This window comes from Molothrus aeneus, chromosome 1, assembly GCF_037042795.1.
Source record: "Molothrus aeneus isolate 106 chromosome 1, BPBGC_Maene_1.0, whole genome shotgun sequence".
NCBI classification, from domain to species: domain Eukaryota; kingdom Metazoa; phylum Chordata; class Aves; order Passeriformes; family Icteridae; genus Molothrus; species Molothrus aeneus.
In genome coordinates this window covers 49,926,652-50,040,758 of record NC_089646.1, presented here as the reverse complement: position 1 = coordinate 50,040,758, position 114,107 = coordinate 49,926,652, and the positions used below count along the sequence as shown (strand labels likewise).

At 39.0% G+C, this 114,107-nt stretch overlaps 2 protein-coding genes across 5 annotated transcripts; one reads left to right on the top strand and one right to left on the bottom strand.

Moving 5' to 3' along the window:
- Positions 1–25,972: 25,972 nt before the first annotated feature.
- Positions 25,973–77,184, top strand: FBXL2 (F-box and leucine rich repeat protein 2). Of its 2 annotated transcripts, XM_066557055.1 has the most exons (15): positions 25,973–26,069; positions 39,820–39,881; positions 53,636–53,690; positions 55,125–55,199; positions 58,089–58,183; positions 60,380–60,448; positions 60,535–60,630; positions 60,937–61,063; positions 61,256–61,330; positions 64,484–64,614; positions 68,514–68,574; positions 70,052–70,096; positions 70,403–70,459; positions 74,154–74,366; positions 75,306–77,184. In XM_066557055.1, the coding sequence occupies exons 1-15, from the start codon at positions 26,067–26,069 to the stop codon at positions 75,411–75,413; spliced, it is 1,272 nt and encodes a 423-aa protein (XP_066413152.1). In that variant the 5' UTR covers positions 25,973–26,066; the 3' UTR covers positions 75,414–77,184. The 2 variants fall into 2 exon arrangements, with proteins under 2 accessions (XP_066413152.1, XP_066413160.1); XM_066557063.1 differs by lacking the exons at positions 25,973–26,069; positions 39,820–39,881; positions 53,636–53,690; positions 55,125–55,199 and having other exon boundaries at positions 60,516–60,630.
- Positions 77,185–77,413: 229 nt separating this feature from the next.
- UBP1 (upstream binding protein 1) lies at positions 77,414–112,478 on the bottom strand. Of its 3 annotated transcripts, none has more exons than XM_066557032.1 (16): positions 111,956–112,478; positions 102,725–102,876; positions 97,629–97,705; positions 95,358–95,463; positions 94,648–94,754; positions 93,311–93,463; positions 93,048–93,158; positions 92,405–92,512; positions 86,044–86,147; positions 85,314–85,368; positions 85,046–85,136; positions 83,631–83,721; positions 82,484–82,593; positions 80,646–80,788; positions 80,024–80,075; positions 77,414–79,294 (listed from the first exon to the last, which is right to left on the bottom strand). In XM_066557032.1, exons 1-16 carry the CDS (start codon positions 112,066–112,068, stop codon positions 79,257–79,259), a joined length of 1,611 nt encoding a protein of 536 aa, XP_066413129.1. In that variant the 5' UTR covers positions 112,069–112,478; the 3' UTR covers positions 77,414–79,256. The 3 variants fall into 3 exon arrangements, with proteins under 3 accessions (XP_066413129.1, XP_066413118.1, XP_066413139.1); XM_066557021.1 differs by having other exon boundaries at positions 85,046–85,139; positions 111,956–112,476; XM_066557042.1 differs by lacking the exon at positions 92,405–92,512 and having other exon boundaries at positions 85,046–85,139; positions 111,956–112,473.
- Between the last annotated feature and the right edge of the window lie 1,629 nt (positions 112,479–114,107).

Genomic DNA, 114,107 nt, shown 5'->3' with positions numbered 1-114,107 from the left:
TCATTCTCATTCATCTTATATTTGTCCCAACACAAGTCAAAAGAAACCCCCACAATGAGAGGAAACATACTAGTGGTGATGCCAGGATTTATTTAGCTAAATATATAAACGGAATAGTTTTGTGTTGCTGTTGGAACTCAGCAGGGCTCAGAAATGTTGTTTTCATATTCCCATCCTATTTTGCTTTTATTTCAGCTTCTTAAAATTTTTTCCCTTAGAAATTTGAAGCTGGGCAGAAATGTTCAGTCTGGCAAGAAACTATGAGCTACCAGAAGCAGAAATAAGGAGCTGACCCTTCTCACTGCCAGAAGTCCTGGTGTCCTGCAAGGCCAGGTGTAGGCAGCTACAGCCATGGTCTGAGAACGATGAACTTGGGCAGTGTTGGTTTCGGTCTCACAAAAATGACTCAAGATCAGGAACTCCTGTATAAGAAATTCAAGGAAGCAAGTAACACCATAGCAGTAGAAGTTTTTAAAACACCTTCATTTGATGAATTTGGGAAGATGATGCTCTGATCCTGTTGACTTCAAAAGAATTGTAGCCTTCTTCCTCTCTTGTATACCCATAACTGGCATATGAATCTACAGGCTGAAAACTTGCAGATAGGTTTTAGGTAGCTTTGAATTTTCTGTTTAGCCAGAGAATAGGAAGGGCAGCAGGGCTGGTTTTTTTGCATTGCCTTGCTAGCCTAACTCATAAGGACTGCCCCCAAAATTAGAAGGATAGGAAGTTTCTTTCTCACTTCATCCTTAACCTAGGATGGCTGGCATAACACAACTCCAGAAGTGCATTTCATTTCAACAGAAACTCCATGCTCTGTGTAACAGGAATGAACATACAACATAACAGAAAGGGAAACAGAAAATTATAACATGCATTGAATTTATGTTTCTTTTACTAGCAATGTAGCTAATGTCATAAAATGCAGTTTTAACCCTCTGATACACCAATTGTTCTGTCCCTGTTTTAAAAAGTGGTGGACACTTTCACTGAGACAGGAAAGAGATTCTATGGAACTGAGTAAGTAATTACAGCAAGACTCACAGACATTAACAGAGACCTACCATGACCGCAGCAATAGCTCCAGGTTTCCCTGACACTTGTCAGAGAGATGATGACTTTGTTGGCCCTTTGTTGTCCTCATGAGTTTGGCCAAAGCAGGTGGAGGAAAGGGCAGTATCTTCTGGATTTCCATCTAAAATTCCTAAGGTCTGTTGGGTTAGTTTTGCTATAATTGGCTCATTTCCTTGTGTTGATATAAGTAAAGGCATGTTGCCACTCTGGCTTCTGTCTTGGAAAATCTCAGCTTGTATTCTTGAGTAGAACATCTTTTTGATTTTAAAGAATTACCACAAGACCACAAGATCTGTTCCTTTTTGAAGGCATGAACAGTTTGTAGAATGACCTGGCTTCTTTCTGCCATCCCATCTCAACTGTAAAGGAAGTCTGTAAGTGTGGAAAGGTAAGGATATTTACCAGTTATGAATTCCTGGAAGGTAAGTATTTCACTGCCAAAGAGTTGTCCTTCCAGTCTTAGATTCCAGCAAAAATTCCTGGTCTTAGTGTATTTTGGAAGATTTTTATAGAGCTCAGCAGAGTAGGTTTTATACTTAGAAGATATGCATGGTTTTGCATTGAAATCAACATTAATAGAGGAAAAAAAATCCTGCTGTTAGAATCAAATCCTTCTTGGAACCAAAATCTCAAAATGAGTTCTGGAAGTTAAGATGCTTAGAAACAGATATAACCTTTTGCTCAGAACCTCTGGCATTCATAGCACTATAGTAACACATCAGTCAGACTATTCAGTGTATGAAATACAATGTATTATGACAGATTACAAAAGATTAATTGTGCCTGCAGCTTTACACCACTGATAGATCGTGCCTGTCTTGGGAGCAGTGAAGGTGCCAATGGGGATATTTTATAAAAGAGAGTTTCATTGTGTGCAAACTTTTATGCAGTGAGTAAGACACAGGAAGGCACTGGGTTATAAAGCATATACATACAGGTATGAATGCACACACACAAGACAATTGTGTGCTGTGAAGCACACAATAAAGATTTGGACATCTACAACCTGAACAGCATCCGTGCACATTTACATCTGGAATATGTCATTCAAGTTAGAGTGGATTGTTAAGACTAAATAAAACACCTAAAAGAAATGGAAGTGAATAAAGACACATTTGCAAACAGCAACACAATTATTTACATTACATATTATTGTATTTGGTCTCTTCAGATCTACTACTAGGAATATTTATTTTCTGACACTGAAAATTTATATACTGTAAACATTTCTCCAATTCTGCAGATTCTAACACATGATCTTGAGTCTCTTCAAGAACTAGGGTCCTAAAGTCTTGAGCAAGTAGACACTCCGAAATATTTGCTACTTCAGGCCAAACTGGGCAGATTTTGGGAGATTTGTTAAAGTGCTGCAGCTGGCCAAGAAACTGGTCTTTGAAGAAAAAATGATGGAAAGTTGCAGGAATGGTCACTTTTCGTATCAGAATAAAGCACAATATAAATAAAGTTTCTGTTCAGAAAAAGATACCTCTCTCTTCCATCACTAAAGCATAAGATTCTGTTTAAATTGATTCTCTGCATAATGCAATAGCTTCAATAGGTGTTGACAGTCTGCACAATTTAGCTTGAAGAACTGAATTTAAATGTGACATAGGCTTCAAGTTTACTTATCATCCTAAATTTTCACTACTTTCTTCTTAAGAAAGAGATCCAGAAAGAGAGCACGGTGGTGACTAAATTACTCTAACCAGCATGATTACTAGAATTTAGGATACAGTCTGGAAGTTCTGAAGTCCTGTCTTGAGCAGTAGTTGAAAGGAGCTAAATGCATCAGCAACTGAGGCATACAGTTTTCTCAGAGCCCTACACTCAGCTGCAGCATCTACACAGAATTATGGCACTATAGGATAACTCTATTTGCAGTGATACCATGCCCAGGTATGAGTTCCCAGCTTTCAGATACCAGTTGATCCATATATAAATGCAACCAAATAACTGGTTTCCTATGGGCCAGATATGTTGACAATGGCTCTCTGTGGGACTGTGGAAACCAAGAGGATTTGGGTTCTGCAGTTTACTAGCACATCAACTCATAAACCTGCAAAGCTTCTCCAGACTCTCTCTCTTCACATATAAAGAGATAACCAGGTTTACACACCATTCTGATATGCTCTTAGTGAATCAACATAAGTTCTTTATAGATACTTCCATAGTATCATATCATTGTAATGGGGGAAGTCTGTGTCTTGTGCCTCCTGCTAGAAAAAGGACATAAAGAATTATGACTTGGCTTCCCAAGGATCACGTAAAGAGATCTGAAATACCTAACAGATTATGTAGCATTTACATACAAGCACTGCCATGACATCTCCTAAAGGATATGGAGTCTGTGTGACTGAAAGGCAGGCAGGGAACCTTGGTAGTACTGTACACCTATTGTTTCCATGGATAGTACACCTACTGTATACTGGGATCCAAACTTATTCTGCAGCTGGATCCAAGCTTCTAACCCCCAAAAGCTAACAGGAAATGTGAGAGAAAAAAGTGGGAGAGAAAGATTTCTTTGTTTATAAAATGTGAATTATTAGGCAACGGCAACACAGACAAACATTTTTCGGTGTCTGGCAGTCTGCAACAGTCTACTAGCTGCAGAGAACTTTTTATTTTGTTTATACAGAGTGTTTGCACCTAATTAAATGAAAAAGTAGAAATGTGCAGAACTACCTGAAGGTAATTCAGGGAGCTGACAAAAAAGGAGAAAATTTTTTAAAAAAGGAAAAGACATATTTCCCCCACTTTGTGGGTGGTGGGTTGAACACAGCGATCTGTGTCATGGAGCTGCTGACCCTAAGAAAGAGTGTGATTCTTACACTTACATCATGTTGTGTGGGGTCAGGTGTTATCATGTGACAGGCCATGACCTTAATATAAATCATTGCCATGTAAACTGTAAAAATCACACTTCATTTCTTGGAGACTGAGCAGTCTCAAGAAAAGAATGAAGATATCTGGTCATAAAATAGCAGTTGCAATATTAGTGATATAAAATTTAATTCCATTTTTTTTTTTTTTTACAAACAGAGGAAAACCAAACTTTTGGCTGCTCTTGGTTGGTGTTATTTGGCTGGGGAGTGTGATAACTTTTACTTTCTTCTCTTTTTGAGGCCTTGCATCAGTTTAAAGGGTGAAAGTTATGTAGCAGTGTAGAAAATTATGTAGTTTTACCCAAATGTTTTATCTTCGTGGGCATCTGTAAAAGTCTAGGTGGATAAGAATCTAATACCTTGCCTAGATTTCTATGTTGAGCCTGCAGAGAAAACACTCCCATTTCACTATTTCATCCAGTTTCTCACACTCTCCAACCTTCACCAGCCATGACCTGCAGTTAGATGAGAGAGAGCAATTAAATTCAAGGCTGTCTTCATCTACCCTGTCTATAGCTGCTGAATGCCCCACACTGTGGATATATGGCATGGCATGAGCAAGTATGGAATGTGGCTCATCTTCTCACAGTCCCAGGGCAACAACCAGATAAAAGACAGTCCCTTCCTGAGCTCTCACTGATGCTGTGAGTCTCCTCCAGAGCAGGCTGCCCACACCTGTACCTGCATCAGCAGGTGCTGTGCTGCACCCCCTGCACACACAGGGCCAACAGGGACCAACACATGAGAGCTGACCTTCAGTATTTATCACAAAACCTCGCACTGTCTCCATCCACTCCCATTTTAACTGCCTCCAACCACGTGTGAGCATTGCATGGAGACCCAGGAATACTCCAGGGCCAGTGGCAGGAGGACTTTGGTCCTAGCAAAGCTGCCACCTCCCTGGCACACAGCTCATAGCATGGAGTTTCCTTCCCCTTGCAGAATTGTCCTCCAGCGCCTCTGCTATGGTTTTCAAAGGGACACCTCCAGTCCTTCCATTTGCAAACAGATCCCCACAAATATAGAAGGAGTCCCTCAGAGCTGAAAATGCTCCCAAGAAGCTGTGGGGAATACACAAGGCCATGGTTATAGTGTTTGCCATGCTTCCAGCACAGCAATTAATTTGTCATTTATTTTACCAGCCACCTCATATTTTGACATTTGTGTCTCAGCTTCCTTCTCCAGCTATTTGCTAGGAGTTCGTTTATGTGCAATCTAAGGAATGTTCCCTGGACCTTAAGGCACCCTAGTTTCTCGTCAGGTGTTAGCTCTGCCCTCTAGTGCTGTGCCTGCCACAGGGTGGTGTGTCACAGAGCCATGGCTGGTGTTCAAACACCGAACTGCCAAAAACTTACAAGCTGACTAAACTGACTTGACATTTTTTGTGCCTCCTGGGAGTGGGTCACCAGTCTATTTCTAACCATTTAAACAGAAAACCTCTTAAACACAGCCTGCCTATACCCCAGCATTTTACAGCACCAACCGGTTCAACTAAAATCTATTTATTGCACGTTTAAGTGGCTCAGCCTGTGGCTCTGATCCACCCCACAGGCTCTTGGCTGCTGGGAGTGTGACCAAGTGCTCTGTTGAGCAAAGGCAACTGAGAAAGTTCTTCACCTCAGTGCCTGGAATTAAAGGTCCCAGTGAAAGGAATAGCTGAGCCAAAGGGAGTACAGGGCTCTGATGAAGGAGAAGGTTTTTATGGCAGACTGTCACAGCCACCAGCCATGGTACAGTCAGGAAATATAAGTGAGTTTTGGCCTGGATGCTTCGCAGTTTGCAAACCTTATGCAAGAACTTGTGACAGTGCTTTGCACTAAGCCAGTAGTATTTTTAAGTTCAGTTTTATGCAGACTCTAAAATGCTGTGTTTTCCTAATTCCACTTGGGGAAAATGACATTGCTGAAACGTGCTGTAGCAGTTAGGATAAAGCTGTCATGTTTCCTAACTCAGCAGAACTGAGTACAGGGAGTTGAAAGCAAGGCTGTTGATATAAATATTTGAAATGCCTTCCCTCCTTGCACAAGCCAAGCATGCCATTACTAAGGTCACTATAATTTTTGGTAAGACAATAAAGAATAGGAAAATGGGAAATGCTGAAGAAGCTTTGAGTCTTTCTTGTCATAGCTGCTCATTTGTACTTGGGAAGAAAATAACCTTCCACACTCCCCATCTTCCCTTTTCCACACAGCATGCTTTCAGGTCAGACTTGTTTCACACCTTTCTGTGATCTTTCCGATATATACAGGTACTTGAGAAGCATGGAACTGAGCATTTGGGAGCATAAGGCTTCTGAGTGATATGTGAAGATCATTGGAAGAATTAGTATAACAGAGAGTAGATTAGAAAAGCTCATGCAGATGCAGAGGTTTCCAAGCTACTATGGGAGTTTGGAGAATTGAAGCATGGAGAAGAGGATAGAAGGAAAATTATCAAGCTCTTTTGCTTGTAGGCTAGGGAAGCCTAATTTCTGTTTTCTCAATCCCCCCACCTCCATCTTTTCAGAAAATTTGTTTATCAAGTTTCTCTCAATCTCTTCTCCTGCATCTTTTTTGCATCTTTCCTCCAACATTTCAGCTTCTGAGTCTCATGGTGATACTCAGCTCTTCTGGTGGGATGTGTAGGCATGGGGGTATGTCAAACACCCAAGCAACTTAGATCAGCAGACCTATCTGCAATCAGTTTCACAGTAGTTGGGGTTCACTTTGGGAGCATCACCTTACATCTCCTCCCTTTCAAAGCACCCTTCAGTTTGTGTCAGGAAAATGGATACACAACATTCAAACCACATTCACACTACCTGCCAAATACCATCCAAAACACCTGAAGTTCATTACACTTCCATCCTTGCAGTGAGTCCTGGTATCAGGAGCTGACTAACAATTGAACAACTGTTAAGGCAAACCCCAGAACCCCTTAATGGTGGTGGGGGTTGGGCAATAATCTAATTTGTGTACCAAAATATGGTCTTAAAAGTCTATGAGTTACTGCCAGCCCCTGGAACTGGTCAGCTCTTGCAAATGGGTTTGAGTTGAATAATGTAAGGAACTGTAATTGGTGTGCCCACAAATGCCTGGCTACTAACATTGCAACCATTGATTTTTATTACCCACTACAAAAATAGTAGTGGATTATTATTAGCTAAAAAAACCCATGAAAATATAAATATGTTGTTACACCAAATTTAAGTGGACACCAAAACATGCTCTTTTAGCAGTGGAAGTAGCCAGGATATTTTTGATATTAAAATATTTATTTAGAGGAAAAAAAAAAGACCTATTCTCCTTCATTTGGTTAAAAAAAAGGAAGAAAAATCAACACTGTGTGTCCTCAAATAATTGATCATTTAAACTCCATAAGTAGAAGGAAATTTGAAATAACTCTGTATTCCTAGGCCAGTTCAAGGGTTGAATATTCCTTTTGAGATGATGAGCAATTTTTTTTAACATACTAATCATATATTTCATTGGCAAACAAAACTGAGCTCTGCCCTGAAGTTTGGAACATCTGCAATTTGTAATTGTACAAAGAAGCTGGGAGAAGGGAATCAAAACAGAAGCTTTTTGTGTGTACGTGCATGCATGCACGCACACCCACACGTGCGGGTGGGTGTGCTCCTCTGGGTGTAGGAGAAGGAGGGAGGGAGAGAAAAAAGGAGAAATATTTTCCTTGGTTCTTTATATTTGCAGCTCAGCACCTGGCAATAGGTGATTTCCAGGCATGGATCTAATGGTGCAGACTTCATCAAATGCTGATAATGGCATACATGGCTAAGGCTTCCCACTCAGAGGACTTTTGTATTTTTCCTGTGTGCCTCATGAGCATGTGATATGTTTTGTTAAATGTATGAAAAAGATGCTCTAAAGGATCAAATTAAATTAGATTTAAAGTTCAATATTCACAAAAGAAAAGAAGTCTATGGGATAGGAAGGTTACATAGCAAGCTATTTAATAAATAAATAAATTTTTAAACAAACCCCATTTTGATAAATAAACCAGCATTTAATGATACAATAAATATGATCTAATTTCAGTAGCTGAGGTATTGCTGACCAAGTTACTTTACTAAACGTCAATTTTAAATAAGCAACAAATTATTGACCAACACATGATGCCTGAAATAAGTCCTGTCTCAATGTTGTTTGGTCTTTAGTCATAGCATATTTATCAATCCATCTTTTCTTTTTATTTGCCTCATCTTTTTTGGTCTCTTTCAGTCTAATTGTTGCCTTTGCAGAGCACAACCAGTACTTTCTACTAAGCCAAGCAGTCTTAAGGGAGGAGAGATGAGAGAGAGCTTTGCATGTGAATGCCAAGTGCAAATATTCTGTGCCTTTGTGTGGAATAGAGGGAAGTCAATGAAAATTCAAGTTTTTTCTTTGTTTCAACCTTTTACTGGTCAGAGTTGTATCACAATAGCCATCTTAGCTTCTCATCTAAGTCACAGAATCAGTGCTTCTCTGGTTATGTATTCATCACTCAGTGAGAACACCTCCTTCCAGGTAGGTTGTATACAAGGAACCTTATTCTAATTTTGCCTTTGCATTTGAAATCTGAGAGGGGGAGAAAGTTCTGACATTTACCAAGACTAAATATGGCTCACCAACTACAACAAAGCTAAATCCAACCTCCCTAACTAGATACCATGTTAATTACTCTTCATTCCATAGGGATACGGGGATACATGGAGTGGTAAGCAGGTACTAAACGTGACACACCAATTTCACAAGCTCTAAGAGTAGATGGTTGCAAAGAGAACATGTTATGGCTCATGTTACAGAAATCTTGCAAGCTCACTGACATATTTAAAAGAAGATGGGAGGCAGTTCAATGTACATTAAGTAGGACATCTCCAATTTTTGGGCCAGAGAGAGAAACATAAAAGTGTTAGAGCAACGGAAAGACAATTCAACATCACATGCAAGGGGTAGGAATGCTACAGAAGACACTGTAGCAAAAACATACAGAAAAATAAAAGGGGGAGCTTCTTCTAAAATAGAAAAGAAGCATTTCATTTGAAGAAATATGCAGACTTCTGTGTTTTGCTGAATTGTTCCTTCAAATCTTCTGCAAGTCATGTATCACATATACTCACACTATCAAAAATCAGACTGTGATAGCCCTCACCTGAGTTGCCTGCTAAAGAAAGCAAATTTTGCAGATTTAATTTTAGACCTAAGAATTTTAAGACTGTCCCTCTAACCCAACTCTCTAAATATCTCTGAATTTCAAGTTAACTTGGCCCTGTAGAAGACACATAAATGCAGAACTACACAAGTGTGCAGCATTTAGAAGTTGGAAAATATCTGGTCTCTAAACGTCCACCTGCTGCTGCCCTTTTGCTTTGGCAGCACTAATTCCTAGTTCAATATTGGCACAACTTGAAATAATTAATTACAGATATATATCTATTTATAGCCCTAATAGATTCCAGAGCTCCAAAGCTGCCATTGTACTAAAGGACAGGTATAGGCAGAATTATCTTTGCTCCCTGTTAGCTCTGCTTTCTCCTCTTAAATCTTTCCCATAGTGAATATTTCCATCTTCCTGCTTCATCTTGGTTTCCACCCTTGCCCTCCTTTCTCTTTCCTGTTTCCTTAAGTTGCTGCCTCTCCTTCCCTAGCTCTCTGTTCTCATGTTTTTATTCATACTAACTTGTCCACTTTCTTCTTCTTCTGTCCTGCCCTAGACTACAACAAACAAAACAAAACATGAGGTGAACAAGATGAATGGTTTTACCTGCAGTAAGTTCATTGCACATCTTATGCTATTTGGTACATGAAACCTTAGCATAGGGCTAGGGCTGAAATTGAGACATAGTAATTTTTATTGGGAAAATAGAAAGCAGCTTTCTAGCACACATGGTTTCTGAGAAAACATTATCTGAGCGTACCCTGAAGGCTAAGAAACCAAAGGCAAATAAAGGAACCTCAAATTGATTATTTTTAAGCCAGAAGGCAAATAAAAAGTAACTCCAAATTGATTATTTTTAAGCCACCCTCATCACGTATGATTTTGGAACACTTAGAGCTGGCAACAGTGCAGCACAGATCAAGCAGAGGATTTGCCAAAAATTGGTCTGAGCTTTCTCCATATATTTGCTTCCTCTTCTACTCTTACCTTAAATCTAAGTGCAGGATTTTTTAGGACTGACTGTTAAAATCTGTTGCCTGCAAAACAGGAGTGTGTACCCTGAAAATCTGTGAAAACAAGAAGTGGTGATTGAAGAAAGAAATAGAGGAATTTTGTGACTGTCGTGCTTCCTCCTTTCTCAATTCCCAAGTGTGGATAGTGTCTGAGTCTGGCTCTGAAAACAATATACTCTTCTGCCTCCTTTCTGTGGCTGGTCCCCCAGGCCACCTGCAGTCTTGTGATCACAAAGACCAAATAATGGCAAAAAAGAAAGGGAGTGTGGCAACACTGGCAAGTGGTGAGCATGATTTGTGCTCAGGAGCAAAAAGGGAACATGCTAAGCCACAGCATCATCTATCTTCACCTTGGGTGTGAGGGGAATTGCTTAGCTTTGTTTTTAACAGTCTCAAAGATGTCTCAGTAGCAGCTTAGCTTACATAAAAAACTTCTCCAAACTTGAAAAGATCTTTGTGTGTTTATCTCCCATCAACCTTTGTATTTTCTATTTGGTTTTATTATGAGAGGGATCAGAAAAATTACAAGCCTATGATGATGTTCCCAGTTCTCAGTTTCCTTCTGTTTGTGTGGACAAGGTGTCTGGCACCCTGGTCATACTGAAAATACCCCATGACATGTGCCTCTCTGTGCAGCTGCTATCTTATTTTTCAGTCCCTTCTAGGCATGAATTTATCTCTTCCACTCTGAGCTGATCTAAAGCTCAGAAATCAGAAACTGTGGAATCCATAAGGGAAATAGCACGCAAAGAAGAAAAACAGCTATTTACAATGACAGCAACTGGGGTTTTTCCAAGAAATTCTTATTTTGCGTATTCCTCTGCCCACAGTGTTTCGGTTTCTGCGGTGGCCAGTTTGATGGATCTGGATTGGAATGACGTGCTACACTGTCAGGGCAGAAACAAATGCAGAAATCTTGGCAGTGCTGCTGCTGGCTGCCTGCTGGGGTCGAGCATATGGAGGCTAATGGGCGAGCTAGGGCTCGGCTGCTGAGAGAGAGCCATGGAAGGGGTTCAGCAATTCCTGTCCAAGCAGGAGCGAGCAGGAGGGGTCTGTGGGTGCCCTGCAGAGGTGCGTGCCTGCCATGACTGCATACATGGTGTGAGGAAGGCGGATGTCTCTAAAGCAATGCTAGTGATAGCAATGCTATCACAGATTCAGATTCACCTTTCCTGAAGTGCACCAAGCTGTTTCTGCATGTTAATGTCACCCTGTTCCTCTCCTGTGTGCAGGCACACCTGTCTCCTTCCTAAACATTCTTGCCATTTCTATATTTCCATGTTACTGAGTAAATGGGAATAAAACTGGCTCTAAACTTACCCTGTTCCTTTCCTGAGCTGCACAGGAAGATAAGGTGATTAAAATCTGCAGTAATATCTAAGGCTGAATGGTGCATTTAAAAGCTGGCAGAAAGCGGCCTTTGAAGCAGCACCTTTTCGAGAGTCAAAGGGTCTCAGAGATAGAGCTAAGCTGTTAGAAAAATTCCTGACTGTAACACTCATTTGTCCAGTTCATAAATCTGCCTCCCTATTCTTCAAAGTGCCAAAAGTTATTTAGCCAGACATCCAGCTTTTATAAGACAGTCTAACAAGCTGTCTGGCTCAATTAGTTGAACTCTGATGGTGCTCCAGATTTTCAGTCAGCAGACCACTTTGTAAGGAAAATATCTACTTGCAGACCCAGTTCCCTTCCAGTGCTGGTAGCTCAACCTACAATGTTACAGTTCTTAAATGTTTTTTTCAATGAACCACAAAAAAAAAAAAAAGCTCAGCAGTACATCCATACACCACAGTTTCAGCTCCTCAGTTCCTCAGCCCCTTTTTTCTTGGTCTTCTTCACTGTAAATGGTGGAAGCAATATTTTCTATAGTCTGGTTGTGCAGAACATATTGTGAAAAAAATAAAAAGCTACATGCTTGGTTATGACTGAGAAATTCTGAGTACAAAAGCACTATTTGGGGTTTCTTCAGCCTGAGCTCACTCTGTTCTTGGATAATCCTGTAACAGACTGTTCCATATGACCGCAGATGTAAATGGTCCCACAGAAGCTGGACTCTATTACCAGGTTAGGCCGTATAGCCAAGTTATATCTAATTTCTGTTTCCATTACAACTTCTAGTACACAGCTGATATGGCTCAGTTAAACAGAAGCAGTCCTTATAAAAGCACAGTTAGGACTTTTGATCAATAAAGACTAAAATAACTACTAGAATTACAGAGTTGATGTCATGCCGCTTTCTAAAAAATGACACACTGAAAGTAACTTTTTTTACTAGCTACCCAATTAAACTAATCTTTCAAGTTTTACCTTTGTCAGTCAGCATATATACTGAGAGATTCACTTTCTCTCCAGGCAGACAAGGGGCAGAGATATTTTTACCTTCCTGTGTTTCTACTGTTCACTATTAATGATTTCAGGAACCTTCCGACCAGCAGTTCCAAGAACTCATCTGCTCTGGTGATCCCTCACTAGTGATGTAGGCATAAGTAAGGCAGCCACAGAGACAAAACTTTAGGGTACAAAATCCAACCAGAAACCTGAAAAGCTGGAGTTGAATAACTTCCCATCATTTCATGCACAGTTTCCTTTTTTTTTAATGTAGGCCATGCAAAACTTATTCAAGTATGTTCTATCTCTGACTGAAAGTTGACAGTGATAAAATTCTCAGTCATGCAAAGCACAAAGAAAAAAGGTAAATACACAGTAGGAGTGCAGTGTTATTAGAGTACTTATGTGTTTAAGATTGTCTACATTTTAGCAAGCAAATTCAGCAAAACCGTGTGGATTAATTTTTGTCTGTGTTTAGTTTTTGGATTTTGAACAACCTTTAGCAATACAAAATGAATCCAAATAAGATTCAACTTCTGTATAGTACATCGTTAACTTAATTCTGTACAATTTTTTCAAAAAAAGGCTTAAAGTATAACACAACAATTTATAATCCTGTATGAAGAAAATATCAGAGAAGCTAAACTGGTTGCATGAACTTCAACACATTCTAGAGCAGACCTTATTTTCATAAACTTCACAAGTTAATATGCTTATTTATATGAGAGATAATCAGCAGGATTACGTGGAAAGATGCTGGCACTGTAACACACACAGTAAAACAATTCTCAAAATACTAGTCATTATTTTCAATTATGTTTTTTATTTGATTGTTAGAAGCCAATCTTCTTGATCCAGCAATATACACTTGGCCTTGCAGCCACTGTTGCTGCTTAGTAATGTCTTGGGAAATCCTATGCCTTTGAAACTCCATGCAAATCATCTAAAAGGAGCCAACATTAACACTCAGGCTGAATTAGAAAATAGAAAAATACATGAAGAAAGTTGTTTAAGGACAAAGTTGTCTCCAGCTAAAATTAAGCACTGATTCACAGTGACATTATGAAAACACTGAACTGTACATTAAAATTCCTAAACATCACTGCTATTCACAACAGGCCAATGCAAACATTTGTTACTTCTCTGTCTGAGAAGGAATTTGTAAGTTAGGAAAATGATGTCAGTACAAAAGAATTCAAAACTAATTTTATCTGATTGGCAAGTGACTTAAAGTACTGAGATACTAAATAAATATTTGACAGCACCATTCCATAGTATAATTTATTTCACATATGCAGTAAATTAAGAGGAAAGCTTTCCTAAACTGCAAGCAATTTCCAGGCAAACCACTAAGCAGGATGGTGGTGATCGCTGCCTTTGTGTCATGGCACAACAACTTCCTACCCTTGCAAAGGTCACCAGAGTTTTGAGCAAATAATCAAAACCACAAGGCAGAGAATGGTAGAGTAGCTCCAGTTTTGATACACTTGTGACAGGGAATTTAATTTTATACCACTGAGCATTTCTGCTTATGAGGATGAGGAAACAATGCTGAATGTCTGGCCTTGTACTTGTGTCAACAGGGCTATCGCTATGGATAAGGAGTTCAGAGTTTTGCCTGGCAATTGGCATTGCTGGGAAAATTCATTCCAGCATGATAGGCCTGTTGTTGAGATCCTATTTTAAATTTTTCATATGTCTCAGTAAGGGAGTGCATGGAAATGTGTTGTTCAAGACCAGTTCTCATGGGCACACAGTGGCACAGGGGAGATACAAGAGGTGAGCAAGAACTATTAGATGGGATGTACAAACAGACCCAGGACTCAGAAATACTTTCAGAGAGTATACCAAGTGTGTGCCATTTCTTGTTGTATGATGAAATGGAAGTTGCAGAGGCGCTACATGTTTAGGTCCCCACAGTTTTGGCAAGGTTGGTCTGTTCAGTGGTTCCTTCCAAAGTAGATGTTCTGTGAAAAGTTTGGTGATCTGAGATACAAGCAAAGGAGAAAGAGTCTTGCGTCATTACAAGGGCATAGAGCTGCATTTGTAATACTGTAATTATGGAGAGAGATATTCAGCCTGGTTTAGACCTTGCTGAAACACTAGGGTCAAAGTTAGAACTGAAATTCCCTGAAATTGAGAGGTTTTTATGCAAGATTTTTATTAAATCTCCTGTAGAGACAATAAATAGCTGCAAAGTTCAGCTTGTTTATATCCCAGAGGACTTACCAAGGGCAAGGTTTATAACTAATTATGGGGAAATATAGGTAACACTCAAAAAATGCAAGCCTTAGCTATATTTAATATATGGTTTGTAATATCATACACTTTTAAAATTGCTGTACGCCTTATGACAATGTTTTGGACACTAAAAGTAAAACAAAAAGTATTCAATTCTAATTTCACTTACTAAACAATCATCATAAAATCTGTGCTTTTTTGCCCTTTACAGAAAAAGAAGAGTTGTAGACATCTATTGTCAAAAAACCAAAAGAAGTGAAAGCTCAAATGAAAACTCGATTTATATAGTGAGATTAAAATCAGAATGACAATTTTCTCTTTTTTTTAATAGTACATTTTATGGCTTTTACTTCATTTTCTCCCTTAATTTAGAGGAGCTAGGAATGTCTACTGATTATTCTACAAATCCTGAAACCTTAACTAATTGTGTCTTTAATATGCTTGAACTATTAAAAGGAGAGTGAATACAGGCAGCATTGAAGGTTGTACATTAATATTCACTCTTTATATAACAATTTATATCATACATCAATATACACAATCTCTTCTTCTTAACATACTTTCTGTCATGTACACAGGGTCCTTTTTCTAGAGAGTGCCAATACAGAAACATGCATTTGTTGTGAAGCTTTCCTAATACAATGCTGCATCTGTATGGCACTTTGGCATTATTCTGGGTGAAAAGCATTACATGCATATAAGCTGTGCCATTTAAAAAAGCAATTTGGAGATTAGACAGTGTGAAAGCAAGAAAGAAATTGGTGGTTCTGAAAGAAAACAGAGGTGCTAGGAAGTCAATGTTTTATCTTCCTAGACTTGCAGCGCAATATAATCACCAGTCTGAAGTAGCTGCTCACCTTGTTTATCATTGTTAAAATAAACTCTTTGTGTGCATGTAGGTTCTGCTGCACTTTGGAACTGACTACAAATCATGACTATGGAAACATCAGCAACAAACCATTTTCTAACAATGAGCAGGAGGAGTCAGAAGGTTGACTCATAAGTCAGCACCTACTCTGTTACCTACTACTGATTTCCAAACTTCAGAGGTCTCAATATCTTTTGTAATTTTTCCTGTTTTAAAACTTTCAGCCTAAATGTCCACACACAGCTGCTGTACATGCAATCTTATGGGCAAGTGCACCTGTCCCCAGACTGGACACAGACCAGATACAACTGTTTGGTTTGAAAAAGTTGAAAGAGTTATTTGAATGACAGGTTTAGGTAATTTGATGTATAATTTGTAGCAGATGTTTGGACTGTCTGTATTACTTCTAACTACAGGGAAAATAATAACAGATAAATTTAATAGCATCTCTGAGAATATGAATGCATGGTATAAAGTTGTGGCATAGTGAATGAGAGTAGTTTTAGTAACATTTTAATTAAACAGCTATTGTGAATGCCAAATCATGTGCTCTTAAATTGGTGAAATTCAAGAAAAACATATTACAGCTACATCTACCTGTGATCACACCTTGTGTGAGCTGAAGTATGATATATTCTGGTATCTGACTAGGCTAAGTGCTACATAGGAGCTGACTTACTCTTTGGTTACTATAAAATTGTCAGAAAACAGCTTGGTTTTGGCAGGAAATAACTTTAATAAAGGATATTGTCACCACAATACCTCACTGTTTTCAATGCAATATTACTGAGAAATACACTTTTGCTAAGTGAAAAATTTTACCATGGGATCTAAAGGCAATTGAACTGCTCTTCTTTCTCTGATCTTTAAGTACATTGACGTCCAGCTTTTCCTTCATTGTTCACTCCTGTCATGACCCCAGTGCAGTGCTGGGTAGTCTATCAAAATGTGCTAGTTTCTCTTCTGGCCTTTTTCTGAGCACAGGCTTCACTTCCTGCTGATCCACATGGTGCCTGGAGAATTGGTTCCTTTTGAAATGAGGTTGGTTTACCACCCTGTGTTGTAAATGTCACTCTAAACAGTGCAAACACAAACACATACGTTGGTTTGGCTTATCCGTGTCTTTCAGATCCTCTGTGTTATGCTCCAGTAAATTTTACCACAGAACCTTTGCAATAGGCACATTCCACCCACCCAAAGCCTAGTTCTCTACAAATATGCTTATACAAATGCCTTGCCTCTCAGTATCAATTCCTAGTTCATTTCTGCAGCTTGGCCATTCTTGCTGCCTAGTGTCATTTTCATCTTGAAAGGGTAAAAGGACAAGCTAAGACAAACAAATATGTCTGCAAAATTAAAAAATTGATAAGGGAAGTGGAACTGGTGTTTTTTTGTTAGTGATCTCAGATTTGCAACAAGGGTATGAAATTAAGATTCTCAGACTTCTGATCAGCTGAGGAAAATCAAATAATAGGAGCAAAGGAAAATCAAAAAAATATAGGAGCAAATAATAGGAGCAAATTTTTCTTTTTCTAAGAAAAATTAAAAGAGTCAGTGCCTCACTCCTGCCTCACTGAACAAGGAACCTGTCTGTCTCCATTCATTACAAAAGGAATACAGACACCGTGTTTGTAGAGCCAGCACATGCAACACATATACTTCTATGATGTCCATTCCACAAAGTCTGATGCTCATCTGGCAATATGTGCAGCCCTAGACTATCCTCACCTTTTCTAAGAAGAAACACCTTTTGATTCATCCATCTGCAGGACAGCTGGAACCTTCAGGCTCCAGGACCGTGCCAACAAAAGAGGTAGGTGTAAGAGGCAAAGCCAGAACAAAGTAGCATCCCCTCATCTGGGATCAAGTAGCATCCTCTCCTCTGGTCACAGCTCTCTTGTCCTGGGGAGCAGCAAGGCAAAGCATCAGCCAGCAACAAAGGCCAACTGCATCATGGGTTATATTAACAGGAACACATTTAGTAACTTCAAAGAAGTTATTATCTCTCTCTGCTCAGCACTTATTAGATCAGATCTGGAGTACTGCATAAAGTTTTTGATCCCCAGTACAAGATAAATTAGAGTAAGCTCAGTGAAAAGCCACCAAAATGGTTAGAGAGAGTTGGAGTGTTTGTCCTGTGAGAAAAGGGCAAGGGACCACAGCTTGTTAAGTCTAGAGGATGGAAGAATTTGAACCTAATAGAAGACTGCAAATATCTCTTGGGAGGCTGTTGAGAAGATAGAGACAGGCTCTTCACACAGTGGTACAGGATGGAAGCACAAGAGACCACAGTTACAAGATAAAAAGCAGGCTTTTACCTGCTTTTAGGTAATATTAAGAAATCCTTTTTCTCTATTAGCGTAATCAGGGAGTGGAACACGTTACCTAGAAAGACTGTGCCATTTCCCTCATTGGAGGTTTTAAAGACCAAACTGGCCAAAGTCCCAAGCCACCTGCTCTGATCTTAGAGCCAATCCTACTCTGAGCAGCAAGTCAGACAGGATGACTGCCTGAGATCCCCTCCAAGCTGAATTACTCTGTGATTCTGTAATACTAAATCATTATGTGTACTGTTCAGAAAAACAGCTGCTGGAAAAGGACACTTTAGTTACCTCCTATGTGTTGATTTTACCCTGTCTGACATTCTGCACTCAGAAGAATGCTGGGTTGCACTCTGAAGAATTTTAAGGATAGTCCAAAACCATGCCTTTCTTCCTGATTAATAACCTCTATAGAGCTGACTCTTGGGAAATGTAGAGATTTCTGGTGTTTCCATTTGACTTTTTTTCTTCCAACACCCTATCTCCCAAATCCCCACCTCAACCCTGTTCTGGTGCTGTAGTCTGTAAATGCCAGGAATACAGCAGAAGGATGACCACGGATAATTCCAGTGCAACCACATAAAATCAGAGGGAAAACATCAGGAAGAAATAATAATGCTGCAGAATGTTATAAAATAAGTATTTCCAAGCCAAGTCATTTAATTGGTATGTAAAAAGCTTTTTTCTACCTTCCTTGCATAAGATGACCTTCTCACTGCCACTTTAGGATTGATACTTTTTCTCAGAACAGAAGATTGCACTACAAAAAGTCACACTATACATTATTGGTATTAATAGCTTAGCATCAAACTCACACTTTTAACAATGATAACTCTTTCTACCTGACATCTGCTATTGCTTCACCCTGCTGCCACCACTCCTCTGCAAAACATCTGGTTTTCATCCATCCTCACTCTCCTCCAAATTCTGACTCTTCTCCCCACAGTTTCAGAGATCCCAAGCCTGCTCATTTTCTGTCTGCTTCCTGCCTTCCTTGTTAGCCAGACTGTGACTGGCAGGAAGTGGAAGCATATAAGGTCAATCAGTCTGCTGCAGAAAACACATGCAACAGATGCAACAAAATGCACAGGCTTCATAATAATCCTATAGAGGAACAACACAGGAGGCAAGGCGCGTTCCAGCAAGTGACCTTAAATAACACATTATTTGGCATAAGAAAGGAGAAATTGCAGTTGAATGTGAGACCTGGCACCCAACTTCTGTGTTGTCTGCAGATGTCACTTACATTTCCATAGAGGCAGATGATGTTCAGGCTCTACAAGGAACAACTCAGGGAACATCTGTTTGCTTCCTCCCATGGAGTCATGGGACATCACACCTATGTCAGGATGTGACCAACAGCAATTATTGAAGGGATCAGGGTCCCTCCACGCACGAGATAAATGCTTTTCTACCACTTAGCACTGGACGTAAGATGTTCATGGACTTCCAAGGAAATCCTAAACCATGCCAAACCTTGACCTACTGATGTCTGTCATTTTTCCAATGGACTTACTGAAATTGGGATCTTTCCCCCAGAGTGATTATTTGTTCCATTTTGTATCTCTGAAATGTTTTCTCTATATGAGGTATACTGTGGTGGTTATTTGATGTAATTCTGGAAAATCTCCATTCCTGAAAAGCTCTTGTCCTCCAGAAAACTAAAACAGCACCACACATTTTTATTTTCCAAATAAAGTAAAATCAAAAGAAAAAGTGAATTGCAGAGTATGAACTCCTGAACTATTTTCATGAATACCAGTAGAATTAGAATGCAAATTAATTTAATTCTGTGACTGTTGAGGAAAGAAACTGATAAATTTTGTCTTTTTGGTGTGCCTTTATTTTTTTGGTAATGAAGGGACACAAAAAGATATTCTGTATGGATCCCTATATTGTCTAAATAACATATTCAACATGAAGTAAGTGTGATTCATCCTTCATAACTTATTATTCTCTTCATAAATGTGCTTATTACAACAGATAGTTGCAGCATTGCTGTTAGGATTTTGTCACCATTTCATGCAAATCAAACTAAAAGCTATTTTTATCTCTTATGTATCCAATATTTAAGAGATATTTCCTACATAAAAATGTAGAAATTATGGAAATTCTTTAGAAATTTGGTCTTGGCTTTGATTTTGCATGTTCTTCTGTTATTGTGCACTTTTTTGGATATGTTACAAAATTTCCAATCAACCATTAGTAATAGGTTTAGCAGTTGTTTCAACCTCCCTCAAAACCCTCGTTCTCATTTTTATTCCACAGAAGGCAATTTAAGGATCCATCTGCAAACACTTGCTATCCAAAGCAGTGCTTGCTGTCATTGATAGTCCCTGAGAAATCAAAGCACAAGTACTTTACCTCGTAATGGGAGTCTGGAGGACTGGAGATGAGGTTGCAAATGTTCATTTAATTTTGGGAAGACATTCAGGCAGGCCATGTTTCACAGTAGAAGTGTACACACCATGTTCAGTAATGCCTTCCTTCTAGTTCTAACCCTGCCTCTGTCCAGTATGACATTGAACAGGGGTCATACCAGGCCATGCTGCAGTTTATCTTGATTTAGAACAGAAACAAAAACTATTACTGGGCATTTGGGAACAAAATGCTCCATCGGATAATTTGAGAACTAACAGTGCCAACGACAGAAGTACACTGAAATTTTCAGTGGAAATGTACCCTTCTGAAAATCCATGAAAAGAAAAGAAATTCAAAAAATCTTATCCTATCCATAATTTCTATATGGACATCTAAATGGGCATCCCATTTGTGACTCCCACTGTTTCTGTATACAGTGGTCCCACCTAGGGGTCCATTACCCTAAACACTAAACATCCTGACAGCATTAATATTTATGCTTCACTTTGTACAAATATTTGTGTTTGCATCTTGAGGCATGTAATTCCAGGCTCCCTATACAGTCAACAGGGAGCACATGGATTCTTTACTTCTCACAGGTCATTATAAAGACAATATGTTCTTCTAGCCTAAGCAGCTAATTTAGATGCTTACAACTGAGCTGCGTCCAAAACTGTGCATTGAAGCAACTGAATGCCAACAAAAGAAAAACCTCAGGCATGAAGTTCAAACTGGCAATTTGGGAAAGCATCATTACCAAAAGGAGCAATAACTGTATAAATTAGGTATCTTTGCTATCTCTTCATCTGTGTTCTTTACTGTGCTCCAACCTTTTGCTGATGGGCCAGATGAGAAGGTCCTCTCTGCATTTAAGTCCAATTCAAAGAGTCTAGGGTTTCACAATGTTTGCTTTTCAAAGACCAAGCACATTCTTAAAATTTAAGAAATCTCAAATAAGAACTATATGATACTGGAAATGCCAGAGGCATGAAATATCTCTTCTGTTAAAGCAACAGAATGTTTTCAAAATTTAGAGAAAATAGATATCCTGCATAGGCATTTGACCACAATAATTTTCATTCTTCATTTAAAATTCTAGTATTTTTCTTCCCCTTTGCTTTTATTCAATAAAACTCCATTCAGGTTTCTACTTCCCAAGACAAAACAGATGCAAGGATTTTTAGTTTAGGTGACCAACACCTAACTACATTAAAAGGCTTTTATTTCACAGTTGCAAACTAACATTATTGGAAAATTCCAAGATTGGATTTACAGCATAGAATGGGTTTATCAAACATAACTTTCATCAGCTGAATTGTTGGAAGCTATGACACATATAACTTAAATTCAAATGTTAGGTCTGCTAAATACTATAAATAATTTGAGTGTAACAAGCTGAGATTTTTTTTTTCTGGTACTTTTATGCAAATAAATATATATACATTCCCCCAAAATACAAAGCTCGAGAAAGAAAGCCTTTGTAAAGCATCTTTAAGAGTTCACATTTGTATTCTTTAGTGAGTGGCTTATAAATGTCTTTAAATTAAAAAGATTTAAAAAACCAAAAAGTGCTGCAGCACATGTATAAACAAAGGGTTTCATTGTACTTTGCAAAGGGTATCCTATTCCATCACAGCTTCTGCCACCCTAATATATTCACATGACTGCAACAAATGGGAACTAATTCAAAGGAGTGTTAAACAGTAAGTTTTATGGGCACTTACTATGACACAGACAGAACATTAGGACATGCAATAAAATACCACTCTGCTTGTGAACCTAAGCTTTATTTTTATTTGCAGCCACACAAATCTTACAACAGTGACTTTTTATACCTCTAATTTTGCTTCATTTTTTTAAACATAGCTGCAAGCCAGCTACGCTAGGCTACTGAGGAAACCATATATGGTCAAACTGCTACCAAATGTCTGTACCCTCTGTGCTGTTGACAGACATATGCAACAGCAGCTAAACATATGCATTATGTCCTTCTCTGGAACCCAAGTTACCTTTCCAAACTTTTATCAGACTAGTTCTCCCAAACAAATATTTTCTAAGGGCAAATGTGATAGAAATTTCAACACCTCTTACTTAAACTGGAAATTAAATTAAAAACACCCGAGCAGAGATCCTTCTGCATGGCAAATGAAAGTGCTCTGAAATGCAATTTGAATACACCATATTAGAAGAAGTACATAGTGAGAAAAGTCTGGAGCTGGATATGGGGGAACCTCTATAGCAGCCCTCTGGTTTTGTTCTTACTGAATTATATCAGTAGGTGAGGGTAACCAATCACACAGACACTTACAGGACTGATGCCATGCCTTATCAAAGTCTCTCACACAGATGATAACTGTCAAACTTTGCCGACTCATTATTGTTATTTGACTGTAGTAAAGTTCAAAGACTTTGTCTGGCTGAAATTTTGTTCCTTTTTTGCATAAAGTAATTTTCTGCTGCAAAGATTCACTAACACAAAACTGAGTCTAAAAACACCACTTTACATTTTTCTAGAACAATGAGAACACAAAAGAAGGACCAACCTTGACCTATCAAATCTAGAAAAAATGGCTGTTATGGGAATGTCTCAAACACAAAGCTTTCCCACATCATCTGTCTGTGCCTGAAAATACTGTCTGGTTGACATTCAGAAGGCTTCTTGTAAGTCCTGTAAGTAAGTAAGTGCAGGTTACTCATGACCTTGTCCAGCCATGTGCTGAAAATCTCCAACATTGGAGACACCATAGTCTGTATGATCCCTGTTTTAGAACACAGCCACTCTTATTGCCACAAACCTTCTTATATCCAGTTGGAATTTCCCTTTTTGCAACATGTGACCGTTATCTCAGTCTTTCACAGGACATCTTCAAGGACAGTCTGGTTTCATCTTCTTTATAACCCCCATTTTAGGTAGTGGAAGCTTGCAATTAGATCCCTCATGGATTCTTGTCTAGATTAAATGAACACCAGGTCTCCCCTTGCTTTACACAGTCTGCAGCCCCCAAAACCTGTAGTGTTCTTACACGTGATTCTGCCCATTTTGTCAACACCTCTCTGATGATGAGGACCCAGACCTGCTCACAGAACTTCAGATGCAGTCTCATGGGTGTTGAATAGATGGATGCAATCGCTTCTCTCAGCCTCCAAGCTACTCCCTTGCTAATGCAGTTTTTTTAATGCAGAGCTCACCTCCGACTCATGTTCCTCTCATTTGTCCACCAGAGATGAACAGAGCTGCCCCAGCCTGTGCTCTTGCAGAGGGATACCTCATCATAGATGCAGGATTTGGCATTTGCCTTTGCTTAGTGTCCTGAGATTCCCAAGCATTTGAGGTTACCGTTCTTGCAGCTTGCAAAGGCTCCTCTGAATGGTTGCCCTGCCTGGCAGCAAGTGACACACTTGTCACGATCCAGGGCTGAGGTGGCTGAGGATGCTCCGTGCCACTTTGTCAGAGTTGGGAGGAATGGCTTAAATGCAGAGAACTGGCAAGGAGGACTGTAAATTGACGTTGTAGCTGGGAATAACTCTTGATGAGCCTGAGTGAACAGCAGCCAAGTGATCCTCTAGCATGGATCGAGTTTAACGGTGTCTGCATCTCTGCTTGGGTACCTCTGCCCAGCTGCTGCATTGGGGATCTCCTAGATAGTGAGGTAATGGAAAGAAATTTACTCTTAAATTCAAAACTCTTATATAAACTACTTTCTAGCTATGAGATTGTAGTTGTCCCAGCTGACAGACTTTTTCAGCTAGCAGGGGTTTTTTGATTAAAATTTTTTTGAATTTTCAGGTGATACCACAACATGGACAAAAGGAGTCCAAAATATCAGTAGTGTGGTGCTATAACACCACTAGTTGGTCCAGACCCAAAAGGCTGGATTTCTGTCTCTCACATCCTAAATATATCCATAGGTGGCAAATGTATGGCTGTCTGTTCCTTCTTGTGGGATGAAACAAGACACCTTTTTTCATATAGTCTTTTTTAATACATAAAATACTGATTCAAACCTATTTTGCAACAATTCACTCCTTCTGACAGTTTTCAATCAAATGAGAACTGATTGAGGCAATGGAGAGGCTGCTCACATATTTGCCTCCTGTCTTGCATCTCTTGCAAAAACACATCCAATTTTAGCTAATTATACTGGATTCCTCATCATCAAAGATGGTGGATGTTTTGTAATGCCCCTTCTTCTTGCAAAATAAGATCATTTTTTTCCTTCAGGTTGCTGCAACTATAATTCATTCTAATTCCCTAGATTTCTTTATTGTTACTGTAGTGATAGGGAAATTTGTCACTATCCTTACAATACAGTCCAGACATTTGCCATATGAAATAAAATTAAAAAAAAAAAAAAGTATCACAATGGGGCAGTAATCTTTTCCTTTTTCTAAATGTGAATCGATAGAATTTAGAAACTGCTAGTCTGGGCCTTCTGCAATTCAGCTGAACATGTCTAAATTGTTTATACATATTTCACATTTCTGAGGCTTTCTTCCCTACTATACAAACCAGATCAGCTGTATCAACCAGGTCATTCTCCAAAATCTGGAGAGTAGAAGACAGCAGATTCAAAGATGTGCCAACAAATGATATGTGCATGTACCAACTATTTCCGTGCGGGTTCTGAGAAAGGACACTTTCATAAGAAACTATTTTTTACTGTTAATCAAACCAGAATGTTTCATTCCTTAAAGGAATGAAGGCAGCTCGTTCCAAAGAGCAAACTCCTGTTCCTCTGCAACGACCACTTTTGATTCTTAGAAGCCTGAAGGACTGAATCAACAGAAAACAATACCTGCTGGGGCAATTTTTTCCTCACGATTTTTCCCATCTCCTCACTTTTGCATGGGGTATTGTGACTGCTGAACAGATGTGACCCGTAAGTGCGCTACTAACAATGTTGTGTTTGGCTTTGACAGAGGTTTTACGCAGAGAGTGTTTGCAGAAGCAAGCCGTGCTCTTACTGACAGCACGCATTGCCTGAAAACTCTTGGCTGGCTGACAGGCCGGCTTTTGTGGATTTTTCCGTAGCGATTTCGGATGTTATCGTCCCCCTGTCATCTACAGCCGTGGTTGCAAGTTGCAGCCCCCACGGCAGCATCTCGGGCTGAACTTTTCATCGCTCTCGACTACCTGAGAGGAGGTTGTACCCAGGTGGTAGCTGGCTTCTTCTACCTCCTTGCAGTGAGACGACCAGATGTCATGGCCTGAAGCTGAGACCAGGGAGATTTAGACTAGACATTAGAAATAAAAAATCCACTTAGTGTGGTCAGGCATTGGAATAGGCTGCACAGGGAGGTGGTGGAGTCCCCATCCCTGGAGGTATCTAAGAGGTGTCTGGATCTGGCGCTGGGTAAGGTGGTTTAGCGGTTTAGGGGTTCCAGTGGTAGCGCTGGGTTGATGGTTGGACCTGATCATCTTTAAGGTCCCTTCCAGCCTTGACGATTCCACGATTCTGTGTCTCCAGTGTGTCTCCAGGAGATCACTGTGCCCAATACAAATCCAGGCTGCAGACGGGCGGCGCAGGGCGCAGCCACACCTGGCAACACTGCAACACTGGCAGCACCTCGCAGAGCCCCGTGAGGGAGGGCGGGCAGCGCCCCGGCCCTCTGCCGCCCTCACGGCCGCTCCCTCAGGGCCGCCCCCTCAGGGCCGCCGGCGCCTTCCCCCGGGAGGCGGCGCGGGGCGGGCCGGCCCCACAGCGCAGGGGCGGTGCCGGTCACGCGGGCGCGCGGCGGCCCCGCCCCGGCTCCGGCGGCAGCGGCGGCGGCGGGGGCACCTGGCGCCCTCCTCGGGGCTCCTCGTCGCCGGGACAACCGGGATCGCCGCCGCCGCGCCTCTGCCATGGTGAGGAGCCCGCGACACGGCCCCGCCGCCCCGCCGCAGCGGGCTGGCCCGGCCGCCCGGGGCGGGCAGCGGGTGCCGGCCGGGCCGTGCGGAGCGGCCCCGGGGCCGGCCGGCTCAGCCCGAGGCGAGGGTGGCGGGCGGGGGAGCGCGGGGCGCGGATGCGGGGCTGGGCGTGCGGCCCGGCTCGGGGCTGCGCCCACCCGCGCTGTAGACGAAGAGAAAGGAGAGTGTCTGTCTGCCCCTCTGTCTGTCTGCCCCTCTGTCCGTCTGCGTGCCTGCCCGGAGCAGGTGGGGCCGCGCTACCCCTCGCTGTAGCACATGCCTGCGTGTCTGGGGTGAGATGTGACGGGCGCCTTGCCGCCTCCTCCTCCCGTGTAGCGCCGGAGCAGCCATGGCAGGGCTCTGGCTGGCGTGTGACGCGAGTCAGGTGTGTTGTCCGCCTGGATAACACGGGAGGGATGGTGTGTTTATATGGTGTGTTTATATGGGTGTGTACGGCGGCCGGGGAATGATGAAGGTGTGTCGTTCCCCTTATAAAGTCGAGAGGAAAAGCCAGGGTGTGTGTCGGTGCGCAGGGCAGGGATGGGGTGTCACCGTGTGGATGCGCGGGATGCTGGGTTTGGGCGCTGTGCTGTATCCTTATGCATGTGCCGTGAGTCAGGGTGTGGCCTGGGATGTGTGCACATAGCAGATACACAATGAGCGTAATGCTGTGCCTCTGTGTGTATCTACTGGGATTTGGGCTTCGGGTATGGTGTGTTTGTGTTGTAGCAGAGATGTGACATTGTGTGCAGGGCCATGACATGGCACCGTATGTATGTATGTAGCTGTGTCTGCCTGCTGCTGTCTGGTACGGGCTTGTTCCTGTGTGTATATATAGTGAATATTGGGTGTGGCATAATCTGTGGATATTTTTAAAGGCACGTATGCTATGGGTGGGGCAAGGATTATCCGTAGTCCTGTACGTACGTAGCAGATACAGGGTATGGTATTTGTGTGTACAGAGCAGCAGTGGCTTGGGTGTGTGAGCGTGCGTGGCTGTGATGTTGTGATGTGTGTGCATGGATGCATTTATAATAGATTTGTGGGGCGAGCGTGGCGGGCACAAGGTTTGTTTCACCTGTATGTGGGGACGGCACGACACGGAGCCCATGTGTGAGGAGGGTTGCAGCGTAGGAGGAAGAGTGGCTGTGGTTTGCTCTGTGGGGATGTGACACAGTTTGTGTGTGCCACGAGTGGCAGGGCAGAGATGCATCAGATGTTTGTGAAAGGAAGATGACAAGGCACGTAAGGGGCAGTGTGTAGGGACAGGCACAGCATGTTTGGAAAGATGATTGGTTTGAGCCCTGTTTTCAATTACAACTTAATTGTCTGATGCCTTACTGCTTCGCAGTGATAGTTACGACAATAGATGCAGCAGGAAGGCACAGTTGCTGGCCTTTCCCACATGAGGAAGTACACAGTATTTTAAGGCAGTCACTTCATGTGTATATTTCCGTGTGTGTAGTGCTAGTAGGTTTTCTGGATCAGGTTCTGGGGAGGCGGAGGGAGCGCTCAGCCTCACAAAGGGAAGAACTGTATTCCTGTGGTGTTGCAACTTTTTGTCCTTTACATGAAGGCTTGTTCATGCACTCTCTCTTTCTTCCCCTGCACATTGCCTTCTGTTCCTTCCCAATTTTAGCCTGCATGTTCTGAACCCAAACAAAGCAACCTTGAAAACTAAAATGTGAGGTGGAATAAAAATATGGATAGGCTGTGCATGATTGCAGTATTCTTCTGTGTAGAATCAGTTTGGATTTGCTTTGCAAAGGTCTTAGGATGTATCTGTTGCTACAAGGAGGAGTAAACCTCCATGAATGAGACTGTGGATGGCGTAGCATGGTGGAGTGATTGTGATGTGACTCAGTGACATGTTCTTCATATTGATATTCCATCAGAGAAGATGTAGTATCTTAAGTCAGTTCAAGAAAATGGATTTCTCTCATCTTCTAAATTTAAGATAGATTACAGACTGAAAAACAACTAACCAAATGTTTGTAAACTGAACCAGGGGAGACTCAGGTTGGACATACGGTAAAATTTCTTCACTGGAAGAGTTGTTAAGCATTGGAATGCTTAACATCCATGGAGGTGTTCAGGAAACTACTGTGGCACTTAGAGCTATGGTTTCATTGACCATATGGAGGTATTTGGACAGAGGCTGGACTCAATCTTGGAGATGTTTTTCATTCTTAATAATTCTATTTTTCTGTAAGTAAATATTTTCCATTTACTAAATTCCAGGCATGGAGGTTTTCTTTGTGGTCCGTTTTGACATTCCCAATGAGATCCCTTTAGCAGTCTAAACTCAGCAGACATACTGCAAAACAGCATTGGTGCTGTAATTGCACAGGGGAAATCTCAGAAATTATACCATCTGCTCTGCAGATTCTTGTATTGGGCAGCTTCTTAGTTGCACTTGACAGCTGTTAAGCTGTTAACCACCATTTTTGGTATTATTTTAAAAATTTTCAAGTATTTTATTCAATGCATGCTTGTAATTCAAATTTTCCTGTCTTACAGTGCTAGTCCTATTCAAATTGTTCTTTCCTTCTTAATTCTTCATAGCTTCATAGAATTAATTTTGAGCAATTAACACCAGACACCTTTTAGTACAGGGAATATCAATGTTCCTAAAAATCAGAAGGACTATTAGCTTACTGCTTGCTTATTTTACAACAGACTGGAATATTTGGTCATCCTAGTTAAACTGAGGGATAACATGGGGCTAGCAGATGTGGAAAATTGCTAATAAAAGTCAGGTTTTCTGTGAAGCATGGCAACTATTTTTAGGTAGGTGTAGAAAAGTAGTACTAGTCTTGGCACTGGGACAATATTGATCTGAATCCCAGCAGAAGGCTACACATTGACAGTACTTCAGCTGTTTCATCATTTAGAAGTCAGAATAACTGCATTAATTTAATGTAAATTGTTATCAACTGGCAATTCTGCTAGTCTTTCTACTGAATTAGAAATGCACATAAGTGGGATATGCTAAGTAGGACAAAACCAGATGAAATTGTGACACCAAGGAATTCTCCCTCAAGCTAGTTTAGACAATAGCCACAACATCCACTTTCATTCTTTCTAATAATCTTTTTAGCAAGGTGATCCATATTCTCCATAGAGTTCTGCTTTTCCTTTTTTTTTTTTTTTTTGTTTGTGGGTTTGGGTTTGTTTGGATTGGTTTGGTTTGTTTTAACCCCTCCATGTGTTTTAGGACAATGCAAGAACTGTTAAAATTTTTCATCATACTTGATGTGAATGTGATGGAGCTTGAGTCCAGCTGTTCCCCTGAGCTTCTACAAAACAACTTTCCCACTTGAACTTTTAATGCAGAGTGGGACATTTTCATTCTTTGTAAAGCTTCTGAGAAGGAAGGTTGTAAAAAGAGTAAATTCTATATGGTGATAAGCAGATTTGCATTCTTAAAAATGCAGAAAAACGTATACATGAGGCATTAAAAGTGTATAATGATGAACTTAAAATTCTCTATATACTGGTATCTCCTCTGTCAATTCCATTTTTTTCAGGATCAATAAATGACTTGCATATCTCTCAAAGCTTAAACTAGTTGTTCTTGAGAACAAATGGTTTGTAAAGATCAAACATTTTTCTCAGCCTAATTTTTCAAAAAAATGTACTGTATTCTGAATGTCTGAAAATCTGTGTATATAGTGTGATTCTACAGCACTGTGTGAAACCAAATGGATTATTTTTGTGACAAAATTAATTCTTAAGCAGCTGTAGTCCCTGTGAATCATTTTGTGGTGGAAGCTGCCTTAGATTCTTTTTCAGTATGTCTCAGTAGAGTCTCAAAGTTACCTGAGTGGTCAATGGAAAGTATCTTTCTCAGGTGTTTTTGCTTTTTGGCTTTTGCAATTTACATTTGACTGTTTGATACTTATAGAGGGATTTTTTATGTACCTGGTCAAGGAAAAGTAAGCACAGGATCTGTAAATGCTTAATTTTTGCTGTCTCAAATGACCTCCCTCTTATGCATCTGCTCCCACCCACCCAAACCAAAACAGAACAAAACTCATCCAAACAAAACTACAGCATGAATTTAAATGTTTAAATGGAGTAAATAATTTCTGTTGGGTACTGTGAGGTAATGGAAATGCAGCAATAGTTGACACAAGGGCGCCTCAGCTGACAAAATCAACTACAGCCAATTTCTTGAGGAATTCCCCCTGGCTTTTTATCTTTGCTTTGGAGGAGCCACTGCTAGAGGAGGACTTGAAATTTGCCCTTTTCTGGACTTGCACATTTTTGACTGTTTGGAGCTATGAACTCCTGCTGTGTAGCCCACAAGAAAGTACTCAATATTTGGTATCAAGCTGCAGCACTCAAAATATTTACCTTAATTCTTGTTACACTCTTCTTTTTCTATTCCATTGTTTTCCTATGTTCTCCTTGGTAGGCAGAAGGAAACAGTAAATTTGGCTTTCATTGGATTTGATTGCTGTTCAGCTGGTTACCCAGTATATTCTGTAAATTTAAATCAAGGAGACAAGGACATAATCAAATCTGCATAAATGTGAAACTCTACCAGTATGTCAAGTTTGTCAGTCTTCAGAGGTTGAAATTGAGGTCAGAGCTTCACAGGGCAAAGGCATTTCCATATCATAGCTTGATGTTACATGGTAGTTATATAAATATTAAGGGGCAAATGTCTAAGTGTGCTTGCTGATTATAGACTATTTTCAAAACTACATCTGAAACAAATGTATCAAGATAATTTTATTTCTGCAGAAACGTAAATTTTGGAAAATACTGAATCTCCAGTTTCTCTTCTAAATCTCAACCTATTACCTTTCTTGAAACAGTTTGAAAAAGATGTTTTGGAAATGCTACTATGATGCTATTTCCTTTGAAGTCAAGTGTAATTACTGCTTGTAATCATGAAGAGGTATCTAGTTTTGTCTTTTATAATTGAAAACTTTTATTAATAATGCATTTCATGTATGGCAGCTTTTATTAATTATGCACTACATATATGGCATATGTAGCCACCAAGCAGATTTTTTTCTTGTTTCTTTCTTGTTCATTTTTTAGGGAGATTTGCCTTGCAGAGAAGATTTGCCCTTCATAGTAAAGATTTCATACTCAGTACTAGGATAAACCTCAGTTCTGGCATGGTGTTTATGAGGCAGATCAAGCACAGCTTTGAAATGGCTTTGTACAAACTGTAGAGCCATTTCCGTAATAAGCCATACTTTTTATGTGTCAAATGTCTTTTTGAAGAGCAGTTGTGGAGGGGGAGGATTCGTACTCAAAATTTCTGTTCCACAGGTGCTTAGAACAAGGGTTCTGACAGCTTCAACCATGCAGTCAGTACTTAAGCTGTGATTTCATTTACAGTTTGAGCTAAGTGCAATGAGCAGAATCGCCTATCTGGATATGGGATTGCGTGACTGGAGGGAGGACTCTGTCAGTTCAGATTAGAATGGTGCAAACTCCTGGGGAAATGGACTTGCAGAAGAATCTCCGTGTGAACACTCCAGGAGGAGTTCAGGTCTCTGTTGTCGTGCCATCAGCCTGTTAGTTTGTGTGCTGATATTGAAGACTGGGAATAAAACTTAGCCATATGTATGTCAATAAAAACAGCTATATGTAGAAGTGGGGATTCAGAGAAGTTTTGATAGGTATTCTCCTAAGGGCTCTGAATCTGTGATGTGGATTAAATTTGGATAGCTGAAATGACATGGCTGTCCCTAGGCAAATGTTGCTACATTGAAATGACTGGACACTTTTCTCTTGGACTGATTTTGTTGAGGAATATATCATGTTCTGAATGCCTTTGAGAACGTGTATTTATAGCATGATTCTACAAAATGGCGTGACACCAGCTGGATTATTTTTGTGATTACACAATTATTCATTTGAGCACACAGTACTTGAGGATGTTGTGATGGAAACTACCTTAGAATCTTCACCAGTATTTTTTGTTAGAGTCTCAAAGTTACTTGAATGGTCAAAGAAAAGAATCTCTCAGGTGTTTCAAACTTAGGCTTTTACAAATTCCATTTGAGACTCTGCTTGATGCTTAAAGAGGGATTTGTCATTTACCCGGTCAAGAAATACAGAATCTGTGTGATGTATAATCAAGGTTGTGAGGGGCTACTTTGTACCCTTGTGATGGGTTACAGGCAACAACTAATTCGTTCATCTGATTTTAATTTTTGCCATTCTCCTATTAATTAATGGGTCTGTTGCTTTCCAAGCCCATAAAGATGATGATGTGGGTTTCCCCATATTCCACTTCAAGGTACTTTATACATTGGACTGCTAATTAAATGCTTTATTTTAATTTATTTTTTTAGGAATGATGTCTAAATGCATCATCATGTACTGTTTGGAAGGGTATAATCTTAAAAGACAAGTAATGGATAATTATCTGAAAAAGGAAATGTTCAGTCATTATTTTTTTTAAGAGAAAGCAAATTGAAAGATTTGCCAATCAGTATATGACTAACAGATGATGAGGATAAAACTTTGTCAAACCTGTTTTTTCAGCTGTCTCTCTGCATATGTTCAAAGAATATACGGGGATACAATAAACAGCTCTTCCAAATTTCTTAGTGTTTGTGTGGTAGTTGTTGGATTTTTTATTTTATTTATTTTTCTTTCCTGATCTGAACTAGTCTCTAGTCATGGAAGATTAGGTAAGGAGTAGTTTATTTTCCTATGTGGTTTAGGTTTATTCTGCCATCTCTGGTAATGGTTAGAACTAAGTGTCTTGAAAGACAAATATGAGCTGGGTGCACCTGAATGAAGGATTAAGTCTTCCATGTAGCTCCTATCTCACAGTAGTGTAGGGAAAGCAGAACTTGCAAACCTTTTTTGCCAATAAAGTCTAATGCCTCTTTCTTTTAGTGAGGTATTGGATTGAACATAATGTTTTCTGCCATGCTGGCTACCAAACACCAGCTACATGATAGCAAGTATTGATAAAATGTTATCTTTCAACTGAATTTTAGGCCTTCAAGTAATTAGGTCAATCACTAATCTGCAAACCATTGGATTTCCCCTTTCTAACCAGCAAAAATAGGAGCTGTCCCAGTGGAGTCAGAGGATTGCTGTCTCCTTGGTGACTTAGTAGGAGAGGGTGAGTCTTGCATTAGGGTATGGGCATCTCAGCAGGTCAGGTTAACCTGTTAGACCTTAATACCCTGGCTGCTTGCAGGAATGAAGCTGTACTCTCTAAAAGGCTTGAGCAGTGATTTCCAAATATGTTGTTGGCAATAGGTGACTGCCCTTGAGAAAAACACACAGGAAAGGGTGTTGAGAGCTGTTTGAGCAACAAACAATGGGCTGGTGTGCTCGAGGCAGCAGGAAAGGCAAGCTCCAAGCACCTCCCACTCTGCACTGAGAAGCACTCGAGTTGGAGCAACCAGAAGCCTTGAGGTAGAGTTGTGCAGCTGTGGACTTCAACTCTGAGGTTCACAAGTGACCTTGTTCTGTCACCCAGTAAGAACAGGGCCTTGGGAGCCAGGTTGATGCCCTCCAGTAAAATGTGAATGATGTGGTATGAATACCAGTGCTGGCAAAACAGGAAAGATGGCTTTTCTGGAAGAGAATCAAGCAGCAAAGTGGGCAGTGTGGCCAGCTGCTTCTGCCTGGAAGGTTTTATTATGTTAAACAGCACTTATTCTGGGGAAATTTTAAAAGCATTATGGCGCTTATAAGCAGCCTTAGGTCATTGGGAAACATTAAGGAAGAACAGAGAGATATGCTCAGGTGCATTTGATCTTCTCTGAACGTCAGCCTTAACTCTTTAAGATGACCAGCACAATAAGAACAGAAGTATCTGATGTGGGGTGTTGCTTTTGTTCAGTCAATTTGTCATCACAACATTAGAAAATACCCCAAGGAAAGATGAGTACAAAAGGTCCAGGAGGTATCTGGCAGCCAGGAGGAAGCTGTAAGGCTACTGAAGACCATGCCCTAGGCTCTAGCAGTGTGTGTCCAAAGGGAAGAAAATGTTAGCAACCACAGCAGGCCAAGAAGGCTGAATTTTAACATGCACAAAGGCATAGCCTGAGCCAGAGCAGGGTGAACAGCTAGAGCATAGGAACAAGAGCCTGGAGGGCAGACAGTATCTGTTTGTTGAAACAAAAGATTTTGCCAGTCTGTCTGTGCTGCAGACAAGCTTGGTTCAAGATGGGATTGTATTTCAAGGTTCATTTTGGTGTGTTATAATTTTTATTGATTATACAGAAAGCTTTACCATGGGTTCTAGTTTAGCAGCAGTCCTGTGTCATCAGCTGTTGTGTCTTCAATATCACTTCCTTCAGTTCTGTTGGCAATGTATATCCTGTCTAACGCTCCTTTTGTTGCCTGGATACATTTTGCCACCACTTGCATGGTGTTAAATGATTCTGCCTGTCTGATGCATTGATTGTACATTTCTGGAGGAAGCCCTAGCTAGCAGCAATTCCCTGAGCATTAGAGAATTTTATACACTTATGCTAGAGTGTAACATGGCATAATCTGAAATTTATGGTAAAAGAAGGTTATTTTGCTTCTTCTTCCTCCTCCATTTTTGTAGTGTATTTAAATAGAGAGCTTTTTAGGGTGCCATTCATTACTTTAGTTTGCTTGTGAGAGGTGCTCTGGGTAGCAAAGCCAATTTGGTGGCTTTCCTACCACTATAGCACCAGGTGCTTTCAATACCACAGCAAAATAAAATTGCACAGGCAACAATTAGGTGTCTCAATAGAGGAGGAGAGATGTGCAGCAAGCTGCTGGATTTTGTTTGGCAACAAAAATCTGTGTATCAAGGTACTGAATAAAACTTGAATTTTATTTTCTCAGGATTTTCCTTTAAAATTTGGTTTTACCATGCCTATTACTGCATGGATAATACTTAATAAAAATTGTTCTTGCCTGTGAAAACCTGAAAGACTTGATGCTTTATACATATGGCTGCATTTACAATTTAAATAGCATGTGTGCTCTGTCAACCATAGAAGGGACAGAAATATATGGATTTAATTCCAGCCTATTTTCTCCTTTGGTGAAAATGACCCAATGTTGGTTTTATTCCTGAATTGATAAATACTTCAGCCTTGTTTTCAGTATATATGCCTTTTGCTGATGCTCTTTAGAGTCTTTCACACTTCATCTTCCCCAAACCTACTTTTGCCCATAATTCCTTTAGCATGCTACTAAGCAAGGCTATTTTTGAGAGTCTGGGTTTTTAATAACTTTTGATTTGAGAAGTTGACAGGTTGAAAGTCCTTATCTACTCTGATTTCAGTGGAAATTAGATACATAAATATCTCAGTGGAACTGAGCCATAATGGATGAGCTGCTACCAAAACTGTTTCATCTGTTAAGAAAATAGTCCTCTTCAATAGAAGACTGAATGACAACTGAAATTGCATGCTTAAGTATATATATATATAAGGACTGTCACCAAAATTAGTAGTATAACCTTATTTTGATCTTGAAATAACTATCAGAAAAGATTTCTTCATCCCATTAATTCTGTTGAAAACAGGAGACCCTTATCACTAGCTGCTAGACCAGAAGAGATTAATGTGGTGCTTTCAATGGAGGCATGCTAAGTGTGGTGTACCAAGAAGTAATGTTCTAGGACTAGTGGCAATTAGTATGTTTAATAATATGGAACGGGAGTTCAAATGGAGAAATTATCCTTTCTGGGTTTCACAGATTTACACAATGGGTGCTTTGTTTATATTATAAAGCAATTTTTAAAATGTAGTTGCTAAAGAAATTAAATGTAAGAAGCTCTCAGGTAATTTTTAAAGAAAATACTCCCTTTTAGCTCATAACCAATCTTCCAAAAGTACAATGAAGATATTACCAAGAGAGGTCAGTTAAGGAATGTAAGAAATGGCTCAAGAGTCAAGTAATAAGGAATTACAGTTTTCTCTTGTGGATTTTGTTTTGCGTTATTTGTTCCTGCAATTCTTTTAGAATGTAGAGATCTTCTGTAATTCTTCTTGTGTTTACAGGAAATTTGAAACTGATTTTGGAGTAACATTTATTACACATGTTCAATCACATCCTTTTACCTTGTGCACAGATTTGTCTGTTGTATTTGGGGATTTTATACAGTTAAAACCATACTTTTGTAGAGTTTGAGATACCCTAGCTTTAACACAGTAAACTTGCTACCAAATACTAAAGCAACGAGAAGAGAAATATTCTTTTTACTTTCAGGGTATTCTTAATTGTTATTTTAGATTACTGCGTACAGGTATTCTGAGGGCATGTCATTGTCAGCATGATCTGTAAGTAAAGAAAAAGAATTATATTTGGCAAGAATACTATAATATTGTTACAGTGATCAGACATTTCCTTAATGGAATGTTTTTGGTGAGGTTTTTGTTTTTTTTTAATAAACAGAAACAGAAAAATAGAGGTTATGTTATAAAAATTAAGTAAAAAATAAAAATAACAATACATGAATGTACTAGGGTTCTTGCTTCAGTAATGGAAGTTTTAAATAATCAGAAACTATTCAAACAATGAATTTATTGTTATTTGCACCTTCTGTCTTCTTTCTTTGCTTGCATGCATTTGAAATCATGTTACAAATGTTTATCTAGAAAATGACTCCTCCATTTGTCCTGTGTCTGCTCTCTGCTGGGGGGAAAACTTAATGAGGGGCCTTTAAAGCAGCCTCTCTCTTTTTCTGAGATGCAAATGCAATATGGCTCTGGACGCTGATAAACTTTCACAGAGTAAAAGAGTACTTTAAAGAGACACTTCCATTTTTCTAGATGTGCTTATTCCATAATAATAATACATTATTATATGAGAACTGCTGCTACTACGTACAAGAACACACAAAAGTTGCTGTTTGAGGGAAAACACCTTTGAATGTGTTTGTGGCCTCATCTGTGGCTGGTGTAGCAGGTGTGGTACTTTGTGTGGCTGGGCAGGTCACACATGTCTTGTAGTATGTAGGAAAAGCTGTGCTTTTTCCAGTTGTAGCTGGGATTCCTAAATGAACCATATTGATCAGATAAGCTGTCATGTATTCAAAATAGTTTGTCCATCCAACTTTAACTTTAGAATATTCTTACATAAACATAAAGATGATAAGCTTTTTTCCTCAGAGTTGCTGGTTTGGTTGTAGGTTAGCTTTTCAGCTTGGCTTCGGAGGGACAATAATCACTGCTGTGCTGTGATTTGTAGCCAATTCACTTCTGTTGATGAGTAGTTGAAAATACTATTTAACACAGAGAGCTATAATGCATGCTCAGGTCTTTAGAGCAACTTGCCTCATACCTTACTAACTCAAATCCTGTGTTATCCTCACACAATGAGCATATATATACATATATATATGTATGTGTATATATATATATCTTTATATATATATATATCTCCATGTTACTGTGTACTCGAGAATCTGTGGTGCAAAAAAAAAGGATAGTTAGATTTTTTTATACAGGCAAAGTGACAGCACACATGTAAACTAGTAGCACTCTGCAAAGTAGCTTTACTTAAAAATATATGCTTATGCATATATGTGTCTGCTAGATGATATAACTTTTGAGGCATTATCTGCAGCTATGGAATAATTTACATTAAAAGAGGATTTTTAGTTTTGTGATACTGGATGTTCAGATTCTCAACTAGGATTAATGAGATGTAAGTTAACTTGTCTGTTTTGTCACAGACTTTGCATGCTCTCATGGAAGTGACATCCTTTTTCTGTGATTTATGTTGCTAACCTACAATGCACAGGAATATTTCCTTACTTGACTGTTTAGTGATCCTAACTTCTATGAGGATGGCATATATGCCCCTTTTTTCTGGATGAGTTCTGCTGTAAACACAATTAGGCATACAGTCCCTTCTTTAAAAAAAAAAAAATCCCAATATATGCTATTGTTTTCAGGCCCCAAACTGCAAATTTTGAGTAGTGTATAATGTAAAAATGGCATACATGGATAATTCATAAACCTGTGAGTTGTCAAAGTCAGAAGCAGTCAACCAGTTCTAAAAATGTCATTGACGTACATGGTATATTTCAGCCTAAAGGCTGAAAGTATCAGCAGCAATGGGTATTGGATATAAAACAACCAGAGCAAAGCTGAGCCTATGGTCAGCCATGTGGAGCTGCTTAAAGCCAACGCCTCTCCTCTGAAGGAGCTAGAATTGTCCTATTGAAATATGTGTTCATGGTTGTTTTATGCTTTGAATATCTGTAGTACCCAGTCTGTGAATAAATGTGCTGCTCCAGTTGCTGGAAAAGGAAGCTTGATTAAACTTGTCAGTCCTACTGAAAGTTGACAGCTTTATTGTCTTTAGAGGTGTGGATAGCCATGCACAGAGGTAGTGGGTGAAGAAATCTGTGTCAAAATTGAAACAGTAGTATGCAGTTAAACTTAAAATCAATCTAGGATGTACTGGAAGAGAAAAAAGGTTCTTGGCACCAGCCAGAAGAAGGTTCGAGTTTTCAAATCTTACAATATTTTTTGGGGAGATATTTTCAAAATTCCCAGGTGTGTAATTTTTGCTGTCTCCCTTCCTTTATGAAAACAGAACCAAGCTTATATTCAGCTTTTTTTTTTCTTTCTTTACTTTTATGGACCTTTTTTCTTTTTTCTTTTTTCTTTTTTTTTAAACAAGAAGCAAAGCAAATGGTTTCCAAGTATTCAATGTACGGGGATAGTAGGATGAACAACAATATCCTGATGTCAAGAACAGCATATGCTTAATAAAGGGAGAAGATTTCTTCCAGTTGTTTTAATGTTTTGTGTGATTTTCATGTTTACCTTTTAGTGTTCAGAAAACTCATCTATTTTGGATCCTTCTTCCTAGTTTTTGTTTCTGGTATTATGAACAGCAAATGAACTCCCTAAGGCTCTTCTCTTTACACAGGAAATGATTGCTTGTGACTTTGACATCTTCCAGTCTTTGCTATGGTTCCTTAAATTCCATTTCACCTTCTGTTTTGTTTAGTGCTTGTGTTCCTGTGGTAAAATTTCTCAAATTTAAATATTTAGACTAAGTTGTAAATCTGGTCAACATCTTTGTTTTAGTCTTTCTATTTAGCTGTTGACTAAAACTTTAGTATTGCCTGCTTTTTTCCTTGGGTGTTTTCTTTTAGTCTCTTTATTTTCCCCCTTAGGATAAGTATGAATTATATAAAGTTTGGGTGAGAGGTATTTTCAGTTTTTCTTGTAGCATTTTTTGATCTGCTTGCTTTGGTTACATAGCAGTTGCTGTCCTATCTGTGGCACTAAATTCTTTAAATGTACAGATAGTTATATTTTATCCATATTCACATGCCTGGGCCAAAGTATTTGCGCTGTAGACAGTGAAGGGAGGGACCTGAATAACTGGGAAGTGTCTAGGGTTTTTTTTGTATGGGACAGTTTTAGGACTGTGCAGCCACTGTGTGTTTGTACATGTCTTGCTTGAAGTTTCCCTACTGCTTGAAATACTTCTTTGTGCAGTGTAAGTGTGTTGGCTTCATAATTATTAAGTTGCTCCGCAATTTCTGTGTGGTTAAATTAGCACTAAAGAGCAGGTCTATATGGGGGTGTGGCTTTGTTCTGTACATTGAAATAATTTTATAGTATTGACAACTAACATGTTGAAAACTTGATATTAACAGTAATTGAAGAGAATTAAGCACCTAAGTGGAAGGTTAATAGCCTCTTCAAAAGATGTTTTTCTTGTTGATTTTTAAAATAGTGTTTTTTCTTTCTGTTTCTAGGTTTTCTCAAATAATGATGAAGCCCTTATTAACAAAAAACTACCCAAAGAACTTCTGTTAAGGTAATTGTACATAACATTTTAAGGAGTAAAAACCTGAGGATTGTATGTTGCTTATGGCTTTTACAGGCTATCAAGTGCTATTCATTCTTTCCTAAATCCTCTTGAAATAAATAGCACACCTGATTTAGTTCTTAGAATTCTTGACCCTGTTGCCTTGATTTGTTTTAATGTGTTCAAGTTATACTGTACCATGGAAGATGTCATTTAGTTGTGATTTTTGACTTGCGTGTCAAAAAAAGAAGTGAAATAAAATGTCCATTAAACTTTGGTGTACCAAGTAGTCAGCTGTTCCACAGTCTCAGTGTTTTATATCTGTCTGAAGAGCCTAATTCTCTAACATAGTTCATACTCTTTGTGCCATGAACTTTATTATAACAAAATAAAATACAAATTCAATGGCAGAGCTTCCAAAAAAGTCACCGCTCTATCTAAATAATAAAGTGAAAATCTCTATCTATCACCATTACTGCCAGTCTGTGTTGTATAAGACAGAACCAATGGAGGGATCTTTCTTATTGTAGTCATTGGATTACTCATAAATTTTATCAGCTTGCTGGTGTGTGAGTAGATCATCTTTGCAAAAGTTACCTAGAACACCAAGATCAGTAAGTTCAGCCCATGACTGGTGGATGTCTTCATGTTCTTATATGGTTGAAAGTTGATTTAAAGCATAGAATAAACCAACTGCCAAATGTGGAGCTATTGCTTGGTTGGATGTGGCCACTGCAGAGCTGGAACTGAACCAGGTCAGCAATGTCTTCTGTACCTACAGAGAGGATTTGTTACAGACTAATCCTTAAGGTGAAAGAAAAAAAAAGAAAAAAAAATGTTTGGTTATGATGGTGCAATTACAGTTTTTAGTAGTGGGGTTATTAAAATTGAGTTGATGATTTATATCTTAATATACTGAAGAGGTGTTTGGGTCAGCTTGTGTGTATGTCACTGCTTCATTCCGATTTGAAGTGGAAGAATATCTCAATGGTATTTTGCATCTTGTGCTCAAAGAAAATACTCCTAAAATCATTGTGACTATCACAGTGCTCTCTCTCAATGATATTTAAAAAGCAGTCTGTTGTTAAAGGAGTTGAATTTTAAAAGGCTTTTCATTTTTGTTGAGATATATTCCATGTGCTGGCAGACTAATTAGACTCTTGGAACTGTTTAGAAAATGTGAGTAAAAGAGACAGTCACTGAAGGATGCCCTGAACAGGAATTCTCATATCTTTTGCTTTGTTGAACTCAATGTCACACATGAGCCACAAGTTAAATGTCAGTGTAGGATGCTGCCTCCTTAGCTAAAAATCATGATCCGCAAGCACTTGTTTTCAAGCATTAGGACTCCCCAATAATTATGGAAATTACTGGCCTTTTCACTGTTATGGATGCTAAGTATCTCATTTATGTAATTGACTATAATTTGTTTATATGGTTTAGGTAATGAAAAGTATAATGTACTGTGATAGTAAGGATCTCTTTTGGAGCATCTTTCCTAAGAGAGGCTGAGGGAGTTGGGCCTGTTCAGCATCAAGAAGAGATGACTGAGAGGAGCCCTTGTCAATGTTTATCTGTACCTGAAAGGAGGATGCCAAGAGAATGGAGCCAGGTACTTCTCAGTGGTGCCTAGCAATAGAACAAGAGGCAACAGGTATAAACTGGGACACAGGAAGTTCCACTTGAATGTGAGGAAGAACTTCTTTACTGTGTGAGTGGCCGTGCACTGGAACAGATTGCCCAGAGAGGTGCTGGAGTCTCCCTCAATGGGGATATTCAAGAACCATCTGAATGCAATCCTGTACCATGTGCGCCAGGATGACCCTGCTTGAACAGGGAGGTTGGACTGCATGACCCTCTGTGTTTCCTTTTTAACCTGACCCATTCTGTGATTCTTTGATTTTAAAGAATTCAGCAGGAATAAAATCCAAACAAACAAGTCCAAGTAATTAGACTCTACCAGTGGCTTAGCTGTTTGTTCTTATATTCAAGTTAGCTTTGTACAAAGCAACTTGAGGCTTATCTTGGATTTGAGGAAGTGGTGCAGCTAATCCCTGCCTGTACACTGTTACAGCAGTGTCTAAAGAAGCCTTTTGCATGGTTGAAAAGCTTTGTGGGGCTGAAACAAGAACATAAAATATCCCAGGCCAACCGTACGTGGAACTGATTCAGCCAACCATCTATTTTTGTGCACGAACATCCTTTTTGCAATTGCATGGTGATTTACTAAAACAGTGTTGCAGATGTAGCTAGAAGAGTTGATGATCTGAGAAACTGAACTGGGACTGTCAGCTTTCTCCATAAAGACCATGATGATCTCATGGGTCTGCTCTGCCAGAGAGAAATAAAGTGCATGTTTCATTATACCCACAAGACTGTGCTGATCACCAGGGTTTTGAAATGGAATGGAAGGAGAAGTGTGAGAGAGGTGCTCTGTAAATCTCCTTTTGAAATTGTACTGCTGCAGGGACAAACTCACAAGGCCAATGGCAGAGTATGTCAGAAAGAGGGACATGCATCTATGCATCTGGGTTCTGATCCCCACAGCATGTGGATATCTAAGGAAGTTTCAGGGCACAGACCTGCCTGTCTAAAGCTTTATCAGTGGGGAATTTGTTTTATGAGCCTTCACTTAAAGGCTGTTGTAAGCCTGAGTCTGAATGCCTTTGGACTCCTGAAACACTATCTGTTCATGCTGCAACATGTTTTAAAATTGCCTTGCCCTATGGCAAGACAATGACAGGAGAGCTTAAATATTGCTGCACTGGGTGTAATTAATATTCTAATTGTTTTTCCTTTATTAGCTCTGCAGTCTACCTTTTAATTAAAAGGAGAGTAAACCAGTTGCAGTGGAAACATTTTGCTCAGAGAGCTGGAACTGAACAGTAAATACCACTGAAAGTGTCATCAAATGTACTTAGTTTGCTTCTTGCTTGTATCAGATATGTATGAAAACTGTTAGCATTGCAGCCCACTTTTAAAAAAACCCTATTGGACTTGTGGAAAAAATGTGATTAATATCTTGTTACAAATACCTGGAAATTAAATGTAAACACAATTTCTTCTATTTCCAGAATTGGTCTTGTTCTCATTTGCATGAAGTATTTAAATTTATGTAATCTGGCTATAACAAGCAGTCAGTCCAACTTTTTCCTCTAAAATTGAAAAACTTTTTCCTGATGGTAGACTTAAAAAATAAAACCACTTTGAAATTTATTCATAGAATAGTGTTGCTATACTTGCATACTCTAAAGTTGAACAAAGTTATCCCTTGGTCTTTTACTGCAGTTCATCATCATCATCATCACCACCACTTTTAATATTATGATTGCAATTACTAATGTAACAACCAGAATTATATTGGAAGGTTTTCAAGCCAGTGTCATGTCCGTTGCACATTTTCTGTGGAGTATCTAGTATGCTTCTAAGTAAATGGTTGAGACCCCAAACTTCCCAAGCATAAAACTTGTTTGAAAGGATTAGAAATGAGAGATTATTTGTTCTTTCTCAAGCAGACTCAGATAACTGGGCAGAGGAGGAAGAGGTTATCTGATTAATATGGACAGTGGTGCTTTTGAAGAAGACCCTTGTTTGGAGGGGCCAGTTATACTTTGAGGTTGGTGGTATAGCTGGACTGGAGAAAGGGAGGTATTTAATGTGTAACTTTTTCTGGTTTATGGACATTCATTTTTATTTGTAATATTGGAGTATATTTTTACCTGTGAAAGAAATAGTCTGCTTCTAAAAAATTTTTTTGGAGTATTCAGGCTAAAGGAAAAATTATCACCCCTGTTAGCTGTTGAAGTGCTATTAGTTTGCCAGTTGGCAAGGAATGCTCATTCCCCGCTACTGTTACATATTGCAAGAGTAAAAGGTTAAATAAATGCTCATTTGTATGTTGTTTAAGAATTGTGTGATGGTATTATAAATTGTGCAATTGAAACAGTTTTTGGATTATTGTAGTAGCTTTTTTTTTGTGTTTATGAGAAAGCATCAATTGAATATACAGGACATTCATTGTAGAATTGAATTGGTGTCTGAAATTCATAAACACTTACCTGTCATCAGAAGAATGAGAAATCAAGTCAGGCTAATACAGTTTTAGTAGTAACTTTCCTAGTAAGATCTCACTGCCTTAAAGTGGCTCTTTTTTTTTTTTTTAATTGCTGGGGAAAAACCCTAAAACAATGGATTATTACAGTTACAGTGTGCATTTGAAAATAAATTGAAACCAAAAAAATGAAGTATATGTAATTAATTTTAGAATGTCCTGATTTTTTTTGGCTTGATAAAAAGTAACCAAGCACTTTTGAAAAGGCAGATACAGCCAGTTCTTTTGGCATGTAGAAAGATGAGGAACATTTGTTAATTTGTATTTTACCTGCTAATGCTCTGTGAAAACTGTAAGTTTTTTTACAAAAGTAGTAAGCTTAAGGAACAGAGATGTTTGTCCCTTTCAGCTGCTTAAACCATTTTCAGTTCCTCTCCGCCTACAAAGTACCAACTTCATAAATTGTACCTCAAATATAGAAACTATTGTGAGTGCTGTTGTAAACCATACTTTTTGAGTGCATGTACTTAAGAGTAGATCTTTGCTATCAGTCTCAAAATTTGAGTGGTCAATCAGATTTAGAAGAGGATAAGTAAAGTTTTGGGACTGAAATTAGGAGAGGAACCCCAGAGTGGCATTCCAGCAGCAGCACTTCTTGTAGGCAATAATATGCAGCTTAAGAGTTGAAGTTTTCATGTAATAAAGTTTTGATAAAGTTTTTCATTATAATAAAGTTTTCATGTTTCTATTTTTTGTTTTTATTACTGCATGCTGCTTTTGGCTGAGCTTTGAGTGTGTTCATTGCTGTAGAGAAAAAGTTACCAAAAGCTTAAAACTGGTGAAGTCAAACATAGTATTTGATATATTTGAAGTGATGCTTTACCATCTGTGTGCTTAACTGTGAGGGAAATAGAAAAGAAATACAGCAAAGGCTACAATAAGAAATTGTCGTGGTGTCATGGGTATTTCTTAGCTAGGTCCTGGAGGTACTTGGATGGCCCACAATTGCTGTAAAGTTTGGCTGCTGTATCTTAGCATACCAAGTACTGACTAGTGAGTCAAAGAACTGAAAAATATAAACCTTTTGTCTGGAGCAGTTCTTGGTTGGTAAGAATTTTGTAAGCAGAAAAACAATATATGTGTTTTGAAGGGGAAAGGAAAAAACAATCTGTCATCTCAGACATGATTCATTTTCCCCACTACAAGTATCTGTATAATTAAATAGGGAAATATTTCACCCTGAATAGCTGAGATTGCTGCTTAGTGTTTGACAGTCTCAGGGAAACATTCCAGTTTTATAATGCACATGCAATCTTTTATTTTGATTTTAGAGTGTTTTGCAAGTCTTCAAACTCCTCTGTAGTAGTCTGCCAAACAATTACAGTTAAACTGCTTAGAATTAGAAAGAGCCAAATTGATACAAGTATATAAACTATTCACAGATTATAAACTGAAGGGATTATATTTCTTATGAAAGTAAGACTTCTTTTCTGTATATTTTCACAAATCTATGGGTTTTGTAAAGCAAATTCTAATATTGCCTCATAACAAGTAATTTTCATTAAGTCTTTTAATTTAACATGCCTGAAGTACATCTGTCCAAAGAATTAGTGCAGAGCAGCACTAATTCACACTATTCAATATGGTGTGAGTATCCTTTAAATATTTGCTAACTAGAAATGTGGAGACTTAACACTGACAAGAGTGAAGCAGGAACAATGCAACAGATGACAGCATAATAGCAAATCCTGACTCACTTCTGTGGAGTCATATATTCATTTCCAGTGGTCCTTACCTCCCAAAAAGTGATCAGAAATTAAAATGAGTAAATGATCTGAATGAGCCACAGGCACGGGTCATGGACAAGATAAAGCCTTTGGAAATTAGTTAAATATTTTGATCTTTAGCTAGAAAAACAACAGAATTATAATTATTTTAGGACTATATAAGATATACAGGGTTCTTTCAGAATCCATATGTGGTTTGGCAGCAATTTAAAAAATAATATCACATTATCAATGCTATTTTTCTTATAACATGATTTATGTAATGTTACAATGTATAGTTGTTTAGTTTCTCTGTTTCTTCAGACTTCAAGGTAGTGTATCTAATTTCAAATACACACAGACAATGCAGTAAGTTGCAATTTTCTCATTAATCAGCTTTTTAAAGAAAAATTTCCTTTTATTCTGAAGAGGGATAGTGTTTTAAAATTTCCCAGTGACTTATCTCATGTTCAGGACAGAACTTGGGCTCTGCCTGAAGAAACTGAAGGCTGAATCAATGCTTGATGGTCAGTATACCCCCTTCAGAATGTGGAGAAGGTCTCATGTTGACCTTTTTTTTTTACATTGCTACATGCATTGTTTGTCTGCTTATGAAATTCTTACCAAGATCAGTTCCAGATGCAAGTTGATATTTTTCAATTCTTTGCCTCACCAGTCGGCACTTTGTATGCATTTTCTGCCTTCTTTGTATAAGATGCTAAACATTTGCAAATAATTATATGAACGATCCAGTTTGAAATTGGAGTAGGTAGCTGCCATCCTCTATTTAGTATTTTTAAGTGATTTGGTTTTGTTCACAAACAAGTGCCAGTGTAAGCTCAACAAGGAATGTTTTGGGCAGCGATATTTCAGATGGAATTCCTTAAAGAATGTGAGTGAGAGGCTTGAAGAACAGATGCAGAAAATTTCACACTAGTGCTCTTGTATACTGTGTTAATGAGGAAGAGGAGGTATGGAAATGGAAGTGGGCTTTTATTGTGTCAAGGTGCTAAGTAAAATTTGTGAATTTCGAAAAGCAAATATTTTCTATAATGTTTCTGCTTGAGGCTTCCTTATAAATGGAGTGCTTTAGCTTTACTTGGTTCAAGTTACAAGTATTATCTCTCAGTAAGAAGATGCTTGTGATAAAGGATTAGTCACACTGGAACAAAAAAAACAAAAGTAAAGAAGTATTTGAAGGAGGAGTAACAGCTGGAAGGAGTATAGCAGTGATTTTCACAACCTTTGGAATTGTACTTTACCATTTATTTTGTTTCATTTTTTTCTTTTATTTGTTACTAAACCTCTCTTTGGAATCTCATATTTAGTGATGACTTAATTCAGTGTAGGGCTTTATTTACCTTGAAACTGGAGTTTATTTAAACTCAGTCTCTTAATTTGTTCATTATCAGGACTAAATGTTCAGAAATATTAGTGATATAAGGAAGGCTGCTTTTTATATGGAGGCAGAGGGGGAAATGTTCTCCCTCATTTCCATGTGAAAAGTGCCATCAAAGAACAAAAAGGCAGTCAAAAGATACTCTTGCTTTCTAAAAAGAAAAAAAAAAATTCTTCAATATTGATACTAGACAGTTTAAATAGAAAGCCATACATAAAAATACCTGAGACTTTTTGGTCTGTAATTCATGAAGTACTTACAGGAGAGGTGAACATTATTATCTGTGTTTTCATGATGCAAACACAGACATCAGGAAGAGAAGTCTTTTGTTAAAGGTCATCCTCCAGGCCAGTAGCAGAGCTACAGTTTGGATCAGATCTGCTGAATCCTACTCCAGCAACTAACCAAAGCACATAAATCTGTGGTTTATGGAGTGTCCCTAAGCTGCATGTCGGCAGTGCATCATGTTAGTTATCCACTTCTCTAGCTAGACACTAATGTGCAGGATGGGTATGGTGGATTTTTGGCTGTTTGGTGCCCAGATTATAATCCCTTCACTCCTGAGAAAAGAGAGACTGTAGGATAGTTGGAACGGCCAGTGGGTTGTATTAGGACTGTGGGCTGCAATTTAAACCACTATGAACTAATGATTAGGCTGACTGCTTTTATTTAGTAAGATGTGTTATAGTTGCCAAATTTGTACTTCATAAAATCACTTCATAAAAATAAAATCTATATTAAAAATTATAGACTAGCTGAGGCTGGAAAATTAAACAGAACTGGCCCTTTTTGAATTTATCATTGGGCATTTTGTTTCAGATCCTGAGAGTATCTGAAAAGGTTGCTGTTGTGTTGTTATATTTGATCATACTTTACAATTAAATGAAACTCATTTTCAAAGAATGAATAATAGGATCCACTTGTCTTGCAAGTAACATGTAGACCATAAAAGATTAGATGCTGTCCTTTCTAAAATGAATCCGGCAAAGCTGATTTCTGTTGCAATGGAAAATAGATGTCAGACATCCTGTAGTTAGCCTAGGATTTTGCAATTGCCAATGCTTATGTCAATGTTCTGTAGTAATAAGTGCTTTGGTGAAAGAAAAGGAGGTTTGGCTTGTAAGAAGTGTTTTTTGCATTTTTACTGAAAGACTTTCTATGGCGATCACCTGAGAAAGATCTGAGTTGTTTACAAGTGGAAACAGCAGAGTTGAATTACTGGAAAGTTTTGGAGCATGTAGCAGAGTTCCTAGTTGAAGTGCATTACTTTACAAAATAGCTCATCCACAGTGAAAATGGGTTTGTTTTAATAATTGACCTGCATTAGGTGAATCAATGCATGTGAGCTTTGTGTAGCAATTTGGTGTTCCTCAGCCTTTTGCTATTGAAACAGTCCTGACAGATAAGATACTTGGTTTTTAATAGAGAATAGTCAAATTTCTTAAGATTTAAACGTGCCTCACTGTTTATCTTTCCAGGACAAGTGTTATTTCATAGTTTTATTGAATAAGGTATTACAGGATTTAGCTGCAAAGTTCAGAAGTACACCAGCATTAACCTTGCTAATTTAATCATATAAATATAAGTTTATTTGTTGAACTTAATATTTATTAAAGATTCTGCTTTCCTGAATTAAGGCTATAAGTTATTTCTCTTACCTGTATGTTTTCTAGCATATTTTTATTCTAGTGTTTGTACACACTGTTGGACTACACTTAACCGTGACATGCCTCATATCTCAGTAGGATGTTTAGTAAAATGGAGGACAGAAGGTGAAGAGAAACCTTCCATGTGTAAAGACTTGTAAATATGCTTTCTATCTGCTAAGTATGACATTTTAGGAGAAATACAAGACAGTTTCTGTGGTGGTTATCAGACTTTGCCACTATGTGTGTTCAGACACAATTAGTGTTCACAAATAGTGAACTAAGAGTGTCTGATTCCCATTTCCACTGTTGCTTGGGCATGCATGGAGAAAATGCTGAGAAAAAACTACTAAAAAAAGAAAATCAAAGCTGTGGAAGCTGTGCTTGGTCTCCCTGATATTTTTCCCATGCATGTAGGCTTTACTCTTCCGTATTGCATGTGAAGGACTTTAGTGTGAACAGATTTGCTATGCAAGGAATTGTACAAGTCAGTAGGAAATCCATAGTCTAAAGTGGGAAAGACATAACAGATTTGTTGTGTGCATGTTTTGTAACAACTGGACAGTGTGGCAAAGTTGAAAGGATCTTCCAAGCAAGTTATCTAGTTGATGTGCTGTCTTCGGTGAGACATTTCTCATCCTTATTACTTTGGTTTTCATTTTGATAAAGTTTGTTATTGTCCTTGTGTGCAAAGCCACTATAAATTTAAACAGCATGAAAATCAAAAGTTCTGGTTGTGGAATTCCATTCACAAGTCAATTGTAAACAAACCCATATTTTAGGTTTTTAGTGAAGCTTTTTAGAAATTACCTGGTGTTTCTGTCATAACAAATTCTGGGTGTGAGGCCAGAATTTCTAGGAAGTAAAGTGTCTATGTGTCATACTCACTGCATGCGTCTCATTATCCATTTTTTATCAATCCTTATAGCATTGTATCAAAATACCTAAAATGAGTAATTGCTGGGGTATTACTTCAGAAGCTTATTCTTCATGTGATCAAATGTGGAAGGGCCTTACAAAAGCAAGAGAGAAGCAGTTTGACTCTTGCACAAATTGATTTCTTCCTCTGTAGGAGGTACACTGTACAGTGTTGGGTTTTGAAAACTAGCTTGTTCATTTCTGTTGCCCCTTAGGGAAGGAAACAATGTTAGGAGTCAGCTGTCTCTGTGTTTGGAAAGACGTTGGACAGTCTATTTATAGCACAAGAGAATAAAAAAGCACATGTGGAAATACATGGGAAGGTGCTGGAGACTGTAGATAACCACTTCCTGTCAGCAGAACCATATAAATTGAAGTGAAAGTGTCTCAAAAAGGTGACCTAGAAGGTCTGTGGCCCTCTTATGCTGAGTTTTGGTGAGTCTTGAGTATCAAGCAAATTCCAGAGTAGAAGCATTTGAATCCCAACTGCAGCACTTTTAAGCAGGCAAGAAATAGGTGAGATTCTGTAAGATTCTTGTCTGATGCTGTGTCAAAAAGGCTGTTACAATGGCCTGAAATGGCTTTGAAAATGGGGGTAATGAAATCATACATCATGTCTGTATACAGCCTTGTTGATACTAATTAATGCTGCACATGCTTCTGATATCTACATTTGAAGAAACATACTGAAAAAGTAATGGGCAGAGAAAAGGAGATTAAAAGAACTGAAGTAAAACAACTGTTAAAATTGGAATTAAAGATGACATGATAAGTGGCTTTTAAACTTGGTGAGGATAAAGTATGAACTGCTAAAGCACTCTTTAATTTGGTGAAGAAAAGTAGAAAACAGCATAGAGCTGGAAGTCAGACATTCACCTTGGAAATAAGGGAAACATTTTGACAGAGTGATTAACCAGTGGAACAAACTACCAGAGAAGGTGATGATTTTCCGTGTCTTGAAGGCTTTCAAATAAAGAATAGATCCTTTTCTGTAAGTTAGGCTTTAGCCAAATGCTCGTTTGCTGTGAGGGAGTTGAGGAGCTCTGAGCTTGTACAACTCTTTGTGCCTTTGGCATGAAGCTGATGTGTGCTGCAGGGACTGTTAACATTGAAAGGTCTCCAAGGCCAAACTCATGAGGCACGTGTCCAGAGTGGTGTGTACCTAGGGATGAAAAGGCTTGAAGGGCTCCAAGTGTTGGTAAGTGTATTTTCCTTCTTGAGCTCAATACAGGTGAACTATGGAGAATTGAATAGCCTGGGACACTCGAACTCAGACCAGATGATTCTAAACGTTACTGTGAATTTATTAACTTAATTTCCATTTCATTGTGTTAATACATGCCAAAGACTGAAGTGGAAATGAATCCTGCTGCTGGCTGCTTCCACCTACGTAGCTGTGGTCACAGAGGACAGAAGTGCTATACAACCAGCAGCTGCCCTGCTTGGTAGTTTTTTTCCACTTTTTAAAATTGCGAGTGTCTGCTGATGGTCCTTCACCCAAATGCCAGACAATGTCACTGTCTGTTCCCATCTCATTTTGTTGGTTGCATTTAAAGTCTTTAAAGACTCTGAAGTCTTTTAAAGACTTGAAATGACTTTAGACCTCAGAGTCTTGTGCCTTCTTGACCAGTTTTCCTGACTGGTAAGGATTTGCTGGTAATTCTGTGGGACTGCAAGGAGACAAGCAAGTGCGTGTCAGTGGTACACGTGAAAGACTGTATTGTAGGGGTTAAATAAATAGAAAAACATGTAAAAAAGTGTTTTCAAGCACATATGCGAGTTATGCCTCTTTGGAATTATAAAGGTACTTACTGGCATCTCTTGCCTATTGTACTGTATAAGTGAAGGGTAATAATTGTGCTTCTGATTGCTGGTAATGCATCTTAATGTTGTTACCTGTTTTGATGGGAACAGCTTGGGCTGCCTTGCAGGAAAGGTTCTTCTCTATAACAAAAAAAAAAACCCTAAAAGCATTACAAATGTTTACACTTGCTAAAATATTTCTTCTCTTAATATAGAATAACCACTTTCAGTTTTTAACTTTTTGAAAAGTCACTTCATACAGAATGAAGCAAAAATAAATACATCTGTTCTCCATTTGGTTTTAGTTTAACTTTTTTTCTTTTAGCAGAAATCCTGCATCAGCATTAATCTCTTAACAGCAATAAACAATGAAACATGAAGATAGACTGCCAGACAACTCAAGAGTGGTGGGGGTATATAAAAAACCCTTTCCTTAACATCTTACAGTTTGCTCTGTTGTTTGTTATTTTGGTAGAACTGGATACCTCACTTCTAAAGCATGTCACATTCTTATTTAGACAAGAGTGTTGTGTCACAAGTTCTTTCATTGTACAAATAGCATGGAAATCTGTCTTTTGTGCTTCTGTAAATCTGAGATAACCCTCAGGTTCCACTCTCACAGTGGTTCTGTGAGGAAGCTTCTGCAAGCCAGGAAGCTTTTGCAGCTCTCTCTTGTGTAATCTCTACAACTTCATCTGCTGACATTTCCCTCATGGTAGGGAGAAAGGTGATGTCAGAAGAGGGTTCCTGGTGAGGTGCTGATATTTATGCTGCTCTTAAAAGAGAGAGAACACTTTTCAGTGTTTATCTGAACAGTCCAGTGATTTTCTGAGCACATTGTGTACTTTGTGCATTCAATGCCGCTAAGTTTCCTGAAGTGGACAGGCCTCAGAAAGGATGTTCAAATGTCAAAATAGATGCTATCAAAATAAATGTTATTGACAGGATTTTATAAACTGTTTCATGGCTTCTGAAAACATCTTTCCTTCTGTTTGCTTGGCTATTAGTTTTTTTTAGAAAGTATATTACTCTATGGTAAAGAAGAGAAGAAAAAATTTCCAGGTGTCGAATGAAATATTGGAAGACTACTATCTGAAGTGATCATAATAAATGTCCAGAAGGTTGTTATGTTTAAGAAGTACTTTCATTACATTTTTTACTCTTACCACAGCTAAAACAGTGCTTAAGATGTAGGCATCCATTTTGAGCTCTAGCTTCAGATTTTAATTTGAAAAACAGTAACCAGAATGTTACATGATTAAATTCAACATCTCTTACAGATTGTTTGCTCCTCAATGGTAACATCTAACTATAATATGAAATTGTTCTTATTACTGTTCATGATTTTGATCACTGAAAAAGTTCCTTGGTAATCAGATAGCTGTTTATCAGTGAATTACAGGAACATCTTTCATATATTTCATAGCTTTCATTCTCTGAAATAGAAAATTATTTTTTTATGCTTGAGCTAATTATTTCTTTTTCACTGAGAACATTCTCTGAACCAATTGCATTGGTGCTTGGAAATGGTTTTAGCAAAATTCATTTTGACAGTGAAAAATTTCTTTCTGTAAGCTATTAAGAGTTGACAACCCTGAGAAATTGGTTCCATGATCAGAATAGTAAATCTGAATTTTCCTCTGTAGTTGTTTCTTGTAGAGTAAATTTTTAAAAAAGATACTATGTTAGACTTAGTAGTCACTGTGAACCCTTTCACAAATTTGGGTCATTGTCCCTTGTGTTAATACTTAGATTCTTGAACTTGGATTTATCTATGTGTTATCTGTTTCTTACTCTTCACCAACTGCTGAAATCTTCATCAGTATTTGTGTAAGTTATTTCTTTAATTCTAGCACAATTAAAGGAATATAAGCTACTTTCTCTGAATTAAGAGGAAAAAATAATCTGTTCTAGTAGGGAGAGGGAACAGAAAATAGATTTTCAGAAGCAGCACCTGCTGGGTTCTCATATGTTGGTGTTGACTGTCTTTAGATGATAGCTATGATATTATTCTGTAAGTCTCAATAACCAAAAATAATTTGGTAAAACACTCATAGAGCATTTAACCTGTTTCTTGTGTAACTGGTGTCTTTCCATAGAACTACAGAAACATGAATACATACGGTAGTTGGAATTTATAATTAAACATTTTGATTGTAGTTGTTTTCCTTTCTTTCTAGAATATTTTCTTTCTTGGACATAGTTACTTTGTGTCGCTGTGCACAAGTTTCCAAGGTATGTATTTCTCTTGGTTTTTTTTGTTGTTCCCTATGCTATTCTCTTAATTACATCCAAATCATGGGATTCATTGCAATCTGCTTCCTGTTTAAAAAAAAATGTTTTCTCAGTCTCTTAGTTTATTAAAGCATATAAGCAGCGGTCCCAGTTTTGTATGTAGATGTGGGCTTAGTTGCTGTGTCCAGGAGTTCTGTCTAAAGGCTGTGGAAAAGATATCCAGTCCTGTTTGCTCTGTATCTGGAGAAGGGATTAAGCCCAGTTTGGTATAATGGCATTTGCTTTTTATAAAGCATGTGGCTGTATAACACTATTTTTCAGGTGTAATTGCTGCTTAAAATTCCACGTAGTTTGGTTAATGTGCACCATGTGTCTAAGAAGTAGATCCATCATTTTCTTGCCAAGTACAAAAGTAGATGGATTGTAAGTAGATGGGCTACTAGTGGAGGAAAAAGGTACACACAAGATATTAGTGAAGGCATGCTAAGTTTTATGTTTAGCTTGTCTTCATTTTTTCTTCTTGAAATAAAATGAATAATACTCCATTTCTACATCAGCTGCATAGAATGAACTATATTGTTATACAACATAAATGAACTTAATTTCATTCCTCTTACAGTTGGGTTTGGTTTGGGATTTAATTGATTGGTTGATTTAATGTATAATTGTGTAATTGTTTCATTCTTTACCCATATCACCCTGTCCTGCAACTTCAGTAAATCTTGTGAGTCAGGTAACATCAGGTTTCATCTAAAACCTACAAAACTGCATAAGAAAACCAAAGTGATTGAATAAATTCTATCTTTCTCTGAAAACTTCTCAGTTGGATGTGGTATTCATTTTTCTCTCATTTTCTGCACATATCTCTGTTTCTCTGGCTTCTTAATTCTGCTTTACTTTGAACAACTATTGCTTTGACAGTGAAGAAGGACAAGCTCTCAAACATGTACATGTAACTTAGCAGATGGAAAGGAAAGGCCTGGTCCTAATAGTGGAAAGTCAGCAGTTTTCTGAAAGGTTTCTGTTTTCTCAGAATAGTAACTAGTGAGGTTGAGGAACTGTGGTTTTATTGAAAGGAATCTCATCTGCAGCTACTTTTTTCCATTTAGATGTAGCAAAAGTAACAAATTAGAAAACTTTACAAAAGCTTTTTAAGAATGGAGGGTTAACTCTTTCTGTGTATGTGCTTCGCATTTAATATCTTGCTTTGCCATATGTTTTGTAGCCACAAGTTAACCTTTGAAGTATAATCCATTTAGGAGATTTGAGATTAATTTCTTCAAATTCTATGTTTTTAACTATGTATGAGTACTAATATCTACAATTTTTTTTAAATGCTACCTGAAATTGTCAAGTTTGTAATTGCATTACTGAGAGGAAAATGAAGGGAGCAGGCAGTGGCAGTAATAAATAAACTGTATTTGTTTTCTGTAGGCATGGAATGTTTTAGCTCTGGATGGAAGCAATTGGCAAAGAATAGACCTCTTTAACTTCCAAACGGACATAGAGGTTAGTGTCTTTTTTCATTTTTAGGGTATTTTTTATTCCTATTGAGATGTTGAAGAGCATAGCCCATTTTGAGTGCCCTGCATACTGCGCTTGTTTTCACACATTTTAAAGACCAAGATCACGAAAATAGGACTGTGAAGGAGCAAATGAAAAAGAACTCTATATTTGCCTTTTTTTTTTTCCTGGATGTGTGTTTCAGTTTTGGTTGCCGGCTGTGTGCCAGATGATTTTCATATATCATATACATATAAGGCTCTAGAAATTCAAGCCTGCTCATTTCTAGAAAGGAAAGGTGTAAACGGTGCCTCTGGATGGAGTGAGATTCTTGGAATTGCTTTTACAATCTAGAGGATAGTTTTGCTAGTCCCAAATCCTTCTATGAGGGGGCCATCTAGTGCTGGAAGCTCACTGGACACTTGGCTACAGCATTTGGAGATTAAAGCATTAAAATGCTGGACAACTTTTCTTACTGCAGGCTTGCCTAGATTTGATTTGTGTGTATCTGATTGCCATTTTATGACCATTTCTTTCATAAGGTTTAAACCTTGTGTGAATGCAGGAACATGTGAAGTAAAGTCCTTTCCAGTGTATAATGAAAGGTTTAAGGGCAGGCTTGTCTTCTGTAAGAAAAACATGTCTGCATTAATGCTATCATAGATGTGCATAACAAAATAAAATATGACATCTGAAAATGAAGAAAAAAATTAGTGGGGAACAAAAATTCCTTGATTCAATTTGGACTGCTTTATTATTTGTTGATACAAATTAAATGTAGACTACAATAGTAGATTTGTTTCTGTATTTTATGTTTTAACTTCTTAGTTGCATGAATAAAATCCAGATGTGTTTCATTTGTATTTTGCTAACCATCGTACAAACTGTTCCTAAAGTTTTACAGTAACATAGAAAGTAAATTTTTTTCACCACTCTTTTAAAACTTTATTGCCAACTCCTGTGCTCTACTTACCTCAAACAAGAGGATCTTGCAGAGGTAGGAGAAAGATTTTTGGCATCTGCTTCAATCTAAATGTGCCAAAGAAGACTTGGAGCTTTAATGTCATGTTTTCAGTTGCCCTTAATCTTGTGTTCCTCATTTGCTAAGAAATAAAGTAAAACCCCACAGGTCTGCAGTCCTTCCTGTTGATAGGCCTTTTCTGCGTTTGCAGTCACTTTGGTATTTCGAAACACAGAATTGTATTTTCAAGTTTTCAATATTTTTGTCCTATATTTTACCTAGTGGTGTTGCCCTTTGAGATGCTGAGATATTTGTAACATGGGATTCAGGAGAAGGAGTGAAACTAAGTTATGATGTCCTATTGCTATAAAAAGCTGCTGTGGTTTGTAGCACTTCAGTTACTTCAGTATATTGTATTTAAGTACATTTGTAATACATAACTCTTAAATTTACTCATAAAAGTGTGTTCAGCAAGAAATTATTTCACAAATCAGTTCTTCAACAAAAGAGTTTTCACATTTGGTGTCTAAGAACTCTTTTTTAGCTGTTTTAGTATCATATTTTTTTGTTTATGAATTTAGGACAGGTAAAAGCTCCCAACTATATTTGGCAACTTTGTGCTCAGTTGGATGTTGTGCTGATTGGTGATTTTTTTAGTCAGTACTTGATCTGAGAATATCAAATTATGAAAAATTAGGTTTTGTGAAACTTTATTTAAGACTTCACATGGTAGAGAATAAAGTGGGGGGGACCCTATAAAAAGGTGTTTGTTTTATATCAAAAATGTGTGATCTTGAATTTAAAGGTACCTTATGATTTCTTGGTATGTGGAACTAATTGTAAGCTGGGGTAGGTTGAAAAACTAGTTTTTTTGAGTGACAAATTATTCGAACAGCTAAATGTATTTGAATGCACAAAAGTTGTCTTCTTTAGCATGCTGAATTTTGGGAGGTTTTACATAAATGAGTTTGGGAAAACTTGGGAAAACTTTCTTTGAATAATTCTTTAGGATTTGGCTTTTTTCTGCAATGTAAATTGAACTTGTATCATATATTATTCATTGAAGAATTTATTCTTACAGTAAAGGTATTTGGCCTTTACTGAGAAATAATACTGATTAATTGAAAAACTTAAAAAATTAAACTAGATTGTCAGTTTCTTTGTTTTGGTATAAATTCTTTTTGGAGTGATAAGATAAGCAATGTTGCATATGGACCAAGAAACAAGCTCTGATAAGAAAATATTTTCCCATAGTGATGGCCAGGATGTTAGTATTAGAGAAGGACAATAAAATGTAACAACATGACAACAAAAAATCCACTGGCCTGTAATTCTACACATATTTCTTCTTTCAAAAAATAAAGGGAGAGGAAAAAATGCACAGTGCTGTTAGGTATTAGTCCTGTTGTTGCTGCTCCCACCCAGGTGTTTGGCATCTTTCAGTTGCAAGCTTCCCTAGGCAGGAGCTGTAAAACAGGGACCTGCTGGGGGATGTTGTGATGTACTGGCCTAAGCAAGATCTCTGTGGGCAATTTCAACTTAGATGCTGTAAGAGTGGCTGGGACCCTTGAGGAGTGGCCAAGCCTCCCATTGCACCTCTGGGGCAGTTCCCTACCCATCTGACAAAACTTGAAGATCATTTTAGTAGTCTTAATGGGTAGGGTCTGCTGTGACAAAAAGTTGAGCTGTGTATGATCGAATGAAAAAAAAAGGAAGAAAGAATTAAAGATTTAATTGAATAGTACCTGAGTGTGAGTGGAGATTCCCAACAGGTAACTGTTATTTCTTAAAGCAGAAAAAGAAATTCCAAGAGTTATAGTTCTTACTCTAGTGGGGTGTAGCTGGGACTAGTCTTAACTCCTGGGATTTTTAATTTGGTTAGAATATTGTGTCAGAATAAAACTCAGCTAAATCTTCCTTTTATTTGGTTTAAGGGTCGTGTTGTGGAAAATATATCAAAAAGGTGTGGTGGGTTCCTGAGACAGCTTAGTCTGAGAGGATGTCTTGGTGTTGGAGACTCCTCTTTAAAGTAAGTAAAATCCTTGATGGAGACATCACTTGTTTCCTAATGTGTGCACCAACTGCAATTAGATTACTGTTGTGTCTGTTTGTATTTCTGAGTCCTGACTGATGAGCAAAGTGGGATATTTAGGTAAGTACTAAATACCTTAGTATTGACTAAAGGAAACATCAGTTTGAGATCAAAATATAGCTTTTGTTATTTTCTAGCAATGAACTAATAAATGAAAGCTTGTGCTTTTCAGAAGCGTGGCTTTTTCTTTCATGAGGATTATGTTGATATTGCTCCATTTTCAAGTGGTAAAAATGTTTTCAGACTATACTCTGGCTTCATTCAATAGTCAGAGTATCAAGATTAGTGGTCATTTTATTGTTTATCATCTAGTCTGGACAAGAGGTGACCCTAGAAATAGGAGGAAGGATAAAGACTTACCTACATTGAGTGCCTTCAAAATCAGGAAGGATCTGGAATTCTTTTCTGGGTCAAAATAAGTCCAGGCAGGTGACAAGAACATCGTGGGAGGCTCTAGAGAGGACAGTGACCCTTCTTTTACACAGGGTATGAACTGAACTGTGCAGTTTGTTCCCAGAAGAATGTTTGAATCCATATGAGCTTTTTCCAATGCAAAATGTTTAGCCAGGTTCCTGTGGATATTTCTGTGAGTATTTAAACCCTAAGATCCTACCTCCAGCTGAAGGTGGAGCACCACAAGCACTTTAGGGCTCCAATAACATTTGGAGGAAGTCTTGGAGTCTGGCTTTTTGCAGTTATGCTTTCTTCCTCTCTCCCTGGAGCCTGGGCTGGATGGTGTTCAGTCTCAAGTACTATGGCCATTCTCAGGTGGAAAATATAAGTGCAAAGATTTTGTTATCAGTGGGCATTAAGCCACTGTCCTGTGCCCTTTAGCTATTTCTAAAATTTATAAGTAAGTCAATTCTTTAACTTTGGCCTCTAGAGTAAATTCATGCAGCATTAATTTTCAGATACTTGTTCTGAAAGTGATTTTTCCTCTAAGGCTGTTTGCGTTGAGTTGTTTCCAGATCTATTAGTTTTGTGGGCAATACTAATTTCTCTATTTATCTTTCTTCTACATCAAACTTTGAGTAAAATGGCCAATTACTGATGTAGGTATTGGCCATATAAGCACTGAATGCTTGTGGCAGATCTGTCAGGACATGCCCCATGCTTGAATCTCAGAGGCAGTCTGCTGTTCCTCCAAAGTGTAACATCTTTCCAAGTGATTTGAAGAGTGTCTTGATTGTAAATCTCCCTCCAGTATATGAATTTTGGAATAGCTGTTTTGAGTATTCAAGTGGAAACTCTCACCAGTATAACTGCTTGCTGGGGTTTTTTTTTCCATTGTTTGCAACCCATGCTGTAGAGCCAGAAGTTGTTACCAGCTGAGCGTGTAGTCAGATCTGTTAACCAGGGCAAGCCTCCAGACAAAACTGTTTTTGTGTGTTTCCTTCCCTCCTGCCTATAAAATCCATGCAGCTGAAGGAAACCTGGGCATAAAACAGTGTTCTGAAATGCAATGTAGCTGTAAATATTACTTTGCACAGATGAAAAGAAAATGTATGTATTTCTTCAGGCTGATTAGTATAATGATATATGCAAGCAGTATAATAGCTCCAATCATCCTTAAAGTTCATATCCAGTCGTGCACACTGATGCTTTTTAATTTTTAAAATAATAAAGAAGCAATTTGCAGCCTACAGGGCATTCCACTGGTAGTTCAATAGACTTAGGTCACCCTTGCTATTGTACCAGGTGTGTCCCTTTCCATTTGCTGTGGGAGCAAGCTCCTTATTAAGACTTGCAAAGGCTTCAGTAATGAGATGTGCAAAAACTCTTCCCAGAAGCCTAATGTGTAACTGATGTAACACTTGAAGCTTTCTGTTCATGCCCTTTGAGTTTTTGTTATGGTATTTGCAGCAAGTTCTGGCTGATATATGACAGAAATAAGCACCTTGCCCAAGTGGTGTTTGAGAGAGAAATGGCATTTTCCTAAGGCCAGGAACTTGCAGTAGGAAAAGGAAGAAGCAACCACTGAGACAAATGTGTTTGGAGCATGCTTCGCAGTTACTCTGTGCCTTGAAGATCTGGCTTTTTGACCAAGGTGGGAGGAGGTATAGGTGGGACAGAGCGCGCTCTAGTGACTGCCTTGCACTCGGGACATTTTATTGATTCAGCTCTTTGTTGTAGGACCTTTGCACAGAACTGCAGAAACATCGAACACTTAAATCTGAATGGGTGCACAAAAATCACTGACAGGTAAGTCAAAGAAGTTTTTTGATTGATGGGAAAATTTGGAAAAAGAAGTAGCTGAAGGTATTTTTAGTGTGTCTGCTGTTTTGCAGCACGTGTTACAGTCTTAGCAGATTCTGTTCCAAGCTGAAACATCTGGATCTGACATCCTGCGTAGCCATCACAAACAGTTCTTTAAAAGGCTTAAGGTAAGAAGATTCAGTGTTCTGTGTTAAAGAAAAGTGTTTAAAGAGCTGTTCAGCATTTAACGAAGTTAAAAAATTGGTGCTGAACCTTTATAGTGTGAATCAGCACGGGCTGTATTCTATATCTAAGGCTTCTGGGGTGTAGACTGTGGTGCTTGTGTGTGGTCTTTTCTCATGACTTTTGTGTGGAGGCCTGGCACAGTCCACTGGCTATCATTAATTTCTAACAGTGTGTTTAATTTGGGTTTCCCACTGTTATGACTATATGAAGGCTGGATTTAACTTTATGTATTTTTTTAATTCTCCCAGTGAGGGTTGCAGAAATCTGGAACATTTGAATCTTTCCTGGTGTGATCAGATTACGAAGGATGGTATTGAAGCACTGGTGAAAGGGTGTAGTGGACTAAAAGCTCTATTTCTTAGAGGTTGCACACAGGTACATAATTGCTTGGGTGATCCTTTAGGAATAAAATTTTATTTTGGGTTTTTGAAATCTCCATGAATTAAAAATGTCATTTTTTATAGTATTTTGTTCAATATTGCAAGATGTGTACATTTTTTGGGCTGCTTTGCTGTGCTTTTAATTTCTTGTTTCTTTTCCTATGTCCAATTTAATTACTAAATACAGTTAGAAGATGAAGCATTGAAACACATTCAAAATCACTGTCATGAGCTTGTAATCCTGAATTTGCAATCGTGTACAGTAAGTATTTGAAGCTTCCAAAGGTACATTCTCTAGAAATCAGAAATAATTTTGAATGCTAATCAGTTGATCTGCTATACACTTCAGTAAGATAGTTAATTTCTGGAGTTTACAGGATTTTGTGTGAAATAGTATCTTTAAATGAGCTGGCTGTTTCTACAGCTGAGTTTTGACTTGAAGTGTTGGGTTATTTTTTTTTCCCCTTCATTACATCTTTTAAGTGTGGTAAGCTCTGGAGTAAGAATTAACTGCATTCATTCAAATTTCATGAACTGTGTAGCATTTTGGTCTATTCATAATTCTAAGGTTTCTAATTGAGCAGAAGTCATGTTCTGGGCTACATAATAGAGAGTAAAAAGTAATGGCATCATAACTGAAGATGATTCAGAACCATCTAAGTGGCAGAAGGGCCTGCCTCTCCAATATTAATGGAGAACACATTCATTAGTCATTAAATGACTAGGAATCATTCATGTACTTTTAATTCTAGTTAAAGAACACAAATTTTCTTTGCTCTGGTTTATGTTGGCTTTTTCATTGTTTCTGATGTGACTTTTCAGGAATGGGAAAGGCCTTCTTTTAGATTTTAAATATATCGAAGTCATTCTTTCCCTGCAAATAAGCCTTAAAAGATATTGAAATCAATTAGAATTTCAGTGTTTCAGTTATGCAGAGTTGAATAATGAAATTATGTTTTTGTTTGTTTGTTTTTGAAAAGTTTTCTAGTTTTATTGCTAGAAGGTATCATAAAAACCTGCAAACCTTTCAAATCTGTTTTACAGATTGTTCTAGAATGAATGTGGCATGGGAACATTTTTTGTTAAGATTGAACCTAATAGATTTCTTTAAAGTGTTGAATATTTTTGAGTGTTAGGGATTATTTAAAGTTACATTAAAATTGCAGAAAATAAGAACGATAAGAATACAAAGCTTGAGCTTCCATGATACAGATGTTTAATGAAAGAGAATTTTTCAGTCTGAATGTAGGTGCCCACTGAAGCTGGGCACTGAAAGAGAATGGCAGTGGAGTTCCTTCTTTTGGTCAGAACCACGTTTAAATAAAGTCAGTATGTCATTTCCTCCCCTTTTACACTTCCTTTTGCTGCCCTTCTCACAACTTCTTTTTCTGTTGTGTTTTGCCCAAGACTAATGAGCCTTTTCTGACTGTTTTTATGGAAGGATCTCAAGTGGATAATCAGTTCTTATCTCTCCCACTTCACAGTGGCATTGGCACAGAAGTGCACCAGAGCTTTCCTTTGGTCAGGATGTCTGTTGTTATTTAGTACAAACAAAAAATCCTCCCGAGGGAAAGTAGTTTTTCCTTTCAGTTTTCTGAGTTGCTAGTCTGTGTGTCCTACCTAAGTACATGTGCTTTAAAGCTGGATTTCACTGGAGGTGTGCCCTCTTACTATGGCTTGGAAGCATGCTTCCAGAAGCATTCAGGCTCCATATGATCAAAGGGATTTTTACACAGCAGGTGTCCTTGTGCTTTAAATGATCCCCACTGTAATTCCAATGACTCTGTTTTATGGGCCCTGTAAAATGCCAGGCCAGCTCCAGCAGCTGTGGAACAAACTTGTATTAGCTTTGGAAACTGCACATCTGAAAGGTACCATCTTTAGAGAAAGATTTTAGAAACTTGCAGGAACTTGCAGGCATTTTTTGAACACTTTGCTTTCCTGACAGTGATATGGGCATTGAAATCACAAGCAATTTCAGAGTGGAAAATTTTCATATATGACTTGAGGGCTTGTTACAGCAGCATAAAATTTACATAGTCCTTGTCTTCAAAGCCATCCCTTTTTCCAGGAACAGCATCATGTGTATTTCTCAAAGCAAACAGAACAGTTCCAGAAAATAACATGGTGTTAGAGAGTCAAATCCAGACTCCTGATTTGGACAGAACTCCAAAACATATCTTCTTACCTGTAGATTATACAAAATCTTCTGGATCCCCAAAAAGAAAAAGAGACTTAATTTTCTGCTGATAATAATTTGACTGAATTAGTTGCAGAATCTAAACTTCTGATATTAAAAAGTGCTGGGCTGGGGAGGGGGAAGCATAAGGTAATCTCTCTTTGTGCTGAGCTACTGCGATTTTTCATCCTGTTTTCATCCAGGAATGGTTATTTTTGTGGTAATAGCATCAGAAATATGCTACAGTTGTATGAGCATACTCAAATAAGGGGCTTATACAAGGCTTTCTATTAAAAATACTGGAAGGTCTTTGCTATTTTTGCAAGAGTATTATTAAGCCAGGAAATAAAACAATCTGTTCCACACAGCAGAAAAATTAAATTCATAGTGTTAGGAGGAGGACCAAGAGCTTTTTTCAGAATAGAAGACTTGTAAACCAAATCTTATTTGCACACACACAGTTATCCAGTTCCTGTTGCTATTTTGTGTGCAGCTGCAATGGGGCTATTTCTTATAGTTCCTGTTTCAGAGAGAAAACTTATTTATTCATCTTCTAAATTTGGAGTTACTCCTTACAGAATATCTACTACAAAACATTTTTGAGAAATTAAAAGTCCTCTTTTGAGTTAAATCTTTCATCCAAAGGGGAATGTATAGGGTAGGGCAAATCTGGCTTTTACGCTTACCTTCTGTAAAAAATGGATTATGTGTAATTGTTTTCCTGTAACTCTTGCTTCAAAAATTATCAGAAGGTGAAGGGTTTTGCCCTTGGGTTCTAATGCTTCAGGGAAAATTAGGTAGTTAGTTCTCCTGCTGTGAGGCTTTGAAATCTCTTTTGCACTGTTCCCAAACTTACACAGTCACTGGAATAGAAGACCTGGACCCTACCAATATATAGGAAGTGAGCACAATTTTAAAAAAAGTGAAAAATTACAAAACAAAAAGCAAAGGGAAAGAGGAAGACAACAGCAAACAACTCTCACTTTGTGATTCAGACTGCCTTAGAGTAGAACTTAAGGTCTGTGGAAAAATACGTAGTTAAGTAGGAATTGTAAATGTTGACTATCTTCAGTGTTATCTTTGTATGTGGTTTCCTGACTGTGTGTTTTGGTTGAAAATCCAGGTTGCCTTGGTTATATACAGTGTGACAGTAGCAGTTCAGTGGCAATGTCTTGAATTTTGTTCTTGGCTGATTACTTGATAAGGAAGTAACTTCAACCTTCTTCTGTATTGCAGCAAATTTCAGATGAAGGCATTGTGAAAATCTGTAGAGGATGCCACAGACTGCAGTCACTCTGTGTTTCAGGCTGTAGCAACCTGACAGATGCTTCTCTCACAGCACTTGGTCTGAACTGTCCAAGGCTGAAGTGAGTATGTCATGACTGTGCTGTATGTCATGTTCTTACTGGCCTGATGTAAGAAATTCACTTCTGAAGATGAGCTGCATTTGCAACCAAAAGATTAGGTACATAAACTTGAGGGCTGGTCCTCCGTAGCTTCATATTAATGTAGTTCACTGCATATCAGAAAAGCAGGAGTTAATATATAACATATAAGATGTGCTGGACCCAGCAGTTCAGTTCTGTGCTTCTAGCTAAATATTTTAGGTACTAACTACAAGCAAGAAAAAAAAGATATAAAGTCCATTACTTTTTTAAAAGCTAAGATCTGTGGTTGTGTTGTTTCTTTTGATGTTTGTACTGTGATGTGGTTTTATGCAGTCATTTGTCTTGAAAAATAGCTAAATTATATATGATTATTCTATTTATCTGATTTATTATATTTTATCTGATTATTATATTTAAAGATTTTATTATGAAAGTCCTTTTAATATGCTCTGCAGTACAGCCTGGTGTTCTTAAACTCTGAAATAAAGTGTGCTCATGTCTTGGCAAGCATGGACTGATATTTATGAGAGATGTTTTGAACAATAGGGGCTTATCAGTTAAAAATAATATAAGCTTCCACATTGGTGTAATTTGTGCAAACATATATGTTATGGTGGGCTTTAAAACCATAGCTCAGTTATGCAGCAGCTCCCTGGTTATGGAGACATATTGTAGAGACAGATAATACTTCTAATTTTAATGTAGAGTAAATAAAAAGATTTTTGAATGACAAATGGCCATTTATGACAGGAACATGCAGGAGTCAGAAGTTGTTAGAGTTAAATCACAGACAGTGGAGGAGTGAGTAGTCTGTAAAAATTAGGGGATGCTGCATTCAAATTCCACTGTACCATATGCTGACACACAGTGTTCCTTTAGCTGAATGGGTGAAAAAGAGCTTTTGTTACTGTAGAAGACCTGTCCTTAAGACAATTCCAGGCTGACAGTCCCCTTTGTGTCCCTGTTCATACTTATTAGGAGCTTAGGAGCCTTTTGGCAAACTTACTGGCGTTCCCTAGAAAGCTGTGCTGTTACTGCTGGTCTTTTTCCACCATTTCTCTCATACTCTCAATTAGCATCTCAGATGGGAAATAAAAGGAGGTCTAAACTGTTGCTAGTTGTGCAGTTCTTTCCAAGGGCAGTACAAGTGCAGCAGGAATTGTTTCAGCTTTGGTAGGAAAACTGTCAGCCACGAGGGGGAAGGCGTCTGCTGCTCTGCTCCTGTAATGAGGAACAGCACAGGGAAAGAAAATGACCCTTTGCAGTGATTGCTGCTGAGGATTACTGCACATTGGAAGGACAGAGGATGCAGCTGGTTACAGCTAGACTTTTGGGACCATGGATGGAAAGTACTTGATAAAAATTATGTTGGAAATCAAAGGGAAATGTAATTCCACACCTGTTCTGTACCTTTTGATTATTTCAGTGTTGGGTGTGAAAGAAAATGCTGTTGCCTCTGTTGGATTTGCTGACCCTGTCAGGAAAATTTTGAGTATTTTCTGTGCTGTGCTACTCTCACTTCACTTCAGGATCTTGAAAGTCGTACTATGCTGCTTTCCATGATAGTGCTGCATTTCCCTGATTCAGTTGTGACCAGTCACAAGTATCTCCTTGGGCAGAAACTTAGGTCAAGCTTTCAGCAGACCCTTCAGCTATATTTCTTATCTCACATAAACGTACAGAGATCTTGTCATCCCTCTTTACATTTGTTCTTTCAGGGGCTTGGTACCATCTCTTTCTTTTTTTTCTTTATTAGCACTTTTTAATGCTGTAATAATTGTAGGTATTTTGGCAAGGCTTGTCAAGCAAAGCACCTGTGAACAATGAATGCCTTTGTCTGGGTGGGACTGTGAAAGTCAGGATCATATTCCTTTCAACCCCACCAGCTGCTAATTCCACAGGAGCAGGGAGGTGCTGAGTGCAGAGACATTCCAGGTGTGCCCAAAAGCAGCTGTAGGCAATGAATGCAACTCTGAGTCTGACTCAGAGAACATTTCTTCATAAGAGTGGCAAATCCCCTTTGAATATCATTTTGTCTCATCAACTCCTATGTTAGATACTTTTTCACAAGTCACTGGGTGGGAAATTCATGTCAGCTGTAACAGGAAAAAAGAAGAGCCCTCTGTATTTAAGCACAATCACTAAAACAAAAGCGAAAATTAGAACTTTGCTCATTATTTCTATGCTACCCAATGCCGTCCCACCTATTTTTCTTCATTCTGGGGCCTGATTAATGCAGCATGTGTGATTAAAGCTCACTCCCCATTCTCCTGCCCTGTCTGCACACCCAATTTCAGGACAGCTAGAGCTGCTTATCTTCTGGTTTCTTATTCCTCTATCGTTGTCTTTTCAACTGGGTGTGCAGGAAGTAGTGTCCTCACTATTTTGGGTATCATTGCAGATGTCATTGCCTATCCACCCCCCTTTAAAGTCAGCCATGTAATGAGATGGGGTTTGTAGCAAGTAATTGATGAAAGGAGTTAGAAGGGTGACAAATGTGACCTGAACTGTGGGAGTTTTTTTGCAGTGGTGTTTTTTTCCTTCCTATTTGGTATCACGGGCAACTTTCAGAGTAGCTGAGAGTATTTTATGATAACCTGCTAACTGCCCGTGATGGAAGGACGCAGAATTCCTGAATATAAGTCTGTAAAGTAAGTCCCAGAAGTATTAAAACCATCAATTTGGGAAGAGATGCCTGTCTTGTACTTAGCTTGAATTTCCCTCATACTTCTGAACCTTGTTGGAAGACTGGAACTCTGAAAGTGGCTTTTCAAGCTTGTGGGGCTGCTCAGCTCTAAATTTGCTGCCCTCTTGCTTTTGCCTTGGAAGAGGCTGACCCAGCAAAGTCATAGTCAGAGCCCCACATCCCCACATTCCCCCCTTCGATGGGGTTGGAATTCATTCATATACCCAGTGTGGCTTTTCCCTTTGCACTTTCTCTCTAGGGAGAGAGTGTTCTAATGGCCTCCCAAACCAGTGGAAGGATCTGGAGGCTTCTGAGTATTGCCACAAAAAGTTCTTTTGTCCCTCTTTCCCTGCCTCCTCCTCCCTACCAGCCCTAGCAGTGGTTGCTGTGGTAAGTTGCACTTAGTTTGCGCTGCTCATCCCATGGCACTGCGGTTTCCCCTTACCCATCTTGATACTCACTCCACCTGCAAAGGAAAGTCTTCCTTAAAAAAAGGACAAAGACAACAAATGGGATGAAGGCCTGCTGTGCATTCTAGTTGTGCTGTTTGGGGCAGTTGAGCTTCTGGGATTTTTTTTTTCCTTGGTACTACTTCCCAGTGCCTGTTGGAAGAGTGTTAGGATTATCTTTCCAAAACACTGTTGTTTTCTTTAAGGTTGTGTTGATATAGTTTGTTGTTCTTACTGCAGCTTGGAGGTTTTTAGCTCCATGCTTTCTGGTAACTTGCTTCACTGTGCTTCATGCAGAGGCTCTGAGGGGATTTCTAGTAAGCACTTTCTCAGTTTTGTCATTTCCCAGCAGCCTGTGCTTAGATAACAGATGTAGGCTTCATCTGCATTTTCCTTAACTCAGGGTTTATTTTCCCAAAGCTTTCCTCAGATAACACATGAGAAAACTTGGTCACTATGCTTTTAGTGAAACAAGAGGTTAAAATGACCCTCATTGTGTATAATTTTTTTCCACTAAATGTTCTCTGACTGTCAGAATCTTCTGATAAACTGAATTAAGTCTGCTTTTTCATTTCAAGTCACGGTGAAAAATAGGGGGAGGATGTGTGTAAGAGTGTATTTCTGTATATATATACATACTTTTACTATTGAGAACTATGAAGTTGCAGAAGACAGATTTGTATCTCAAATGCATTTGCTTTTTTCTATGTTAATGTTTTCTTTAACATTTAAAACTTTTCCAGGATTCTGGAAGCTGCAAGATGTTCACATCTCACAGATGCTGGGTTTACCCTTCTCGCACGGGTAAGGGTCATTTCAGAAGGTTACAGCTCGCCCTGGTTCATTGCTGCTGAGCAGCTGTGAATCGATGTAGTCCTGCTGGGAAGCAACGTGAGAAGAGGAAAATTAAAGTAGAAAGAAGCCAGTGGAGGAGGGGACTAAAAAGCTATTTCATTTCTGGATTATACTTAGATCTGCAACTTGATCTAATTTGCCATCTATCATTGCATTTTTCACTTTTTTCCTCTCTTTTTTCATTTGTTTCAATTGTGTTTATTACACTTAACATAATTCTAGACTCATGTTATGTATTCTAGCCAAATTTCCCTTATATTGATGGCACACACCCTTGTGATATTTACATTAAAAAAATCAGCATATAATTGATTGTTCTGAAGATAACTTTAAATTACAGATCACTTACATTATCCATTATAAACTATAAGCACTTGTGCCCTGGTTCATGCTGTAAATCCATACAGAAAGCATATTGGTGGTGTCAAATGCTTCATGTTAGACTTGGGTGTTTGCTGGTTAGAAAATCTGAACAATTAAATTGTACTCTGTAAATGGGATTTATGCTGCTGATATTTAATGTGAATGAAAAGGGTTTGTTTTTTTTTTTTGGTAGCCACCTAAAAAAACCACTCTGTTTAACCACTAAAACCCTGTTTGAAACCCAGAGTGGTTTTCTGATTGTCCAGCACTACATCCTCAGGCTCTTGGTGGTCACCTCAAGCCTGCTCTTAAACTGTTTTTTCCGTATTCCTGGAAAAAACAGATTGGGAATTGAGCCAAGCTTTGGCAGTGTGTGGTCTGCTGCAAGGTCACAAGGTTACATCCCTTTCTTGAAATTAGTCATGATCAGGTATTGAAAGCACTTCTGAAAGCTTGCTGGGGGTCTCTCAGAATGTTGCTCTGAGAAAATTGTGTAGGTGTGACAGCAGCTTCCTTCTGCCCTTAAAGTAGACCCCATTTTCATATTTTCAGCATTTATTGCCAAAGCAGTTTGGGTTTAAGGCTTCTTTCTAATGTATGACAACAAAGAGAAATGTGCCATGGGCTTAAGTGTATTCCAGGTGAGTCAGGTGCAGCTGATAAAGGCAGAAGTTGGGTTCATGTGTGTGCAGAGGAGCTGGCTTTAGTGCATGGGCTGTAAATACTGTGGGTTTGGAGTGAGGGGGGAAGGGAAGCAGGGCTGCTGAGCACTGCTATGTCCTGTTCAAACCTTACAGGACTAGGAGGAGACATTTCACTTCATGGGAGAAAGGCTGAAATGTAGATGTTTCAGAAGGAGGTGGGGTATTGCTTGTTAATTCATCTGTTTATTTCTTTTTTTTTTTGTCATTTGATGGTGATCAAATATTTGAAGAGATTTAGATCACAGTTTTGTCTTGAAAGCTGTGCTGTCCCATATTATAAGCCCTGTGCATAATTTTATGTCTATATGTTGTTTTATTTTATTTTTTTTGTTTATCTGTTCATTTTTTGTTTATTGTAGAATTGCCATGAGCTGGAGAAGATGGACTTGGAAGAGTGTGTTTTGGTGAGATTTGATATGAAAAGGAATATTGAATGTCCAGTGTAATAATGCAATACATTAACACCTTCATCTAGATGTTCTTTGGTTTTTATAAATAGTGTTGTGTTTATGGTAAGAAATAAAAATAATTATTGGGAAATTCTATACAGGGAAATACTTGGAGAGTAACAGGTGAGGAGTTGTTTTCCACAAATAACAGAACCCTCATCTGGTAGAGAAAGAGATGTAGGGTACAGAAAGAAATGTTGTAGGGTTGCCTCTCCTGCTGTCTGTTGCTTATGGCTGATGTTTGGTTTCTTTTATTCCCAGATAACTGACAGCACATTGATACAACTTTCCATACACTGTCCTAAGCTTCAAGCATTGGTAAGTGTAACTCCTGGTCTGTGGCCTGTGGTGCTCCCCCTGGAAGGACACACAGGGACAACTCCTGCAGTACAAGCCCAGGCTGTTCACTCTGTGTCTAGAAATAATTCCTGATGTACAGCGACACTGTGCGAAATATGTGCAAGTTTCATAAGTATTCTAAAAGCAGCACTCCTAAAATATTTATATGCATTGTGTGTGATTAAAAAAATGTTACCAAATCAGTGAGTAAAAACCAGAAAGCTTTTATTTTATGGTTAACATCCTTCATATTTGATTTAACTTAAAGCACTTAGATTCTTTATGGATATTCTCAAGTGTTTGGTAATGGTTTTCTTAGGGAGTATGACACTTCACATCAAATATTGAATAAACAAAACCACCCAGAGAAGATAAATGTAATCACTCTGTAAGTACTTTTTTCCAAGCACTTTTTTACATTTGCATAATAAATTATGGAAGATTTCCTTGGACTTGACTTTTGAACATAATTGGAGAGGACTGAGAGTGGGGTACCCTGCTTACTGGATTTCAAAGAACTGTTTTCTAGGGAGTGGTAGCTTAGATCTTTCAGATCATCAAACCCAATTGTGTTTGGGTTAACCCATTTATGTTGAGGTAACATAAATTTGTTTGTTCTTCAATAAAGGCACTTGAAAATTGCTGGATTGTTCTTACAGTAGGAGCTCCTGTATTTCAGGCCAGTTGTCTTTTTAGTGTAGATTTGTTATAACTACTTAGATCTACGTGAGAGAACAAGTATCTTTATAATCTGTTCTTAGATGGGATTAAAGGAAGGTGTTCTGCTTCCTTAATTAAATAGTGTTATGATTAGTGTTACTAAGGTAGCAACATGAGGAGAGATGGCTTTTAAAAGGAGCTTGTTCACTATTTAATGTTGTTGGTTTTTTAATTTTTTCTTATCAACTGTCCAGTTTCATTTCTGAACTCTCATTCTTGATGTAAAACCAAATGAGTTGTCAGGAGCTGTGGAGCCATTTATATGGGACACATTTTTATATTGTAATCTCAGTTGCAGCCAGTTCTTGCTCAACTGGTACGAAAGATCTCTTACAAAAGAGATCTTTTGTATCAGTTCTGTCAGTGCTTCAACAGAGATACCATAAAACCTCATAAATCCCAAGCGTTTTTTTCTGAGCCTGCTCCTCTTTGCTGGCCTTTGTGTGTTTGCCTAAAGACAGGGAGGTGTGGCATTGGTAAAACATCACAGCTTTCCTAAGGGAACCAGAAAACTTGATTTCTTTGGTGTATATAGATCTTTATATATAAACTGTGGATAGGAAGGATACATACTCAGAGATTGTGTGTGAACAGCAGTGGCTGAGAATTACAGGAAAAGACAAGACAAGGCAGGCAGGTGCCAAATACAGTGCATGAGCTAATCTTGGTGCTCCCAATGTCCTGTAAACTCCTTTGCAGCTGTGCTTTAGGGTATTTGCAGTTAGAACAAACATTTTGGAGTTGCAGAGATTGACGTTGGATTTGCTTTTGTCTTGTTTGGAGACTCAGTAGATGGTGGAAATGGGCAAATCTTCATCAGTATTAGAGTGTTTTATTGCCTAATGCACTTAAGTAATTTCTGGTTAATATATTTAATTGAACATTTAAATTAGTAGAGAAACTGTGAAATACTCATGATAGTCCTGAAGATGAGAAGACAATTGAATTCTTCACAGCATGTGAAGTTCTCATAGTATGTCATGGCATACTTGATTTATGCACAGCTTTTAGTATGTATTAACAAGAACAAAAGAATTTGACCATATCTCTTTGTTCTTAAGATTTCAAGTGTGTATTTGTGAAATTCCACATTATTAATGTTTTTTAGTAGGCTTGGAAAGTCAGAAAAATCCTGTAGTTTACTATGAAGTGTGTATAATTTGGCATATTTGTTCTACAAAGTTCTACGAACTCAGCTGTACATCCTGTATTGTCCTTGCAGTTCCAATACCGTGTCCCAGGAAAGCTGATTTTATAAGCTGCTTACTTCCTGGGATGGAACACTCCTAATTAGCCAACAGCTTCACACAGCCTCCTGTCCTTCCTTCCCAGCAGCTCTGCTATGAACGTTGGTTAACCCTGCAGCTGCTGGTGGTCCCCAGGCTCTGAGCCAAACCAAGTGCACAGAGAAAGGAGATACAGGAGAGAGCTGATGTGTTGGAAGACCTGAGAGACTGCCTGAATGGGTGTCAGGAGTTAAAACACTGTTGGTAGGGACAAGCACTTCATTTCTGCTGTCTTTTGGAGACAGTTTGCCCTCGTGGTGTTGCTTGGAGTCCCTGCTGGGTACTGACACTTGGTGTGTAAAATTGGACCAGCTGGAGCTGCAGGTGGCTCCTGTCAGACTCCAGGGAGATGCAGACCTGTCTCCCAGCCTTTCTTGGGTTCCCTGCTCATTCTGTAGAGCAAAGATGAAAAATGTTGAGGCCAAATTGTTTCAAAGAGCAGGACAGACCCCATGTGTCTGTCAGCAGGAAGGAAATGCTCTGACTGTAGCTGAGGTGAAGTAAGGTTGGAAGTCCCCAGGTTGCCTTTTCAGGCTGGAATGAAAAGATGTGTTGTACCCAGAGAGGGGAAAAGTTGCATGTTAGAGTTGGGGGTTTGGCAGGAGGTCCTTTTGAGCACTGCTATTTGCTTGCTCTGAGTTAAAAAGTGCTTTTGGACTGCTGCAAGTGTTTCTTCATCAATTACTGTCTGAAAAAAACTACTTGGGGCAAGGAAATGCTACTTCATTACCCAACACTGTTAGACTTAGGTACAAGTACAGGCAGAACTCAGGGCTGAGCATAAAGCAAGGCACCAGCTCAGAGCCCAGGGCAAGAGGAGAAGAGTTCACAGATCCTGCACATTTCACTGGGGAAGACTTGAGAGCATTTGTTTCAGTGGTGACAAAGAGTGGATTTTTCAGCTGCCTCTGAGGAATGTCTGTTTCCTGTTGTTGTCATCATCCGTGCTTCTCCAAAAGTCATGAATTCCCTGAAGAAATGAGGAGAGTGCTTTATGTGGTGCCACTGCCCAAGATGCAACATCATTTTCTGTGTTCTTCAAATTCAAGGCAGAAAAAAAATATGCTGAAGAGGAGCAGATTTTTTTGGTTTATTATGCTGACTTGCAGAAAAGACTGCTCCTGCAGCTGTACAAGATGTTTATTGCTCCTTGTCTGTACAGCCTGAGGTGCCAAATGTTCATGGCTTGTTTTTCTTTGAAATCATTATTTGGCAAATCAGTCTATTGTGATTGTTCTCCATCTGTGTGGACTTGCACGGGCTTGGTGTATGTATGAGACCATGGCAGCTGTGAAACAGTAACCCCTGAGCAGATACTCATCTATTCCCCTATGTTCTCGATCATCCTTTAAAGTTGTTTCTGGCACAGAGCTGTTTGCACTGTGTGGGACAATTGGAAAAGAATTCCCACATTCATAGAGAGCAAAGGGGCCTGAGGAGTTTTGCTGGTGATGTGTTTTGGGACTCAGCTTGTTTTGAAGCAAAGTTAAAATCAAGTACAGCCATTTTGTTAAGTAAAGCAGTTTCTTTTTTTACTCTTATGGGTTTCAGCTGTGTATTATTTGTAGCTGTTTAACCACTGGAGTGAAGGAGGTTGAAGAGGACTTCTGCTGTCCAAAGGCTCGAGTAACTGAGGGATGTTGTTAATTGTTTTCTCTCTGTTTCAGAGCTTATCTCACTGTGAACTGATCACTGATGATGGGATTCTTCATCTGAGCAACAGCACGTGTGGGCACGAGAGGCTGCAGGTGCTGGAGCTCGATAACTGTCTCCTCATCACGGACGTGACTCTGGAGCACCTGGAGAACTGCCACAACCTGGAGAGAATCGAGCTGTACGACTGTCAGCAGGTCACACGAGCTGGCATCAAACGGATCAGAGTAGGTGTTTCCTGCCTTGTTCCCGTGGAAATGCCAGAGCTCTTGGTGCTGCTTGAGATTGTAGGAGTCCTACAGGTGTCCCAGGCATGGAAGGCTGGATAAACCATCTGACTGTCCTTCTGTTAGGTCCCCATGCGTGTAACTTCCCTCTATGAACAGCAATAATTGTCAGTTCTAACTTGTGACATTTTGTTGTTGGAATGATGAGCTCTTATCTTCTGCCTTCTGTATTTTTTTCAAGTAGAGTCCTCTGTTTTTAGGAGGGTGTAGTGGCATGCTAAATCCTAAATACATGTTAATACACAGAGCCAACAGTAAAACATCTGCATGGATATTTCAGTTGATGGGCTGTGGGGCCTCAGGCCCTGGAACCCAGCCCCAAACCTTTACCCTGAGTATCTCACCCATTAGGTCAGAGACCACCTGCATTGTGGAGGCAGCGTTTTAGCCTTGAAATTAAACTTGTCTGCGGCTTCGTATCCCAAATTCGCATCCAAACATTTTTGCAACTGGAAAGATCATCCCTGATGATGATAGTGACTCAAATTGAAGGCAGAAGCACAATTTTATTTCATGCTGCTTTCCAGGATGAGAACAGCAGCAGAAATATGGGAGATAAGGTTCAGAGAAGTTGTCCCTTAGTAGCCAGGGTCCACTCTCTTGCCCCTATAGCAAACCTGTGCCTCTCCTGCTGCACTGTCTGGGTTCGTCAGTGCTTTGTTGGGGAACCAGAGGGAGCCCTGTGCAGGCTGGATGGGTCATGAGGAATGACAGGTGAGGAGAAGACAGCTTGGCTGGTATCCACTGTATAGATGCTTCCTTCATAGCTAACTAACCTTAATGAGATAGCACTTGCTGGCACAACAGGTGAGATGTTGCTGCTTGTCTTTTCAGTTCTGTTCTTTCTCTCCCATTATAATGCAGCCTTTTCACCCACAGGCTCATCTACCTCACGTGAAAGTTCATGCTTACTTTGCTCCAGTGACTCCCCCTCCGTCGGTCGGAGGGAGCGGACAGCGCCTCTGCAGATGCTGTATTATCCTCTGATAGTGAGTGCAGCCACACAGAAAATGTTGTTGTTGAAGAATGGGACGGCAAGTCAGCAGAAGGAGTCGGTTTCCTGACAAGTCCTAATGGTGGTGTTTGGGTGTTTGGTCATCCAGTTTTGTGACAAGAAAAGCTTTTTTTTTTCCAGGTAAAAATCTTAACGTAATGTGCAGCTGTGGATTAAGTTGGTGATGCTTTGGTTTGTATTAGTAACTCCTTCCTTCTGTTGGCATGAGAACTGTGGTACCCTGTCAAACGTGTGGGCATTGCAGCGGAGCAGCTACTTGGTGGAAGTTCACAAAACTTGGAAGTTAATTTGCATTTGTCAGCACTACTTGGTGTGAAGTGCCGCTGTAACGTGGGGCTCGAGCTGCCACGCCAAGGAACTGAGCCTGCTGTTCTGTAATATACACCACAGATCAAGTATCAGGTTTTAAAGACAAATCAGCTTTAGCAGATGTTGACCAAAAAATGCAAAGTAATCATAAGCTCTTACAGTAAAACAGCAGCTTGTTCTTTTTCATGATTCAGCTTCATATTTAATTATGTAACAGGACATGATAGGTAATGTCAAAGGTAAGGTAGTACCTCCAGATACCATAGAACTAGAAGTACTTCCCAAGTTTTTGGACTTGGTTCAGTTGAACTCTGCTGGTACAAAGCTTGGCAGTCGCCGATGCAGGTTGTGCCCGATGCCATCGGCCTTGAACGGGGTAAGAAATGCACTGTGGTGGAGCCCGTGCACTCTGCTGTACCTGCTGCCACAGCCAGCCATGGTGCTTCCGCCGACGCCATCCCCGTGGGCTGGAAGGAGAGGATGCAGCGCTTCCAGGAGGAGTGGTGTAGCACACATGCTTTTCTACAGATGAATGGAAAACAGGTTCAGCTACAGAAGGCAGGATGGAGCAAGGAATTCAGTTTGGCCCACCTATTTTAGGGACAAGCATATGGGCTCAGCTGTAGGCAGGAGTTGAACCATACCAAACCTGTGGTTTTCAAATGTAGAAAGCCAAAGTCCTCACATTTGGTTAAGAAGCTGTCAGCTTCTGAATGATAATAACGATAATAAAAATCTGTGTATTAACTCTTAAGGCCATGCTTTCATCCTTAGTTTTTCAGTGCTAGACAATTAGATAAACTTTTTATATTAAGCAATTTAATTAACTGAGAGAAACTACTTGACAATTCAGAAAGCTTTTTTTGTGTAAGTTTGACTGTGTGTGTGTTTTAAGAGTTCAGGGCCTGTGTTTACTGAAAATTAAAAAGCAGTTGGAAAAGCTACTACTGGACAGTACTGCCATTTCCCCCCTGCAAATTTTAAATGACTTCTAAGAAGGAGTGAACATGATCTTGAACTTCTGTGGCCAGCAGTGGCTGGGTTGTGTGGACTCACAGAGGATGGGGACAGTAAATTAAGAGCTCAGCTTTGGGGTTAAATTACACCTTAGACTACAGTAGATGGATTTCTTTACTAGTACAAAGTAAGCCAATCTGGGCTTCTTTTGCACAGTAGTGGAGTGCTGTTACAGTCATACTGAAGAGTTCCATTCAGACACTGCTGGTCTAATGAGAGTTTTAACTAGATTTTATTCTCAACTGTACCAGGGCAGTCATTGGTACCAATATGTCAATATGTGTTGCCTTTTGTTGGCTCATTTTTTTTTCTAAGACCATAATGAACCTTGTAAGTCTATTGCATTGAAGATGTACAAAAACAAATGGAATCTACTCTGATATAGGACACTTAAATAAACAATCAGCTGATGTCAAACTTGAATTTGTTGGAATTATTTCAAATCTAAGAAGATTTCTACTAGAAGCAGAAGATCCATGTGAATGCACAGTGTGCAGGATATACTGCAGGGTTGGTTTACTTCCCTTCCTTACCTTGACCAACTATTCTTGCTAGGGCAGGTCTTGTAATTAATCTAAATCTTAGCAATGGACTGTCTGTAATGTGGGTGTGGGAAAAAAAAGAAGTAAACAAAAAGAAAAGCACATTTACAAAATTATTGAAAAACATTTATTATACTTAAATTGAAATGTGTACATCTTATTAAAAAACAAAAGCCATTTGCTGGTGCCATAATTTAATTCCAATTTCAAGTGAGCTGGACAAACTACTGTACAACTTTCAATATTCTTTAAAATTAGCTATTTGGATACTTTCCAATCAAGGATTTTTCCACTTTTATAACACATTTGGATTTGAATATGGTGTGAGCTAAAAAGACACAAGTGTCAGTTCAGGAAAATACTAGGACCAAACAATACCCAAAGATGAACAACTTATAGGCAGAAATGTTTAAGTACATAAAATTTTACTTTCAGTGCAGAAAAATAAAACCCAACCAAAAATAGGAAAAAAACTCTAGGTTTGATGAATTTAAATTTTCAAAATGCTACAGCTTTCAGAAGCTTTTCTGCTAAGCACTTGAGCCAGTTATGGAAGGGGAAATGAAAAAGTCAAGTTGCTTTTTTACATGCTGTAGTATTGGTTTACACGGAACACCGCAGCATAAAAAGCAAACTATTCCCAAGCTTTTAAGCCAGAGATCAAGTTGGAACTTTCCAAAGGCACAGAATAACAGCTCTGAAACTGTCGCTTAATACCTCTGGAAATACTCCCCTCTAAGTACCTGACCAATTGAAACTTAATGTTAGCCTAGGAAATGCTGTGCCATGACTTTACAAGACACATCCAAAACACCAAGAAAGCACATTGCCTGTTTCAGAGAACATAAGTATTTGGTCATATGGAAGAGGCACTGTAACAGGTGTACAGCATGGATGGATGGAGGGTGCAGGAAGGTCAACTGAAAAGGTAAGAAGAGATTTGTCCAGAATAGGAGCTCCAGCAGGGCAGTCACCTGCCAGGAAGGAAACTTACAGGGTGTGTATTTAGTGTTTCTCAAGCAATTTATTTGATGCTGCTGAAAGCTATGACAGCCCTGTGGTGCCAGTGGGTCATCTTCCCTCATCTGCATAATTCCACTGAAAACCCCACTTCTCACTGCCAGTATTTTTAAACCCACAATTTTACAAGCAAAGAGTTAAACTGCAGCAGTGCTCTGCTGAGAACCTAGAAAACTAAACATAAAGGATGCATAGGCAATTCTTTTCCATTAAATTCATTAAAGCAAAACACAATTACTTGGTACCCCATAGGATTTATATTAATCCCTCCAATAAGGTACTATTGATAATGCAGTTTGCTGCATGCATATATTGCATCTGTCTAGGGCTTCTTAAAAGCCCTGTTCTGGCATTTACACTTCTTACATACACTCTTATACACAATTTACACGGGAAGCTGTTTTGACAGCTTGACTCTCAAAGACCTGACAACCTGATCACTATCACCTTAACTACTCATCTCCACACAGATTAGCATGTGCTCTGCTAACATCAAAAAATAAAACCAGCCTAAGGTACAAGCACGTAATAGACAAACTGGCACAGAAAGGTAAATGCCCCAAAATAAGTTTACATTCATCTCCAACTGGATACAGGTAATAGAAAAGCAGCACTGCTTCGCTTCTATAAACTGTATCTACTGGCCATAGTTTGCCTTATTTCAGTGAAGGGCAAGCACCTTTGCTTACATTGTCTTCCATGCCTGTACAGAAGCTGTCATGGCATTATACCTCTCATGAGGACACTTAGCTATGGCAGTGATAAGAAAGTTCACCTATCAAACAGCTCATTAGAAAGGTCATTTTGTGTTTTCAATATGAAACATCTTATACAGTGAAGTTAGATCCTAAGGTTTTGGATGATCTTCATAGTCTTTAGGCAGGACTTGATTCTGCATTGGAGTATCAGTCTAGCAAGCGTGTGATGTCACTTCAGAATTATATGGAAGCCTTCTCCATTTTCAGCTGAAAAAAAACAAAGGAAATGTCTGTTTGTCCTTCCTGAACAGAATCACAGACATACAAGCAAATACACCAAAACACCCTAGTATGGATTTGGTTTTGAAAATAAACTCAACTACAACAAAAACTTAAAGGTTTCCTACTTGTGCTAAACAAAAGTGTTATGATTAATGGATCTTCAAAGAGGGACAGTTTCTGTAGGTAAAGTTTGCACAGAGTCAAACTTGTCCACTGTTTACAGCCATTTGCTGGCACCCTGTACCAGAAATAAATTGGAGTCCTATGGCAGAGGGGGATTCAACAGCAGCCTATTGAATGAAGCTGACTATTGTCTAGCAGAGAAATAACAGAATGTTATGCTCAGTTCTGCTGACTCTCAGGACTCAATTAAGATTCATTTTCTGAACTTCAGAAGTACTACTGCCAGGATTGCTGATTTTTTTTTTTAACCTACTTTGAAACTTCACCATTCTCAGCAATTATTAGCAGCATCCCTGTCCAGTGATGGCTGACTGAATTTTACATAAGGTTTGTTACTGATTCCTGCACTGGTTCTGAACTGAAAGCTCAGAGAAGAGCCTGAGATGCTACACAGAGGCTGAAATCTGGCTAGGAGAGGAGGAACTCTGAATATCTTCTGTTACTGTGTATGCAAAACTTCTGTAATTTTTAAAGAAGGCTCCTGGCTGAAATAAATGATTAAGTTTTAGACTGTCAGAAAAGACAACATACCTTTTATTGTGGTGAATAAGAAACAACTCTCATCTTGAAAGTTTTGAACCATCTAAAAGAAAAAAAAAAAGTTTTCATACCTTCTGAGTATGACCAAAACACAAAACAGAAACAACCCTCAACAACCGTGATATTAAACACAGCCTTTTGTGAGCAATCGTGTATTTTTGGTTTTGTTCAGCAAGTGACAGGCATACGCCAAATGAAAATCCATTACTATTAAAATACTGCTCTTTACTCTTGTGACAACCAGCTGGGAGCCTATTACTGCTGGCTGTGTTTTTGGAACTCTGTGAAGCAGACACTTGAACAAGCACAGTTCAACAGTGTTTAAATGCTCTCTGCCTTTGGGTGCTTAAAATAAATATGTACTAAATAACTGCTGCAGCTTCTCAGAACTATATAAACCAGGTGCCTCTGTCTCCTCATAGTTTCAGTTTAGTCAGGCAGAGGAAAAGTCACATTTAAAGAATTTGTCTGTTCCTGTAAAGGAAAAAATAAATGTCAGCAAACACTAGGTTTGCATTATCAAAGAGAAAAACCAGTAATAAATGAGCAAGCATAAGAAAACCCTCCACTCCCAGTCATAAATAAAATGCCAAAAAAATAGAATCTCAATTACCTGATCACTAACAAGAATGTGGATGCCTGTGGGACCCTGTCTGTAAACCTGGTTGATCTGATGCAAAGGAATATTAAATGCCAAAGCAAGCTTGCGTGTGACTTCTGAGGCTGCCATCTCCTCTAAGTAGATTGCATGATAAACTGCAAGAAAAACATCATTTACATAAGCATGTTACTAATGGCTATGTGAAAAATACCTGAATTTGTTTATTTATTTACTTTATACTTTCAAAAATTTTAAAACCCAAAACTTTAAGATTACTCTCTCCCTGTTCTCATTAAGAACATGAACTTCCCTAACTTTTCTTTCAAGGGAAAAGTCATAAACACAACTCTAATGGGGGAGGCTTCTATTTGCTCTGAGACTGAAGGCAACTTCCACATTTTTTCCTGTATCCTGCACAGAAAGGTACAATCATGTCAAACAGATTTAAAAATGGATCTTTAGAGTGTCACCTAAAGATGGTTTTGAAAGCAATTTTGGGCAGTCTCAAAAGAATCAGGTAATAATACCTACATCCCACTTATGTGCCTATGCTCCTGCTTTAAATGCAGATGTAGATTTTGTGTTTTTGGTAAATAAAGCCTTTTGCAACTGTCTGAATAAACTATCTACACATGATCTCAGAGCTGAATGGAACACAGTAAAGAGAACAGTAAGACAAAACAGCTGTTCAGTTTGAAGCTGTATTTACTGTTCGATATCTTTATTTAACAGTGCAACAAACCCTTGGCAGCTCCAAGTTTGCATGTTCTGGCTGAAGATATCCTGAGAGAAAACATGTATTTGACAAGCAGCAGTATTTTATTTACAAATCCTCCTCCACCTCAATTCTTGCATGGAAATTCACAAGCACTGTGCAGATTTTAGCTGGGGAGAGAGGTCTCTCAAAGCCAAGAGCAAGTAAAGAATAATTTTAAATAGCTTCATTCTCTTAATTGTAAGAGTGACATGGATTTACGAATAAACAGTTACATTTCCATCTGTGTTGAATCAGCAGTTGTCAGGGAAATAATACTAAAATCAAGAGCGCATTCACGAACGTTTTTCCTCGTCCAGGCTCTACAGTTTTAGTTCAGTTGCACAGACAGTGACAGCAAAATCTTACAGAAAATGGGAAAGAATTGTTTTATTTGCATGAAGCTTTTACATGCACCTACACTGATATGGCTGATGCCTTGTCTGTAACAACAAGCACAGCTGATTCCAGAGCTCCTCCATTCATGACCACGTATGTCACGGACATATTTTATGAAAAATCATTTTGCTATGATCTTTTCTCCTGAGAAGCCGAGAGGCCTCGGAAACAAAATGTAAACAATGATTATCTGCTGCTGTGGATTGCAACAAGTGGATCTGTGATTGGTCTTATGTGGTTAATGGCCAACCACAGTCCAGCTGTCTCAGACTCTCTGGTCAGTCACAAGATTTTATTATCATTCCATTCCTTTCTAATGCTTGCTAGCCACCTGAAGAAATTCTTTCTTTTTAGTATAGTTTTAATATAATATATATCATAAAATAATAAACCAGCCTTCTGAAACATGGAGTCAACATTCTCATCTCTTCCTTTGTCCTGGGACCCCTGTGAACACCACCACAGATGTAACTACAGTTTTATCAACAGACTGAAAACACTCAATGGTTTAACCTTGAGAGGTTTCAGGTTCTTTTTGCTCTGTGCTGTTAAAGCAGCAATTGTGCTGTGATACAATTTCCCACAGTTGCTTTGTACACCAGGAGCAGCAGCTGAGCCCCCTCCCTGTTGTTTTCCCTTCCCCAGCCATGCTGTCCTGCCCAAGCCCAGCCGTGTCCCCATGAGCTGTATATGGTACCGTATATTGCACCGTTGCTGTCTGTGCTGCCCGCGTCCTGCCGTTGTTCCAGCTGGATGCTCCGGAGGGGCTCCTGGCACACGTAGATCGTTAAACGGGGCCTCACGGACCTGCAGGCCAAGGAAATCACCAGGAAGTCACACAAAAGGTATGTGCCCTGCAAATACAGGGGCTGATATGCCACAACTGTAGGTTTGTTATGGTGACAGTACACTTGATATGGCTTTTAGCACTGAGCCCACAAAAATTAATCTCTACTTAAGTAAATGGTCTCAGATGCTGCTGAATTTAAACAAAACTTCATTCAGATTCAGCATCCTATGGATGCTGCTTGTTGGACTCCGGTAACAGGACTACTGAGTAACTGTAGCTATGATATTTCCTGAAAAATCCTTTCCTTAGGATTTTTTCTCCTGAGAAGCTGAGAGGCCTCAGGAACAAAATGTAAACAATGGTTATCTGCTGCTGTGGAATGCAACAGGTGGATCTGTCATTGGTCACATGTGGTTGTTTCTAATTAATGGCCAATCACAGTCCAGCTGTCTCAGACTGTCTTGGTCAGTCACAAGCTTTTGTTATCATTCTTTTTCTGTTCTTAGCTAGCCTTCTGATAAATCCTTTCTTCCATTCTTTCAGTATAGTTTTAATATAATATATATCATAAAATAATAAATCAAGCCTTCTGAAACATGGAGTCAACATTCTTGTCTCTTCCCTCCCACTTGTGAACACCATCACAAGTAACAACAGCAATTCTTCCAGGAGGGCCAGGAGTACCAAACACCCATTTCAGACAGAATCAGACATCCCCTGGGATGCTGCCTGTGTTAGCACTCAATACCTGTAACCTCAAAAGGCCTCAGGGGTTGTTCTTAGCTCCCCAAATGACCAGTTTTGAGCCTTGGCAATAAATTCATCCATGTCCAAAAAACTGGCAAGGCCCAACTGCACTGGTGCAGCCTTACAGCCCACCTGCACCTCACCTGGGCGTGCCCTGGAGGGGTGCACAGGAGGAGAGTTTTAAACACTGCTGCCAACTCCTGAGGCAGATCACACAGGCACCAAAGCCCATCCTGACACTAACTTCCCAAATCTCCCAGTTCTAGAACCCCCATCTAAACCCACTCAGCCTCAGTGAGCACATCACCTGGATTTCAGTGCATTATACAGCCGAATTCCATCGGCTGGACCACAGATTTGTACCAGATCTTCTCTTGTCAGCTTTAATAAATCAGCACCTGGACAAACACATGAGGATTTAATAAAGATTACTGTAGCACATAAATTCTTTCTAAAATAAATGCTATGTTCATTTAAACCAAGACTACCAAACTTCACCATGACAAAAACAGAATTTGGGACACAGGAATAAGTAAACTTCGGACCAGGCTCTAGGGAGTGCCAAATAAATCAACCTGTTTTCCAAAGGTGGTGAGTTACAGTTTATGCTGTTTACAGCTTTGGAACAGTACGAATCTGCAAGGCACACAGTTTCTGTGGATAGAGATGACTGTTCTAGAGAAACAGTGATTTTTGCTGGCACCCCAGGGTAGTGTATTTTGAACACATTCAAAATACAGAGCAAAAATATTCCATGGTTTGTCACGCAGTGAATTACCCCAGACAGTCAACTACCCATCCATCACTGCCTCTGTGCACTTAAATTACAACAATGCACTCAAGTACAGGAGGTGCTGCTGAAGCAAAAAATAGGAGGACAGATTATTTGAGAAGCAGCATGAGTGTCAGAGAAGAAAACAACACTCTGAAATATCAGTCACTGTAATGGATGAGTGGGAAAACAAGAAAAAAATAGTCTTTATGCATGAAAATACTCCACAGACTATCCAGGAATGCACAAATAGAAGCCAGCAAAAATAACTGATCAAAGCCCTTAAATACTATAGTTAAAAATAACCCAGACCTGAGGTAGCATAATAAAATTCATATATACTACACCTCTTGCTTCAAAAAAAAAAAAAAAAAAGCCAGCTAGCTAGTACTTGACTTTTATAAAGATAATAAAAAATATAAAAAAATCTTCTTCTTCATATAATAATGAAGAAGAAGAAAAATTTTCCAAGAGTCTTTGTCAGAAATTTGGTACTAGTTAATGGAGAAAGCTCAGCAATACTCATACAAGAAGCACAGGTCAAAAACTAACCAGCAGCAGAAGAATAAACCTTCCCAGAGAAAAAGCCTGGTACAAAGGAATTCTGACAGAAGCATGAGCTAAGCCAAGAGGCAGAGAGCTGGCATCATTCACAACAGTGTCCCCATCAAGTGTCACCAAAGAAAAAGGAATTTACTTATGGTGAGTAGTGTGTCATACCACCCTTTGCACAATTCCAAGGAATGCTAAAGAAACAAACAGCGCCACAGAGTCCATCTATTGCCATGTCTTGTGTTCAGACATAGATTGGCAACTGCACTGGTCTTTAACCAGCAAATTAGTAAATAAAGATGCATAAATATGGATACCATATTGTTTTTAGACAACTCTTTTCCCACACAGAACCTGCTCAGTAACACAATGAAAGGAAAAAAGTAAACGATAGATACCTGAGAAATTTGAAAAAAGCCTTGTATAGGCAGAGAACCTATTCTTGAGCAACCATTGCTGAGTTTCCTGGATTGTGGCTGAAGGATGAAGCTGCTGTAAGAAACAAGATTGGATATGATAATCTGGATACTAAAAAACCCAAACAAAACCCAAGCAATTAAAAAAGATCTCCCTCAGTTCAACACTTTCTTATAACCTCAAGTGCAAATCAAATATTCTGACACAGCTATATAAATATATGATCAATACCAGAAAGCAAACACTCACATCTCCTGACCCTTGAGAGGTTCCATCTCCTTGATGATTTGGGGAGGAAGAATTGCTACAGATTAAAAAAATGAAACCAAGTATTACTAGAATTCTATAAACTAAAATATTTAACCATTGTTGAAAACTAACTTGAAATTTCCAAAACAATAAATATCACAGTTGAAAGAATTAAAAGACTTCAACTTGTTAAACTTAAGAGAAAGACCATTCCACAATATACAGATCAGACCACACCACTGCCAATAATTTTAGGATGAACTGCAGGTTTGGTTACAGTAGTTTAATTAACATTTCAAAACAAAATGCTTTCACCAATGCAATTTTTGTTGAAAAGTTTTTAAAGATATTTGTTGGGCCTTTTTCTTGCAAATTATACTAACTGTGTATGATGGAAATGAAGACTCTTCTTACTGAAAAAAGCTAAAAATAGTTTCCATAGACAAGGACTTAATTACAATAGTGAAAAGGTAAAGTATTTGCTATATGACAAAGGACAAGAAATTGTTTTACAAAATGTATAGTAAGAAAGAAAGATGGTGAGGCAGAAGTAATTACCTTATAACTGAACCATGTGATACAAATGTCATACTCTAAAATGAATATATAGGTCAAAACAATCTCCCAAATCCCCAGTGGAAACAGAACACAGTTGAATTTAGACAGAAAATGTTCTGAATAAGGCTGATTACAATGTTGCCTTTAATGGGGATACAGAACAGAAACCCACCTGTCTGGGACACTGTAGGTGTTATGCTGAGCAGAGGTGAAAGTCGGAGCAGGAGTAGGACTGTTGTTTACAAATGTTGTAGGAGTATCTGGCCATGGTGAGCACTGAAGATAAAGAATTAAAACTTAAGTTTCTCTTGACAAAACCTTTTTTACTCTGATGTACACTTCTCTCATTTAAAGCCAGGGGTTTATCCAGAGACTATTCTGATTTGCACTTCCAAATAAAGACTCCCTCTATCCCACACATTACATGCAGATATTCTAGGTAAAAACCAGCTCCGTTTTATCTTGTTCTTTTATGAAGACTTCTATTTATACTGTCTTCTCTTTAAAAAAATGCACAGATTATTCAGTTTAAACCAAAACCAACCAACCCCCACAGCCACATGTTGGAAAAAAAGTCTTTTATCCTGAAGAGGATGAAAGGGCTGTTTAAACTGCCCCACAACAAAAAGTGTTCAGTAATATTAAGTAGAGCTATGAAGCTAGATTGCACCTTGTGGATAAATTTAATGTCTCCGCCCTGAGAACAATCAAGTACAAACAGAATTTTCAGTGGAAATTTTGTGAATTCAACATTTTTAATAATTTACTGCAGGACTAAAATTGTGCTTACTTACATGGACTGATTTTTCTGAACAGCTTGGTAAACTGGAATTTTTTAAACAAGCTTAAGTCATCACAAGTATATCATAAGCCAGTTGTCCAATTTTGTCAGTGTTTTTCTGGGTATTTTTTAAAATCGTTGTGATAAAGCTTTTTGAAACAAGGCTACTTTTTAATGCTTCCAACAGTACTAAAAATGCAGTCTTTTAAAGAAAAACAAAAACCAAAGAAGTTTTGATATGTTCAAAGACATGATTAAAACAAGCAAGCAGCCCAAGATCAGGTAAGCTAAGACCATGCCTTTTAAGACAACAAAGATTTCTGATATACTTATCATGTACCAGCTAAATACCTTGTAAGAAATTTCCAGATTTATATCACAGCTTTGTAGAACAGGGTGGAGGGGAACAACTATGACTTAATACCAAAAGAAACTTGTTTCAACAATTTTGTGTTGAAAAATCCTTCCTTTATCAGGGGGAAACAGTAAATAAGGGCAACACCAGCTGCCACCATATGTAAGAGAGTTAGCAATATTTCTGTGCTGGACCCCAGTCTTCACTTGTCAGCATAAGATGGCAAGTTCCCCAGGATGGCACATGGAATTAAAATAAATTTGTATTGCATGCAAATAGCTTAAAAATTAAAAACTTGCTTTATCTGAGATTTAGCATTTTTGTTCGCCAGAGTCCACAGTCTGATTACATGGTCAAAGCCACCCTTTGGGCTGCAAACAGTGCCCCCACACAGAGCATGCTCCTCTATAACCTGGTAGGGTGACATATTCCTCCTCCAAATCTGTATATTCCCACCTGCCATCTCTCTTCTCAAGCTGATTTAATATTAACCTCAACGATGTTACATCAGGTAGTTACAAGTAGCCTTCATTCCCCAAATATGTGATCCAAAACTGTAATTTTAAAATAAAAGCTCGACACAGAAGTATTAACTTTGTTCTTCTGAAATATTTTGAAAGTGCAATTAAAATTCTTTAATTTTGTGACATTCTTCTCCTAAATTTTAATCCAAGATGTTTATGTGGACACACAGATGCAAGTTCCACATCCTTAGCAACCATTCCCATACAAGATTCTAGCCACCATATATTTAAATTCAGGGGCAGAGAAGAACACACTGGTGCCAGAGAACACCTTTTGAGCCACTCCCAAGGTAGGTACTGCAGCTGGTGTTTCTGTCCCTCAAACCCAGCTGAAGTTCTTAAACCCAATGAAGCTCTGGGTTTAAATCCAGGAAGAAGCACATTTGAAGTATTCAGAAAAAAAAAATCCCAATCCAAAGCAAGTAGCCTTTCTTCTCCAATAAACATGCTTTCCTGCCTTGTCTCCTATTCCAGGAAAAACACCACTAACTATCCACTGAGACTCAAGAGGCTGGTTAAAAAGAAAAAATAAATAGTAAGTGTAATACTACTGCAACACATCTCTTGCCTCTGTTCTCCTCTGTTTCTGTCTTACAGGCTAGGAAGGGAAAAATGAGCATTTGAGCACTGAGATACTAAAACCTGAAAGGTTCAAGGAACAAGAAAGTCTTCCAGTAATCAACCCGAGCTGATGATGCTTTTGGAATCACCCTCATGCCCCAATGTCCTGCACTTCACAAACTGGATTAAGCAAATGCCTGGCAGACCAAATCCATTAACACTACAAAGACTAAGCAAGGACGTGTTTTCTTTTCTAACATCCAGCATGATGATTCTGGATTGAGAGGGGTGAGGGCTACAAGGAGAATGGATCACAGAAAGCAGCACTGCTTCCCTGAAAAAGCACCTGCCCTTGTCACTGTCAGGGACAGAACATGACTTCACCCTTGTGGACTGATCCATCAGAATATTTCTTACATTCCTAAGCCAAAACTGAGTTAACCGAAGGACATTCAGGAAGTTAATGATACTAATACAGAAGTCCCTGAGCAAACCTAGGAGAAAATGTCACCCTGTCACAAGGAAGCATTCAGCTCTGTAAAGTGCCACCACAGAACATAAAGAAGATTGGCATTGTGTCTTTACCTGTCATAAACAATTAATATATACTGATGAATTTACCAAGATCATGTTTTTGAGGTCTCAAGACTAAATGCCCTCCATTACTAGCACACTGATACTACTATACGCCAGAAACTATGTCTTATTTCCAAATGGGGATTAATTCAGGAGAAAATTATTTTGGTTTCAGATGTTTAACAGCCTTCTGTAAAATGCCATGAATGAAGATTTACTGAGTTAAAAAGAAATGTAAGAGATCCTTCTAAGTATGACTTATCAGATTCAGGATTTAAACTCAGAACATTCCAAACTGAAGAGGAATTGCAAAATCTCAAGTTATTCTAAGCCATGGTTTAATGTAATATCCCTTCCTACCTCCAATATACTGGAATCTGCCCAAATTCAATCCTCACAAGAGAGTAAAGCTGAATCTTGACAAAGAACTCTATAATATATTCAAAGACCCAATAAACATAAAAACATAATACAAAACCAAAATACAGTAAGTACAGTTTGTTCCCCAATTTAGATTTATAGTTGGACACACAGCACCCCTTAGAGAATAAAGCATCCATTTTCTTATACATGGTATGGAGCAACCTTTCATGTCTACAATTTAACATTCCAATTTATTTCAAGATCTGTATCTGGAAGTCTTTTAACTTCCAGGTGCTCTATAATCAACTCTATCTGCAAAAACTGACCATTTGACCAAGTTTAATCAGTTTGTAGTTTATATATTCAAGCTTATGACATATAAAGCACAGTACTATAAAAATCAACCAAAATACTGCAGACAGAAAAAAGTGCAAAGGCCCAACTACTACAACCCAAATTTTCCCGCTTTTACAAATTCAAAGCAGGAGAAAGAAAACAGTGGGGTTTTTTTCTCTTTTTCATTAGATAAGAACTAACCTTTATGTACAAAGAGAGAGGAAAACAAAGTGCCTCCTTCTTAAAGTGGCCCCTGAATGAAGGTCACATGTATGTAAATATCCACTCTGAGGTCCAGAAGGCAAGGTTAAATTTGTAGCGTTTTTTGAAAGGTTCTTTGAAAGGCCAGAAGAGCAGAATGACCACTCAGAAAGGAAGCTTCACCAAATTCCCTATATTATGTTAGAAAGCCATAAGAATTAAATTGGAAAGAAAACATATTAGATTCAATGTTTTCTGAAGGAAGCATAGTAAGAAACCAATCTGTCCCAATCCAATTGTGACTGATCTGGAAATAATCACGTAGGAGAAAAAAAAAAAAAGAAGCAAAAAAATTGTAATATCTAACAAATAGAACAGTAGAATCTTGGAGGGGTAAAATAAAAAGCTAACATACACAATGAGATGCAAAAAGTGAGTAATGAAAGGTTGGTTAGGTGTAGCAGGAGGATAAGAATTCACAGCTTTAAAATTAAAGAGAATTATAGCCAGGATGAACATGAATTTCAAAATTCAAAAAAAGTAACAGAGCACTATTTCTGGGCAACTAGTAAGCAGCACTGACTAAGTCAGCAGTCCTGACTGCATCTAGTAAAAATACATTCCAAACAATTCTGGTTTGGTTTTTTCCTGTTATAGAGCTACAGCTCCTACAGGACATGTGAAGAAAAAGATTTATCATATAGAAACACATAACATGTGAAACAATGTCCATCTCATACTTAAACATAGGGAAACAGGTCTTCACTTTTTGTGTGTCAGCACCTCTGTGACAACAGTACTGCTCAATATAGAACACTTGATCTGCATGTCTGAGGAAGTCTGGAAACAGCCAAAGCTTCTGATGGCCACATTTAGGAAGACAGATTTGCAAGGACAGAACTGCTTTAAGTAGAAACATTTATCATCCCTGTCCATATTTACAGGGCCCACAAAAATAAGCATGTCTGGTGACAAAAGAAAAAGGTCAATGAATTGGCCTTCAAGATGTAGATCGGATACTCCTTTTCTACGCCAAGCAAACAAGTTTTACATTCACCTTCTATAGCTAAAACCAGCACTGAGTGCATAGAAATAACTAAGGCTTTACTATGAATACAGAAAAAATTGTGTCTCTTGGTATTTTTTATGGGCTTGGTGATTTCTAATAATTTTGCTAATGATGGAAATAGCATGTGTTGAAATCTGCAAACAATACCAAGTTCGCAATGCTGAAAAGATTTCATCCAGTGTGGACAAAATTCAAAATGGTCTCAACAAACTGACCAAATTATCTCAAGACAGCATTTTGTTACAGGCAATTGAGAAACAGGAATAGTGAGCTGCACAACTAAGAGAACTGGAAAGCTGTACATAGCTCCTATTCAAAATAGCCTGTGAGTCATTATCCTTTGTGTGCTTTGGGAAAGACATGAGAAGTCCAATAATGTCCTATCTAAGCTCTTCACTACAAATAAGGTAGTGTAGAATTAAGGTAATTCATAGAAGCTTAGTATTCCAAGAGATTGTTAAGAAAATGTTAGACAACTTCTAGTTATGATTTAGCTACAGTTTGTCCTCTCTGGACAATGGATTTGTCTTATCTGTTTAAAAATATCCTTCTCTGTTATTCATCCTATAAGCAACAATCATTCAATGAAATAGTTCTAACAGCAGGAGAAAAACACAGAAATCCCTCCAAGAACAAGCTTCAGAAGATGCTTTATAAGCAGAAGTGATAAAAGTCTGTTTTCTCCTGCCTCTCCCCCAGGGCCAGCTGGAACAAGTAAAAGAATGCACTGCCAAAGAATCATAAAGGTGCACTTTAAAAGAAAGAACAAAAACCAAAAAAAAAAAACCAACAGCCAAGAACAGTAGAAGGTAAATTCAGATAGCTTAGTGCATACAATAGTTTTGGGTGCACAAAACAAAAAAATCCAAATATCCTCCAAAAAACCCATCTGACTAATATTGCTTGTTCCTTCCCACCCAGTTACATGGGTTATAAACAAGAAGCATACACTGAAGTATTTTATAACCTAAATATAAAACTTTACACATCACTTTCACAGGTCATAAATACAAACCAAATCATGCTTAAGCACTATTGGTAAAGAGCTTCAGCACAGTATGGCTGTTCAAAGAACAGTCAAATAATGGCCTTCCACAGCCATGTTATTGACTGACATTTAAACATGCCAAATGAAAGATGTGGAATTGCTCCTCCTTAAGGAACAACATTTAAGAAATCTAAAATGCTAATCTTTGGCAGGACAACTGCACAGGACATATGTCAGGGAGGGCACAGGATATGTCAGGTTCCCTCTGAGGTTCACAGATAGGGTTAACATATCAGAGATCATGAAGATGAGCTGACTCTTCTGAACTGCATTAAACCTGCTCGGAGCACGGTATGTAGATGACTAAAGGGAAAATCATTGACAACTATCTGCAACATGACATGGCTTTTTAAAAATACTGATGTACATGAAAACTTCTACTGAATATAAGTACAAATAGGAACAAACCACTAAATTTAACTGTTCTTACTTCCACTACTTACACAAGTATAGCAAAGCAAAATGCTATTTCATTTCAAGTCATAAAAACTGAAAGCTCTTGACTCAAGTTACACAGTCCCTCTGCAACAGTTTAAGTGTTAGATTTAGGAAGGATTCCTTTGCTGAAAACAAACATGGAGTAATTGAGATACAAAGAAGTGAATAAAATTAAGAGACAGCAATCAAAGTATTTTTACTTTACAAAATGGAAGTTTCTCCTATATCTAACACTGCACAAGGTATCTTGCATAATCAAAAGGTAAGCAGAAGTCCCTTACACTGCCTCGCTTTGCCAGAGAATCACCGTAGTCTGCTGGCAAAGTCCGCTTGCTGGACTTTTTCTGCTCATGTTCAACTGCATCTTCAATTATAGGCTCAAGCCTCATCTGGACAAACACCAAAGATGTGGATCAATTTCTTTTCATTATACAGTGAGGAAAGATCTAAAAGCCTTTTAAAAACTTCTGAAATATTTAGAAAACTGCATAGAACTCACTGATGTTTAAATAAAAAACCTAATGAGGCTCTGGCCTTAAATTAAAAAATCTCTGAAAAACAGACTTTGGAAGCTCAAATTTGGTAAATAAATTTTAAGAGTCCCCCCTCAATTTTTTTTTGCTTTTCAGCTGCAAGATTTTGAAATCTGTATCAAAAGTCTTGCTCAAGGATTCAGTACAGTCAGTCAAACAGTGTTCAATCTAAAGTGTGTTTTCATACAGCATCTATTGAGTATCTAAATCCAAGTTTACGAAACAAAATCTTAAAACTGAATGCTGCTGCTTGCTGGACAAGTTTGTCAAATAAAAAGTTTATTTCTATGCAGAAATAATTCTTCCCCAACCCTTCCAAGACTGCAGCTAAGTAATGTGTTGTATCTATGCATATTCTCCTCAGTCAGCAAATGCAATCTTATTTTGTTACCTCTGTGAGAACTGTGGTGTCATATGAAGGCTGATACTTCTCTTTTTCATGTGCAGTCCGTTTTTCCATCTTTTCTCTGTCTGTTTTCTGTTTTCTGTCTGCTCCTTTGGGCTAAAAATGAACAGTTATGTGAACATGAACATGGGAAATGATTTTATAACTGAAATCTGATCTCAGACATGAACCATTACAAGCAGTAATATAACGGTTTCCCATATCTTTATGAAAACTTAGAGACTTAAGGATCTGTTTCCTAATGTTACCTTAAAAACTTTGATTTGACAACTGGCTGAATGCAGATGATCTGTGTATTCTCCATTCTCAGTCTGTTTAAAGGTGTCAACCTGAATTCTAAAAGGAACTCCTTTCTCCCCTCCGTGTTTACGAGGTGTAAATTCAGTGCTGATACAATGTACCTGAAAAGAAACAATGACCAAACAAAAAGGACCTTCAGAAGCATTTCAGGCATGAACTTTATTATTGTTACCTACATCACATGAACAGCTTCTTGTAAAAAAATACAGCAAAGCTATAGAAGGCCACTGACTAGAAGAGTTTTTCATCTCATCTCAGAGTATTTTCTAACATGCCCAACTCCTTTAAAAGTCCAGAGACCTTTTAATCAGTATGCAATTGTTGCAGCTTCAGCTGCTAAATCAGAATGAATGCTGTGTTTATAAGCTATAAAGACCCCTTAAGGGTATCTAGGGAGAAAATCAGTGCAATAGAAGGAATTATGAATAATCTCACTGGACGGTGCTCCCAATTTATTTTGTTTCCTTAAGGAATTTTAAGTGAGCCTGTAGAACAACCCAACTATAGTGGCGTAATATCAGTTCCATTGTCAGTCTGTTATCATTTCTTCTAAGGAAATGTATAAATGAAACTAGTCCCTAATTTATCTCACAGTCCTTCAAGGCGACTAAATTTTAGCAATTATGTAACTTTGATCTAGATAAAGATACCTATTTTAGGAAAAGTTAATTTACTGACAATATAGAATTTAACCTCTTTCAACAACCAAGTAAGAAAAGTTGCTACCTGAAATTTCATGGCCATACTTTATTACAATGAAATCAGATCTGAGACAAAAATAGGCAATGTGAATGTGAACATTTAATCTAAATAATTTCCAAAGAAAGCACGCTCAGTTGCCCTAAGATATCAAATACACATATAATAGAATTCCTACAAGGAAGCCTAGTGACATAGTAAGAAACATCTTTTGAGTGCCTGATTTAAAACCCTTTTCTTGTAGGACAATACTTTTTATTTTGAATCCTTAAGCCAAGCTTCTGCTGAAACTAGTAGTAAGAGCTACTGAGAGGAATTTAAGTTAATTCTTATACTTCATACAACTAAATATTTTAACTATGACAGCTTTCTTCAAAGAGTTTTTTGAAAGTTTTTTTTTTCTATAAACTGAAATTAAATAGAAAAACCTAACGAGGGACTCCAATAAGCCTATGAACCCATATTTTTTGGTATTTAATGGCCATCCCACAAATAATAAACCAAGAAGCTTTGTAGTTAAAGTATATTGCTGTTTGTGACCTGAAAGGCACCAAACACAGACATCCAGTCAAATAAAGTTTCAAACCTGAATAAAAGCAGATGTACATTTTGTTGGATCCCATAAAAATTCAACTGCGTTGAGCTGGCTTGGATTTGTCTTGATATCAATGACTCCAACAGACATTGGAATATCTATTAAAATAAATAGCACGCATTTCAGAAAAGTAAACAGCAAGTAAACACTATAAATAAATTGTAATATAAATATAATCATAATCACCATCACCATACACAAGGTAGGATGGAAAAATGTGGGCTTTGGTGGCAGTTTCTTAGGACTGATACATAGAATCTTAGTAGATTCAACATAAAAAGTGCTCAAGGTTTTTGGGTGCTTTTTCATTCTCCTCCCCTGCTGCCACCTCTGAGGTTATGCACCAAAAATGACTGAGTTACACAAAGTACAGAAATCATGTTGGCACCGTTTTCACAATCTAATAGAGAAAGTTACTTCTGTCTGTGTTCTCCCAATCACTGCAACACTCAGCAATCAAAATCAGAAAGAATATTAAATATATATGGCTGCAGAGCTGCTATCTTACTTTTATAGCACTTAGATTTTGAAAAGAATGTAGAAGTGGTAAGAACATTGAATTCAAAACACACACTATGACAAAGCAGCATCCAGAAATCTGGTCTGTCCTTTTCCATCAGCCTCAGCATAAATGTGAATGTGACCAATTTAAATTTGGAAACTGAATTCCATACAGGGGCAACAAAGAGAAGCAATTATACCTAGGTCGAGCAGTCTGTCCCCAGGGCGGTTCCACTTCCAACCCTCTAACTGCTGGTGCTCTGTGTACTGCAACCTTCTGTCATGGAACACAACTCTTATAATGCTCTAACAAAGAAGAAAACAAGCCTGTGATGAGCCACACAGTCACTACAGATAAAAGTACTAAACCATCCCAAAATAGCCACGGTGCTAATAAATACATTATTTACAGCAAAAAATTTGACAAGCATCAGTATCCCAAAATATTCCAGAACACAGAAATAGAACTGAGCAGCAGGAGATACTTGAAGATGTGGTAAAAATGAAAGGGAGAATTACATCTGATTGGATACTCAAAAGGTCACTATGAGTTACACACAGTGAACGGAGCAACACTGGCAGCACAGTATCAACCCTGTGTAGGCAACACCGAATTATTTTAGACAGCAAACACCAAGTATTTCATTTATTAAGAAAAGTGGTGAATATTACTTGATCATTCTTTCACTGAGAATTCTGTGAACTTGTACAGGACATTTTAAGAAATAAAACAGAAAATTCCCTTAGTAGTACTTGTAAGATATTTACAAAAAATCTATGATTTTACTTGATAGAATTAAAAAGTTCCAAACTTTCTCAACTACTTTAGATGAAATATTCATCCAGAACAACTACAACATGATTAATTTTGTTCAGCTAGAAGCAATTCTCTAACAATACCTGTTTTTGCGGGCAGTTTTGTTACTGCTAAATGAATGCACATATAAAGCAATTTATTACAAAGAGGCTGGAAAAATACTGTATACATTGACTGTTACCCAACAAAGAGAATGTAGACAGATTAGCATATTTTTTTTTCCATTATTCTACAGTCTTCCTTGTATTAACAGCAGCTTAAAGTGTCCACAAAACCCAAGAACTTTTAAATGGAGCACCTCTTCAAGATGAATTGCACTTCCTTGGGTTTATTTCAAAGATAATGGAAAGCAAATGTGTGTGCATGTACACACACACACAAAGGAACCATTCCTTCTGCACTGCAAACCAGCACATTTGGAACTTGGAAATATCTGTAGCCACCTTCACCTCCATGAAATTATTTCTTTGGTAAAACACTAGGATTCCAATATTTAATTGTCCAAAATGGAAAATTCATTGATGCAGCATTCCAATACCTTGCTATGGTAAAACTGACTTTTCTAAACTTTTACGCTGCTTTGCCCTATTGTACCAACCAAATGAGTCATCACCCACACAACAAAGCTAGAAAATTACAGAAGAGAGACACCCAAGGCTACAAGGAAATAGCAGCTAAGGGGGCAAAACAGTTCTTATTACAGCAAGTCACCATGCCAGGATGCAAAAAGTTTAATTACAGAACTCTCAAATCCCACTTTTATGCTCGTGCTTAACTCTTCGTGAAATGGTCTCTAAACAAGCATCCCACAGACAATAAGAACAAGGCCTAGGACTATACAAGCAAGCCAAAGTTCACAAATTACACAGCCCAAAGCTGGTGGGTAAAGATTTAGCCTCCCACAGGCACACTGTTCCGGTGCATTTATCAGCACCACTTTCAAAGTGACTTTAATTGAAATTTTTCCCTTCTTTCCTAATACCCAAATAAGATTTTTTTTGATAATTCAATAAAATCAATAATTATCAAGTGCTTAGAAGAAAAATCCAAAGCCCTCCATCAGCTCTTTTAATCATCTGTGCTCCAAATAGGTTTATTTTTCAGTTTGCCTCATTTTCATATTTCATAAAATACCTCAGATCAACAGGACCTTCTACTAACATTGAAGCACAAGGAGACAAATCTGGAACTGAGGAGAGGGGCTCAGCTGTGGAACAAACTGCTCAACAAAGCAGCAAAATTAGAGGTCCATTCACCTATGGATGTATCTCCAACAGCCCACTCCTGCAAAACCCACAGGCTGGCTCCATGTGCTTTCTGTAACACTTAAGAAACATGATCACAATACCTCCACTTTTATCTAAATGATCCTCTACCTTCCTCTCACCTCTCCTGATCACTTGAAGTGGACAATGTCATGGCTCAGAAGACATTGGATACAAAATCTACAGACAACTATCTTAAGCTTTGCATAAATACTTAGGTCTGCAGTGCACACAAGTGTGCATTGAGTACTTATATCCATATGTTTTTATTTTAAACATCACTGGTCCACATATTCTGACCAATACCTAGTGACAGCAGGAAAAAATAATTCCATAGAATATACAGTCTTTGGTTTGTTAGTAACACTATCTAGTGAACTTAAATTCACCTTCACCAGTTTTCCATTGATCTCTGGTATGTCTCCAGCTTTCCGATTATCTAGCATCCGGATCTCATAGGACTGACCTTTAAAGAGAAAAAAATTGCATGGGTAAAAGAGCAAGAGCACAAGGTTATTTTGTGTTTAATGCATTTAGATTAGCTTTTGGTTCACAGTACACGAGGATACCAGTACCTGAAACTTGAGTTTGAGAGATCCAGATAGCAACATGCACTTCACACCAGGGAAATTAACAAAACAAAGTGACACTCTTTGGTCCCCTTAAAACCACAGATATTTTCGAAGTTTAATTATTTAATTTTGTATCAAGTGTAACTACTTGCTTCTCTATTTTTTTTTCTGAAAACAAAACATTTCAAGGCTGAATTCCTTCTTTTTTAAAAATGCCAAATGGCAACATACTGAGAACCATTAACTGGTCTTCCAAAACAAACTTGCAGAGTTTTCATACTTTCTCCAAAACATACGTACTATTCTCCCATGTTTAATTTTGCCCATATACCTGTTGCCTTTGTATGATTTTATGTTGCCTATGTACACATTTTATGCTCTGTATGATTTCCGAAATAGACCTTTAAAAGAGACAGTTACCATTTTTATCAACAGTATAAGCAAACCTATCTTTCCAGTGAATATGATAAACTGTTGTGCTTCAAAAGTAAAGCTTGTAGCAATTTATTTAATTACAAGGATTTTTCTCTTTCCAGAGTGAGCAGCACATATTCCTTTGCAAAATCATGCTTCCCTAACTAAAACATGGGACCAAATAAATTTCAACACCTTCACTAAGATGAAATGCAGGAAAATCATCACCTACACTGCCCTTCAGGCTACCTTTATGGCCCAACGTATAACACATTTAAGACATTCTGACATGCCCCACAAGGCAATAACCCTGTGAATGAGCAAATAACTTCTTCATCCCCTTTCACTTTTCACAGACTGATGTTACTTCCAACTATGGACCATTTCAGGGGTTTTTTTTGCTCAAACACAATAAGCATATTTATGTATATACTCTACACATGTACATGCTTTCCTTACCCAAGCAGCATGTGAACATTGATACAGTCATCGATTACATAAATTCATATGAAACATATGTTCACATGGTACAGCTGAGTAAATAATATATAATTCCTCCTCCTGTATTCAACAGGAGGAAACTTTTCCTGTTAGTGTGATTCGTTCAATTACCATTGTTTTTCTACTCACACAGCTATAACATGTAAGTTCAACTATATTTAAAGTCAGCATTTCTTGGACCTGGCAATATTAATAAACTTTCTCAAATATTTCTCTGTCCTCTCTCAACATTTTTGGAGGGGTAGGGAAGTGGGTGAAGAAAAAAATTCTGATTATTTCTTCAATAAGTATGGCCAGCCTTTCATAGATACAAAATAAACAGTAGATTTGATAAAGGTAAAAAAGAAAGAATACGGGACTTGAAAATGTAAAAACAGCTCTGAGAATTTTCAAGACAGGGGAATAGATACATTCAGTTTTGGACATGTAGCTGCTCTGAAAGTGTAAAAAGCACCACAGCACTCACTTTTGTCATCCCTACATACACTTACTTTCTCTGTTCTTTCCTGGAGAACAGCCAGAGGAGCAAGGTGACACAGCTATGGACAGTAAGTGAATCCAGTGTGAACTAAATTCACACTGAACCTGTGGCAGCTTCATTCACAAAAATCCCAGAATGTTCAATTTTAGAAGGGACTTCTGGAGGTCATCTTTGGCAATTCCCCTGCTCAAGGCAAGGCCACCTACAGCCAAGTGCCCAGCACTAAGCCTGGCTGGTTCTGAGTGTCTCAAAGATGATCATTGAGACCATACCTCGTAAGCTTCTTGGTATAGCTCTCATGGGAGAAACCAGCAAAAGCTTTACTGAAGGAAATCACTTGTAAACAATATCTACTACCCTCTCCTTGTCTACCAAGCCACCCAGTTCATCACAGATGTTTATCAAGCTGGTCAAGCATGACACCCCCTTGGGAAATCTGTGCTGACTACTCCTGATGATCTTGAACTTTATGTACCAGGAAATGGTTACCAGGAAACACTTCCCCATCACCTTCCCAGGAAGCCTGTAGTTTGCTGGGTCCTCCTTTCTGAAGATCAGAGCAACATTAGCTTTGATGTAGTCTCTAGCACCTCTCCTAGTCACCAAGATCATTCAAAGACTATTAATGGTGGCCTCACAGTGACACAGGCCACTGCCCTCAGCACTTGTGGGTGCTTCCCATCAGGACTGGTGGATTTATGTCTGTTCAGTTTGCTTAAGTATTTCCTGATGTTCTTCTTTCACCAAGGGTACATATTCTTTGCTTCAGACTTTCCCCTCATCTCTAAGGCCTGGGATTGCTAAAGACCAGTGATACCAGAAAAGACTGAGCCCAAGAAGGCATTCAGTACTTCAGCCTTTTCAGTGGCCCATGTCACCATGGCCAATGTCCTGTTCACCAGGGGGCCCACTTCAATTGTCTTCCTCTTGCTATTTATGTACTTACACAAGACCACCTTGCTTTTGACACTCCTCACCAGATTCAGTTCCAGCTGGCCTTTGGCTTTTCTCATTGCACCCCTGCAGGCATGGACAGCATCTCTGTACTCCTCTCAGGTTACCTGTCCCTGCTTCCATGTTCTGTATGCCTATCTTTTGTATTTGAGTTCCCTTGCTTACCCATGCAAACCTCCTGCCACTTTTGCCTGACTTGCTGTTCACTGGGATTTGCTGCACTTGAGTTAGAAGGAGCTAATCCTTGAATGTTAACCAGCTATCTTGGGCCCCTCTTCCCTCTGGAGCTTTATCCCATGGAACTCTATTCTCCTGAAGTTTAAAGATGTGATCTTGGTCTTCTGCCTTGCTTCTTCCTCTCAGGATCATAAAGTCCACCATCTTGAAGGCAAACAAGCCTGACTGACCTTGATACTCACAACCCCAATGAGCCCTTCCCTGTTTCATGAGGTATAGCAGAGCCATCCTCTACCACTTGGATCAGGAAGCTGTCAATCAGCACTTTCCATTCATACCCTGCTGTGCTGTCCCTGCAGGAGACACCACGTTGCTTGAGGTTCTCCTACAAGGACCATGGCCTGTGAATGTGAGGCTACTTCCAGCTCTTCAAAAAACATCTCATCTACTTGTTCATCCTGGTCAGGTGGCCTACAGCAGACACCCACTATAATGTCATCCATATGACATAATCCATAATATCCATCTATAATCCTTACCCATAACTCTCAATTGGAACATCACCTATCCCTAGGCAGAACCCCAGACATTTCAGCTGTTCACCTACACAATGCTTAACCTCCCCTCCCTTATCCTCTTGCTCTGCCTTTCCTTAAGAGCTAAACTCCCCAGACTGTAACGAGGCACTTTGCAAGCCATCCCACCATGTCACAGTGATCCTAAATCACACAGATGTCTTAAATCCTCGTGCTTACTTCCTATGCTGCTTGCACTACTGACATGTGTGCACTTCAGAGGCACCTCACCATGCTGACTTACCACACAGGGCTTTGCTGTTTCCTTGGAATCATGCTCTACAGGCACTTACTTGCTCATATCCAAATGCTGGAGATGACCCTGTTTAAGCCTCCTTTTGTTGATGCTGTGTTCCCTTTCACGCTCTTTGCTTATCAGCCATGGCTATCACTCCCTCACAGTGCTGCTGTCAGTCACTCCCTCCCTCACTGTTCACATTTCAAAGCCCTCTTTACCAGGTCAGACACAAGCTGGCTAAAATACCTCCACTGCCCTTTCCAAGCTGGATCCCATCTCTCCCAAGCAGTTCTATGCATTCACAGAACTCCAAGCTTTGCTGCACTGTGTAAACCAACCCAAAGAATGCTTCCCTTTTAAAAGCAATTCTCTTCCATACCACTTCTGCTGTTCCATATACATCTAGCTGAACAGCAGCCAACCCAAAACACTGTCCCACAACTCCAATATGTTTCCAATGGACCCATTTAACAGATTTCACAGTAAGAACTCTGCAAACCCCTGAACAACCAACCATCATTGCTCCAAGATCTGAACTTCTAGAGTCAGCTTCAGCTGAACATCTAATCACGTTAAATATTCCATCAGAGTCTATTGAGATTTAGAGTCAAAATCCACGAGACAAAGAAAGCTGAACTAGATAAAGGATTGGAGATCATAGGGCTTTAGAGCCAGAGGAGGGGGAAGAAAAAGTGGGAGGGTATGCAGCCATTGATAGGATCCAAACAAATTATAAGTGATTTTGAGTTCAGAATACTAGCTGACTAAACTTAGGACACCAATGTAATTATCAATGTAAATCTTCTCAGAGGAAGGTTTTACCATATAGCAATGACTACATTCAGATTATTCTACCCAGCAGTCAGTGGCCTCTCTAGGGAAAAAAAAAAAATCAATTTTCATGCAAATTAAAACATAGGGAAAAAGGAAAAAAAAACCCATCCTGATTCACATGAAGTATTTATCTAGTTAATTTCTGGTAAATGTATACAAACTCCAAAGGTAACTGCACTTGTGATTGTGTTTAAACATAATACAGTTTTGGACAGACATGTTTAGCTAATTTGAGAGCAATTACAGTGGTTCCTTCTGTGCACCACCTCAGGGACTGACATTTTAACATTTATTATGATTTTTGAGGGCTGTTTGTCTGTACCTTATGCATATATCCAATTAACTTATCAATCAAATTTAAACAGAAATGCCAAATTAGTCACGAATTTTCAGCTATTACTGCCTGAAATTTGTCTCCTAAAAGGTCTGTTGGCTTGATTTTATTGGGGGATGAAGAGGGGCAACACACAACAGGAAAAAAAACCAAAACCAAACCAACAAAGGAAGAAAGACCCCACTCCTACCAGAATCCAAAGGGAAAGTAACATCATACTACAGCTGTGAGCCTACAAATTGGACAAAAAAAGACTACTAGCAAGGCATCTTTACAACCTCAATGTCCACAACCTCATTTCTGACATGCATTTATTTTGGATATAGACACACACTTATCAAAACATGAAATACTACTCCAGTATCAGGCTTGCACCATAAGCTGCATTCACACACGTATACCAACCTTGATTCAAATATGTGAGAGTTTCATCATATAATTTTACTGCTGGAGATGTTGCAGCACACATAACATACTGGAAAGGTGGATGTTTGGTCTCATTTTCTTGTGGAAGGCTGGAATCTTCCTGTTTGAAAATAGGCAGCGCCAAAACATCACTGAAAAGAAAAAAAACAGACAACTTTGAGACTGTTGGCCCTGTTTTGATTGAAGTTAAAGAAAAAAAGTTATTTGTGACTTAAAAAACTCCACAGTGAAATACATATAGAATTTTGTTACTCATTTTATTAGTAAAATCTATATAAGCAGTATCAAAAAGATTTTCCACCAGAACTTTAGGTTAGGTTACATAAACAAAATACTATGGGACTTAAGCAGACAAACAATTTTGCTGATGCTTTGAAAATCTAAACTTTGTTTCCTGTCTCCACTTCAAAAATTCAGTTCTCTCAACTTTTCACCTGTCACACAGCCAAGCTTGCCTAATAAACATGCAAATGAAAGCAAGGCTTTCATTTTCTTCTTGGAATAATGTATTTTCCAAAGTAAGTTACCTACACTGTGAAAGTATCTCTCTCTTCATTTAGTACCATTATGTCTAAGCTATTAATTCTGTTGGCATTCTCAAGCTTTTCTTAGGCTTTGGCAGACTGATTAGCTCAAAAATTATCAAGCAGCATATTCACAAAACATAAGCTATAAAAAGTTTATGCTAGGATTCGCTTCACTTATCATCTACAATGTATAACCACCAGAAAAACTTTGCTACATTTCTAGAGAATAAAGAGCAATCCATGTTGTCCACAAGCTGTGGTAAGAGAGACAGCTTCACCACAACCAGCAAACACATCTTCTGCTTTCTACAGAAATTAATAATCTGTATTAGTAATAATCTTCCTTGTATACAGAAATCATGCATAAATTAAGATTTTTAGGAGCTTTTCTTTTACTGAATTTTTGTTCATGATGACATCATCTGCATATCCATGCAACTTTCCTTAGAAATGTTGCAAATGTGAATTAAGATCTCACACCACCTCACCTGTTAATTTAGTTTTTAACCAACATGTATCTTGTTTCTATCTCTTGCGCTGATCTCAAACATGGATTTGATATATTTTGTAAAACAGTTATAAATGCCTGTATTGCACAACTATTTGTTAGTTGTATGCTAAAATTTTTGAAGTAAAACTGTTTTATAACTGTTCATCATTTCTGCAAGAGTCTGCTTTATTTAAAGGCTATTAATTGCTCTTGAATTCCAGCTCATATCTGAAGAATCAAAAAAGTATATCATAATAAATTCAAAAAATGAAATTAGACCTAATATTTGCATGTCACATAGGCTAGAATGTAAGACTTGGTCTGCTTAAGTCTCAGATATGCAGAGTGCAGGGGCACCCCAACTTTTTTTCAGGGCAAGTGCCACATTCCATTAGGGATGTTACTCCCTGGGCTACTTGGAAGATGTTATATTGACAAGAAAATACTTATGAAGGGTGAAAAAGTCTAAGAAATTTGTCTATGCCTTGGAGAGACTGTACCGTGTCTCCCCAAGAAGAGATCAAAAAAAGACACCCATACAGGTTTCCTTTCACTAGGAAGAAACCACAGGAGATGCTACGAAGACTGATGTAAGCAGGACAAGGCAGTACACTGCCCAAAAAAGCATTACAAGGCTACTGAACCGTGTCCTAGCTACTTCTGATGCCACCTCCTCAAACTGTAGCCCAGAGAAGAATTAAGTTACAAATGAAGATGTGAAATAACCACTTCAGAGAGTGGACACCCTTAAAAGAGTTTTCTCATACAGAGACAAGAATCCGTGAGTAGGGCAGCAAAATCCACAGATGGGTGAGTGGTCCTTGAGGACGACTCAGAAAAAACTGAAGGAAGGAGCTGCTTCAAGCCCTGATGTCATCAGGAGGGCAGCAGGAGCAGCCCAACACAAGAGGGAGTGAGTGCCCTGACAGTGACAAGCAGAGGGAAGCAAGTGTGCTCTCGAGACAGGACTGCTGCACCAGGAACCCATGCTCATCACACACTTCAGCACCCAAAACACAAGTGCCATTATGAGGAGGAACTTTAAAATGGCAAGAACATGGAAACAAGAGCAATGTTTAAAATACACACATGAGTCAAAGTGCAACAAGCAAGGCATGAGAAGTATCTCATCAAATAAATTACCTGTAATTCTTGACTAAGCTCTGCAGCACTTGCCTTCACATAACACACATGATTAAAGAGAAGTCTTTTGTGTATTTGTGAAAAATATCTTTAAAGTCTTCATTTTCCACTCACAATTGGAAGTTTATAATGTAGCTGGTCTGGCTTAAGAAAGTGTGATGTGGGGTTAATGAATTAGCTAAGAGACTTGGCATTGGAAGCCTACAAATACACCAATTTAGGCAGCTTTAAACCAGCTTTTGCTAATACTTAAAAAGCATAATGACTAACTGCCACTGCAGAAGAAGAAGGAAAAATAGACATCCAGCTCTACAACCCTACAATTTAGCTGTAAAGAGAGCACACTGTTCATTCTTAAATGCCATCATTCTAAAAAATATTCCGTAAGACAGCACAAGACAATTTTTTCCTATAAAACTCTTCTGAGTACTAATACATTCCAAAGGAAAAGACAACCCAATGCAATGTAAACTCCTTCCTAGACCATCTTTAAATCAATATCATTTAAATAGTATTTTGATTCATTCACTTGCAAACAATGAAATATTGATGCTTTTTGCATTTCAACATACACTCTTTTCCCCATCTAAAAACAGATTAAAGCTGCAATTAAAACAGTCAATAACGTATTTCAAATTAAGACCTGTAGGATCAGTTTAAGGATCAGGGACTAGCTAAATTTCACAGCAACAAACAAATAAAATTTTTATTTCTACAAATAAAAATTCATTGCAGCACAGGTGAAGAAAAGATGCAAAGACTGCTTACAATGGGAAACAGGATAGGAAACAGAAACTTAATATTTTTAATAGTACTCTTTACTGAAGCTAAAGATGAAAAACTGCATATAATATATGCTATTGCATCAATCACATTACCAGAAACTATGGAGATGCTAAATCAGTCTTTTTACCACCTTTAATCTTATACTCATTCTATTTTAACACCCAACAACAACAAAAATCAAACAATCAAAAAAACCCTAACCCATAAAGAAATCCCATGAACAAACAAACACAATACAGAGAACAGATCAACCTTGTCAGCTCCAGCCTTTTTCCTCTCAGACCCCCATTACAATTTCTGCATTTATGAGCCAATGTCCCAGCAGAACAAATCATCTGCCCACAGTCAAGCCCTGGCAGCCTCCATGCTCACATACACTTATGTAGGCATCCTTCAGTCATTTTCCTACTCACCTGGTGAAATCTTGGTTTTGTTGGGCCAGTACAGATTAGAGACAGGGACTGTAGTGCCAGCTTTGTTAAAGTTATTTCACACAGCAAAGAACCTAAACTTAAAGTTCTTACCTAAACTGTTGTGCCCACTGGCAGAGCAGCCCACATGGAGGAAAAGTCAAGTGTTCCAAAATAGCTACTGTTGCAATTATTTCAGACTACAGGAGAACAGAGAGCTTGAAGAGACTGATTCTGTTCCTTTTTTTGTCATTATTAACTTTTGATCTTGTGAAGTAAAGATGCATTTACTTCATTGTCTCATTTAAGTGAACTTTAGAACTACAAGCAAGCGGATGTATGGGTGAGCAGTAATCTTTGGAAGGACAAGTAGCATCTTTTGTTATATTTTCTGATATCATTTGAGAAAGTCCATCTAGCAGGATTTACTCTCCTGATGGAATTCCGAGACCAAGTTTTGAAACTACTAGCTCTAGTAAGAAGAGTCTTATCTCAGTTCCTCAGCATGTTATCTAAAGTATTCAAATGAAAGGCATTGAGTCTTAGCTATTTATGCTACAGAGGTGCCTACATGAAACATCATCATACAAAAGCAGGAAGGCTTAGAAGAGGAAGTAAGGTGAATGTTACCACTTGAACGAAAGCATCCAGTGGGATGCACCTCATGTGAGAAGCTGTCCTATGTCATGTACCCTAGATGAATATAATTCAAAAGACCAAGAAAAATGTAATTTATCCCCCCATGCTTGTGAAATGTGTCTGTAAACCTTCAAAATCACCTTCCTTAAAAATTTAAAACCTTCTTTCCACACATTGTCCCAAGCATTTTAAAAAAAGCCCCTCCATAATAATAATAATAGGGTCAAAAAATAAATTAAGAACTTCCTGTCCTTACAAGAACAGGAACTACTCTGTCAGCAAAATTCAAACTGATGTTCCATCAATCATCTGCCTTATCTATCTTCTGGATCGTATGTATACCTTTGGGTGTGAGTACTAAGGCATCCCAAGGCCTTTTGAACAGGCCTTTTGAAACTTTAAAGCATGTTTTTTACGAGGACAAATACCTTTAGGAAAAATTTTTCTCAAGCAGTCTTTGAATTAAGAGTTATGATCTCTAGGCCAAGCTCTGAAGTGTTCAGAGGTATGAGCAAGCCATAGGAAAATGTAAGGCAATGGGAGACCTGGTACTTCCTAACACTCCTTATGTCCACAAAAGCAAGTTTGATGGGGGGGAAAAGACCCCTGGAATTAACTTCTGGGAAACAACCTTCTCTGCAGCAGCTGTCCAAGAAATCCAACACACGAGAAACAGGTGCAAATGGAATGCTGTTCCTGGGAATCCCACAGACCATCACACAGAAACTCAGATAGAGAAAGGCTTCAATTTAAGGGGAGTCTGGCACAAAATACAAAAAAACCACCAATCAAAGAAAGAAGAAAATGCCAACAACAACGCCTGTGCCCTTCCTACCAAGGAAAAGAAGAATTTTCACCATGACAAATCCACTCCAACACAAGGAGGTCAGGCAGCTGCTCTCACTTGCAGCAGGCTCCAGTACAGATGGCTCCTACATGGAGAAGAGCACATGAAGGCAGACCTGCTGCCCTGCTCTCAATCTGCTATGTCCATCCAACATCAGAGGTGACAGAGGAACAAACAAGACAGTTCTGCGCTTTGAAGTATTTTCCTTAAAAATTAAACTGCCCCCTGACTTTTTGTAACGTATTCACACACTCAAGTTGGAAGAAAACAACAAAAAAACTCAAATCCAGTCAATGTCAATGATCTAGAACATGAGGTTTATCTTTCAACATGTTTTCTCTGTGGTAAAAGGACAAGGAAGCTTAGGTTTATGGACACACTTTTCCTTCAAATGCCTATTTCCTCACAGGTTTTTACTTATTTGTGTGCTTGCAAGAAGACTCGAGCTCCAATTCTAATAAGTACTTGACATTTTATTTTAGAGTGTATATGTGAGTGATTTTTTTTTCTATAGTGCAATGCATAAAAAAATAGAACAAACCAAAAGAGAAGCTTTATAATGTATTCTGCAGAAAATACTTTGTACATCTAAAAAAGCAGAAAAGAAAAAAAAACCAAGATAGCATCAGCAAAGATTCCTCTTTCAAAAATCCAATATAACCAGCAGTAGAGTGGACACACTTTAGAGTGGGAGATATTAGGGGAAACACAAACAGCTATTTGTCTGTCATAATGTAACAGCAGCCAAAACCAGGGCCTGAATGAGAACTCTTTTTTGGTTTTGCCCAGCAATTATTTAGTTAAGGCAGTAACTGTCAATCATGTTTATCAGAAGCCAAAAAGGCTGTCAGGGACCCAAAAGCTGTTAGAAGAGAACACTCTCCCTTTCTCCTCCTGAAAAGAGAGCTTTAAGTTGTCAGAAAACGTTTCCTAACTGACCATCTCAGAGTTCCTTCAGCCTGAACTGTGCTGGAGAGGTTGGTACACAAAGTGCCCTCACCAGCCAAGGCTCTCCACACCACAGTGAGGAGACAAGACTGAAGACTGCATCAGGCTTTCCCTCTTTTCAACCAAGGCAGCAGACAGCTGCTCCAAAGACACTTAAGTGTTTGGGAGATGCAGCACAGGCAAACTGACTTGATTCTCCAAAAATGGAGGACTGCCTGCATGTATTTTCATACAGCCTTTTGTAGAGACTTTTCCATTTCAGAACCAGAAGTCATTCTTTTTTACTTAGTTTGATGAACTTCAGGTTTTAACCTACAAATATGTACTAAAACAGCTACTCTTGAAATAATTTTCAAGTTCCCCATGACAGGGTTGAATTGTAGCATGACAAACACCACTGGAATTGCAAACATTTGAATAAATCCATATACTAAGCTTTCAAATTACCCGTAAAAATTTAGTCATTAAGGTATTTTTCTGTCTATTAATGGTCAATTAACTCAATGTATAGTGGTTTAATAATCAAATAATTCACTGATAAAAAATGGAATTCTGGTAGAAAGATGACAGGCAGTTCTTTGAAACTTGTCTTTAAACAGCCTCCATTTTTTTATAGTTCATAGCAACCATGAGTGATCCTCAAACATACACAACTACTTCTGTGTTACAATGGATATTATGAGGGATTCATAAGAAAACATGAGAGATACCATTATCAACAGAAACAAACATTAACTTCCTTAAATTAACTCAAAACTCAGTATCACTGAAGGGTACAATGTTTTTATATGGGTTTTGGTGCAGGTGTTGACACATCTGACAACTGTTACTACAAATTTAATTTAATTTTGTGATTACAGGTAGTTTCTTTTTGCATGAGAAGGTGCTACCAGAAAAAAATGGGTATTGAGACTTTATAAAGAAATTTCAGAAAGTATCTAAAACTGTGTGAATCTGAAGGGAAATTCAGGAGGCACTTAGCTGCCTTTTAACAAAAGTCCTAAAATGGACTGATGATCAATGAACATGTGCAACTTTATCGGGAAGAATAAACACAGGAGTAACGCCATAAATTCTATCTAAGGGCTCTGACTTATCATCAACTCCAGGAAGTATCAACTCCTTTATATACACCCCCAACAGTTAAAGAGATTACATGCAGATCTTCTAAGAAAATCAAGGGGGCATATACCTTGAGGAGTTCAACGAGGATTCTCCTCTAGGCAATATTTAGTTTTCTTCTTTTGCTTTGTTAGAAAGTGACAAGTAATTAACTTCTAGTGGCACAATGAACAGTGACAGAGCAGTATCCTTCCTGTTCATGCTTTGCCACTTCTCTTGGTTTTCTGCTCTCACATCGCTTGACAGGCCATAATTTCTCTGAAGTAGAAATCTAACCAATACATAGAATAACTTACATACGTGCTGAGAATCACTCTGAATCCAACAAACACTGATGGCAATTAGGTGACCCCTTTAACTATAGGGTCTGTGACTGTAGCTACGAATACTACTACTACTCCATATGTTTTCCAAAAATACTCTGCAGACGAAGTGCATAACAAGATTCAAGACTAATATATAGCTTAGCTTATAAAATACTACTTTTGAAGTGCTGTTTTTAATTGCTACAACTCTTTCTGTGGTAAATGTCCAAATAGGCAGGTATATGTAACAAAAAGCCAGCCACCACAACAGGATGATATGACCAGAAAAAAACAAACTATCCCACAACAATAAGAATAATAATTCTTACAGTTCCTAGAAACTGAAGTAGGTGCATTACTGGGATGAGAAATGAAGTTAGGAATACACAGGAAAATATAAAAAACCTAACAGTCAAAATGCAGAACTTTTAATCATAAGAGATCCTAGAAAGAACTGAATCAAGATAGAGAAGAGCAGCTCTTGAACATGAGCACATTCATTTTCCATTGATGTCTGCACTTAGAACCCACCCAGGCAACAACCACACAGCTGCCCACAAAAACTGGCACACCACTTCATGGGATGAATGTCTGAAGGTTTGCAGAGACAGAAACAGGACAGAAGTGGGATAAAATCCAGACAAGCTGAATATAAAATCAGGAATATTCTCATCAAGAGAAATGAATCACTTCGTTCTCTGAACTGGCAAGTTCTCAATGTTATTTTTAATTAAAAAAAAACCCCAAAATAAAACAACAAAAAACAAACCAACCAACCAAAACACAATCCAAACCCCACACAGAACAAAACCCCCATCAAATACATGTCCCACCATAAATCCACTGAACTCACAATACCAAATACTATCAAAACGTCTTCATTTCTGTCCAGCAGAAGCCCTTTTCCGTAACTTCCAGCAAAGACACTGCACTTCCAAAACTTCCAAACACTTCCATTTTACCTGGGATGTACTGCCTTAAAGCATACATAATAGATGAAGCTTGTGGTCACCTGCAAGCTCCAGTTTCCCCTGAGAGAGAACGTGCCTTTTATACAGCCTAGGCCATCAAAACTATCAAATGCAAGTGTTTTACTTCTCCAGACAAAATCCTTTAACACCGACAAACCCTGTCGAAAACCTTGGACTTAAAATGTCTGTCGTTGCCTCCAAAACAGTTTCTCTTTTTCACACTAAGTCGTCACGCAGGAATCCACACATTCTGCCCATGAGCAAGCTAAAATTTACTCAAACAAGTACAGTTTTAACTTAAGTTTCGAAAAGGTACATCCAAACGCTACTTAAACACTAACTTTGTAAAACCTGGAAAACAATCAAAAGGTAAGGAAACCGCCAAGTTGACTACGAACAGAGACCTACACGGCAAGGGAAAAAACCCCATCATTAAAGACACACTACACAGAAAAAGCCCCACCACTACACAGAAATACAGAATAAGTACTGAATAAAGTACAACCATACTACCACTCTATTAACGACAACGTTTACCTGGTCGAGAAAGAACATTTTTAAACCTGGCAGGAAACACCTATTGTTTATCACGACAGAACTACATTTGCCGAGTGTAAGACGACCATAGTTTGGAAGGTAGGGTTCGGTTACACCCCGAAGGGACAGCGAAATATCAGTTTTAGGGCAGGGATATGGCATATAAAGGGAGCAGCACCCCGGCGCAGGCAGCTGCCCGCCCTTCCCGAGCGGCCACCTGCCAGCGGCACGGGAGGGCAGGGCTGGAGCCCCTCCGGCACGTGCCCACGCCTCGGGAAAAGCCTAAGGAATTAAAAAAAAAAAAAAAAAAAAAAAAAAAAAAAAAAAAAAAAAAGAAAAAAGAAAAAAAAGGAGAGTGAAAGGAGAAACTCCGGCTCCTTCCCGCGCAGCCTCAGCCTGCCCACGGACGGGAAGGGCTGCGCGGCCCGAGGAGGCCGGCGGGGACCCGGCGCCCAGCGGCGGGGATGCGCTGCGGGCCGCGTTACCTCATGCTGTAGGCACCGGCTCCCAGCTCCTGCCCGATGCCCGAGAGGCTGGCGTCGAAGTCGTGCACCAGCCCGGACTCGATCACTTCATCCATCTTCAGCACCCACGCCATGTTCCGCCGGCCCCGCCGCGCTCCCGCCGCGGGAGGAGCCGGACGGGGCGGAGCCGCTCGGCACCGGCGCCGCCGGGGAGGCGGTGCCGGGCGGGCGAGGAGGCTGGAGGAGACGGGGGGAGAGCGGGGAAAAAGCACGTGCGGGGCGGGGGGACGGGGGCGGCTCCGCGCTCAGCCCCGGGGGGGCCCTTTCCTCGCGGCGCGACCAGGGCGTGGGGTCGCTCTCAGCATCCTGCGCCCGCCCGGCCGCCGTGGGGCGCTGGGGACCGGGCGGCCTCCGCCTCCTCCTCCTCCTCCTCCGACCGGACACTGCCCAGCGCCGCCGCCGCTTCTGCCGCCGCCCGAGCTCCGACCCAGCCCAGCGGCGCCTCCCGCCGCATCATTCGCAGGGGGGAGGCTGCGGCGGCAGCAACAGCAGCACCGCGGGCGCCCGCCGGGGAGGAGCCGCCGCCGCCGCCGGAGGTCACGGCCGCCCCGGGGGCCCGCGCCCGCCGCTCCGGCGCGTCCCGCAGCGCCGCCGCCGCCGCTGCTCACGACAACATGGCGGCGGCTTCCACCCCCGAGCGCCTGCCGGGGCGGTGCCTGCCCGCCATCGGCGCCGCCGATTGGCTGGGCCCCGCCGGCAGGGCCAATCGGGGGCAGGCGCGGAGGGGTGAGGGGGAAGCCCGGCCAATGAGGAGGCACTTCCTCACGCCAGGTGACGTCAGCGTGACGAGAGCGAGTGGACCTGCGCTCCTCCCCGGGCCCGCGGCATGGCGGGAGCGCGCCCCGGAAGCGGCCGTGGCCGCAGGCCCGGGGGCGGGAGCGGGAAGGGGCGGTGGCACCCGGGCCCGCCCCGAATGGCCGCTGTCGGCCGGCCCGGACCGCTCCCCAGCCACCTCCGGGGCCGTGACTGCCCTGAGCATCCGGGCTCGGTGCAAGGTGTCCCTTCCCATGGTTGCGAGGATAAGCTTTAAGGCCCCTTCCCAACCCAAACCGTTGCATGGTTGCTTTTTCCAGAGAACACCGAGAAAAACAGAACACCCAGAAAAACAGCCAAACCCCAGAGAATCACTGAATATTCTGAGTTGGAAGGGATCCTCGGGGAACACGAGGGTCAGGTTGGAAGGAATCACACTGAGTCAGCCGGTCCAACCTCCCTACTCAGGCATGGACACCCTGGAGCACATGGCACAGGATTGCATCCGGATGGTTCCTGAATATCCCCAGTGAGGGAGACTTCCACAACCTCTGTGGGCAATCTGTTCCAGTGCTCGGTCACCCACGCAGTAAAGAAGTTCTTTCTCATTTAGGTGGAACTTGCTGTGCACCCATTTCTGCCCATTGCCTTTTTCATCCTTTTGCTTGGCACCACCAAGAGCCTGGCTCTGTCCTCTTGACACCCTCCCTTCAGATAGTGATACATACTGATGAGGGCCCCTCTCTACTCTCAAAAAATTCCCTTCATATTTAACAATTCACAGAACACTTACATAATTTTAGGATTTCATTATTACTATTAATTTCATTAAAGTGTTATGTCTGGAGAAAAAACTATTAAGACAGAACACTATTAAGACTGTAAAATGTGTTTTGACCCTATAGTAATATGCTTGAAGTACAATTGCACAAGTTTTGCAAAAGATAAAGGCAGGAGGGCCCTAACTTCATTAATGGTGAACAAAATACTAGCTGTTGTTCCAAATGTGAATATGGCATCCTCAAAGATAAAGAGAGGTACGCAGAGCATGATTTATGATCTTCAAATAAAGTTTGTAAGTTAAAATGTCTGCCATCTTCTCAAAAAAAAAAAAGTACTGGTGTTTTTTCTGCTATAATTGCTGTAGGAGTTCTCTGCCTGTCTGGCCACAGATGAACAGCTCATCTGCATATAAAGGGAAGCTTAGAAAAAGTGAAATTTATGAAGAAGGCAGGGGCTCATGGACAAGCCACTAAGATGGCATTAGCTACCATGTTACAGCTTTGAGTGAAAAGAACTGAAATAACCACAAGCAAAATTCCTCTTTTATGCCTGACAAGATGACAACAATACCCAGGCA

Bases quoted from the DNA above. Each gene is read 5' to 3' on its own strand.
- FBXL2 (XM_066557055.1), top strand. The intron at 61,331-64,483 runs GTAAGTATTTGA...TCTGTATTGCAG, and splicing joins TGAATTTGCAATCGTGTACA to CAAATTTCAGATGAAGGCAT. The intron at 64,615-68,513 runs GTGAGTATGTCA...AAACTTTTCCAG, and splicing joins CTGAACTGTCCAAGGCTGAA to GATTCTGGAAGCTGCAAGAT.
- UBP1 (XM_066557021.1), bottom strand. From the start codon at position 112,068: ATGGCGTGGGTGCTGAAGATGGATGAAGTGATCGAGTCCGGGCTGGTG. The intron at 85,140-85,313 runs GTGAGTGTTTGC...TGTTTCTTACAG, and splicing joins CCTCTCAAGGGTCAGGAGAT to CAGCTTCATCCTTCAGCCAC. The intron at 82,594-83,630 runs GTGATGTGCTCA...CTTGGCCTGCAG, and splicing joins TATAATGCACTGAAATCCAG to GTCCGTGAGGCCCCGTTTAA.